Consider the following 144,179-nt stretch of genomic DNA (forward strand, 5'->3'; position numbering starts at 1 on the left):
ATAGTTTTTATTTCTTCACTATTATTCTACAATGTAGAACATGGTAAAAAATAAAGGAAAACCCTATAATGAGTAGGTGTGTTCAAACTTTTGACTGGTATTGTATATATTAAAATAATAGCACAAAATAAAAAAGTTACTAAACTATCTAACAGCATCACAAAGATCATAAGGAAATAAAGTATAAGCATAAGTTACCCTCTAGTCTGATAATCGATAACACAAACCTGTATAATGTTAAGCGTTTTGGGTAACACTTTATTTGTTAAGTCCATCTGTTGACGCTCTACAGACTATCAGTAACATTTCAACTAACTATCTACTAACCCTAGCCATAACCTTAAACCTTATCCTAAGCCTAAACTTAACCCTTAACCTAGCCCTAACCTAACCCTTATTCTAAATCTAACCCTAACCGTAACCTTAGCGAGCAGTAACCTTTGTAACCTTTGTTTGTTGATAGTATGACCATCTGTAGAGCATTGTTTAGATAATAAAGCATTTTACTTTTCCATCGTGTTCACGATGGAGGCTTGGTTGATTTCCATTTTTTAAGTATACTTTTTATCAAGATGATTGACGAGACCATAACCTAATGAGACCATGTTATTGTAACTTCACCAGGCAGCTGCTGCATATGTACAGGAAGAGGAAGCCCCGCTAGGGTTTCAACTGTGGCACAGACACTAAATATTCCACCTTTAAAAACAAACACTACCACCTCATGCTTCTGTGACAGCTGTCGACTGTCCGACTTCTGAGCACACTTACCTAGGATTGGAAGTCAGAAGACATGAGCACCAAGTATGTGTTCTACGTCCATCCAGTTTGTTGGCTACATCCATAAATACATACATAAAGGTTGTGTCCCAAATGGCACCCTATTCCTTACATATTCTAACTCTTTTAGGTAGAGCACTATGGGCCCTGGTCAAAAGTAGTGCACTTGATAGGGAATTGGGTGCCATTTGGGATGCAGAGGACTGTGTTTCCAGCGCATTAGTTACCTGTTGATTTGTGTTTCTTCTCTTTGCGTTGACGCGTTTACTGTATGTCCCCTTTAGAAGTGAAGTGAGGAGGTTATAGAAGGGAAGTACCAAGGCTGTAGCTCAGGGCACCAATGACCTGTGACCAGCAGATATGGCATTTTGTGAGGTCAGCATTCCTAACAGACCTGGGTTCAAATACTATTTGAAATCATGTCACATGCTTTAGCTGGGTTTGATTGAGTTTGCATGTTGCAATGGAACCAATAGAACAGTACCAAAAGTGCAAATCTGTCCACCCGGCACTCCAGGCAGGCTCAAGGAAACGCGCAAAGTACTTGAAAGATTTGAAACAGTATTTGAACCCCAGAGCCTAGGCCTGATTCCTAGTAAGCTTATTTAGATGTTGACTGTTTTTGTGAGGTCAGCATTTCTACAGCGATAAAATTATTTTGTCTACTAAGTAGTTCTGACATTGACTACACCTCTGAAAGTATGTAAAAGGAGTGTAGAGAGAAGCATGTGCAAATTTCACTTTATTATTTGTCTCCCTCGATGTTGCTATAGTGTCTGTCTTCTACGAAGAATTACTCACAGTGCTTTTGTAGACTTGCTTGGTGTGGTGCAATTGTTTGAACATGTCAGAACAGGATGGTTGTTTACAGGCTGCAAATGTTTCCTTCTCATTGGGTCCCTGTTGACTGGACTGCTATGGGAAGGAGCAGCTGTGAGGTGACTTGTATGAGTATATACACTGAGTATACCAAACATTAGGAACACCTTCCTAATATTGAGTTACAATCCCACCCTCCCTCTACAAGATGTCGAAAGTGTTCCAATACTTCCCACAGTTGTATCAAACTGGTTGTATGTCCTTTGGGTGGCGGACCATTCTTGATACACACGGGAAACTGTTGAGCATGAAAAACCCAACAGCGTTGCAGTTCTTGACACAAACCTACTACCAAACCTCGTTCAAGGGCGCTTAAATATTTTTGAGGGCCCATTCACCCTCTGAATGGCACTCATATGCAACCCATGTCTTAATTGTCTCTTATTGACACCCTTGATGAAGATGAGCAATAATAACTGCATAAAATAAAGAATTCAAATACTGAACTCTACTGTATTTATGCTAAAGAAATGAGGGAATTATTTACAGTTTATTTCTATTGGGCACAACATAATCTGAAAAGCAACCACAACAAACTGCAAATGCATCCACCAAGTTTGGAGAGTTTCATTTGATTTTTAATTTATTTTCACCTTTATTTAACCAGGTAGGCCAGTTGAGAACAAGTTCTCATTTACAACTGCAACCTGGCCAAGATAAAGCAAAGCAGTGCGACAAAAACAACAACACAGAGTTACACATAAACAAACGTACAGTCAATAACACAATAGAAAAATCTATGTCCAGTGTGTGCAAATGTAGAAGAGTAGGGAGGTAAGGCAATAAATAGGCCATAGCGGCGAAATAATTACAATTTAGCATTAACACTGGAGTAATAAGACTCCAGCTTCAGTCATTTTTGCAATTCGTTCCAATCATTGGCAGCAGAGAACTGGAAGGACAGGCGGCCAAAGGAGTGATGGCTTTGGGGATGACCAGTGAAATATACCTTTTGGAGCGCATGCTACAGGTGGGTGTTGCTATGGTGACCAGTGAGTTGAGATGAGGCAGGGCTGTGCCTAGCATAGACTTATAGATGACCTGGAGCCAGTGGGTTTGTCGACGAATATGTAGTGTGGGCTACGAGAGCATACAGGTCGCAGTGGTGGGTAGTATATGGGGCTTTGGTGACAGAAGGGTTGGCACTGTGATAGACTACATCCAGTTTGCTGAGGAGAGTGTTGGAGGCTATTTTGTAAATGACCGAAGTTAAGGATTGGTAGGATAGTCAGTTTTACGAGGGTATGTTTGGCAGCATGAGTGAAGGAGGCTTTGTTGCGAAATAGGAAGCCAATTCTAGATTTAATTTTGGATTGGAGATGCTTAATCACAAGCTTCTGAGTCACAAGCTTGATGTAGTCATTGCATGGTAGGAATATGGGATCAAATACAACATTTTTGACTACTTTAATTCTAAGAATTTTTAAGGATATCAATTTTAGCCCGTGGCTTTTTGAGAAAATAAATACTAGTTGTTAAACTAGTAAACATGCTATTCTAAGGCAGAGGTTGTCGAGTGTAGGTCTTTCAGAGCATGCAGTTGCATGGTTTGCTAACTATCTGTCTGATAGAACTCAGTGCACTCAATTTGATGGGCTTATGTCTGTTAAATTGTCTGTATTTAATGGTGTGCCCCAAGGCTCTGTACTTGGTCCTCTCTTATTCACTATTTATATAAATTATTTAAACAAAAATGTCCAAAATGCACAACTTCATTTGTATGCTGATGATACTGTTATTTACTGTTGTGCCTCGTCTCTTACAAAAGCTTTCCAGAACTTGCAAACTGCTTTTTATACTTTTATACTTTTTATACTTCAACATACCTTGTGTCAATTGAAGCTTATCCTCAATACTGACTAAACTAAACTAATGGTGTTTTCTAAAGCAAAAAATAGACCTCTGAACCTTTCACCTATTACTTACTACCTGTCAGGGCAAGGAGATTGAGGTTGTAGCCTCATATAAATATCTTGGAATTTTAATTGATGACGGCCTCTCTTTTAAATTGCATATTCAACAATTTACAAAAAAATTGAAGCTGAAATTGGGATTTTATTTTAGGAATAAGGCCCGTTTTTCTTTTGAAGCCAGAAGGAGGCTAGTATCAGCTACATTTATGCCTTTACTAGACTATGGGGATATTTTATATATGAATGCTTCCGCTCAGTGTTTGAGATCAATTGACACCCTTTACCATGGCACTTTGAGATTTATTTAAAACTGTAAAACCCTTACGCACCACTGCACTTTGTATACCAGGGTTGGCTGGCCTTCTCTAGTCACTCGTAGGCTCAGGCACTGGTATACTTTTATTCACAAAGCCATTTTGGGTTTACTACATTTTTATTTGGGCATTTTTATTGTTCAGAAATGGGGTGGGTACTTTCTTCATTCGCTGGACTTTATCCTGCTAACTGTTCCAAATGTCCGAACTGAATTTGGTAAAATAGCTTTTATGTACTCTGCGCCATTGTCTTGTAACGCCTTACAAAATACTTTTAAACTGGTATTTTTAAATCACTGATGAATGACCTTGAAACGGATTCCCTGACCTGTCAATGTTTTTAATTTGCTGTTTTTGATTTTGTTATACTCTTGTGAATTATGTGGTTTTCCATGTTATTTTTCTGTAATTTTTGTAATGACTTGGTGCTGCCTATCTTGGTCAGGACGCTCTTGAAAAATATATTTTAAATCTCAATGAGCCCTTCCTGGTTAAATAAAAAAACAAAATGTATTTTTCTGAGCAATTGTATTAGTATAATATCATTTCCACAAAATGTTTTGCATACAACATATCTCAGCATTTGAATGACTTATTTTATCACGGGTGTCAATAATTTTAGACCCCACTGTATATGTAGCCTATATATTTACGTATATTACCTCAGCTCATTTGCATATATGTACACTAAACGTTAAAAAGTTTGGAGTCACTTAGAAATGTCCTTGATATACATGAACACCTACATGAAATTATTTGCAAAATGATTAGGAAATATAGTCAAGACGTTGCCAAGGTTATAAATAATGATTTTTAATTGAAATCATGATTGCGTCCTTCAAACTTTGCATTCGTCAAAAAATCCTCCATTTGCAGCAACCTTGCAGACTTTTGGCATTCTAGTTGTCAATTTGTTGAGGTAATCTGAAGAGATTTCACCCCATTCTTCCTGAAGCACCTCCCACAAGTTGGACTGGCACTTCTTACATACCATACGGTCAAGCTGCTCCCACAACAGCTCAATAAGGTTGAGATCCGGTTACTGTGCTGGCCACCCCAGAATACCAGCTGACTGCTTCTTCTCTAAATAGCTCTTACACAGTTTGGAGCTGTGCTTTGGGTCATTGTCATGTTGTAGGAGGAAATTGGCTCCAATTATGTTCCGTCCACGGGGTATGGCATGGCGTTGCAAAATAAAGTGATGGCCTTCCTTCTTCAAGATCCCTTTTACCCTGTACAAATCTCCCACTTTACCACCACCAAAGCACCCCCAGACCATCAGATTGCCTCCACCGTGCTTGACAGATGGCGTTAAGCACTCCTCCAGCATCTTTTCATTATTTCTGCTTCTCGCTCAGGTGTTCGGATCACGTTCTTCTTTGTGATCCGAACATCTCAAACTTAGATTTCATCTGTCCATAACATTTTTTTCCAATCCTCCTCTGTTCAGTGTCTGTATTCTTTTGTCCATCTTAATCTTTTTTTTCTTTTGGCCAGTCTGAGATATGTTTTTTTCTTTGCAACTCTGCCTAGAAGGCCAGCATCCCGGAGTCACCTCTTCACTGCTGACATTGAGACTGGTGTTTTGAGGGTACTATTTAATGAAGCTGCCAGTTGAGGACTTGTGAGGCGTCTGTTTCTCAATCTAGACACTCTAATGTACTTGTCCTCTTACTCAGTTGTGCACCGGAGCCTCCAACTCCTCTTTCTATTCTGGTTAGAGCCAGTTTGTGCTGTTCTGTGAAGGGACTAGTACACAGCGTTGTCTTCAGATCTTCAGTTTCTTGGCAATATCTTGCATGGAATAGCCTTCATTTCTTTGTTTCTGGCCATTTTGAGCCTGTAATCAAACCCACAAATGCTGATGCTCCAGATACTCAACTAGTCTAAAGAGGGCCAGTTTTATTGCTTCTTCAATCAAAACAACAGTTTTCAGCTGTGCTAACATAATTGCAAAGGGGTTTTCTAATGATCAATTAGCCTTTTAAAATAATAAACTTGGATTAGCTAACACAATGTTCTGTTGGAACACAGGAGTGATTGCTGCTGATAATGGGCCTCTGTACACCTTTTAGATATTCCATAAAAAATCTGCCGTTTCCAGCTACAATAGTCATTTAGAACATTAACAATGTCTACACTGTATTTCTGATCAATTTGATGTTATTTTAATGGACAAAAAATAGCTTTTCTTTCAAAAACAAGGACATTTCTATGTGACCCCAAACTTTTGAACGGTAGTGTATATGTTAAGGTTTTAGCTCAGTGGGTTAACAGTCTTGTGGCGCACCAGAAGCCCGGGTTAGAATCCCCATTCAGTCAACATATATGTATATAGGCCTAATTAATGTGCTATATACAGTATCCAGTATACATGTAAGGGATTACAAGAAATGGTAACTGTGATCCGTTACGTTACCAGCTAAAATATTGTAATCAGATTACAGAAACTTTTGAACAACTAGATGATTACTTCGAGGATTACTTTTAAATTCAGCAAGGATGTTTGCGGAAAAAGATCTTTGACACTTCTCTGTTTTGTCAATGACATTCAAATCAGCATTGGGAAAAAAACGCAAATTTAAGTTTGTTCCACCGGAGCGAGTCTGACCATAAATAAGAGACCAATATGATGACACACCAAATGTGTTTGATGGATCGCAGGAAAAGAGCAAGACTAAGCTTTTAAATAAGCTACAGTCCAAGCTATGTCTTCCAATGGCGCGACTTCTGTCGGCATCCAAAGATTATCCAATATCAATAAACGCTTAGAGGTAAGGAGGACAGCAGTGGTGTAGTCTACGGCGATACGGATATTGTCACGTTCTGACCTTAGTTCCTTTGTGATGTCTTTGTTTTAGTATGGTCAGGGCGTGAGTTGGGGTGGGCAGTCTGTTCTTTTTTCTATGATTTGGGATTTCTGTGTTTGGCCTGGTATGGTTCTCAATCAGAGGCAGCTGTCAATCGTTGTCCCTGATTGAGAACCATACTTAGGCAGCCTCTTTTCACCCTTGAGTTGTGGGTGATTATACTTTCTGTGTAGTGTGTTTTGCACCTGACGGAGCAGTTTCGGTTGTGCTTTTTTTGTTTCTTTGTTTGATGTTCAGTTAAAAGCTGCACTTTGGTCCTCACCTTCTTCCACCGACGACCGTTACAGATATCCCTTATTATTGATATCTACATGGGTCATTCTACAAAAAGGGTGGCTTTCCTGTCCCAAACTTATTCACCAGAAAAAAACACTTAAAAGTGTGAGATAATGACACACCAAAAAATTGCGGGGGTGTAATTGAAGTGTTTTATTATTAATACAAATATTTTATATATATATATTGTAGAGCACGGTCAGTACCATGAAATTGGCTTGTCCGTCAGGTTAGGAGTCATGGTTTAGTGACATATTTTGAGTTTAAATATATATTTTTCTCCCTCTTTAAATGTCACAATACAAAGGAAACTATTATAGTTATTTAGTGGACTACTAAAATATCAAATAAATATTACAAATAATTTACAAGTAATAGCTGTCCCTCAATTTCATGTCATTGATGTTAAAATGTATAAAAATCACCACTTTGAAAAAATGCAACATCCTTGACACATTTTTCCTGGGTCAAAGGTTCATTGGAGACGGAACTGTTTTGAAAAGCACATGGTGAGTTGCACTCTCTCTTCATATGTTAACAATTTGATGATTAACTTGGTAATTTCATGTGAGGACTTAAGATGTGTCACTGGTGTTGTTATATAGTTTATAGTAAGGGGAAAGGAAATTGAATTCAAATTATTGATGAAATTTCATGATTAAGTCATTTATTTATAATTTAAGAAGTGTGGTTTGAGCTACAGTGGCTGCCATCTTAGATATGCCATCTTGTCTGCAGATTTATCACTGGTGTTATTGTCACTGGTGTTACTGTTCTTGCTGGTAACACCAGTGACATGACGATAACGCCAGTGACAATCAATAACACAACAAACTTTTTTCTCAACGTAATGTTTTATAAAACCTTCACAATTATAGAAAAAATACTTATTAGCATTTTATTATTGTTTCAATATTGTAATCACATATCACTTGCAAGTATGCTTCAGAGATCTAGTCAGTTCACTTCTGGGGGGGGTCACACAAGCAAGTGATGCTCCACATGTGGAGGAGCACCTGACTGTGTGAAAGTGACAGATGTGAACTGGCTACTAGTGAAGAAGCCGTCAGTAGCTAGAAAGCAATGGAGATTATCTCAGAGATGATAAGAGATGGACGCGACACAATAACATGGCAAAGACAAACATATCTGAAGAAAAAGTGAAGAACAATACAAGAAACATTCCATGAGCATGTTTTACTGCATACAAAATGATCATATCAATGTGATTAGGAAAACAGTTTAAGTTTATGTTCAATGTTAGTGTTTCTAATGTTCTAGTGGACATGTTTTATATGTTTGAATGACAATTTTGTGTTATGAAAGACACATTTTAGTCAGTAGGCTTCCTCTTTTGGTCTTAATCTTTGACCAATAATCCTCATTTTATTGTTCATATTAAATCAACCCATTTTATGAGATCTGAAATTATTTGTATTTAAAAATGTGACTAATAAATTGATAACATTTGTTACAAATAATCTTATCTTTGTCATTGGTTTCACATTGTGTCACTGGTGTTACATTGGGTCACTGATATTGCTGTACTCGGCGCATGTGATTAATCAAATTTGATTTGTTTTTTTTTTATTTTTTTATTTTACCTTTATTTAACCAGGCAAGTCAGTTAAGAACAAATTCTTATTTTCAATGACGGCCTGGGAACAGTGGGTTAACTGCCTGTTCAGGGGCAGAACGACAGATTTGTACCTTGTCAGCTCCGGTTACTAGTCCAACGCTCTAACCACTAGGCTACCCTGCCGCCCCAGGCGGATTTGTATGGCATATTTGTATGGCATATTTGTATGGCATATTGCAGTTGCCCAATTTAACTGTTGCTACATTCATTGGTAAACATTTTAAGGGTATAATCATTCAATGACACAACTTCAATTATTTCTAATATTACAAAAAATAACAATAGTATAAATGGAAAAATGTCAGACAATAGAACTTCACACGTACATGTTTAAAGTAAATTATTACTATTTCCAAACAATTTCTTAGTATTATCATGAACCTTTTCTTTCTTTGATTATATATGCAAATTAAAGACTGAAATTACATTCTAGAAAGCTTGAATTGTCACCTAAAATATAGGTAACACCAGTGACAAAAAGGCAGCACAAGCATTTTTTTTATGTAATGTAGTTAAATATACACTGCTCAAAAAAATAAAGGGAACACTAAAATAACACATCCTAGATCTGAATGAATGAAATATTATTATTAAATAGTTTTCCTTTACACAGTTGAATGTGCTGACAACAAAATCACACAAAAATGATCAATGGAAATCAAATTTATCAACCCATGGAGGTCTGGATTTGGAGTCACACTCAAAATTAAAGTGGAAAACCACACTACAGGCTGATCCAACTTTGATGTAATGTCCTTAAAACAAGTCAAAATGAGGCTCAGTAGTGTGTGTGGCCTCCACGTGCCTGTATGACCTCCCTACAACGCCTGGGCATGCTCCTGATGAGGTGGCGGATGGTCTCCTGAGGGATCTCCTCCCAGACCTGGACTAAAGCATCCGCCAACTCCTGGACAGTCTGTTGTGCAATGTGGCGTTGGTGGATGGAGCGAGACATGATGTCCCAGATGTGCTCAATTGGATTCAGGTCTGGGGAACGGCCGGGCCAGTCCATAGCATCAATGCCTTCCTCTTGCAGGAACTGCTGACACACTCCAGCCACATGAGGTCCAGCATTGTCTTGCATTAGGAGGAACCCAGGGCCAACCGCACCAGTATATGGTCTCACAAGGGGTCTGAGGTTCTCATCTCGGTACCAGTCAGGCAGTCAGGCTACCTCTGGCGAGCACATGGAGGACTGTGCTGCCCCCCAAAGAAATGCCACCCCACACCATGACTGACCCACCGCCAAACCGGTCATGCTGGAGGATGTTGCAGGCAGTAAAACGTTCTCCACGGCGTCTCCAGACTCTGTCACGTCTGTCACGTGCTCAGTGTGAACCTGCTTTCATCTGTGAAGAGCACAGGGCGCCAGTGGCGAATTTGCCAATCTTGGTGTTCTCTGGCAAATGCCAAACATCCTGCACGGTGTTGGGCTGTAAGCACAACCACCACCTGTGGATGTCGGGCCCTCATACCACCCTCATGGAGTCTGTTTCTGACCGTTTGAGCAGACACATGCACATTTGTGGCCTGCTGGAGGTCATTTTGCAGGGCTCTGGCAGTGCTCCTCCTTGCACAAAGGCGGAGGTAGCGGTCCTGCTGCTGTGTTGTTGCCCTCTTACGGCCTCCTCCACGTCTCCTGATGTACTGGCCTGTCTCCTGGTAGCACCTCCATGCTCTGGACACTACGCAGCAAACCTTCTTGCCACAGCTCGCATTGATGTGCCATCCTGGATGAGCTGCACTACCTGAGCCACTTGTGTGGGTTGTAGACTCAGTCTCATGCTACCACTAGAGTGAAAGCACCACCAGCATTCAAAAGTGACCAAAACATCAGCCAGGAAGCATAGGATCTGAGAAGTGGTCTGTGGTCACCACCTGCAGACACCTGGGGGTGTCTTGCTAATTGCCTATAATTTCCACCTGCTGTCTATTCCATTTGCACAACAGCATGTGAAATTTATTGGCAATCAGTGTTGCTTCCTAAGTGGACAGTTTGATTTCACAGAAGTGTGATTGACTTGGAGTTACATTGTGTTGTTTGTGAAGTGTTCCCTTCATTTTTTTGAGCAGTGTGTTAAGCTGTCTTTTATGTTGATTTATAATGTTAAGGGGTTAACTATTATCTGACTATAAGTTTTGATTTAAAAAAAATGTAAATGTGTAAAAGTTGTCTGTTCAAAAAGCCACCATTTTCATAGAATGACCCACAGCGCATTGATGTGAATCACACTGCTGCTCTCTCATTTAGCTATTTGCGCCTTACCGATTGTGGTTGTTGTGGATGGCTGTTCACAAATCTAATTGTCTATTTGAACCCAATAATGGTTGAATTCAAGAAATTTAAGCTGCCTATCAATCATGGTTTTTGAAACCAGTCGTTAGCCAGTGAAAAATGCGCTCTTGCAACAGCTGCATAGTGCGGATCCCAGCCTGTGGAATAAAAGTGAGGCTTTTATTGCTCAATCTAATTCATGCTGAATTTTAAAAAATCCATAGGCCTAATGGACACATGCTCAAACTTGCAGAATTTTGAAATCATTGCATTCATAGCTGTCTATTAATCTGAGAGTGGTTATTTTCTCCAGGCCCATCCCTCAGCTTTTTACCAAAACAGAGGTGGGGGTTTGTTATTGTTTCATCTGTGGATTTTCCGTTTAAACAGTTGCATATTATCAAGATAAAGTGTCACTAACAAAAAGGTAAACAATAGGCCTATAAGAAATGCAGCATATGGCATTAATTTTTCACATGTAAATAGGACCTTTCAGTAGTGCTCAAAGCATGCCATTACATGAGCGCAGCATTTATTTTTCAACTTGAATCAATGAGCCCAATCAGTCCTCCATGACATGTCCTTAGTTTTGGGGTTATGCTCAGGTAAAACAATTTGGCTAATCTATACTTCCATATTTCAAGTCATATTCTTGAAGATCAAGGGGTATAACATTTATTAGAATGACTGGAATTCTGATAGACTTTTGTTCTTAATGTAATGATAATTTAATCGTATTATTATGTGTAGTAGAAAGTTATGGGTTAGATGAAGCCTACACGGGAGCCAGGCCGATCCAATGGGGAGCCAGGCCCAGCCAATCAGAATGAGTTTTCCCTACAAAAGGGCTTTATTACAGACAGAAATACACCTGAGCACCCCACCCCCCCTTCCTCCCTCTGGCGATCCCGCAGGTAAATAAGCCAGATGCAGAGATCCAGGCCTGGCATGGTTAAACGTGGTCTGCGGTTGTGAGGCCGGTTGGATGTACTGCCAAATTCTCTAAAACGACATTGGAGGTAAGTTATGGTAGTGAAGTTAACATTCAATTCTTTGGCAACAGCTCTGGTGGAAATTCCTGCAGTCAGCATGCCAATTGCACCCTCCCCCAACTTGAGATATCTGTGGCATTGTGTTATGTGACAAAACTGCACATTTTAGAGTGGCCTTTTATTGTCCCCAGCACAAGGTGCACCTGCGTAATGATCATGCAGTTTGATCAGCTTCTCGATATGCCACACCTGTCAGGTGGATGGATTATCTTGACAATGGAGAAATGCTCACTAACAGGGATGTGAACAAATTTGTGCACAAAATTTGAGAGAAATAATATTTTTGTGCTTATGGAACATTTCTGGGATCTTTTATTTCAGCTCATGAAACATGGGACCAGCACTTTATATGTTGCGTTTATATTTTTGTTCAGTATAAACTCCCTCATGCCCCATCAACAACTTTTTCAATAAACCAAGTGTCACGGCTGTTGAAAGGAGAGGACCAACGTGCAGCGTGGTGAGCGTACATTTTCGTTTATTAATCAAAATGACGCCGGACAAAACAAATAACACTTCAAAAACAAACCGTGACGCTCAAAGGCTATGTGCCCTAAACAAAGTCAACTTCCCACAAAGAAAGGAGGGAAAACGGGCTACCTAAATATGGTTCCCAATCAGAGACAACGATAGACAGCTGTCCCTGATTGAGAACAATACCTGACCAAAACATAGAAATACAAAAATCATAGATAACAAAACATAGAATGCCCACCACAAATCACACCTTGACCAAACCAAATAGAGACATAAAAAGGCTCTCCAAGGTCAGGGCGTGACACCAAGACTGATAACGTGACATGGTATCATTAGGCATCTGTATGATTTATGTTATCGTTGTCGCATAATAACATTTCTCCATAGCACAACACATCTTTACGTTGACAATGGTGTTGGAAACGGTCCGATACCCAACCCTCACATCTGCTCTGCTGTTCAATGACAAATACCATAGCCATCTGACAACACAGCAGAAAACAAACAGATAAGCAAAACAAAACATGCACATACACACATTCATGAACATACACAACTTACAATAGCTACACTGATTTCTTGTGAGAATGAGATCTATTTCATGTTTGCAATATTAACTGGGTACTCTGAAATCAGCTCTGGGCAAGCTGTGTGCTATTTAAAACCTAAAAGCATTCTTCTGCTTTGAAGAACCATTTTGGGTTCCAGGTAGAACCCTTTAATGTTCCATCTAGACCCCTTTCCACAGAGGGGTACAACATGGAACACAAAATGGTTATACGTGGAACCAAAAAGGGTTTTTACCAGGAATCAAAAAGGGTTCTCCTATGGGGAACCCACATAGCAAACTTATTTAGGGCTACCTTGCCCTATAAAATCACTCACAAACTTTGAGTTTGCTATTCACAAGAAGCATTGTCAGATGTGAACCATGCCTTGAACAAAAGAGACCTTAAATTAAGAATTGTTGACTTGAATGAAGCTGGAAAGGGTTACAAAAGTATCTCTAAAAGCCTCATCAGTCCACAGTAAGACAAACTGTCTATAAATGGAGAAAGTTAAGCACTGTTGCTACTCTCCCTAGGAGTGGCCATTCTGCAAAGATGACTGCAAGAGCACAGCGCATAATGCTCAATGAGGTTAAGAAGAATCCTAGTGTGTCAGCTAAAGATTTACAGATCTCTGGAACATGCTAACATCTCTGATGAGTCTACGATATGTAAACCACTATTTATTTATTCATCCGTTATTTTACCGGGTAAGTTGACTGAGAACATGTTCTCATTTGCAGCAACAACCTGGGGAATAGTTACAGGGGAGAGGAGGGGGATGAATGAGCCCATTGTAAACTGGGGATTATTAGGTTATCCTTATTAGGTGGCCCACTAAACAAGAATTATGTTCATGGGAGGACACCACAGAAGAAGCCACTGCTGTCCAAAAGAAACTTTGCTGCACCTGGATGTTCCACAGCGCTACTGGAAAAATATTCTGTGGACAGATGAAACTACAGTTAAGTTGTTTGGAAGGAACACACAACAATATGTGTGGAGAGAGAAAAAGGCACAGCACACCAATATCAAAACCTCATCCCAACTGTAAAGTATGGTGGAGCATCATGGTTTGGGGCTGCTTTGCTGCCTCAGGGCCTGGACAGCTTGCTATCATCGTCGGAAAAATGTATTCCCATGTTCATCAAGACATTTTGCAGGAGAATGCAAGGCTATCTGTCCTCCAATTGAAGTTTAACAGAAGTTGAGTGATGCAACAGGACAACGACCCAAAACACAGAAGTAACAACAGAATGAAATACGCCTTCTGGAGTGGCCCAATCAGAGTCCTGACCTCAACCCGGTTTAAAATGCTATGGCATATGACCTCGAGAGTGGTTCACACCAGACATCCTAAGAATATTGCTGAACTGAAACAGTTTTGTAAAGATGAATGGTCCAAAATTACTCCTGACCTTAGTGCAGGTTTGATCCGCAGCTACAGAAAACGTTTGGTTGAGTTTACTGCTGCCAAAGGAGGGTCAACCAGTTATTAAATCCAAGGGTTCACATACTTTTCCCACCCTACACTTTGAATGTGTACACGGTGTGTTCAATAAAGACATGAAAACGTATAATTGTCTGTGTGTTGTTAGTTTAAGCAGACTGTGCTTGTCTATTGTTGTGACTTAGATGAAGATCAGATCAAATTTTATGACCATTTTATGCAAAAATCCAGGTAATTCCAAAGGGTTCACATACTTGTTCCTGCCACTGTACTATTGCAAACAAGTTTTATATGGCACATATACTGTACAGTAGAGTGCTTTGACGCTGATAATGAAGCATTTCGCTACACACACAATAACATCTGCTCAACACGTGCATGTGACCAATAAAATTAGATTCTATTTTAATATTTACACTGTAAGTAAGCTGCAGTCAGACCACAGCTTAATCACACAATACTGTGTGCAGCACATCTCATTGTGAAAACATGCTGAGATAAGAAGTTTATCCGCCTCATGTTCCTACCATCTGGGATCTATCTACAGCTACTGTATCTCTCTATCCTCCACTACTCTGCCTCTCTCTTTCTCCTCCTAGTCTTCCTGTCAGTCCCTCTCTTTCTCTCGGTGCCCTCCCTCGCTATTTCTCTCATGCTCTATATATTTGTTTTTCTCCAGAAGTGGGCGTCAGCAGAACTGTTGTCTGTGGTAGTCACGCTTGTTTAGACTCTTTTTACCCAGGACAGACAGGTGCATGGCAGCATGCTCTATCTCAGACATATGCAAGCACACACATGCAAGCACACACACACACACACACACACACTCATTCGAGCAACTACACACATATGCACTTACGCACAAACACAAAAACACACAGACATGAAACCACACACACACAGCCCGCAGAGAGAGGGAGATTTCTGACCCTTCTTTTCTTCTCTTATGACATTTCAGGTCATCAAAGTGTAACATGCTGTTCATATCTAGCCATTGATGTGAAGTCTCCTCTCCCTCCCTCTCTTCCTATTTCTCTCCCACTTTTGCCAGATTCTTTTACTTTCTCTCTCACACATGTTTGAATATTCAAAGGTATTGGAAACCTACCGCTTGGATCAATGAGAGCCGGTCTACCACAATTTGTTGCAGCAAAGTAAGCCAATTTAATGCCCTGCACATTACAACATACACAGTTAGCACATAATGTTCTGAGAACCCTATGTTTCTTGGAGCATGGTGAGAGCCTGGATGGTTATTTAGCATACAACCTTCCCACAACTTTATGGGAATGGTGCAGGATAGTTGCTTGGCTTTGGAACATTCTCAGCACATTTAAGGAACTTGACAAAAAACGTAATTTTCTTGGTATTTCATTACGTTAACAGAACATTTCCTAAACGTTTAAACATGGTTACATTTAATGTCAATTTTAGTAATGTTATAGTAACATTCTCCAACTGGTTTGACATTGGAAATGTTCTCAAATAGTTGTTAAAAAAATGTTAACATACAATGTTATTCTGTGGGAATTTCAGTACTTCAGCATAACGTTTCCTCAAGGTTTCCTCATGGTGCTATTTAAAGTAATGTTTAATGTTTTCCACAAAAAAACGTTCAGAAAATGTTCTAAAAATGTTATTTAAACATATATATTCCATTCTCAGAATCAACTAAGCTCTCTCTAAGTTAGTCTCTAAGTGTGTTCAGGTGTGTTGACCGCGCCCACTAATTGTCCATACCTGATCTTAAAACCAACTAAACGTAATTAAATGGAATCGAAAATGGGATCTACGTAATCCCCAAATGTAATTACAGTATTTATCACGAGAGGGCCACAAACAATAACTAGTAATACTGCATACTCAAAGAAAGGTTCAAATATCACCTTTCTGGTAAAAAATCATAATAATTAATTGCAGAGGTGTAGTCACTTTTGAGGACACAAGCTCAACTACACAGTACGAATATGATACAAATATGAAAATGTAATATTTTAAATTATGTATTTCGTATTCAACAAAACTGTATGAATAAGGTTTGAAATTACTTACAGTATATGCTTTATAAATATAGTATAGTCAAATTATAAAATTACTAACTATAAGATTTCACCTTCCTTATAACTGTAAAATACATATGCACAAATGTGAATATTTTATAAAGGTCTCTCTTGATCAAAACGTCTTCCCCCATTGCTGTAAACATTTCACCAAGCTTGGCTTCCTGAACTTGTTAGGAACTTGCCTTTCGTCTCATATTAATCTTGTCCATCTATAACAAACAGAAAGTGTTTTTTGTTTAAAATCTATTAAATACTTTAGATGAACGGCTATAAAACGATCTCTGAATGTGCTACAGTGATGAAACCACTCTCTCCTGTTGTGTTATGATGTAAGGATATTAGGCATGTGCTTTGTCAGTGGCTGTGACATAGCCAGAAGTTGATGAACAGTCGGAAGAGGTAATGAAATGCTAGGAGGGTATATCCCAGTTGCAAGTGGTTTCAGATTTCCGATCCACACAGGCTCAAAAAATATACTACTCTGTCAGTGGGAACCAGGGCTTTCGATTTACGGTGACCACCGGTATGTGGACACCGTAACCGGTATGAGAACCACGCAGGTCCCCTACTCAAGGGACTTTTCCTTTGAAATGGTGTCTCAAATCAAATCAAATCAAATGTTATTCGTCACATGCGCCAAATACAAAGTCCATGTACGGGTGCACCGGTTAGTTGAGGTAGTATGTACATCAGTGGCGTGCCGTGGGCCTGGGGCCTGGGCCTTCAGTGAGGTCCTACACAGTCCCACCCGAATTAATCCACCTCTTATTACCATCATTATGATGCCATGGCTCTAGACACTATACATTTAGGCAGAAACGCAGTATAACCAGGCGTTGCGTCACCTTGAAATTGACATTTTTATTCAGAGAATTGCAGGGGAAGAGTACAATACCTTTTCATTGTGCAGCTCCGTTGCCCTGCGCGCTTGTTCGTTGAGCTGTAGATCCACTCGGGTGTACCCAAAAGTTTTCAAGAGCACCATTGCTTGTAAGTGCCCAGCCGTACTTTGGTGTCTCGTTGCTGCCTTGGTTAGACAACTCAAGTTTGCAAAGCCAGTGTGGCTCCAAACACCAAATCGATCACTTGCAAATAATAGGCATTCCCAGCAGTACAGTTTGCAGTGCTTCTCGGAGCCTGTGAGCCAGTGATAGCGCTCGTAGTTGGAACTTTGAAAGTGGCGAACGAACCCCTTTCCCGCCTGTGACAGGCTTTGTAGCGTCGGGCAACCTCTCCTGACAATGTCTAACTTTTCTTGGATTTCTTATGAGCTTCCAGCTTAGAGTCCCGTTCCTTGAAAGCGGCAGCTCTAGCCTTTAGCTCAGTGTGGATGCTGCCTGTAATCCATGGCTTCTGGTTGGGGTATGTTCGTACGGTCACTGTACGACGTCATCGATGCAATTATTGATGACGCCAATGACTGGTGTGGTGTACTCCTCAATGACATCTGTGCTAGCAAAACAGTCCTGTAGCTTAGCATCTGCTTCATCTGACCACTTTTTTATTGATTTAGTCACTGGTGCTTCCTGCTTTAATTTTTGATTGTAAGTAGGAATCAGGAGGACAGAATTATGGTCAAATGGAGGGCGAGGGAGCACTTTGTATGCTTCTCTGTGTGTGGAGTACAGGTGGTCCAGAGTTATTTTTCCTCTGGTTACACATTTAACATGCTGATTTAAAATTGGAAAAACAGATTTAAGTTTCCCTGCATTAAAGTCTCCGGCTACTAGGAATGTCTCTGGGTGAGCATTTTCTTGTTTGTTTATGATGGAATTCAGCTCATTCAATGCTGTCTTAATGCCAGCCTCTGACTGTGGTGGTATGTAAACAACTACGAAGAATACAGATCAAAACTCTCTCGGTAAGTAGTGTGGTCTACAGCTTATCGTGAGATACGGCGAGCAATAGCTCGAGACTTCCTTAGATATCGTGCACCAGCTGTTGTTAACAAAAATACATAGTCCGTGGCCCCTTGTCTTACCAGAAGCCGCTGTTCTATCCTGCAGGTACATCGTATAACCAGCCAGCTGTATGTTTTTTAAATGTTTTTAATTGTGAATTTTTACGGGCTCGGGAGATACACAACCCAACCAGCTGCACTGCTTCTTAACACAGCACGCATCCAACCCGGAAGCCAGCCAATGTGTCGTGCACCGTGCACCTGGCAACCTTGGTTAGCGCGCACTGCGCCCGGCCCGCCACAGGAGTCGCTGGTGCGCGATGAGACAAGGACATCCCCACCGACCAAGCCCTCCCTAACCCGGACGACGCTAGGCCAATTGTGCGTCGCCCCACGGACCTCCCGGTCGCGGCCGGTTACGACAGAGCCTGGGCGCGAACCCAGGGACTCTGATGGCACAGCTGGCGCTGCAGTACAGCGCCCTTAACCACTGCGCCACCCGGGAGGCCCAGCCAGCTGTGTGTTGATGTTGTCGTCGTTCAGCCACTACTCCGTGAAGCATAAGATGTTACCGTTTTTAATGTCCCGTTGGTAGTTTAATCTTCCGCGTAACTCATCTATTTTATTCTCCAAAGATTGCACGTTTGCTAGCAGAATGAAGGGAAGTGGTGGTTTATTTGATCGCCTACGAATTCTCTGAAGGCAGCCCGCCCTTCGGCCCCTCTTTCCCTGCCTCTTCTTCACGCATATCACGGGGATCGGGGCCTGTTCCCGAGGAAGCAGTATATCCTTCGCGTCGGGGACGTCAGAGTCGTGAAAGAAAAAAATGATTCTGCTAGTCCGTGGTGAGTAATTCTGATGCACGGTTTCCCTACCTTTTTTTAAGGTATCTGTGACAAACAGATGCATATCTGTATTCCCAGTCATGTGAAATACATAGATTAGGGCCTAATGAATTATTTAAATTGACTGATTTCCTTATATGAACTGTAACTTAGTCCAATTTTTTATATTGATGACTGTTGCGTTTATATTTTTGTTCAGTATATATCACTCAGCTTTTACTGAGCTTTAAGAGTTGGACATGTTGTGTGCATGAACTAGAAGGACTTTAGATGTGAATTAATGGAATGATGGGTAGAGAACATCCCAATTCAGGTAAAGAGACTAGCAAGGCTTTTCTTCCTCTGTCCCCTGTTGCTTGAAGAGGGGGTAGTCGATTTGACAAGGCGGCATTGAACATTTTCATCACCACCTTCCCTCTTTAGGCAGAAATCTGTGCCCTGGCCGGATGCCAGAGTATACTGTAAACACGAGTCTTTCTCCAACACCATAATACTCAACAGGCCTAGGAAACTGGCTGTGGTTGCTATGGCACATGGGTGTTATAAGGTGTGAGGGAGGTATGTGGATGGAGAAGGAAGCCCACTTTTTCTAAGGCAATTTTGCTGTCAGATCACACCCCTATGGTTTTTAATAAGTGGGCATGCTGGTGAGTATGGGGATCTGCTATGAAATAATATTGTCACCAATTGATTTATCAATGTGTACGTATATATATATATATATATATATATATATATATATATATATATATATATATATATATATATATATATATATATATATATATATATATATATATCACCAATCTGCCAGGTAGGTTCCTCCAACAATGTATCCAACATTTTGCAAATGCATTTCTTTTGAGAAATCCAATATCAATCACATACATCTCTTATTGCTCTTAGAAATTATCCTAACTGATTGTAATTTATTTTCCCTTTTGGTGTTGTCTAACTTGTCCTCAAGTGATTGTCATACAGTACATTTAAAGAACACTTATCGTCAGCCATGGCCCTTCCCTGGATATAGTGTTCTCTCTCAACTCATCTTTTCCCCCTTGATCCTGCACATTGCAAACAAGTCTGGACAGCTTGTATCTCATCTCCGCTGAATAAACACATGCAGGAAATTAATGTGGTTTCCAGTGATTCACTCCATACTGGAAGCATTTATTGTCAAAGAAAGCACAGCTTTGGTCTCACATGTTTACTATTGTCTCTAACTTTAACAGATACACATCTCATTTTGATTATTTACATAAATATCTCAAGCTTCCGACTTATTACTAGCTTTCTAACTTTCAGTACATTTCCGATATACATTTCTGCTTATATCTCAACATCATGATTAACTTCCCTCAATTTCCCAGAACTGCTTGCTTGGTTAAAATGACAGTATGTGCCCTCCCTGTATGATGTTTTCATGTGTTTCTCCCTTGCTCTACTTTCTTTACTGGTCGAAAGTCAAAAGACCTGGGGGCATCTGCTTTAACCATGCAGTACAGCTGGTTAGGGACTGTCTGTGGGAGTAATGAGTTTTACCTTTAGCTGAACCATAAAGGCTTGTGCCTGCTTATGGGCATCCCCCCCCCCCCCCCCCCCCACCCCCACTATCCATCCCTCCCCCTCAAGGACAGTTATTTTCCACACTTCTAACTATACCATAGCAACAACGATCAACACAAACAATCAAACAACACATCTCACCCAGATGTTTTTTTTTAAAATTATTATAAGACCTCTATTACTGGTAGTGGTAATCACATGAATTGCATGGTATTACTGTTCAGGACCTTCAAGAGTCACAACAATATTGAAGTAAATTCTATCTACTGTACATGTGTATTAGCATAATGATAACCAATATATATATATATATATATATATATATATATATATACAGTGCCTTGCGAAAGTATTCGGCCCCCTTGAACTTTGCGACCTTTTGCCACATTTCAGGCTTCAAACATAAAGATATAAAACTGTATTTTTTTGTAAAGAATCAACAACAAGTGGGACACAATCATGAAGTGGAACGACATTTATTGGATATTTCAAACTTTTTTAACAAATCAAAAACTGAAAAATTGGGCGTGCAAAATTATTCAGCCCCCTTAAGTTAATACTTTGTAGCGCCACCTTTTGCTGTGATTACAGCTGTAAGTCGCTTGGGGTATGTCTCTATCAGTTTTGCACATCGAGAGACTGACATTGTTTCCCATTCCTCCTTGCAAAACAGCTCGAGCTCAGTGAGGTTGGATGGAGAGCATTTGTGAAAGCAGTTTTCAGTTCTTTCCACAGATTCTCGATTGGATTCAGGTCTGGACTTTGACTTGGCCATTCTAACACCTGGATATGTTTATTTTTGAACCATTCCATTGTAGATTTTGCTTTATGTTTTGGATCATTGTCTTGTTGGAAGACAAATCTCCGTCCCAGTCTCAGGTCTTTTGTAGACTCCATCAGGTTTTCTTCCAGAATGGTCCTGTATTTGGCTCCATCCATCTTCCCATCAATTTTAACCATCTTCCCTGTCCCTGCTGAAGAAAAGCAGGCCCAAACCATGATGCTGCCACCACCATGTTTGACAGTGGGGATGGTGTGTTCAGCTGTGTTGCTTTTACGCCAAACATAACGTTTTGCATTGTTGCCAAAAAGTTCAATTTTGGTTTCATCTGACCAGAGCACCTTCTTCCACATGTTTGGTGTGTCTCCCAGGTGGCTTGTGGCAAACTTTAAACAACACTTTTTATGGATATCTTTAAGAAATGGCTTTCTTCTTGCCACTCTTCCGTAAAGGCCAGATTTGTGCAATATACGACTGATTGTTGTCCTATGGACAGAGTCTCCCACCTCAGCTGTAGATCTCTGCAGTTCATCCAGAGTGATCATGGGCCTCTTGGCTGCATCTCTGATCAGTCTTCTCCTTGTATGAGCTGAAAGTTTAGAGGAACGGCCAGGTCTTGGTAGATTTGCAGTGGTCTGATACTCCTTCCATTTTAATATTATCGCTTGCACAGTGCTCCTTGGGATGTTTAAAGCTTTGGAAATATTTTTGTATCCAAATCCGGCTTTAAACTTCTTCACAACAGTATCTCGGACCTGCCTGGTGTGTTCCTTGTTCTTCATAATGCTCTCTGCGCTTTTAACGGACCTCTGAGACTATCACAATGCAGGTGCATTTATACGGAGACTTGATTACACACAGGTGGATTGTATTTATCATCATTAGTCATTTAGGTCAACATTGGATCATTCAGAGATCCTCACTGAACTTCTGGAGAGAGTTTGCTGCACTGAAAGTAAAGGGGCTGAATAATTTTGCACGCCCAATTTTTCAGTTTTTGATTTGTTAAAAAAGTTTGAAATATCCAATAAATGTCGTTCCACTTCATGATTGTGTCCCACTTGTTGTTGATTCTTCACAAAAAAATACAGTTTTATATCTTTATGTTTGAAGCCTGAAATGTGGCAAAAGGTCGCAAAGTTCAAGGGGGCCGAATACTTTCGCAAGGCACTGTATATATATTTTATTTTATTTTTTAAACTGTACATATCCTGATGACTTCCTTATAAGGGTCGACCAGTGCACTATGTGTCATCAAGGCTAAAGTTTGAAACAGAGAAAAAAATATTCAGTATGGGCTGTTTTCCCTTTAAAGGCATAACTAAAAGATGACAGTTAAGATAATGTCCCATGAAGTGTGGGTATGATGCAGTGGCCCACTACAACTAGAGGTATGACAGCATATAACCTACACATGACACCTTCAAATACCATGCACATAAATTTGAGTCATGAAGTTCAATCCAGTCTTGTGATTCTTTACGTACCATTGATTACTTGAAATACACTTTGTTACAATAAGTGTATTTGTATTATGTGTTGATACTTGTCAGTGATGTATTAGACAGTCTAAAGATTGCTAGAGACGGACTGGTTATAGGGCAGTTCTGGCAGTGCAAAATGGGTTGGTCCATCTTTTGCCAAGTGGGCCAGTCTAATTTGGGGGTTATGAGCAGAATAACCCCAATTTGTTTTATAATGGTGGCCTCAAGGGGAAAAAATGGGCCAGTGTAGGAGCCCCAAATGGGCCAGTGTAGGAGCCCCAGATGGGCCAGTGTGTTCGAAATGCCTGGGCCATTTTCTGGTCCCATTCCGTCCCTGAAGATTTCTCATCTCATGTGTTCACTCTATAGTCACAAACATTACCATACTTTGAAACGAAGTAGGGAGGTTCAGTGTCTCGCTGTTCATTTGAAGGCACGATTGATGATGAACAGTTGTTCATTTGAAGGCTGTATGTACTTTGTTTCATTGGTCATTTGCTTTCTGCTACAACATTTGCTTCAACACAACGTGCTCTTGGTGATCATTAAACTTTTTATTGCATCTATACTATAACTGAACAATTAATGTCTGCTCTATGTGCTGTGTGTGTCAGTAGGCCATTACAAAGATCAACTTTTGTCCAAATCCCTCTCTCACCTCCTTACTGTGTTTCAGTTATGTGGGAAAAGTGACTTTTTTTTGCTGTTACCTAGGGTAGTTTTCCATAATTGTATCTCTAATTTTCCACTTTTGCAATAACAGGATCTACAATAACATTTCATAACGTGCTTCCTTTTGGCTATTTTTGAGTCGGAGGCTTATTCCTTAAAGATGGAATCCACAGTAAGGGAAACAGCACTACTGTCTTCCCCACAGCCACAGTTATTTGTTTTTGTTTTGTTGGCAAAGTGGAGGTGAGGAGCGTTGCCCAACGTGGTAAAAAAAAAAAGATTCTGCGCTTCTATCACACGTGCAATGATGTCTGAGGGGGAAATGATGTTTGCTGTTTGCAGTAACTTCTTTGATGTTGTAATATCGCAAAACGGACGCGGCAGTTTCACCATTAAGGATTCCACCTTTAAAATCTTAGCTTTTCGAAAATGGTTGCAATTCTATTGGCCAGAATTCTTACGTTTACAGTATGTGAGTGTCATGCACTGATTAGCAGTTGGCATCCCCAAGCCTTCCCATGATGCATTGGGCAGGGCTGGGCTGGCTAACAGGTGGCTCGTGGGTGACTACGATCCCTCTCCCCTACAGAGTCCTCCCACCCAATGCTAATTGCTAAACTATTGCAATAGCATTAGGAGTCCGCTAACAATCATTAGCACAATAGGCTTGGGAATCAGCCATGTGATGAATAATGAGAAAGAGACAGATAGAGAGAGCTAGGGGAGAGAAGTGGAAGGGAGAAATCAATAATACATTCATAATCCATAAGGGCTATAATCCATTGAAAATGAAGACAATACTGGAAAAATGTCAAAGTCCAATACTAATAGGATTAGACATTTAAACTCCATTGCTGTAAAGGCTGCGTTTGTTCAGCCATTTGTGCCGCGTAGTACCAAGTCTGTACATGTAGGCCTGTTTGTTGACTAAACAGCTTGTTCCAATTACTGTTGTTGCTCGGTGCTAGATAGGTGGACAAGGTATGTTTATTAGGGAGACAACAGATGCTTTTCATTTGGCTAGAGATTCGGTGTCGGCCATCTTGTAATTTATCTGTTTTTCTGTTGTGCTAAATAGAAAGACGGAGGAAGAGGAGGCCATAGCAAAGTGGGAGAAATCTTATCCTTGATAAATGTGACCTCTAGCATAAGAAGTAGAGTCCTAGTCCCTAGTTCCAGTTAGTTAGCAGTTCAGAGAAGAGGACAAAATCCTTCTTTTGGTTCTTAGCGGAGGTAGCTAGCAGAGCTAGTTCCCTGAGAAACCTAAACATCTGTTGTCTGTGAGGGGAGGCGTGGGATAGAGGGATGGCTGTGGACCCGGCGACACTGCAGCCTGCACTGCAGTCTAATTGGTAGGATGTGTGAGGAGCAGGAGAAGGAGGGGTGTTTGGGTGGGCGGCGAGAGGAAGAGGGACAGGCCACCACATTCCCACAGAATGAGTCTAAAATAAAAGAACAAAAAGCAGAGAAGAGGAGTGACTTAGGCAGTGAGTGCACCCTCCTCCCTGCCCCTTCCCCACTTCCATGGGTCTATACCCCCCCCCCCTTTAGAAAACCTATCTTCATCTGTAATTTAGATTAATTTCTTCCATATTTTCTCCCCCGGATTAGTTGTTTACCATCCCCATTGTTGTTTGGTGTTCTCATTATTTAACTCACCTCCCCCTCCTCCTCTAAAATCAAGTCCCAGGTTAGACCCTTTTTTTGTGTCCCTCTTATCTGTATTGATTTTTGTCTTGTACCCATTTTCAAGGGACAATGAGTGATATTCTAAATGAGGAAATAAGTTGATAGGGATGTGACATGGCATGTTTTCAACCTTGCACAATTAAGTGGTTTCAGTGGTCAAGAGTTTCAGTACCGATTAGAGCAACTGCAAATTACTCTTAATGAGGAGCAGATTTGAATGGTGGTTATGTTGTGTCTGTTAGGAAAGGGCAAGAAGGAAGTAGATAAAATAAGTGATGAGCTGCTGTGGAATTGACTCATTGACATTTTGTTATGCAGTCAAGCATACATGAACACATTCCCACTAAGGTGCTGTTAACTGAACCCATTTGTTTCAATCAAAAGAATGACTCACACAACTTGGGTAACAATTTAGGATTCTTGTCTTCTTTGAAGCCAGTGAGTGTCTCACGATCTGTCCTCCTCCATTTTGGACCACAATGTCATTCTTCTTAAGCTGTGTTTTAGGGAGGACTACACCTGAAACGATGTATTGCCACCCACTACTGGATGCGTGAAACAGAGAAAGGGGGAAATTCTAAATGGAAAAGGGAAATAAACTCAAGTTTAATCCACTCAAACATCTGAAAACAAAATACAAAACTAAAAACAAAATCCTTTAGTCCTTCAGAATACACTCAGAGCCCTACTCAGATCTGGTGACCTAAGAGGACATAACTGCTGCTCTGGTCAGCTCCTCACCGGTTACATCCTTCATTCCCAAGAAGTGTTCAACTGCAGATCAGATGACATCGATCTTTCTGTAGTTCTTATTTGATTCCGTGCAGTTTATTACCATAGCAAAAAATGCTCAAAGATGTATTTTCTTCACGAGAAGGGTATCTGGATCCTGCACCTTACGAACGGCACCCACAGCACTGGAGTGCAGTGTATCCACGGCAACAGAACCACTAGAACATCCTTTAACTTTACTCGCTGCCTCTGCATAGGAGACACGCTGGAGCTCTTATCCTAGCAATCTCTGCCTCCTTCACCCTAACAGGACATTCAGGGAGCTCATGTACATGATTCCCACCACAATTGCAACATTCCATATCATCATCTTCTGCAGCAAAATAATTACTCAAGTCACACTCTTTGCAAACACTTGACACATGTCAAAATTATTTGCAGTTGAAACACTGCAGTAACCTAGGGACAAATGCCCTCTCAGGGTAACCCACATATCCCATCTTGACAAATGTAGGGAGCGACATAAAAAAATACTAATGCAGACATACTCTCTATCTTCTTTCCATTGAACATACGCTTCAATCGTCGACCCCCAACTACTCCAGGAATATTCATCTTAGTCTTCTCAGCCCCAACTTCCACAGACACTCCAGAAATCACGCCCTGGATTGGTGCACTGCTCTGAAAACAGTATCTTCTTTCTCCTTGATTCTGGTGAGGTGCAACACACGCTCTGCCGGCACACAAAAAATAAACAAAATTCCACTTCTGGTCACCCTCACTGGTCACCCTCACAGATTGGCAACATCAAACTGATCTCCCAGGTACTGTACATCTTCTTATCCTAAAACTGCACTCCTACAAAAAATGCACTTCCTGACGGGCCACCCCCAGGTGGCAAGAGTAGGCAACAACACGTCTGCCACGCTGATCCTTAACACTGGGGCCCCTCAGGGGTGTGTACTTAGTCCCTCTGTATTCCCTGTTCACCCACGACTGCGTGGCCAAACACGACTCCAACAACATCATTAAGTTTGCTGACGACACAACAGTGGTAGGTAGGCCTGATCACCGACAAGGATGAGACGGCCTATAGGGAGGAGGTCAGAGAACTCCCAGTGTGGTGCCAGGACAACAACCTCTCCCTCAATGTGAGCAAGACAAAGGAGCTGATCGTGGACTACAGGAAAAGGAGGGCTAAACAAGCCCCCACTAACATCGACGTGGCTGTAGTGGAGCTGGTCGAGAGTTTCAAGTTCCTTGGTGTCCACATCATCAACAAACTATCATTGTCCAAAAATACCAACACAGTCGTGAATAGGGCATGACAAAACCTTTTCCCCCTCAGGAGACTAAATAGATTTGGCATGGTTCCTCAGATCCTCAAAAAGTTCTACAGCTGCACTATCGAGAGCATCCTGACCCGTTGCATCACCACCTGGTATGGCAACTGCTTGGCATCTGACCGTAAGGCGCTACAGAGGGTAGTGCGAACGGCCCAGAACATCACTGGGGCCAACCAAGCTTCCTACCATCCAGGACTTATATAATAGGCAGTGTCATAGGAAAGCCCATACAATTGTCATAGACTCCAGTCACCCAAGTTATAGACTGTTTTTTTTGCTACTGCACGGCAAGCAGTACTAGGGCGCCAAGTCTAGGACCAAAAGTCTCCTCAACAGCTTCTAGCCCCTAGGCTGCTGAACAATTCATAATATCGCCACCGGACCATTTACATTGACCCCCCCCCCCCCCCCCCCCCCCCCCCCCCCCTTCTTCTTTACACTACTGCTACTCGCTGTTTGTTACCTATGCATAGTCACTTCGCCCCCACCTACATGTACAGATTACCTTAACTAGCCTGAACCCCCGCATACTGACTCGGTACCGGTACCCCTTGTATATAGCTTTGTTATTGTTATTCATATGGTGTTCCTTTTTATTATTACTTTTTATTTTAGTCTACTTGGTAAATATTTTCTTCTTCTTGAACTGCACTGTTGGTTAAGGGCTTGTAAGTAAGCATTTAACAGTAAAGTCTGCAATTGTTGTATTCGGCGCAAGTGACAAATAAAGTTTGATTTGATTTACTACAAAACTGTGAAGAAGTTGTGCCATGAGCAGTAGTCATACTAGACAGCCTTTTAACTGCGATTTTATCTCTCTTAATCCGTCATTTAGCAACTGTAGTCTATCCAGTATTCTCATCAGCTTCATTCTCACTCATCTTTGCCAACACCATCAGTTTCAAACTCGGTATCCTCTTCCACCATTTTCTGAGAATTCAACCACTCACACCGCTATCCGGGATCCTTCGAACATCCAAATCTTGCATAGCTGGCCACCACCGTGTCATGTGACTTCCCGCGACCTATATAGAAAGGTCATCGAGTCACAGCTTACATAAAATATGTTTATGGCTCAATGAATTGAACATTTACAACTAGCTTTGGGCATCTAAATATATATTTTAGCTCATCAATTATGTTTGGGTGAAAAGACGCATATTAGATTCAGGTACAGGTACATGTAACAGGTCCAAACCTGCTTCACATATAAACCGTCCTATGTTGATTTGAAAATGAGTGCGTCACTTTAACCATAGAGGGATAAAATATGGCCAATGCAAATGAAGATCTAGTTGTGATGAATGGGGGGGGGGGGGGGGGAACAAACTTTAAAATGTTCCATGAACACTCTAAAGAGTTTTTTTTCCTCATCAGCAGTCACAAATACAGGATCATTCAGCTTTCGTTGAATATTGCACATGTCGTAAAGGAGTGAAACCTGTCATTAAAAACCTGGAAGGCAAAGAATGTATTTTTTTTATATATTTTTTTATTTTACCCCTTTCTCTCCCCAATTTCGTGGTATCCAATTGTTGTAGTAGCTACTATCTTGTCTCATCGCTACAACTCCCGCACGGACTCGGGAGAGGCGAAGGTTGAAAGTCATGCGTCCTCCGATACACAACCCAACCAGCCGCACTGCTTCTTAACACAGCGCGCATCCAACCCGGAAGCCAGCCGCACCAATGTGTCGGAGGCTACACCGTGCACCTGGCAACCTTGGTTAGCCCGCACTGCGCCCGGCCCGCCACAGGAGTCGCTGGTGCGCGATGAGACAAGGACATCCCTACCGACCAAGCCCTCCCTAACCCGGACGACGCTAGGCCAATTGTGCGTCGCCCCACGGACCTCCCGGTCGCGGTCGGTTACGACAAGGCAAAGAATGTTAATGGTAATTCAGAACCCACAGCCGTCTCAAACATCATAACATTCTGAGCATGTGACAGTAAACCCACAAAACTCCAACATCCACTGAGGGCGGCATTCAAAAGAGCAAACGGTTACCTACTGTAGCTAATAACTAGCTTGCGGCTAAAGCTTATAACAAAAAGCAACGCCTGGCAGTAGACAAACATTAACGCTAGCTTGAGAGAGGGAAGAAAAGAAAGAACCTCTGATCAATGCCATTGAGGCAAGGATATGTTGCCACAACCGTGCAAGATTGGTCATCAAAGACAATTGAAGCAGTTCCCCTGTCTCAGCTTTCAACCCCTCTGGAGAAGAACATGTATAAATGTAACTGAAGGCAGTTACAGACAACTGCTAGAGAGCGCTAAGCCATAGCGAGACTGACAGGTCAAACAGGTTCTAAGGGAGAGGCCCCTACTTGTTGGGCTGCTAGGCATGACATGAGTCAAACAGCTTCTATTTATCCAACTAGGCACTTTGTTACACTCCAAACAACACTGCAAGACACAGGGTAGTAAAATAGATATGCTAAAAGTAGGTCAGTGGTAACACATTTCAATGAGGCATGGGATAGCCTAGATAGGAGGTATGTTGTAGGCTTCCTACATGTGTGTCACTTAAGTGAGACATACTCTGAAATCTGAGTCAAGTGTCTAATATGCATAATGGTATGACACATTTTGTTTAAAATGGGGGCAGGGATTTGTGTTGTGAGAGTTTCTGTGATCCGTGTAAACAAAGACTTGCCATATGATTCAGTGGGGATGGGTAAGTGATGATTAAGCGGCCTTGCTCAAGAGTCAACACATTGAGCACCATAGCACTTTTGTTTTTTTCTCGCAGATCAAAATCGTCACCTACTGTGAAACATCCAACATTCTCGTCCATTTGTCAGTGTGTTATATGCTAAAGTAGAGATCAGCTTTTATTGGGCAACACACAAAAACACCTGTTCCCAAGATGGGCATATGAATGTAAAAAGGGGAACAAAAAAAATACAAATACAAAATAAATCTTTAGGGAGACAAACAAGTATGTGTGTTGTGCACCAAATGGTTAACTAAGTGAAAACATAAACTAGAACTGTTTTGTTCTCACATGATGCCTTTTTGTACCATCCTCATGCACCAAGCAACATCGCTTATTTGTGTAGCTAAGTTACTACACATAATGATGCCCATTGTTCCCATTCTTTTTACCATTTATTAATAGGAAAATCTTCACGCAAATGACTTGCCCATAATTTATGAAACACACAACTGAAAATGTTTTGCCTGTTGGACATTGCTGCTGCTGCTGCTGCGTGCGTGCGTGCGCGCGTGCGTGTGTGTGGCAAGAGAGGGAGAGAAGCCACTGCCTCAGATCTCTTCAAATGTCTATGCAAGGCAAAACTCTTGCCCAAATGGGAGAATATCAACAAAGTTGTTATACACAGGGTTGACTTTTTATATTCTTTCCTATAACTTTAAAACAGCTTTACACATATTCAAAAAGTATATCATACCAACTGCCTAACCTCTACTTTTAAAAAACAAACCCATTTTATAAAACTTTAACACATTATAAAAAGTTAAGCCACACACTATAATGATACCATTATTTACATATCCCATTAAATTACAACATAAATTAGAAAATATTTACATTCAAGGTAAAGATAACAGGGGAAATCCTCTGTTTGTAGTTCATTGTCTAATTAAAAACACTATTTTTCAAAAAGAAATATATACATTTTGCATACAGACACACACTCACACAACATAACACATACACTTTTGCTGGTGTTCTGGCTAAAAGAGATACAATTTAGATGAACATGGCTGATTATGATTGGATACAGTTAACATCAACATGGAATAGTTTGTACTGAAGGTGAGGGATATCTAATCTGGTCGGGGACTGATTCCTTTTACATTGCAAACTGTAAAAAATACTAAAGGAACCAATGGCCAATATAAGTACTTAAAGACAGGATTACAAGTAACAAAGACCCCATTGTTGTGGCTTTTGTCACAACCCACAAGTAACCATCCCTCATCGAACACTGAATGTTGCAAATCATCTTTAAGGTTTCTGGGGAATGTAGACAAACAAAGAAACAGGCTCTTTTTTTTTTATTTTTACCAGACCTACGAAAGAAGCTCCCATTAAAAAAGCACAATAACACCGTACCCATTGAAGTTGTTATGAAAATTTGAGCATCAAAGAAAACAAGAATGAAGTGGATTTTCTTATCTCCTGTAAAACAACGTCCTTTGGTAAGTCCAATGGGAATTGAGCACCGCGGAAGAGACAGAGGAAATCAGAGGATTTGTCTCCAGACAGAAGAGGAAGAAAAATAGCTGAAAAGAATTTACAACCACAATGACCCATCTTGAAATTATGTCCTATAGGGAAACAACAAAGTCTGTTTTCTGTTCCTTTCCCCGTGTCAACAGCGTCTAGGCCCTTTGGCTGTAAGCAGCTTATGCACCTACTATTACAGTAGGCACCAAGGTAGGTTGATCTCGCATTGAAACCAGCCAATGGTAGTAACAACGCAAAAGCATTGACAAGTCTTTTGAAAAACTCTACTCGTAAAAGAGCACAGGCCATAAGCACAGGACATCGTAAATTCAACTGTGTGAAAACACAAATGATCTAGAATTGGAATCATATCGACAATTTCGCTACTAAATAGGACGTCAAAATAGTCCAAAGGGGAAAGGGGGGGCTATACAGTCCAATGTGAGAGCATTTCCTCATTTCCTGTGCTTCTCCATTTTGTCGGAGGATTTGCTACCATTGTCGGAGGAGCCCTGCGTGTCACTGCCAGAGCTCAGGTACATTTTGTCCACCTGTTTGAGGGCCTCGTTTAGGTAGTTCTGGAGGGAGGTCATGGCGGCGCAGATGGCGGGCGAGCCGAATCCGTGGGTGATGAGGCTGAAGTGGGTCAGGCAGCTCTGGATTCCCTGATCGAGGATGGGTGCCGGCCGCGAGTTCCCCAGAGGCGAGCGGTCCTGAGTCAGCAGGTCGGTGAACTCCTTACAGATTTGTCTTTTAAAAAGAAAACGATTACAGAAATTAGATAAAGGTAAAGAAATGTACATGACCCAGACATAGACTATTGGATTTATATAGGGATAAGGTGAGGAACTTGTGTGTCGGCTCTACTTTAAAGACCAAAATTGGCTAAAGAAAATTGTGATAAATAAAAAAGTATACCAGTTTCATTTAAGGACCAAAAAATGTACAGCAGTTTGTACATACAGTTTGCAAAATAATAGGGAGGAGATTTTCCATGGCACATGGTCTATGAACTGATACACAAAACGAGTTGAATCCAAAACGACATTGGATTCAAAACTTTGTTTTCAAATTAAATTATTATACAAAATTCTTGCAACCAATATAAAGTTATATATATGGGGGATACAACAATCCTAGCACAGCAGATTTTGCTGCAAAGAGACAGAATCATTAGATCACTTTTTTTGGTACTGCTCATGTGTAGCTTTTTTTTGGTCACAGGTTCAGGAATGGCTGAAAAAAATTACTTGGAGCTAACTCTGCAAATAGAACTGCTGGGTGATTTAAAAAGTCATAGTCAATCAATCAATAATATAATAATACTCTTAGCAAAGGTGTTCATCTTTCATTTACAGTCCTGTAGAAACAATGAGAATCGAAAGGATCAGAATTTTTTTGAAACATCACAGCACAGTGGAAAAATGTATGGTCAACACACACACGCAAACACACATTTTTTACATTTTTTTTTTAAAGATGACAGAAATTAGATAAAGGAAATGGAATGTACATGACCCAGACATGGACTATTGGATTTATGTCTGGGTGACAATGATTCACTTATATGTGTACACTGTTTCATGTACACACTATGAAATTGGGAGGTCTTGAAAGTAGTGAAGACATCAAGATGTTTTATAAATCAAGAGCAGCTTGAAAACTATTCGAAAAGGTTTTAACCGAGTCCAAAATGTTCAAACCCCGCAGGGTACATCCCTGAATTTGGAGGAGAGAGAGAGAGGGAGACTCACTTGGCAGCAAGGAGCATGTTCTTGCGCGAGTTGACCTCATTGCGTTCCACATGTGGTCGACCCAGGTAATCAGCGATGGCCTTTGCCGGAAACTCTGCCTCACATACGTAGCCAAAATCCCTTGCCAAGTGAAGGGCTTCACCTATAAAGACAAACACACACGTGTTGCACACACATAAAACATACAAACAAACACACACATAAAATACCAAAAACGTATCTAAGAGACAAGTGTGAATGTGGTCTTGCTGACATCCCACATCCCACAGGGGCAGTATATGTAGAAATGGGAACATTGAAGTGGTGCAACGTAAAAAAAAATCAGTTGCGCTCAGTCTCTTGGCTCGGGGGAAGCTGTGCCACTGAGATGAATATATCCCATCTTCAGGGGTGACTTCCTGCATGGTCTTTAATGGGCTTATGTGGCTAACTGCACCCGGACGGCCTGTAGCACCAAACAGAGGCACTTATTGATAGACACACAGATCACTTGGGGAATGTAGCTATTCAGAAACATTAGGCTTTAAGGTCAGTTAACCCCCCTGGCAAGTCAAACACGTTATAACAAGCCTTAATTCAGACTTTGAAGGTCTCTAAATAACACTGGCCCCGAGTCATTCTCCTGCACCGAACTGTCACTCCATTTATAGTGAGTAGAGTTTATATGGGGGAAAAAAATGAAATTACACGTGGCTTCGGGCGGCTAGGCACACAGCTATGCGTCATTGCTTAGACATTGTCTAGCCGAGGTAAGACTGACGAAAGCGTCAAAGATGGGATTTAATGAAAAAGTAGACAGAGGTGACTATCCAGCCTAAAAACAATGATCTAAACAAGAAAAACCTTCATGAAATACTTCGCCCTGAAAATTATTTGAGGAGATGGGTATTTTACATCTTTCAAGAGTTTGTGTAATTTGAAAGACAGGAAGGTTACACGCTACATGTTTCTTTGTCCTTTGGTCGCATGTGCTGTATTAGATAATGCCACAGCTGTAATAGAAAGGGTTGGACTCTGTGAAGTTGTGTTTCAGGGCTATTCTCTTTCTCTACTGGTCTTGGCCAGCTGCTTGGTAACCTCAAAATGTCACCAAGACAGTCCGGGTGGACAATGTCAAAGCTTCCTTGATTTTCAAAAGGCAGTTAAATGTAGTGAAAGGCAAAATTAAACATCAGCTAAGTCACTGCCATTTTGTCCAAAAATGAGGAAATTAAAAGACAAAGACCAGCCACAGCTACTATTGAAGCCAAGTTCCAGTAACTTTTATACAGCCAATTTTATAATCATTTAGGTAATCATGTCACAGTAACGGAATCGCAGAGTTTAGGTTAACCATATAAATATAATGAATAGATGGTACAACACCAGTGGAAGTGGTGTAAACAAAATGACCATCTCTGATGGGATGACTACAAAAACATCCAAATGATATGTTGTTTATCACATCTCTGTATATGTGCAGCAATTAATTCAATTGGCACTCCATTTTGGACGAGCCAACTTGTTCAAGGAGTAAAGATGGAGACGAGTTCTATGCATTGTATTTCTATGATGTCTTATATGTTTTTGGTTCATTGACCACAGTTCTAAATACGAAGAGGGCAGCATACCTTCTACCAGTGCAGTTAGCAGGGTGACATTAGCAGCCTTCCTCCTTCCAGCGGGCAGGTTGAGCCCAATCTTGTCCAACTTCTCTCTCAATGACCGGCCACCATTTTTAGACTTGGCTCTGTTGGAAAAATAAGGACAAATACAGTTAGTGTCATCATCGTTACTTGACAAATGTCTGCTTTCATATGAACAAGGCCACATTGGGGTCATTTAACGTGAAGAAATGTCTGAATTCATAACGGTCATACAGTCCCTCCAACTGAAGAATATAGCATATTCCATTCTATAGGCTATTTGTGATTAAATGCTTTTTCTACGAATCGAAAAGTAAGCATCAATAAGTGATGTTGTAAGGGCTGTCACCCAAACTTCAGACTTCCTACTACATTGAGAAAACCTAGCTGCAAAAGTCTCCCCCATCCCTGAAGGAGACCTCATCATTCACTTTTGAAAACAAATAAATCATATGAAAAAGTGCCATCCTAACCTAAAAAAAAAAACACTATGACACAAATACAATTTTATTGGTCACGTACACATGGTTAGCAGATGTTATTGCGAGTGTAGCGAAATGCAACTTCACAACAACTACCTAACACACAAATCTAAGTAAAGGAATGGAAATAAGAATATATACATATAAATACATGGATGAGCAATGACAGAGTGGCATAGGCAAGATGCAATAGATTTTTATAGGTATAAAATACAGTATATACATATGAGATGAGTGATGCAAGATGTGTAAATATTATTAAAGTGGCATTATTAAAGTGACTAGTGATCCATTTATTAAAAGTGGCCAATGACTTCAAGTCTGTATGTAGGCAATGTGTTAGTGATGGCTGTTTAACAGTCTGATGGCCTTGAGATAGATAGCTGTTTTTCAGTCTCTCTGTCCCAGCTTTGATGCACCTGTACCGACCTCGCCTTCTGGATGGTAGCGGGGTGAACAGACAGTGGCTTGGGTGCTGTAGATGTCCTTGATGATCTTTTTGGCCTTCCTGTGACATCGGGTGCTGTAGGTGTCCTGGAGGACAGGTAGTTAGTGTGGTGTAGGTGTCCTGGAGGGCAGGTAGTTTGCCCCCGGTGATGTGTTGTGCAGACCGCACCACCCTCTGGAGAGCCTTACAGTTGTGGCCGGTGCAGTTTCAATACCAGGCTGTGATACAGCCTGACAGGATGCTCTCAATAGTGCACCTGTAAAAGTTTGTGAGGGTTTTAGGTGACAAGCCAAATTTCTTCAGCCTCCTGAGGCGCTGTTTCACCTTCTTCACCACACTGTCTGTGTGGTTGGACAATTTCAGTTTGTCCGTGATGTGTACGCCGAGGAACTTAAAACTTTCCACCTTCTCCACTGCTGTCCCGTCGATGTGGATAGGGGGGTGCTCCCTCTGCTGTTTCCTGAAGTCCACGATCATCTCCTTTGTTTTGTTGACGTTGAGTGAGAGGTTGTTTTTCTGACACCCCACTCTGAGTGCCCTCACCTCCTCCCTGAAGGCTCATCGTTGTTGGTAATCAAGCCTACTACTGTTGTGTTGTCTGCAAACTTGATGATTGAGTTGGAGGCGTGCATGGCCACGCAGTCATGAGTGAACAGGGAGTACAGGAGGGGGCTGAGCACGCGCCATTGTGGGGCCCCAGTGTTGAGGATCAGCGAAGTGGAGATGTTATTTCCTACCTTCACCACCTGGGGGCGGCCCGTCAGGAAGTCCAGGACCCAATTGCACAGGGTGGGGTTGAGACCCAGGGCCACAAGCTTAATGATGAGCTTGGAGGGTACTCTGGTGTTGAATGCTGAGCTGTAGTCAATGAACAGCATTCTAACATAGGTATTCTTCTTGTCCAGGTGGGACAGGGCAGTGTGCAGTGTGATGGCGATTGCATCGTCTGTGGATCTATTGGGATGGTAAGCAAATTGAAGTGGGTCTAGGGTGACAGGTAAGGTGGAGGTGATATGATCCTTGACTAGTCTCTCAAAGCACTTCATGACGACAGAAGTGAGTGCTAAGGGTCGATAGTTATTTAGTTACCTTTGCCATCTTGAGTAGAGGAACAATGGTGGCCATCTTGAAGCATGTGGGGACAGCAGACTGGGATAGGGAGACATTGAATATGTCCGTAAACACACCAGCCAGCTGGTCTGTGCATGCTCATAGGACTGTCATGGAAATTTCCTCTATTTACCAAATCAAAATAACATTCTTGATGAGAAGTAATTTACACACATTTGATGAATATAAAACATCTTACATATGTTACCAACAAATTCTGATTCTTCCACAACAGGACGCGGCTAGGGATGCCGTCTAGGCCGGCAGCCTTGCGAGGGTAAACATGTTTAAATGTCTTACTCACGTCGGCCACAGAGAAGGAGAGCCCACAGTCTTTGGTAGTGGGCCGCGTCGGTGGCACTGTATTATCCTCAAAGTGGGAAAAAGTGTTTAGTTTGTCTGGAAGCAAGATGTCGGTGTCCGTGACGTGGCTGGTTTTCCTTTTGTAGTCCGTGATTGGTCTGTAGACCCTGCCACATACGTTTCGTGTCTTAGCCATTGAATTGTGACTCCACTTTGTCCTTATACAGACATTTCGATGATTTGATTTCCTTGCAGAGGGAATAACTACACTGTTTGGATTCGGAAATATTCCAGTCAAATTATGTTTCTCCCGCCCTAAGAACATAGAAGGGAAATCACACACACACACTCACACACTAAAATTCCCCACTCGCTGTAGCCAATTCAGTGACGGGCGAGAGACAGTGTCTTTGGGAGGCGTGTGTGTGACTGCCCCGCTCCCTCCACACCCTCGCCTATCGCTTCATGACCTAGTTAAGTGTGTGTGTGTGTGTGTGTGTGTGTGTGTGTGTGTGTGTGTGTGTGTGTGTGTGTGTGTGTGTGTGTGTGTGTGTGTGTGTGTGTGTGTGTGTGTGTGTGTGTGTGTGTGTGTGTGTATGTGTGTGTATGTGTGTGTGTGTGTGTGTGTGTGTGTGTGTGTGTGTGTGTGTGTGTGTGTGTGTGTGTGTGTGTGTGTGTGTGTGTGTGTGGCACTGGCGGGGTCACATGGAAGTAAAAGAAAAACTTGCATTCCCAGCAAAAATAGGCAGGAGCGAACCCCTAGTCCCTCAACAGACTGCCTGCTGATATATGGGGCACAAGGTCAACCGCTCAGCAGCAATTAAAACAGCCCTATAGCCCCACCCCCTGAACTCATAGACAAACACACCCACACACAAACAAACTCGTTCTATCATACTGGTGCTAACTACTCTGATGTAACATAACCCCAAAGTGAAGTACCCGGAATTGCAGAGCACGTACAAAGGTAGTCACGGTGCTTCCACACAAACAATGAAGTCGAACAGCGACACATCTGCTTTAAGAGAACCACTAAACTTTCCTAAATTAATGTCTGTCCATGAACCAGGTATGAACTTTTCACAGTATAGACCTACACTCTTATATAAAAAGGTTCCAAAAGGGTTCTTCGGCTGTCCCCATTGGCGGACCCTTTTTGGTTCTAGGTAAAACCGTTTTAGGTTCCACTTAGAACCAAAACAGTTCTACTTGGAACCAAAAGGGTTCTACCTGGAACCAACAAAGGTTCTTCAAAGGCTTCTCCATTGGGGGCAGCTGAAGAACCCTTTTAGGTTCTAGATAGCAACTTTTTTGCTAAGAGCGTACAACTAAATATAGACCGACAATCTTTTACTCGTTTAGTATCCAGCAACCGGAAGTAGCTCACTAACAATAGCTGTAAAACAGGAGCAACATCAGAGTAAACTGAGAAACGTATTGTATGCACATCTCTCTGTGATCTCCTAACTACATCACATCAGCTGTACCACAATCATTGATCCTTAGAGCTGCTGTGAACCATATTTTAACGGACTAGATGTTGGCCATTGTTCACAATTACACCCAATAAAACAATAAAAAACGGCAACACCTGCCGGTATAATGCATTATGATGCAGTTATAATGCATTTGTTTATTTAACCCTTCAGGCTAAAACTAAAAACTTAAAGCCGACCGGTATAGCGTATTATGATGATGTTATAATGCTTTGCAATACATGTTTAACACCCCTTATAATGTCTTAGAATGTCTTAGAACCATCTCACAATGGATTGACGTTGTGCGAATACTGACCTGCGCAGGACTCCCCCCAGCAGGGAGGCGTTGAGGCATTCGGGAGGGGACAGACGCCGCTGCACCTCAGCCACAGTCACCTTGTACTTGGAGGTGGAGCTGAGAAGCGAGAGGCGTCCGGGCACTGAGCAGAACACCTCGGTGGGGTTGGACACCATGCCTAGCAGGGACTCCTTCTGGAAGGGCAGGCCCAGTGAGTTGCTCTTGGGGAGAGACATGGGGCCTGGGGAAGGGGTGGAGAGAGAGGAGTGGTTAGTATGAGTGTAGGTTAATATAGATGTGAAGAGAAATGATAATGAGAGTAGGATTAGTAAAAGTAAGAGTAAAAGTTGGAGTATCAAGGTAAATGTATCCCATTGGGAATTTTGCTTTGCAGCGAGGACAGGCGGACACTAGACAACATTATTGGACTTTCTTGAGTTTGTGCTACATTGTAAAAATGTTCTGGGAGAAGAGACTGTTTCTTTGAGAAATTCAGGTTGAGTCATCAAGACTGGCTGCGTCTGCCGACAGTTGTAAATCTTATCCACACTGTTTGTAACCTCCAAACACTGTAGCTTGGATTCCAACTTTAACATGCTTTTCCTTATAATAAACTATGAAATTTAACACCATCATAATGATTTGTAAAAAATCAGGGTGACTGAACTGTTACACGTAAACAACAAACATGTTTACTTTGTGGAAGCCAAAACGTAGACCATAAGTAGCCATTAACTAGATAACGATAATTCCTGCGGTGTCACAGCTAAAAGTCCCCTCATTCCTACCACCCACTGACATGACATCCACACACACATACACAACTACTCCATACTTCTTCACAGAGGGAAGATTGCAATTGCATACTCCTCACCTCCTCTCTCCTTGTCTCCTTCTCAAAACCCATTGGATGAGAACGCCAGAGTATCCTCCCCTCTGACCTTTTCCTCCAATGGGTTTTGAGAAGGAGACAAGGAGAGAGAAGGTGAGGAGTATGCAATTGAAATCTTCCCAATTAATCCCTTCTCCCTGCCTTGCCTATCTGAAGAATTATATACAGAAACAGGGCCTATATTAGACGGCCATTTTGGATTAAACGTTTAAGGGTCTGTAGCTACTTCTAATTGAGTGGCTAAAAATAACCTAATCTAAAGACTTGTCCAACTGGCGAACTGGGTGGCCATTTTGGGTCAAAAGTTCAAAGGTCAAACTAAACAAGTCACACCCAGACAAACATACAAAGTACACTACATATACCTTCGTCCTCACCAGCAAGAATGCCCCCCTCATAATAAGTCCTCTGTAAGCGATCAAAGTTCCTGCCCCCTCGTAGTCCTAGTACTGAGAGAAGAATCACAAAAGGGGGGCAAAATTATGATTTAGAGCTCATCTATTGGATAAACAGCTAAGAGGGAAGTTTTGCTTTCACCGTTTACAATAATGTACAGTAGTAGGCTGTAGGCTACCCACAGTCTGCCCTTGAGTGTAAGGCCAATAAAGTGAGCCATTGCACATTTTAACGACAACTATTTTTTTTATCATACAACTTGTTACCTCCTTAATACTGTATGCTTGATCAGATGATCGTATTGATTCAAATCTGAAAATCAACAATGTCCACCAATGTAATGTGTGTCTCAAATCCAAAATGCCTGCAATTGAGAAAAATACATATGTATGCAAAATGAGGCATTAGGAGAATTTAGGTAGCTTTAAAACAAATGGTTATAGCTGGGTTAAATATAATATTCAAGCTTTCTACTGTCTAGATGGCCATCAAAATCCTTTGTCTAAAAACATAAATAAATACTTGAGCATGCACATTAGGCTATTCTATATCATGTTAACTATACATTTGTTCACATGCTTCATCCTGTGGAGCAAGCAGTTTAGCATTATACACATAGGCTTTACTACAGAAAAGACAACATCAACTACTCTTTACCATTCTTGCCAATGTTGCTAAGGACATGTCATTCACACTACTAACTGTAGCCACCCACCATACCACAACAATGTTATCTATCATTACAGTTCTTGAACCTAGCTACAGTGGGGCAAAAAAGTATTTAGTCAGCCACCAATTGTGCAAGTTCTCCCACTTAAAAAGATGAGGGAGGCCTGTATTTTTCATCATAGGTACACTTCAACTATGACAGACAAAATGAGAGAAAAAAATCCAGAAAATCACATTGTAGGATTTGTAATGAATTTATTTGCAAATTATGGTGGAAAATAAGTATTTGGTCAATAACAGAAGTTTATCTCAATACTTTGTTATATACCCTTTGTTGGCAATGACAGAGGTCAACCGTTTTCTGTAAGTCTTCACAAGGTTTTCACACACTGTTGCTGGTATTTTGGCCCATTCCTCCATGCAGATCTCCTCTAGAGCAGTGATGTTTTGGGGCTGTTGCTGGGCAACACCATTTTTTCTCTCATTTTGTCTGTCATAGTTGAAGTCTACCTATGATGAAAATTATAGGCCTCTCTCATCTTTTTAAGTGGGAGAACTTGCACAATTGGTGGCTGACTAAATACTTTTTTGCCCCACTGTATATATCTACAGTGATGTTGTTTTAACAAACCTATAATACATTTACTACTCGTTTGATCCGTTCAATATCTGCATACATCTTTACATTCGTTGAGTTACAAAAGTGGTGCAGGATTTCAAATCAATGCACAACATGGCCTTCTTCTGAGTGAAAGACTGTTGAAGGAAGGCGCAATAGATGACACTCTGAATCCTCCTCATTCAAAACATTTCATGCCCCAACAAATGACTGAATTGCAAGTAGGACACCACACCCCAGCGAAAGCTGGTTTCGCAGAAAGTCAGCCAGCGAGCCTCGAGAAGAGCAATCCATTGGGCTGCTTTCAACTGGAATTCAAAAGGAGTCGAATGCACTGGCGTAGGCCTCTAAAGACCCACCCTCCCTCCCTCTCTCTCTCCCCCTCTCTCCCCCTCTCTCCCCAGTCAATACAGGATTTCAAGGATTGCACAATGTCCTCACAGTTGCATCTTGTCAGCTATAGCCTGCTATTTTGAAAAGGTTATTTTTCCGGTGCTCTATTCAAACGACCTCAGCACGAGAACACATAGAGGATCAAACTAGGCTTAGTTAAGTGCACCTCGTGACTACGGGGGATTATCAATGTATGTACGAACAAGTACAGCGAAAAGCCTTTCCCATTCCGATTTTTTCACTGTACAAATGATTGCAAAATATTTGTTGAAGAAGATTTTTCCAGGTATGTACTTAGTAACAAGCAATTTCAGGGATGAAGTTAATGGAAATAGCACTCAATGTTTCTCTATTGCATCCTTGTTACCTGTTGCACACCAATGCCGGACTGCACACGCAGTGCCTTATACACCAAGCATGTCTATCTCACAAACCAGTAAGTGTATTGTCTTGAAGTGGTAAAAGCATTTTCACCATTTTATCAATGAGTTTAATAAATGAGTTAATATACAGTAGGAAAGTAGCTATGTGGAAAGTAAAATAAACTCACCTTTTTTGATGACCGTCTGATCTGCCATTATAATACTGTGATCATCTACATGCTGAAAAAAAAACAAGTTTAATATAAGTGATGTTATAGTCATTCTTACAAGGAAGTTCATTATGAAATATGCCATTTCCATTCCATCCATTCCATGACACCATAATAAAAACCATGCCTTTGTTGCATGCCTATATGTTTTTATTGTTTTAGATGTCATGCTTCTTTCAATTTAAAGTCAGCAGCAAAATCACAATGAAATCACTCACTTGAACATCATCCAGGCCATGGCCCATTTCGTGCAGTCCTATATTATCACCAATGACGGATGACTCAATGCTATGAGCGTGAGGCGGTAGCAGTTCCGGCCGTCGGAAACCTTCTCTCCTCAAGGCGGAAGAGCCGCCTTCCAGGCCCAGAATCTGACTAGCGAGTCCGCTTCGCGAATGGGGTCCTTCTTGACCTTGTCTCCCCGGCCATGATTGTTGCTGGTTCGACGACTGGTGTATGGAGTTGATGTTGAAAGGGTCGCCGAGGTGCGAGTAGGGGTCACTGGACTGGGGGTATGATATAGGCTGGTAGGGAGGTGGAAAATACGGGGGTTGGAAGTCTGAGTTGGCCGAGTGGGAAAGAGACGGCGACGGGCTGTAAAGGTGCTGGCTCACTGCGGGGAGGTGAGGTAACCGGGGGTTCCCATTGCTACTCCCGTCGTGCCTTTCCTGGGAACAGAGAGGCTTTCGTTAAGGTTGACAATGATATTAAGATAAATTATAAAATGTTGTGCCTCTTGTCAATCAACCAAATTCATAGTGAATCAACAATCGTCGACAAAATTAGAAATAACAACTGTGTTGACAGCTAGGCCTGACATCGAGATTTATTTTTCACCATCGTTTAGGAAGGCATGGTCTATATAGTGAAATGTTTTAAACAGTCATGCCTAGACTCACATTTAGTGGGCGAAATAAGGCACATTTTTTATTTTATTGCAGTACTCAATTTCTGGAGGTCAGCCTATTTTTCAGAAAAAAATAGGCAATATGTGGTTTTAGTATTCAAAGTAGCCTAATAATGCATATTTTGTTAAACTGAAAAACTTTCTGATAGTTTATGCAATCTATGTGGACTGTTGAGATATTGTTGTCACCATGGTCAGCTCTCAATAGACACACAGGAGGGAACTATTTTACTACCCACGTGGGCCTATAATAATAATAATAACAATAATAATAACAATAATAATTTTGTAATTTTTGTTTTAATGATTTACAATAACCTGATTTAGGCCTAGCTCTGAGAAATAAGCCTAAATAAATCAAAAAGCTTTCCACTTTCATTAAAATCCCACTCGTGTAACAAAAAAAAAAAGTACTTTACAATCCATATAGACTCATCTAAAAGTGATTTACTGAAATCAAAACTACATGGCGTCAGTCGCCAATGCATTAGTCGAGGAGATTCTGCGGATAGAGTCAAACGCCCATCGAGATTAGCCTATAGACATCTAATAATGTTGCATATTTAGAAACATATTGACAATGCAAAGAAACCAGAAAACCAAACATGGGTGCCCTAATGCACTTGAACTTGCATTTAAGATGAATTAAATAAAAGCAAATAGTGACAATGAAAACAGCATAAACCGACCACCGATCTGTCTTATTCCAAATGCTTTATCATTTAAAAAATGTTCCATCAAAATCCTTTTCATTCTGTAAAGCTTTTATCAAGTCTGCCTAAAAGCTATTGTCGCGCAAAAAAAATATCCATAAAATTGGCTACCAATTTCAGATGCGATGGTGTGATGGAGCGCATGAGGGCCACAACATTTTCAAAAAATGTTTTTTTCATAAATCCTAGCCTTGTTGAAACGCAGGCCTAATGCCGTGCGGTTTGTCTATGTGTATAGCTAGAATTTACCTCGCAGTCGTCCTCGTACTTCACGTTATCTGCTAGTTTCCACAGCATAGTTTCTGACAGACAAAATTTTACACCAAGAAGGTTGACCAGGTAAATTGATGGTTTTCTACGAGTTAATCCAGGTAGGAAATGAAGTAATATTGTACTTCCTAGAAATCATGAATCAACTTCTTCAACTCGAGAGGAGGGCGGCGGTTCCTTGAAGCGCACTGACGTTTGAGCGTGATTCGGGCGGCTATCAACGTAGGTCTCAACAGCAACTGAGTGAAAACGGTTGTCAAGCAAGGTCCCTTTCCATCCCAACGACTCAGTAAGCAGTTCTTCAGTGAATATGGGAAGAAGCGCTGAATAAGAAACTTGACTCCCTCTGACGGACAAAGTGATGATGTTCAAACCTTTTCTCCTTACTGAACCCGCTTGGAAGCATGTGTACTAAATTTGCATAGGTTAGATATTTTTAGGGGGCGTGCCTGTGTCATGATGTCATCTTGAATATGGCAGAATAAAAGTTTGCTGATTGGTTGTTATCGGTTATTATTGGAGCCAATCATATTGCTGTCCGTCTGCAGTTGCTCGCATGACACAGATTTTATAGGATTATACTTCCGATAACCTTACTGTAGCTTAATTAATTAAATAATAATAATAATAACAGGCCTACTTTATTATGATTCTCTTATTATTGGTAATTGTGTCTGAATAACTAAATGTATTAATATTATAGTTGGAAAACTTGCTTTAAAAAGTGATAACAATTATAGCCTATGAATGTAATCGAAAATCTATGTATTTTTTGCCATGTTAAGCAATACGGTAATCAATGCAATGAGCACATTTGCAAAACAATAGCCTATACGAAAATCAATGTAAAACATTATGCGCGTATACTTCAATGCGATCCACGCCAATAGCATTGCAGGGCTGTCAAAATTGTGTTACTTTTCTCACTTTATATTCGATGAGACCAGGCGTTGGATTCACTGGCAAAGCGCACCACCATTGCTTGCCAACAGTCTGAAAAACGAATTAGCATATTTCGCTTAATACATCAAGCTTCAAGGCGCTCATGAACAAATATTGCGATTTCCATGCTAAACTTAATTGTTTAAATAATTTACACTTACTTAAACCTACTTGCACTTACTTATGCATAGTTACATTACGGAGCTTCACGTTGTAGTTTGGTGCCTTCACATACCTCAAAGACCCAAGGCTTAAAAGCATCTTTCTTCTCGAAACCTCTAAGCACGAGGGATCTCAACGAAAAAGTTGAATTAACATTATGGTGGAGCACTGCAATATCCAAAGTAAAGGTTCCCTTTTATGTGTTGATATGAGTTACTTCAAGCAAAAGGATGTTTGTGTTTTTAACACAATAGGCCTACACTTATGCTTGGGCTTTTCTTTTAATTGTTAAGTTTCCAATATTATTGTGAAATATAATGAGTGATAGGCTACAGCAGTAACTTAATGGTGTGAATCATTTTCTGTCTGATAATCATTTATACGCATGGGAGAACAATACAGGTGTCTAAATGTATCATCAAGGTTTGGGGAATGCGATTCTTTGCCTGTTGCGCGCATGTGATCATCGTCTCTGGGAAACAATTAAAATTGGGTAACGAAGATCAACTCATCCATGAACTGTGGCTGTAAGCTGCGTGTGGTTCTTCTGTGGGTGATGTGATATATACCAGAAATGAATGCTCACTAATTAATGAAGGCATCTTTACATCGCGGTTGTACAGAGTAAACGAGGTTAGACACGCAAGAGGAGCCTTGCCGTTGCGTTGTGAACAGTTTTTTTTTTTATTAAAAAAATTCAATGACTATCATGTCAAGACCAATTCGTTTAAACAAGGACTATTGATAGAATAGACACTTGTAAAGTAAATCGTTATCCATTAAAGCAATTAGCAATACGTTAGGTGTCACATGGGCCAAGTGGTTTAACGTGAAAATGAAATGCGCTTTCGAAATAGAAAAATAAAGAGTTGAATTATGCTAATATTATCTGTCACACTTAAGAAGCTAGTTCGTATAGGCTATATAGCCTATGTGCAACTAAGAAATTCAGAGACAAATTATCGATTTTGAAGCACATGCGCAATCTCTAAGTAGCCTAACTGAAATTTGTTTTTATAGTATTTTATTATTGAACCATGTATCTAGTGTAGTCTATAATAGTATATGTTATTATATGGAGCAGATTTGGTCTACTGAGTATTGTGAAAACCAGAATACATAATGTTCTTGAAATGAATAGCACAAGCCAAGTTATCAGAAAACCAGTTGCCGATATGAACTATGAATCTTAGTCGCCGTTGGTCACATATTTTTAAGTCACACAAGTTATGTGTATAGTGACCAGGTGTATGGAAAATTCAGGCCTAAACTATTTATCTTCTGCATGATTTCAAATTCCTAAATCGTGAGCACTCGAGGAGCACCTTATTTCAATGGATCAACGTTATATGGTCTATTATCACGTTGTGACATCGGCTGATGTAAAAATGGCTTTATAAATACATTTGATTGATAGATATGATTATAATTATGGTCTTTAATAATGAATTCAAATAGCATATTTAGCAGCCACTATCAAATACCGCGGAGTAGCCTATTTCAAATGTCCTAAAAAACTATAACCTACTATTAATGAGCTGACTTAGGACGAAAGATAGACAATGAATAACCTATTAATGTTTTTAAATAACACAATAAAGCAAAACATGCATTCGCTTACCCGCCAGTCTAGCCTCTCCAGTAAAGACATCTGCAAGGAACGCGGTATAATTCCAGTGATGTGGCTACGAATGAGTGAATTCGCAAGTGGTCAAAATTGCTGATTTCACCTGGTTTTCTTGGAATGCGCATGCGCCCTACATGGTAATACACCTGAGTGAAGGCCTATGCAAATTCCAGTTGTAAACTACTCTGACGCTGTTAGACTTTTCTACATCTCTCTGAAATTGTATTGCTGTTGAATCTACACATTACAGAGTAAAATCTTACTTATGAAAGTGTATCTTCATCGAATAAATCATTTTGGAAACCATGTGAGGAGCTGTCAATATAGGCTTAGGCCCATTCATTTTCGTTTCTTTCCTTATCGATCAACTACAGCTCAATTTTCTTATACAATTTACTGTGGGGATTCTTTGAGCCTAAACCACTGGACTAATTTAACCCCGTCCCATATTAACATCGCATGTATTGTTTAGACTATCGTAAACGTGTGTAGGGTAGATAGATTCAAATATATATCCTGAAATTGTCGCATTTTCAAAGCCAAATGCCAGAGGATAATAATAGCCTATAGCGAAATACATGTCAACTAAACTACTTACTACAACACATTGACGCATTCGAATTTTCGTTCAATGCACTGCTGAAGGCTACTAAAAATGCATAGCCTGGCTTTCCCTTCAAAGTTTAATTTAAATTGACGAATCACAATGCACATTATCATACGACTAATCATATGCCTATACTGTTTGTATTTATTTTTGCACAATTGCGTTGAAAGAAAATATTTTTTCTCTTGACTGTCAATGTATAAACTATGTACTGTGAAAATGTCATGTGAATGAACTCATGAGAATAAATGCATGGTCGCCCTATTTGATTCAGTTTAATCCATCTTTGAGGACTACATGAAGATAGTTATATGTAAAATGCCTAATAATTAAGAAGAAAAAACAATGTACCTTTTTTTTTTTTACAAGGGCATGGGATTTGGGAAGAATGAGAATTAAAGCTCAGAGTATGTAGACAGGCCTTTAGGGCATAGGCTACATCAAATTGAAACGTTGAGGCCTACACACAATGTATTTAATTGATTTAACAGAATTCTCCAATGCGAGTTTTTCCAGTGGTCATATCCTAAATTAATATAATCTACTTATCCGCAGAGTAGAGTTCCAGAGTTCTACTACTCTAAGTAGAATCTAAGGCAGTTACAACTCTGCTGCCATCTTGTGACAGGAATTATTAAAGCCTTGACACCTTCGTGTGACTTAAATGACATTTGCAATTTGCGCTCTTTTGGGTTCATTTACACTTTCATGGTCGTGTGCTAAAAGTAGGCTAATATAATTGAAATCCAAATATACCTTAAATCCTATAATCCCACTCTTAAACCTGAAAAACACGTGCAGTGTCATGAAAAGTTGAGGTACAGTAGTTACAGTAAAAAAAGCAGTAGTTTGGCGACACACCCAAAATACAAATTGAAAGGGACAACAAAAAAATCCCGTATTGAGTCGACCTAATGCACCTTTATTTGTACACACTACTATAATATGTTGTTCCATATAAAAAAATGCATTTTGTAAGTAAAAGGACAGTCTTTATTTTGACATATGTTTGTTCAACCCTCAACCCAAACAAAGCGGGAAAAAGCATATCAAAAGGTAAATATTTAAATAAAAATGAAATATGCACATGTGAATAAAACCTTATTTTTCTCCCATTATATTTTGATGGGTGGTGGGTGACAAGCTATTTGGAGGAAACATTCAAATTAAGTATAGACATAAGTAATGAGCTTATTGAAAGCATGTTTTGAATGAACACTACAAAAACACTCACTATTCCACTTCCTATACAACAAAAATAAACTAGGCCCTTGTGATATAATTTCAAAACATTTATATGTCATATTGCATAGCAAACCATAATGACTTGCCAAATCTACATCTATCCATACCTAGATAAGACCTACATATAATACAGCCATTCCTAGAAAAAGGAGCATTAATAGTGCTTCCTATAGGCTATTGATTCATTAGCCTGAGCCAAGAATACCTATAAGAAAAATGTCAACTTCCTGAAGACTTTACTTGAAGGATGCCGACATAAGCTTCATAACCCTCATATTACACATTCATAAGCAGTAGCAAGTTGATATTGCCTTCGTCACAGAAATGCAGAAATGTGAATTATCAACTTGCGGTTGTTGACATAAGCATTTATGAAATGCTCACGTACTTCTTATGAATGTGTTAAGTATGGGTTATGAATGTGTTATTAATAACCTTTTATAGATACCCTTCAAATACACAATCTGGTTGTGTGTTGCCTGCCATGACCACTTGGTGGTGATCTAGGGGAGGTGAAGTAATTTAGAAATGGTAGGGGGTGTGGGTGACCCAGTTGGACGTCTGGTCTTTGGTGCGTTTGGCTGAACTGTGGCTGGTGAAGAGAGATTTGTAGGTCTCCGACTTCTCTTCCATGGTCTGGATGGACCTCTTGCTTCCGGTTGCCGCCGAGGGTGTAACCACCTTGGTGCTGGAAGAAGCAGGGGGTTCAAGGACTGCTAGCGGGAGAAGACAAAATTACCATTAATTGTGTAGGCTAAAATCAAATATAATTTTTGGGTGCCAAATAAAAATTTGCCTTCTGGCTACCTCAACCCCCCTAAATACACACACACACTTGAAGGGTTTAATGCTTTCCTCAATATTACAATGACAGTTATAACGTTAGAAACATCATGCTGCTGAGTTATGAACTGTATGGAGAGGTTATAGTGTCTGAAAAACAAGATCTAACGTTAGTGCAAATGCTAACTAGAATTAGCGCAATGACTGGCAGTCTATAGTAACTGGCAACATGCTAGTACATACCATATAGACTTATAGTCATTAAGTTAATGCTAGTTAGCATTGGCTGGTGAAACTACCTCTGAAGTTCCTTCATACTGGATGCAGAGACATAAATGGTATCCATGAGCTCATCTGACACTTGGGGAAGTAGATAAAGGGCCTCAAAATCCTGAAGTATCCCTTCCTAGTAAAATAAACCACAAATACCTGGCTGGCTGTTGTCTCCACCATTTTGTGTTGAAGTTTGGCCCTCTGAAGAAACAGTTTCAGTGGACTCTGGATTTTCTATATAGGAACAAAAGAGATGAATGTTAACAAGAAATACATAGAACGTTTTAACAAACATCTATAACACTCTGGCATTTTGGGGAGAAAAACAGAATGTTTCCAAAACATTTCATGAAGCTCCTGTCTGTCTGAAAAGAGAGGTACAATCTTTTACAATAGTGTGAATATGATGAATTATTTGAACATTATGTATGTTCCAAAAGCTAATCAATGTAGGCTGGAGTGGGTCAAACCAAATGTTGACCTGACAAACATCCATCTACCTCAGATCAATACATTTTCTCATTGAAGCTATAAGTTAGAGTGCAATATTTAAGTGACAATGCCCGAGAAGCCGGTGTTTGGAGGATGGTAACATGTGGAACGGACATTGGCCGGAATGCAGTTTTAACCAATCAGTAAGTCAGGATTATTCCCACCCGTTGCATAAAGGCTAACATGGACCTTCTGTTTCTAACCACTGTGCGCTAAAAGCGCATTCCAGCTGATATCTATTCCCCAAGTTACCATGCCTATTTACCATGTTCCATCTGACTACGCAATCCACTGTCTCATCAGCCCAGCTATGCAATTTATAAACTTGATGTCCACTATAAAAATAATTTAGACATTATCTAATTTCTTTTAGACAAACATTTAGTTTAACAGCAGAGATTTGTATAAACCTTGATGTCTGTCTCTCCGAACATTTGCAACATTGTTTCAATATTCAAATTAGATCGGCAGCTGTCCCATAGTAATGAACAGCTGTCGGGATAAGACAGGCAGGCAGCTTTTCTCAGCCAGTTGAAATCATGAATCAATATAATTTTTATGGATATATACAAAGACCTTTTAATAGAAAACAGGACAAACAAAACGAAGTGCAGATAGTTTGCGGTCTTTCCAGCTCCAGTTTGAAACTGTGTTAGCTGTATTGTTGGCTAGCTTCTCTGAACAACAGTGTCCTGAAGAGAGAGCATATTCTTTGCACAGGGGGGAAATAGCACATCGTTAGCTCATTGCTTTGGATGTACAGCGCAGGCGGAAAGCATTCAGACCCCTTGACTGTTTCCACATTTTGTTCGATTAAATTGTTTTCTCTCTTCAATCTACACTTAATACCCCATAATGACAAAGCAAAAACCAGTTTAGAAATTATAGTACATTTCTTACAAAACAAAAACACCTTATTTACATAAGTATTCAGATCATTTGCTATAAGACTTGAATTGAGCTCAGGTGCATCCTGTTTCCATTGATCATCTTTGATGTTTCCACAACTTGATTGGAGTCCAACTGTGGTAAATTCAATTGATTGGACATGATTTTGAAAAGGCACACACCTGTCTATATAAGGTCCCACGGTTGACAGTGCATGTCAGCACAAAAACCAAGCCATGAGGTCGAAGGAAATGTCAGTAGAGCTCCGAGACAGGATTGTGTCGAGGCACAGATCTGGGGAAGGGTTTCACATTTCTGCAGCATTGAATGTCCCCAAGAACACAGTGGCCTCCATTATTCTTAAACGGAACAAGTTTGGAATTACCAAGACTCTTTCAAAGAGCTGGCCGCCCGGCCAAACTGAACAATCGGGGGAGAAGGTAAGGGAACCTTCCGGAAGGACAACCATCTCTGCAGCACTCCACCAATCAGGCCTTTATGGTAGAGTAGCCAGACAGAAGCCACTCCTCATTAAAAGGCACATGACAGCCCACTTGGAGTATGCAAAGAGGCACCTAAAAGACTGACTATGAGAAAGAAGATTCTCTGGTCTGATGAAGCCAAGATTGAACTTTTTGGCCTGAATGCAAAGCGTCACGTCTGGAAAAAACCTGGCACCATCCCTACGGTGAAGCATAGTAGTGGCAGCTTCATGCTGTGGGGATGTTTTTTAGCACAAGGGACTTGGAGACCAGTTGAGGGGAAGATGAACGGAGCAAATTACAGAGAGATCCTTGATGAAAACCTGCTCCAGAGCGCTCAGGACCTCAGACTGGGACGAAGGTTCACCTTCCAACAGGACAACAACCCTTAGCACACAGCCAAGACAGTGCAGGAGTTGTATTTATTTTTATTTCACCTTTATTTCAACCAGGTAGGCAAGTTGAGATCAAGTTCTCATTTGCAACTGCGACCTGGCCAAGATAGAGAAAAGCAGTTTGACACATACAACAGAGTTACATACAATCAATAATACAGTAGAAAAGTCTATATACAGCATGTGCAAATGACGTAGGATAAGGGAGGTAAGGCAATAAATAGGCCACGGTGGCAAAGTAATTACAATATAGCAATTAAACACTGGAATGGGAGAATGTGCAGAAGATTAATGTGCAAGTAAATCAAATCAAATCAAATTTTATTTGTCACATACACATGGTTAGCAGATGTTAATGCGAGTGTAGCGAAATGCTTGTGCTTCTAGTTCCGACAATGCAGTAATAACCAACAAGTAATCTAACTAACAATTCCAAAACTACTGTCTTATACACACAAGTGTAAGGGGATAAAGAATATGTACATAAAGATATATGCATGAGTGATGGTACAGAGCGGCATAGCCCACTTGCCCACGCAAGATACAGTAGATGGTATCGAGTACAGTATATACATATGAGATGAGTATGTAAACAAAGTGGCATAGTTAAAGTGGCTAGTGATACATGTATTACATAAAGATGCAGTAGATGATATAGAGTACAGTATATACGTATACATATGAGATGAATAATGTAGGGTATGTAAACATTATATTAGGTAGCATTGTTTAAAGTGGCTAGTGATATATTTTACATCATTTCCCATCAATTCCCATTATTAAAGTTGCTGGAGTTGAGTCAGTGTGTTGGCAGCAGCCACTCAATGTTAGTGGTGGCTGTTTAACAGATTGATGGCCTTGAGATAGAAGCTGTTTTTCAGTCTCTCGGTCCCAGCTTTGATGCACCTGTACTGACCTCGCCTTCTGGATGATAGCGGGGTGAACAGGCAGTGGCTCGGGTGGTTGTTGTCCTTGATGATCTTTATGGCCTTCCTGTAACATCGGGTGGTGTAGGTGTCCTGGAGGGCAGGTAGTTTGCCCCCGGTGATGCCTTGTGCAGACCTCACTACCCTCTGGAGAGCCTTACGGTTGTGGGCGGAGCAGTTGCTGTAGCAGGCGGTGATACAGCCCGCCAGGATGCTCTTGATTGTGCATCTGTAGAAGTTTGTAAGTGCTTTTGGTGACAAGCCATTTTTTCTTCAGCCTCCTGAGGTGCTGCGCATTCTTTACGATGCTGTCTGTGTGGGTGGACCAATTCAGTTCGTCTGTGATGTGTATGCCGAGGAACTTAACTTGCTACCCTCTCCACTACTGTTCCATCGATGTGGATAGGGGGGTGTTCCCTCTGCTGTTTCCTGAAGTCCACAATCATCTCCTTAGTTTTGTTGACGTTGAGTGTGAGGTTATTTTCCTGACACCACACTCCGAGGGCCCTCACCTCCTCCCTGTAGGCCATCCCGTCGTTGTTGGTAATCAAGCCTTCCCTCTCTTGTGTCGTCCGCAAACTTGATGATTGAGTTGAAGGCGTGCGTGGCCACGCAGTCGTGGGTGAACAGGGAGTACAGGAGAGGGCTCAGAACGCACCCTTGTGGGGCCCCAGTGTTGAGGATCAGCGGGGTGGAGATGTTGTTGCCTACCCTCACCACCTGCGGGCAGCCCGTCAGGAAGTCCAGTACCCAGTTGCACAGGGCAGGGTCTCGAGCTTGATGACGAGCTTGGAGGGTACTATGGTGTTACATGCCGAGCTGTAGTCGATGAACAGCATTCTCACGTAGGTATTCCTCTTGTCCAGATGGGTTAGGGCAGTGTGCAGTGTGGTTGAGATTGCATCGTCTGTGGACCTATTTGGGCAGTAAGCAAATTGGAGTGGGTCTAGGGTGTGGAGGTGATATGGTCCTTGACTAGTCTCTCAAAGCACTTCATGATGACGGAAGTGAGTGCTACGGGGCGGTAGTCATTTAGCTCAGTTAACTTAGCTTTCTTGGGAACAGGAACAATGGTGGCCCTCTTGAAGCATGTGGGAACAGCAGACTGGGATAGGGATTGATTGAATATGTCCGTAAACACACCAGCCAGCTGGTCTGCGCATGCTCTGAGGGCGCGGCTGGGGATGCCGTCTGGGCCTGCACCCTTGCGAGGGTTAACACGTTTAAATGTTTTACTCACCTTGGCTGCAGTGAAGGAGAGGCCGCATGTTTTGGTTGCAGGCCGTGTCAGTGGCACTGTATTGTCCTCAAAGCGGGCAAAAAAGTTATTTAGTCTGCCTGGGAGCAAGACATCCTGGTCCGTGACGGGGCTGGTTTTCTTTTTGTAATCCGTGATTGACTGTAGACCCTGCCACATACCTCGTGTCTGAGCCGTTGAATTGAGATTCTACTTTGCCTCTATACTGACGCTTAGCTTGTTTGATTGCCTCGCGGAGGGAATAGCTGCACTGTTTGTATTCGGTCATGTTTCCGGTCACCTTGCCCTGATTAAAAGCAGTGGTTCGCACTTTCAGTTTCAAGCGAATGCTGCCATCAATCCACGGTTTCTGGTTTGGGAATGTTTTAATCGTTGCTATGAGAACGACATCTTCAACACACGTTCTAATGAACTCGCACACCGAATCAGCGTATTCGTCAATGTTGTTGTCTGACGCAATACGAAACATATCCCAGTCCACGTGATGGAAGCAGTCTTGGAGTGTGGAAGCAGATTGGTCGGATCAGCGTTGAACAGACCTCAGCGTGGGAGCTTCTTGTTTTAGTGTCTGTCTGTAGGCAGGGATCAACAAAATGGAGTCGTGGTCAGCTTTTCCGAAAGGAGGGCGGGGCAGGGCCTTATATGCGTTGCGGAAGTTAGAATAGCAGTGATCCAAGGTTTTGCCAGCCCTGGTTGCGCAATCGATATGCTGATACAATTTAGGGAGTCTTGTTTTCAGATAAGCCTTGTTAAAATCCCCAGCTACAATGAATGCAGCCTCAGGATGTATGGATTCCAGTTTGCAATGAGTCAAATAAAGTTCGTTCAGAGCCATCGATGTGTCTGCTTGGGGGGGGAATATATACGGCTGTGATTATAATCGAAGAGAATTCCCTTGGTAGATAATGCGGTCAACATTTGATTGTGAGGAATTCTAAATCAGGTGAACAGAAGGACTTGAGTTCCTGTATGCTTTTGTGACCACACCACGTCTCGTTAGCCATAAGGCATACGCCCACGCCCCTCTTCTTACCAGAAAGATGTTTGTTTCTGTCGGCGCGATGCGTGGAGAAACCAGCTGGCTGCACCGACTCCGATAGCGTCTCTCCAGTGAGCCATGTTTCCGTGAAGCAAAGAACGTTACAGTCTCTGATGTCCCTCTGGAATGGTACCCTTGCTCGGATTTCATCAACCTTGTTGTCAAGAGACTGGACATTGGCGAGAAGTATACTGGGGAGTGGTGCACGATGTGCCCGTCTCCGGAGTCTGACCAGAAGACCGCTACGTTTCCCTTTTTTACGAAGTCGTTTTTTTGGGTCGCCGGCTGGGATCCATTCCGTTGTCCTGGGTGAAAGGCAGAACACAGGATCCGCTTCGCGAAAGTCATATTCTTGGTCGTACTGATGGTGAGTTGACGCTGCTCTTATATTCAGTAGTTCTTCTCGACTGTATGTAATGAAACCTAAGATGACCTGGGGTACTAATGTAAGAAATAACACGTAAAAAAAACAAAAAAACGCAAATCTCTGTCGGCGCCGGAAGTATAAGTAGTGTGCAAGTAGAGATACTGGGGTGTAAAGGGGCTATATCTGTTCCTGGTTCTACATTTTTTGAATGGGGCATGCTTATTTAAGATGGTGAGGAAGGCACTTTTAAAGAATAAACAGGCATCCTCTACTGACGGGATGAGGTTGATACCCGGGCCAGGTCGATTAGAAAGGCCTGCTTGCTGTGAAGTGTTTTAGGGAGCGTTTGACAGTGATGGGTGGTCGTTTGACCGTAGACCCATTACAGATGCAGGCAATGAGGCAGCGATCGCTGAGATCTTGGTTAGGATGATATCTATGAGGGTGCACGTGTTTACAGATTTGGGGTTGTACCTGGTGGGTTCATTGATCATTTGTGTGAGATTGAGGGCATCAGCTTAGATTGTAGGATGGCCGGGGTGTTAAGCATGTCACAGTTGAGGTCACCTATCAGCACGAGCTCTGAAGATAGATGGGGGGCAATCAATTCACATATGGTGTCCAGGGCACAGCTGGGGGTAGAGGGTTGTCTAAAGAAAGCGGCAACGGTGAGAGACTTGTTTCTGGAAAGGTGGATTGTTAAAAGTAGAAGCTCTCTCTGCAGGCTCTCTCTGCAGTAGATTGCAACACCGCCCCCTTTGGCAGTTCTATCTTGTCGGAAAATGTTACAGTTAGGGATGGAAATTTCAGGGGTTTTGGGTGTCTTCCTAAGCCAGGATTCAGACACAGCTAGGACATCCGGGTTGGCAGAGTGTGCTAAAGCAGAGAATAAAACACTTTTATGGAGGCGGCTTCTAATGTTAACATGCATGAAACCAAGGCTTTTACGGTTACAGAAGAAAAACAAATGAGAGCACCTGGGAAGTAAGAGTGGAGCTAGGCACTGCAGGGCCTGGACTAACCTCCATCACCAGAGGAACAGAGGAGGAGTAGGATAAGGATACGGCTAAAGGCTATCAGGACTGGTCATCTAGTGCGTTCAGAGCAGAGCAAAATGAGCAGGTTTCTGGGCGCGATAGAATAGATTCAAGGCATAATGTACAGACAGAGGTATGGTAGTATGGGAGTACATTGGAGGTAAACCTAGGCATTGAGTAATGATAAGAGATATTGTCTCTAGAGACGTTTAAACCAGGTAATGTCACCGCATATGTGGGCGGTGGAACTAAATGGTAGGTTAAGGCATATTGAGCAGGGCTAGAGGCTCTACAGTGAAATAAGACAATCACTAACCAGGACAGTAATGGACAAGGCATATTGATATTAAGGAGAGGCATGTGTAGCCGGGTGATCAATAGGGGTCCAGTGAGTGGTTGGAGACACGGCGATTTAGACAGCTAGCAGACCGGGGCTAGCGAGCTAGCAGACCGGGGCTAGCGAGCTAGCAGACCGGGGCTAGCGAGCTAGCAGAAAATCTGGAAAATCTGTTTTAGCCTCCGCGTGTGGTGACGTCGATAGACCAGACCGGAGCTAGTCGTGATGGATTAGTAGGGTTCCGAGTAGCAGAGGGGTCCATGTCCAAATTGTCAAAATAGGTATAGTGGCCTGAGAAATTGGCCGATGGATCTATACAGCTAACAGTCCAATATGCTCTAGACAGCTAGCGGGCTGTGGCTAGCAGGCCGCGGCTAGTGGATGGGCATTCAGTAGACGTCGCGATGTAGAGGCCAGTTGAGTAGCCCCTTGAGCAGATGGTCCAGTCGCGATGGATCGGCGAGGTTCCGTGCCCCGTACCGGCAGTAGAAAGGGGTATTTTATTGTAGCACAGGAGTGGCCTCTTTAGCTAGCCGGGAGAAAGGGCCTAGCATGGGCTAGCTACAGGCTAACTGGTGCTTGCTCTGGGACCGACATTAGCCAGTAGTCACTTGGATAGCAACTAGCTAGCTGCGATGATCCACATGAAAATGTCCAGAGCTTGCGGTAGGAATCCGGTGAAATGGAGAGAAAATAGGTCCGGTATGCTCTGGTTTAAGTCGCGTTGTACAGACTGGCGAGAGCTTTCCGAGCTAATGGTTAGCTGATGACCACTAGCAGTGGTTGGCTGACTACTAGCTAGTAGCTAGTGAGCTGGTTAGCTTCTGTTGGGGCATTCCAGATTTGAGGTGAATAAAAATACTTTAGAAAAAAAACAGATCCGCACCACATTGGGTGAGGTGGGTTGAAGGAGAGTGTTTTGAAGTTGAGTTAAAAAAATTTTTAAAAAAAGGGTCTGAATACTTATGTAAATGTTATTTCAGTTTGTAAATATTTCTAAATGGTTTGTCATTATGGAGGTAGTGTGTATAGATTGATGGGGGGGGGGGGGGACAATTTATCAATTTTTGAATAATGCTGTAACGTAACAAAATGTAGAAAAAGTCAAGGTGTCTGAATACTTTCCGAATACACTGTATTTAAATAAATATCACTTCAAAACAGCTTAAACAAACGCAAATGCAGCTACTTTGCTGTTATTCTGGCTGCAATGTTTGACATTACTGTAAGTTAGCTGTAGTTGGCTAGCTAGCAAGCATGGGATTAGAATGTTGCCAGCCAGTATGGCATTGGAACATTTAGAACGAACAACTCGGTTGCGGCCATAGATACAGAACAAAAAGACAATGACTGGGTCGCGTCTCTGGAACTCGAACCGATAGAACGAACGTCCAGCTGGTTTGGGTAGCAACCCTAGATTTGTGTCGCGACTATTTTGGATGGATGAAATAGTATGAATTTTTTTTTATCAAGATAATGAAAATATGTAAATCATTATTTGAATATGTTGGGGTAACCCAGTGTATAAAAGCGATAATGCCCTCGAAGCAGGTGTTTGGAGGATATATTGGCACGGTTTGCCAGCCCTCTACAATATATCCTCCAAACACCAGCTTCTCGGGCATTATCAAATAAATAACTAACCAGTAAGGCACAAACCTATACACATACATACAGACTAAGCAATACAGAGCGGCACCCTATTGCCTACATAGTGCTCTAATTTTGACCAGATCAATACATAAGTGCAATACATAGGCAATAGGGCGCCGTTTAGCCAAAGTCTACATAATACAATGTAAATGTGTTCTATTACGCAACCAAAAGCAGCCAAAACAAATATGAGCAATTGGTGTTTGAGCAACTAATAAGGTCAAGCTTTGCATGGTTACTTTACTAGCTCATGTCATTGGCCCTTGTGGACATATTTTCCATCACTATGTAGATCTCTGTCAGACATAATCTTAGATGACTGAAGATTGATGTGATTGGCATGTTATGCTTTTTAATGGTATTTACACCTGTGTTTCCCATAGATTAAATGTTAATCAATTCTATTGAAAGTCCAAATTATTTTAAGTGGGTGGCAACTGAGCTAGGCGGGGGGTTAAATATCAATATAGAAAAGCAAAACTAATTCATTCTGCAAACTGGTTGCACCAATTTCTGCCTGTGTGTATATAAAACCAAAATATGATATTTGTCAAGCATCATCGTCACTTCCTACCTTTTGAGTCAGATGGCTTGGCAACAGTCTCTGCAACTTTGTTCTTCTTTGGTTTCTAGAAGAAAAAAAAGATCATTAGCTAGGTTTCCATCCAATTGACGACAGATTTTCATGCAAATAGTCTTGAATCTGCATCAAACAATATGGACATTTTCCCACCAGAGACTTGTTTCCATCAAACTGACCTTTTGTGGATAAAAGGCTCTGCGTGATGACATAGTGCACATAAAAAATTACTTTTGTTGCTAAATTCCCATGCACCGAATGAAAAATACAAGTTAAATGGATTTCCAGCACATTTTCAACTCTACTGATGGTTTAGTCACAAAAACTTGTTTAGAAAATGTGCCCACTCTGGTCTTGGCATATGCGCTCTAGCCAACAGCTCGCAGATACAGTGCTGGTAGGCTACCTACATTATGAGATTATTATGGATAAGAGTGATATTATTTGTATTTGTCAAATGGCAGCCAAGCATGGATCATAATGTCACCAGAATAAAACCCTGGATATTTATTGGAAAGGAGCATCAAGCGCATCACCATGTGAAGTTTATGATAAAACATTTAAAAAAGTTATGTATCCTGATAAACTGCACGCTTTCCCAAATCGTAGTGGGAGGACCACACAACATATCGCCACATGACTCCAAGTTCACATCAATATGATTGTTATTATATCAATATTTGCTAATAAAGTCGTTTCCACCGCCATTTCCCGCACAATTCATTTAACCGACACAAAAAGATTCCACCACGAAAGAATTGTCTTGTTGGCATTTATACAATTGTACCAGCATTTTGTGTTTCCATCAGCCCATTACTTTTTTTTATGCATCATGTAATTAATCCGCATGAAATGGTTGGATGGAAACGTGGTTAATGTTACAGTAAATTCCAGGTAACTGACATAACCGGTAAGGGGAGAATCTTTACTTCCACTTACAGTAAGTACAATTTTCACTGACATCAATGCATGTCTACATTTTTTATTAGAAAACTCTACGAATGTGTACCTTTGATGCCTTGGCCTTGGCCCTCTTCTCCTCCATTTTCTCCCTCAGTTTTTCCACCTCTTCCTTGGTCCCGTTGAGGACGACAAGGTTTTCGTCTTTGAACGGGTCGCCACACTGCAACCAAGAGAAGGTTTAGTTAAGCCCAGACATTCATATACATTATTTTCATGACATATGTTATGCTTTTGAGTATCTTATTTGAATCCATTAATTTAACATTACGGGGATGGTTTATGAAAGGAAAACACGTGTAGGGATTCTAAACTCCCCTACGGGTATGTCGTCTTGTATTTTATTCACAATGTACAATGCAAATATAGGAACATATAAACATGTATTTTGTGTACTTTAGAGCCACAACAACAAGGACATGAAGCAAGAAGGTGATGATGGGGGGGGGGGGGGGGGGGGGGGGGGTAATAGTTACATATCAGGATATTATTTTTGACAATATATAGTATAGTATTATTTTGACAATATCGCAATATTATTTTTGCGCTAGTTGTCTGTACCTGCATCAAAACGTATGTATTTTTCCTTCATAGTTTGTTCTCCATCTACTTTTTAAATAGGGAGCTTTTATTTCCATGACTGATCAAAACTAACTTTCTCATGGCTCTCTCTTGTCCCTCTGCAGCAGACATATAGTGAGCATTATATTTGGACCATGGAATCTCAAAATCACAGTATTGAATCGCAATACAAATATCATTCTGAAAATGGAAATACATAATCGTATCGGCACCTAAATATCGTGATTATATTGTATCGTGAGGTGACTGGCAATTCCCAGCCCTAGTAAATAATACTATCCAAATCTCAATGGAACATAGTTACTTACAATCACAAAACAATAAATAACCTAAGTCTAGTACTAAGATAGTGGTGGCCAAATATATTGGCACCCATTTTTTAAAAATACAATGTTAGCCTAATTAAGCTAACTAAAACAAAATGGCACCCAGGAACTAATACTTGAGATAAAAAACAAAAAAAGGTGCCTTCTTGTAGCCATTAAAGAGCTTCTTCTTTGGCCCACTCGAGTGGTGCCTTCCACTAACTGCCGTTTTCACATCTCGCCATAGGTTTGATGGAATTCGGATTTGGAGTCGTTGCTGGACACTCCAGAACAGTTCAATGTTTGTTCCTGGGTGCTTTTTGATGTGTGTTTGGGTTGTTGTCCGGCTGGAAGACCCACAACCTTCAACAGAGACCCATTTTTGGTTCTGCAATGTTGACAATCCAATAACATGTGGAGACTAGGCCTGTGGTTTTCACAAAAATTTGTCAGCCAGTGATTGTCAAGCAACTAACTGCCGGCCTCACGGCAATTGACAGTTAATGAATATAAAACATTTAGCATCTCCTGGCTTCCACACCTCCTAAATCCATTATTTATTTTAGACCGGTCTAAAGTAGAATGTAGAAAATGTAATCTATTTCAGAATAAAATAAATAGCATACTCTGAGTTGTCCTTATGTTAGGTCCTGATGTGGATATACCAAATGGCTATGGGCTGCACTAGTTCATTTAGCAGAAAATATTTACTTATTATTCCGTGTCATTATTTTATAGTATGAAGAATACAATTGAACAAAGCTGAATAAAATGTGTGCCTCAGATTTCTGCCTCGACACAACCCTGTCTCGGAGCTCTACGGACAATTCTTTCGTCCTCGTGGCTTGGATTTTGCTCCGACATGCACTTTCAACTGTGGGACCTTATATAGACAGGTGTGTGCCTTTCCAAATCATGTCCAATCAATTGCATTTGCAACAGGTGGACTCCAATCAAGTTTTAGAAACATCTCAAGGTTGATCAATGGAAACAGGATGCAGCTGAGCTCAATTTTGAGTAACATAGCAAAGGGTCTGAATACTTTGTAGATAAGGTATTCCTGTTTTTAATTTAACACATTCGCAAACATTTTAAAAACCTGTTTTTGCTTTGTCATTATGGGGTATACTTTCCACATGTACTGTATGTGGTTTCAAGCAGCGTGCACGCAAAGAGTTGTAGAAAATAAATATGCAGTATGACTATCACACATTCGGTACTTGGTATTTTATTAGGATCCCCATTAGCTGTTGCAAAGGCAGCAACTACTCTACCTGGGGTCCACACAAAACATGAGGCATAATACAGAATGACTTAATACAGAACATCAAAAGACAAGCACAGCTCAAGGACAGAACTACATACAGGCACACCTAGCCTACATATCAATGCATACACACAAACTCACAAATCTAGGTCAAATAGGGGAGAGTCGTTGTGCAGCGAGGTGTTTATCTGTGTTTTGAAACCAGGTTTGTTGTTTTTTTGAGCAATATGAGATGGAAGGAAGTTCCATGCAATAAGGACTCTATGTAATACTGTACGCTTTCTTGAATCTGTTCTGGATTTGGGGACTGTGAAAATACCCCTGGTGGCATGTCTGGTGGGATACGTGTATGTGTCAGAGCTGTGTGTAAGTTAACTATGCAAACAATTTTGTATTTTCAACACATTGTTTCTTATATAAATAAGTGATGCAGTCAGTCTCTCCTCAACTCTAAGCCAAGAGAGACTGGCATGCATAGTATTTATAAATCAGCCCTCTGATTACAATTAAGAGCAAAACGTGCCACTCTGTTCTGGGCCAGCTGCAGTTTAACTAGGTCTTTCCTTGCAGCACTGGACAACACAGCGGGACAATAATCAAGATTAGACAAAACTAGAGCCTACAGCCTTGCTTTTATGATTTTTGTGTCAAAAAAGCAGAGCATCCCTATATTCCGGCTAGACCTCTCCCCATCTATACCGGCTAGACCTCTCCCCATCTATTGAATCTATATGTTTTGACCATGACAGTTTACAATCTAGTCTCCTTAACTTGTTCAACAGCCACACCATCCATTACCAGATTCAGCTGAGGTCTAGCACTTAAGGGTTTCAGTGACTCCATTAGCTGTGGTTGCTGATGCATATATGGTTGAATCATCCGCATACATGGACACATGCTTTGTTTAATGCCAGTGGCAGGTCATTGGTAAAAATCAAAAAGAGTAGAGGGCCTAGAGAGCTGTCCTGTGGTACACCACACTTTACATGTTTGACATTAGAGAAGCTTCCATTAAAGAAAACCCTTTGAGTTCTATTAGACAGATAGCTCTGAATCCACGACATGGCAGAAGTTGAAAAGCCATAGCACATACGTTTATTTAACAGGTTATGGTCAATAATATCAAAGGCCGCACTGAAATCTATCAGTACAGCTCCCACAATCTTTTTTCAACCAATCAGTCATTTATTGAGTGCCCTTCTCTATTATCATGCTGAAAGTTTGCTGTTAATTTGTTTAGTGAAATAGCATTGTATTTGGTCAAATAATTTTCCCAACAGTTTGCTAAGAGATGGCAGCAAGCTTATAGGTCTGCTTTTAGAACTAGTAAAAGCCGCTTTACCACTCTTAGGTAGCGGAATTACTTTGGCTTCCCTCCAGGCTTGAGGACAAAGACTTTCCTCTAGGCTCAGATTAAAAAGATGACAGATAGCCACTCCTATCGAGTCAGCTACCATTCTCAGTAGCTTTCCATCTAAGTTGTCAATGCCAGGTTTGTCATTATTGACCGATAACAATTTTTCCACCTCTCCCACACTAACTTTACAAAATTCAAACGCGCACTGCTTTTCTTTCACTATTTGTTTTTTTATGCATTAACACAATTGCTCACTGTTCATTGTGGGGATTTCCTGCCTAAGTTTGCCAATGAAATAATCATTAAAATAACTGGCAACATCAAATGGTTTTGTGATGAATAATCCATCTGACTCGATGAAAGATGGAGTTGAATTTGTCTTTCAGTCCATAATTTCATTTAAAGGACTCCAAAGTTTTTTTTTCAATCATTCTTTATATCATTGATCTTGGCTTCATAATAAAGTTTATTTTTCTTTTTGCTGAGTTTAGTCACATTTCTCAATTTGCAGAAAGTAAGCCAGTCAGATGTGCAGCCAGACTTATTAGCCACTCCTTTTGACCCATCTCTTTCAACCATTGTTTTTCAATTCCTCATCAATCCATGGAGCCTTAACAGTTCTAACAGTCAATTTCTTAACAGGTGCAGGTTTATCAATAATTGGAAGAAGCATTTTCATAAATTCATCAAGTGCAGCGTCTGGATGCTCCTCATTAATCACATCAGACCAACAAATATTTTTAACATCATCCACATAAGAGTCACAGCAAAATCTTTTGTATGATCTCATACACTATTTCAGACCCAGCTGTTGGAACTTTGACTTTCCTGGATAAAGCCACTATATTGTGATCCAATGGGTACAGACATAGATTTAGAACAAAGTGTGATCGAAACATTTGGACAGTCTTGTTCCTGTATTGTTTGTAAACACCCTGGTAGGTTGATTAATAACCTGAACCAGATTACAGGCACTGATTACAGTAAGAAGCTTCCTCTTGAGTGGAGAGCTTGATTAAAACCAGTCAATATTCATGTCCCCAAGAAAGTAGACCTCTCTGTTTATGTCACATACACCATCAAGCATTTCACAAATTATTTAGACACTGACTGTTAGCACCTGGTGGCCTATAGCAATACCCCAAAAGAAAAGGCTTTAGATGTGCCAAGTGAACCTGCAACCACAACACTTCAACAACACTTGACATAAGATCTTCTCTAAGCATTACAGGGGCAAAAAATGTGTCAGTCAGCCACCAACTGTGCAAGTTCTCCCACTTAAAAAGATGAGGCCTGTTATTTTCATCATAGGTACACTTCAAATATGACAGACAAAATGAGGGGGGGAATCCAGAAAATGACATTGCAGGATTTTTAATGAATTTATTTGCAAATTATAGTGGAAAATAAGTATTTGGTCACCTACAAACAAGCAAGATTTCTGGCTCTCACAGACCTGTAACTTCTTCTTTAATAAGAGGCTCCTCTGTCCTCCACTCGTTACCTGTATAAAAGACACCTGTCCACAACCTCAAACAGTCACACTCCAAACTCCACTATGGCCAAGACCAAGGAGCTGTCAAAGGACACCAGAAACAAAATTGTAGACCTGCACCAGGCTGGGAAGACTGAATTTGCAATAGGTAAGCGGCTTGGTAGGAAATGGAGGACATACAAGACCACTGATAATCTCCCTCGATCTGGGGCTCCACGCAAGATCTCACCCCGTGGGGTCAAAATGATCACTAGAACGGTAAGCAAAAATCCCAGAACCACATGGGGGGACCTAGAGAATGACCTGCAGAGAGCTGGGACCAAAGTAACAAAGCCTACCATCAGTAACACACTACGCAGCCAGGGCCTCAAATCCTGCAGTGCCAGACATGTCCCACTGCTTAAGCCAGTACATGTCCAGGCCCGTCTGAAGTTTGCTAGAGAGCATTTGGATGATCCAGAAGAAGATTGGGAGAATGTCATATGGTCAGATGAAACCAAAATATAACTTTTTGGTAAAAACTCAACTCGTCGTGTTTGGAGGACAAAGAATGCTGTGTTGCATCCAAAGAAAACCATACCTACTGTGAAGCATGGGGGTGGAAACATCATGCTTTGGGGCTGTTTTTCAGCAAAGGGACCAGGACGACTGATCCGTGTAAAGGAAAGAATGAATAGGGCCATGTATCGTGAGATTTTGAGTGAAAACCTCCTTCCATCAGCAAGGGCATTGAAGATGGAACGTGGCTGGGTCTTTCAGCATGACAATGATCCCAAACACATCGCCCGGCCAACGAAGGAGTGGCTTCGTAAGAAGCATTTCAAGGTCCTGGAGTGGCCTAGCCAGTCTTCAGATCTCAACCACATAGAAAATCTTTGGAGGGAGTTGAAAGTCCGTGTTGCCCAGCAACAGCCCCAAAACATCACTGCTCTAGAGGAGATCTGCATGGAGGAATGGGCCAAAATACCAGTAACAGTGTGTGAAAACCTTGTGAAGACTTACAGAAAACGTTTGACCTCTGTCATTGCCAACAAAGGGTATATAACAAAGTATTGAGATAAACTTCTGTTATTGACCAAATACTTATTTTCCACTATAATTTGCAAATAAATAAATTAAAAATCCTACAAATCCTACAGGCCTCTCATCTTTTTAAGTGGCAGAACTTGCACAATTGGTGGCTGACTAAATACTTTTTTGCCCCACTGTAAACAGCATTACCTCCCCCAAAAGCATTTCTGTCACTTCTGTATACTTGTATTGCTACTGATGTATCATCAAATGAATTATCTAAGTAAGTCTCAGAAATTGCTAATATATGAATGTTATCTGATGTTAGCAAGTTATTGATTTCATTAACCTTATTTCTAAAGTCTACATATATTAATATGGGCTATTTTCAGCCCTTTCCTGGGTAGCTTATCAGCGATAGACATAATACTGAAAAGAGCAGACAAAGCAAAAGAAAAAAAATACATTCAGCAGTCCATTAATCAATTGGTGTGTGTGTTCGCGCGCGCTGCGGAGTTGAGGCTACAAACCATTTGATTAGCTTGCTCATCCATTCCATGCTTCTGGGAGGGAGGGTGAACAATGAGCCTATGAGCCTGTCATAGCGGATGTACGCAATGTCCCCACGCGCTCTGGCAGCTTTCATGGCAGGGATCAGTTCTTTCCTCTTCTGGCGCACAGCTTCAGGATAGTCCTCGTAGAGGAAGATATACTTTCTTGGCTCTTTCCAGAACAGCAACCGTGTCCTTGAACTTCAGGAACTTGACCACTATTGGCCTGGGCCTAATCACCTGGGCCGGTGGTGGGTTTTCCAGTCATTTGTGCACGCTCCACCTCAATCTTCCTGTGGTCCATCTTCAATTTCTCAGAGATCATTTCCCTCACTTTATCCTCAGACTCTGTCCAGGTCTCATGTGGTGATTCCATCCACAACTATGTTGTTCCGCCTTGATTGTCCCTCGAGATAATCTGATTTATCGGTCATTGTTATCATGAATTCACACACAGAACTGATGTCCTCTCTCAATGACTTACAGATTGCTGTCATCTTGCCATTCTCTTGTTTCAACTCATCGAGCTGACCCTGGGAAAACTGCAAACTGTTCTTCATGTCCTGGAAATCTCTGGTCAGGTCGTCCATTCTTTTATTGATAAAATCCACGAGAATTTGGACAAACTTGAAGCTATTTTCTTGTAATAACTGCTTGTAAGGTCTCTTTTGTTCAATTAAAATATCCTTCACGTGTGATAGAGACACCACTGTCCTCAATGGTATTCCCGCCGGCTTTGGTCTTGTCATAGTAGCTAGCAACGTATGTTACGCTGTTACTCCTCTCAGTTTCAGACAGGGCAGGTCACAAGGAAGATTGAAAACAACAGCAGGGATCTAGACAGCCACAAACCCGGGACAATCCACGGTCCCAGCCACAATGGCTAACCTCGTCGCGGGCTGCATTCAAGAAAACTTCGCTAGCTTGATATGCAGCTAGCTAGCAGCTAGGCTAGCTGCGATGCCAAATAGCTTCTCAGACCCATCCTTGGTCAGCAGGATCACTGGAAACTGATGCCAACTGCTTTCCAACTTTCCAATACACTTTCCAAACAAAAACCGAGCTCTTCCTCATTTAACAGAAAGTGATAAGAGGGGAGGCCATTATATCCATAATTTGGCAGGCTAAAAGCAAAATTGTGGAATAATGGAGGGACAAATGACTATTCTACTCAAATCAACAGCTTCTGTTGTGTTCTTTCCCCCTTCTTTAATAAAAACAGACCTGTGCATTACTAGTGAATGTTTATTTTCATTAATGAGTGACAAACGCTCACGTGCACACTCATGTTCATATACACACACTCATAACGTCACACTCGGCCACACAAAGACAAAAGCCCACCAGCAGGGGGGACCTATTGTGTCCTGGTGTCATCTCAATGTGACCTCTGGCCATGTGGCCCTGTTAACAAAACAAGAACTAATCTCAGTCGCTGACAAGGCAGCAAACAAAACACTGGCTGAGGCTGTCGCTGCCTCGGGCGGCACTCTACTCTGCACAGCACTAAACCAGCCACAGCAGCAGAACCATCTGAGAACTCTCCCAGGAGAGAGGGAGCGAGAGAGGCAGAGAGAGAGAGAGAGAGGAGTCGAGGATAAGATCCATAATCCATGCTGCGACTGCTGCAAATCTGACATTGGAAGGAAGATTGGGGTTGCTTAGCTTTTGTGTTAAATCTAAAATTGGGAAAGGAGAATGAGAGAGAAATAGCGATACGGGGTGAGAGATGAAGAGAGAGAAAAAATTAAGCGAGGCAGTTGAAGATCATTTTAAAGGTGGTAGGAGACTGTCGGGAAAGGTTGCCAGTGCTTGTATATGGGTGTGTGTGTGCGCCAAATGAGAGAGAATCCGCCCTTACCAGGCAGGGCCGGCCCTCATCTCAGGTGGGATGCAGTGGGAGCGCCTCAGCCACAGACGTGAGAGCAAGAAATGACACACACAGGCACACACACACGCTCAAAACAGAGACGGATGTGGAGTACAACGACCTTGCGAGCCACCCGCCGCCCTGAGACAACCACAACAAAAGCAACGCACAGCAAACTGCAGCAGCATCAGCTCCACCAGCACATCCCTTGACAACCCATGGCTCCAGCTCCCTGCGTGTGCCAGGCTGGACTCCCTGTTGGTTCCGGCTCGCCATTTTTTGTTAAGGCTCTTAATGTTTAACCTATTCTTCAGCAAAAGGACCCTGGGTTCAACTGCAATTAAGGTAACTGGATAGCCTTATCCTCTGTGTGTGTGTAACACTTGGAGGTAATGGTAGATTGTATTTGCCCTGAATGAAAATGTTGCTGAGGGTAGTATGCAATGATGTGTGTGGTATTAAACATTCCCACAATAAGCTTTCAATTACAAATGCCTAGGAGTGATGGAATATCTGGTTAATTACTCAATCCATTAACAGGTGATAAAATAAAAGCATGGCTCCATGAGAACTAGCAGTGTTTAATCCAACTAAATGGCAACAGGTGGATCACATTTAAAAAAAAATATTGCACACTGGATGACACACTGCTATCCACACAGTTTGCTTTGTTTCTAAATAAACAACGCCAGTTGACGGTTTCATTTCTCGTGAAAAAGTTAACTACAAACAATAAATCAATGGCAGTTTGCCATAAGCAAACAAGACGGCTCTCTCATAATCAGTAAGCCAAGAATGAGATAAATCCCTGGGGGTTCTATTCAACTACCTGTCTGTTGACATAATTACTGCATCTTGTTGTTTTTTTCCTTGATGTCACAATGGCCTGTGTAGTTGATGTGGGAGACCCTTGGGATTTCATTACATATTCACATAACAAGCCCAATGTCCAAATCTCTTTAACAGGCTGCCACTGATTATCGGGTTCTGGCAAGTCTCCGGTGAATAAGTCTCTCTAGTGTGCTATCAGGCAACTGCAGAGGGTGTTATAAGAGCAACTGGATTCTTATTGATTCTCCACCAGTGGTAGTGCAGTGAATGAGCGAAGCAGTGTAGCTCACTTCTTACAAAATATAACCAATCTGTTAGCAGGAACAACAGGTAGACCTACTTTGATTTACAAGTGATTAAGAAAATGTATGATGTTAATTATGGCTGTGTGATCCTATTTAGATCCAGGGTATTGTGTATCTAGGAGCTAGAGCATTTCCATATTTCGAAACCTGTATACTGCAAAAATACAAACCTTGTTTGCATGGCTAGGTTCAAAATTCAAATGTGCATTTCTATTCTGATGTCTATGAGTCTGTCTCTTGCATTGCTTAATGATTCATTTCTTCAATTTCCTGAGCCAGCTTCCTCAGTCCATCTAGCAGCATTATCTAAGTATTTCCTCTCTACTCACTTGTATCATCTGTTGTGATCGGATTAATAAGCACTCCATAAAAAGCTACTCATCTTTGCTGTGTGCTGGGTTTTTAAACATCTTTAGAAAGAATCCCCATATGAATTGCAATGAGGAAACAGATTATTCTTACGGTTGTAAAACCTTGCTGATAATTGTGGTTATTTTTCAATAATCTTCCATAAAAGTATGGAAGGGTATGAGTCTTTACAATACTTTTAATGTCTCAAGTCTGGCTTTGTCATTTTACAGTACAGCCTAACCCTGGTCTTTTGCTGCCGGTGATTGTGTGGTGTCCGTCCAGTGCTGGACTATTATGCTCCAGCTGGAAGGAGCAAAGCGCAGTTTCCTGTTCTGCCTGGGAATATGCATGCTCATCTGCTCAGTCATCTACCTGAGGGCCATGGCTGGCACAGATCCCCAGGGTCAGAGTGGGCCCCTGGGCTGCAGGCCATTCTCTAAGTACTGCCAAGCTTTCCTCCCCAGCACCAAGGGCTCAACAGCATGGCAACGCCATGACTGCCAGGTGGAGAGCTATCTTCTGAGTATGGGAAATCGAGGTGGGGACCAGGACTGCTCCCGTCTGGTGAGGGAGCTTCACTTCATCACCAGCCCACTGAGCCGGGAGGAGGAAGACTACCCTCTGGCCTTCATCCTCACTGTACACAAGGAGCTGGAGCTGTTGGTGCGCCTGCTTCGGGCCATCTACATGCCGCAGAATGTCTACTGTATCCACGTGGACGCCAAGGCTCCGCGGGAGTACAGGGAAGCCGTGGAGAGCCTTGTGGGCTGCTTTCCCAATGTGTTCCTGGCCAGCCACAGCGAGATGGTGACCTATGCCGGCTTCTCACGGCTGCAGGCCGACATCAACTGCATGAGGGACCTGGCGGCATCGCCTGTGCCCTGGAGGAAGGTGCTCAACTTGTGCGGCCAGGACTTCCCTGTAAAGAGCAACCTGGAGCTGGTGCGCTACATGCAGAGCAAGGAGTGGAGGGACAGGAACATGACCCCGGGCATCAAGCAGCCTGCGGCTATGAGGCACCGGACTCAGCTGCAGTACAGGGAAGTCAGGGGCTCCCACGTGGCCCCCAAGCGCGGAGGCCCAAAGAAAGGTGCTCCGCCCCACAGGCTTCAGATGTACTTTGGTACAGCCTACTACGCACTAACCAGGACCTTTGTGGAGTTTGTACTGAGGAGTCATGTGTCCAGAGACCTGCTAGAGTGGTCCAAGGACGCATTCAGCCCAGATGAGCACTACTGGGTGACGCTCAATCACATTAAAGGTAAAGTACAAGTTTACAAACAGCACATAAAAAGCAACTTGTAATCTCTGTAACACAAGTGGTTCTGAGCTTATATCAATGTTAAATCCGTGAGGAAAACAGATAACACATCTACAATCTTTCCATGAGTGCATAGCTATGCCACACACAACCTTTCCAATTTGAAATGTATCCAAAAGCAAAAACCTAGGAGACGAAATGGATATGCTTAGTCGATAAATCCTGGTGGCCAAGTAACTGAGTTCGTGAAAGGCTGACTTACAGTACATTTATTTTGAGTGTTCAAAGATTACTTCTAGCCTTGAAACTTAAAAGGAATGGGTTCAACATGCCCACATTGTTTGAAGTAAAGTAAAACAGCGTAGCTCATTGACATGTATTTTATGAAGCCCTTTTTACATCAGCAGTTGTCAAAGTGCTTTACAGATAACCAGCCTAAAACCCCAAAGAGAAAGAAATTCAGAAGCACAATGGCTAGGAAAAATAAGTCAAATATTCCACCCCTTTGTTATGGCAAGCCTAAATACATTCAGGAGTACAAATTTGCTTAACAACACAATACATTGCATGGACTTACTGTTTGCAATAATAGTATATAATAGGATTTTTGAATGACTACCTCGTCTCTGTACCCCACACATACAGATAATTGTAAGGTCCCACAGTCGAGCAATTCATTTCAAAACACAGATTCAACAACCCCCCGCTTGTAATCGTTAAGGACTATGGGTTATTCATGATGAAAAAATAAACAGAACGGAGCTAAGCACAGGCAAAATCCTACAGGAAAACCTGGTTCAGTCTGCTTTCCACCAGACACTAGTAGACAGGTGAGGGAAAAAAAGTAATCAATTTTGAATTCAGGGTGTAACAACAGAATGTGGAATAAGTCAAGGGGTATGAAAACTTTGAAGGCACTGCAAGTGACACGTGAGAGGCTATAATGAAATTATCTGTTTTGAATCGATTATCTGCTCCTAGAAGCGCCAGGAAGTCATGTAGGAGGCGGCTGGGGTGGCGAGATCCGGACAATCAAATGGAGGGACCAAGAGGGGACAGTACACAATGGATGCAAAGGTACAACTCCCTATCCCGGTCAGTCAGTTTTGACTCTTGACCTCACTTGTCTAGGGCATGTTTTGCTACTTGATTCCAGATTAGTCTTCTGATTAGGAAGCAAACTGTTCACACAAATCAAAATCGTATGTCACATTTGCCGAATACAACAGCTGCTTACTGAAAAGCTCTTAAACAAACAATGGTTAAGAAAATATTTACTAAATAAACTAAAGTTTAATAAAGCAACAATAAAATGAGGCTATATGCAGGGAGTACCGGTACCGAGTCAAGGTGCAGGGGTACAGGTTAGTCGAAGTAACGGAGGTAATATGTACACGAGAAGACAAGTACATTAGAGTGTTTAGTTTGAGAAACAGACACTTCACAAGTCCCCAACTGGCAGCTTCATTAAATAGTACCCGCAAAACACCAGTCTCAACGTCAACAGTGAAGAGGCGACTCAGCGATGCTGGCCGTCTAGGCAGAGTAACAAAGAAAAAGCCATATCTCAGACTGTCCAATAAAAAGAAAAGATACTGGACAGAGATCTCTTAACACTCGAATGTACTTGTCATCTTGCTCAGTTGTGCACCAGGGCCTCCCACTCTTTCTATTCTGGTTATAGCCAGTCTGCACTGTTCTGTGAAGGGAGTAGTACACAATGTTGTACGAGATCTTCAGTTTCTTGGCAATTTCTCGCATGGAATAGCCTTCATTTCTAGACTGACGAGTTTCAGAAGAAAGGTCTTTGTTTCTGGCCATTTTAAGCCTGTAATCGAACCCACAAAGGCCAACGCTCCAGTCTAAAGAATTGCAGAAAATGATGTCATGGCTTTAGAAGCTTCTGATAGGCTAATTGACATAATTTGAGTCAAATGGAGGTGTATCTGTGGATGTATTTCAAGTCCTACCTTCAAACTCAGTGCCTCTTTGCTTGACATCATGGGAAAATCTAAAGAATTCAGCCAAGACCTCAGGAAAAAAAAATGTAGACCACAAGTCTGGTTCATCCTTGGGAGCAATTTCCAAACACCTGAAAGTACCACGTTCATCTGTACAAACAATAGTACGCAAGTATAAACACCATGGGACCAAGCAGAAATCATACCGCTCAGGAAGGAGACGCGTTCTGTCTCCTAGAAATGAACGTCCTTTGGTGCAAAAACTGCAAATCAATCCCAGAACAACAGCAAAGGACCTTGTGAAGATGCTGGAGGAAACAGGTACAAAAGTATCTATAGCCACAGTAAAACGAGTCCTATATCAACATAACCTAAAAGGCCACTCAGCAAGGAAGCAGCCACTGGTCCAAAACCGCCATAAAAAAAGCAAGACTACAGTTTGCAACTGCACATGGGGACAAAGATTATACTTTTTGGAGAAATGTCCTCTGGTCTGATGAAACAAAATTAGAACTATTTGGCCATAATGACCATTTTTATGTTTGGAAGAAAAAAGGGGGAGGCTTGCAAGCCAAAGAACACCATCCAAACCGTGAAGCACTGTGGCGGCAGCATCATGTTGTGGGGGTGCTTTGCTGCAGGAGGGACTGGTGCACTTCACAAAATAGATGGCATCACGAGGAGAGAAAATTATGTGGATATATTGAAGCAACATCTCAAGACATCAGTCAGGAAGTTAAAGCTTGGTCGCAAATGGGTCTACCAAATGAACAATGACCCCAAGCATACTTCCAAAGTTGTGGCAAAATGGCTTAAGGACAACAAAGTCAAGGTATTGACCTCAATCCCATAGAACATTTGTGGGCAGAACTGAAAAAAACATGTGCGAGCAAGGAGGCCTACAAACCTGACTCAGTTACACCAGCTCTGTCAGGAGGAATGGGCCAAAATTCACCCAACTTACTGTGGGAAGCTTGTGGAAGGCTACCAGAAACGTTTGACCCAAGTAAAACAAAATAAAATGCAATGCTCCCAAATATTAATTGAGTGTATGTAAACTTCTGACCAACTGGGAATGTGATGAAAGAAATAAAAGCTGAAATAAATTATTCTTCTCTCATTCTGACATTTCACATTCTTAAAGTGGTGATACTAACTGACCTAAGACAGATCATTTTTACTAGGATTAAATGTCAGGAATTGTGGAAAAACCTAATTTAAATGTATTTGGCTAAGGTGTATGTAAACTTGACTTTGGCTGTGTATGTATGTATGTATGTATATACACTGCTCAAAAAAATAAAGGGAACACTAAAATAACACATCCTAGATCTGAATGAATGAAATATTCTTATTAAATAGTTTCTTTACATAGTTGAATGTGCTGACAACAAAATCACACTAAAATTATCAATGGAAATCAAATGTATCAACCCATGGAGGTCTGGATTTGGAGTCACACTCAAAATTAAAGTGGAAAACCACACTACAGGCTGATCCAACTTTGATGTACTGTCCTTAAAACAAGTCAAAATGAGGCTCAGTAGTGTGTGTGGCCTCCACGTGCCTGTATGACCTTCCTATAACGCCTGGGCATGCTCCTGATGAGATGACGGATGGTCTCCTGAGGGATCTCCTCCCAGACCTGGACTAAAGCATCCACCAACTCCTGGACAGTCTGTGGTGCAACGTGGCGTTGGTGGATGGAGCGAGACATGATGTCCCAGATGTGCTCAATTGGATTCAGGTCTGGTGAACGGACGGGCCAGTCCATAGCATCAATGCCTTCCTCTTGCAGGAACTGCTGACATGCTCCAGCCACATGATGTCTAGCATTTACTTGCATTAGGAGGAACCCAGGGCCAACCGCACCAGCATATGGTCTCACAAGGGGTCTGAGGACCTCATCTCGGTACCTAATGGCAGTCAGGCTACCTCTGGCGAGCACATGGAGGGCTGTGCGGCCCCCCAAAGAAATGCCACCCCACACCATGACTGACCCACCGCCAAACCGGTCATGCTGGAGGATGTTGCAGGCAGCAGAACGTTCTCCACGGCGTCTCCAGACTCTGTCACGTCTGCCACATGTGCTAAGTGTGAACCTGCTTTCATCTGTGAAGAGCACAGGGCGCCAGTGGCGAATTTGCCAATCTTGGTGTTCTCTAGCAAATGCCAAACGTCCTGCACAGTGTTGGGCTGTAAGCACAACCCCCACCTGTGGACGTCTGGCCCTCATACCACCTTCTTGCCATTGGCTACGGAGTGTGATCACAGTCCTCCGGAACAGCTGGAGCTCTCATGCATGCTACAGTGTTGCTTGCCTTGAAGCAAGCATAAAAGGCATTTAACTTGTCTGGTAGGCTCGCATCACTGGGCAGCTCATGGCTGGGCTTCCCTCTAATCCGTAACAGTTTACAAGCCGACGAGTGTCAGAACCTTGACGCTTTACCTGTTTGATGGTTCATCTGAGGGCATAGCAGGATTTCTTACAAGCGTCAGGATTAGTGTCCCGCTTCTTGTAAGTGGCAGCTCTAGCCTTTAGCTTGGTTGCGATGTTGCCTGTGATCCATGGCTTCTGGTTGGGATATGATACGTACGGTCACTGTGGGGATGACGTCATTGATGCACTTATTGATGAAGCTGGTGATTTATATGGTATACTCCTCAATGCCAGCGGATGAATCCCCTAACATAGTCCAGTCTGTGCTAGCAAAACAGTCCTGTAGCTTAGCATCCACATCATCTGACCACTTCCGTATTGAGCGAGTCACTCGTACTTCCTGCTTTAGTTTTTGCTTGTGTTGAATTCTTACTCTGATATATAGAACCTAAGACACTATGAAAGCTTAGGCCAAGTTTATTCACCCCAAAAGGATTGAACAACTGAACAGACTAAAACACATTTCCAATAGTGGTAATAGAAATACCCCAATTTAGGTGGGCTCCTCCTTCTCGCTAAACATGGCATATATACTGCTAGGCAGGAAATTAAGTGATACGGAAAATAAACTGTTCCTTCTCCCTTAATGTGACTCGACCTCGACCCCCTTCATCACTAATCCACGGCTTTCTCCCCTTATCAGTGCTACCACGTGATCGTTTTCCCTGCACTCAGCACATTCCAAGCTTAATTGCACCCACCATTTACATTCTTCCCATGGATAACCATTAACTTCTGGTGTAGACCCTCTAGACCAGTGGTTCCAAAACTTTTTATAGTCTCATACCCCTTCAAAGCATTCAACCTCCAACTGCGTACCCCCTTAGTACCAGGGTCAATGCACTTTCAAATGTTTTTTTGCCATCATTGTAAGCCTGCCACACACACACACTACACGATACATTTATTAAACATAACAATGAGTGTGAGTTTGTCAAAACCCGGCTCGAGGGAAGTGACAAACAGCTCTTATAGGACCAGGGCACAAAATATTATAATAATAATCATCAATAATTTTACTCTTTATTTAACCATCTTATATAAAACCTTATTTGTTCATCGAAAATTGTAAATAACTGAGCTTGAAAGGATGCTCAATGTTGGGTTGTATTGGAGAGAGTCTGTCTTAAATAATTTTCCACATTCTTGCTAGTGATGGCCGAGAATCCACTCTCACATAGGTACGTGGTTGCAAAGGGCATCAGTGTCTTAACAGCGCGATTTGCCAAGGCAGGATACGCTGATCCAGAAATCTGATTAAATATTCACAAATATTCACGCAAGTTGTAATTTCGATGATGCTCTCTTGTTCAGATATCGGAAAGGGGCAGACAAAGGGATAACGATGTTTGTGTCGTCCGTTTCGGGAAAGTACCTGCATAATTGCACACCCAACTCATTCAGGTGCTTCTCTAGATCACATTTGACATTGTCCGTAAGCTTGACTTAATTTGCACACAATGATGGAAAGACTTGTGTGCTGTCCTTAATCATTGCCTCAATTTTGTCCCTCACATTTTTTATTTTACCTTTATTTAGGCAAGTCAGTTAAGAACAAATTCTTATTTTCAATGACGGCCTAGGAACAGTGGGTTAACTGTCTGTTCAGGGGCAGAACGACAGATTTGTACCTTGTCAGCTCGGGGATTTGAACTTGCAACCTTGCGGTTACTAGCCCAACGCTCTAACCACTAAGCTACCCTGCCGCCCCACATTGAATATATTTGCAGAGAGTCCATGTATTCCTAGATTCAGATCATTCAGGCGAAATAAAACATCACCCAGATAGGCCAGTCGTGTGAGAAACTCGTCATCATGCAAGCGGTCAGAAGTGAAAATTATGGTAAGTAAAGAAAACTTTAAGCTCGTCTCTCAATTCAAAAGAAATGTGTCAATACTTTGCCCCTTGATAACAAGCGTTCTTCTGTATGTTGTAAAAGTGTTCGTTGCCCATTTCCTTGCATAGTGCAGGGGCCTTGCTTTAACAAAGTTACCCATTTTCACTGTAGTGTCCAAAACATCTTTCAAGCCGTCAGCCATTCCCTTGGCAGCACGAGCCTCTCGGTGGATACTGCAGTGTACCTAAGCTTGGAAATGAGACCCTTAAACCCAGACTTGGACCATATACCCACTCCACTGAACAGCAGGCTAGTGATTGCTTTGCAACCCTTGCAGTTAGCCACTGATTCCTTCCAAACCACTCAATGTTGAATTTGCGATTTCCAACTTGTTGTGTAATGTTTATGTCCAATGAGCACTAATAGGTTTAATCTATAATTTCTCTTCATATGAAAAGGATTTGCCAGTAGTTTGTCGACGTGATGACTGCTTGTCTAGCTTGTTAGCTATGATTTTGAAAGTATTATGTTGACATGATCAGTCCAATCAGTGTGCCCCACCTGCCCTGAATGGCGGGTCACCACTGGTCTTGTACTGGACTCAGTGTAAGTCAGATACATTTGTACTCAGTCTTGGACAGTGAGGACTCGTAATTTCCTCCCGAGATCCCGAGTATTGATTTTTCTTCAATACATTTTTTTTAGGTTTTTGAAAGTAAAAATCTGAAAAATCTATATGAAAACGTATGATTTTTCCACAGGGTGCCTTTATGTCGCTGGGCGGGCTATTTGGGAACTTTTTGGCAAACTTAAGAGTATATCCACTTCTTCAAGCACTGCTACACCACTGCATAGGGCCGATGGAAAGACAGCAGTCACAAACAGCATGATGTTTTTTTCCCCCATTTTTATTTAACCAGTTAGGCCAGTTGACAACAAGTTCTCATTTACAACTGCGACCTGGCCAAAATAAAGCAAAGCAGTGCAACACAAACAACAGAGTTACACATGGGATAAACAAACGTACAGTCAATAACACAATAGAAAAGTCTATATACAGTGTGTGCAAATGTAGTAACATTAGGGAGGTAAGGCAATAAATAGGCCACAGTGGTGAAATAATTACAATTTAGCAATTAAACACTGGAGTGATAGATGTGCAGAAGATGAATGTGCAAGTAGAGATACTGGGGTGCAAAGGAGAAAAAAAAGACCATGGGGATGAGCTAGTTGGGTGGGCTATTTACAGATGGGATCTGTACAGGTGCACTAACTTTAAGTATCAGCTATCTGAGCAGCTGTACACAGCCCATCTGTAAATAGCACATCCAACTACCCATCTCATCCCCATATTGTTTTTATTTATTCTTTTGCACACCAGTATTTCTACTTGCACATCTGCACATCTATCCCTCGTGTTAATTGCCAAATTGTAATTACTTCGCTACTATGGCCTATTTATTGCCTTACCTCCTTACGCCATTTGCACACACTGTATATAGACTTGTTCTATTGTGTTATTGACAACTTTTGTTTATTCTATGTGTAACTCAGTGTTGTTGTTTGTGTCGCATTGCTTTGCTTTATCTTGGCCAGGTCACAGTTGTAAATGAGAACTTGTTCTCAACTGGCCTACCTAGTTAAATAAAGGTGAAATAAAAATAAAAACAGGTGCAATGATAGGTAAGCTGTTCTGACAACTGATGTTTAAAGTTAGTGAAGGAGATATAAGTCTCCAGATTCAGTGATTTTTGCAATTAATTCCAGTCATTGACAGCAGAAGAAAAGGCGCCCAAAGGAGGAGTTGGCTTTGGGGATGACCAGTGAAATATACCTGCTGGAGCGCTTGCTACGGGTGGGTGCTGCTATGATGACAAGTGAGCTGCTTTAAGGTGGGGCTTTACCTAGCAAATACTTATAGATGACCTGGAGCCAGAGAGTTTGGCGACAAATATGAAGCGAGGGCCAGCCAAGGAGAGCGTACAGGTCGCAGTGGTGGGTAGTATATGGTGCTTTGTTGACAAAAATGGATGGCACTGTGACAGAGGGTGTTTGGCAGCATGAGTGAAGGATGCCTTGTTGCAAGATAGGAAGCCGATTCTAGATTTAATTTTGGATTGGAGATGCTTAATGTGAGTCTGGAAGGAGAGTTTACAGTCTAACCAGACACCTAGTATTGTCCACATATTCTAAGTCAGAAGCGTCCAGCGTAGGATAAGTGTACGGCTAAAGGCAATAAGAACTGGTCATCTAGTGCGTTGGGGACAGAGAATTAAAAAGGGGCAGATTTATGTGCGTGGTAGAATAGGTTCAAGGCATAATGTACAGAGAAGGGTATGGTAGGGTGTGAGTACAGTGGAGGTAAACCTAGGCATTGAGTGATGAGAGGTTTCGTCTCTGGAGGCACCGGTTAAGCCAGGTGAGGTTTCCGCATGTGTGTGAAAAGGGAAAAAAGAGCTATCCAAGGCATTGTTAAAGAATAAGCAGTTCATAAACTTACATAAAAAGCCAGTAGGACCAAATCCTAAGAATACAAAAACACAACCAATAAACATTTCCTAATCAAAATGGACAACTATTACTTCCCATTGCAAAAAAAAAATTCACCTTTAGCACACAAATTTACCAGTGCCTTAGAATACGTAATTCCCCCACATTCTAAGAATATATGAAAACGACCATATCTTACGTGGTCTTTTGTTAGAAAATGTTTTTAAAAGTGGCATTCATCCTGGTGTTGTAAATTAAATCAAACCTCCATGCTTCACGGCGGGAGCCACATATGTAGAGATCATCCGTTCACCTACTCTGCGTCTCAAAGACACGGCGGTTTGAACAAAAGATCTCAAATTTGGACTCATCAGACCAAAGGACAGATTTCCACCTGTCTAATGTCAATTGCTCATGTTTGTTGGCCGAAGCAAGTCTCTTCTTCTTGGTGTCCTTTAGTGGTTTCTTTGCAGGAATTCAAACATAAAAGGCCTGATTCACGCAGTCTCCTCTGAATGGTTGATGTTCAGACGTGTGTTACTTGAACTCTGTGAAGCATTTATTTGGGCTGCAATCTGAGGAGCAGTTAACTTCGAGATAGGGGGTGCTCTTTTCATTTTTGGATAAAAAACGTTCCCGTTTTAAACAAGATATTTTGTCACGAAAAGATGCTCGACTATGCATGTAATTGACAGCTTTGGAAAGAAAAAACTCTGACGTTTCCAAAACTGCAAAGATATTATCTGTGAATGCCCCAGAACTAATGCTACAGGAGAAACCAAGATGAAGTTTAATACAGGAAATGCCCCAGATTCTGAAGGCGCTGTGTTCCAATGTCTCCTTATATGGCTGTGAATGCGCCAGGATTGAGCCTGCCCTTTCTGTCGTTTCTCCAAGGTGTCTGCAGCATTGTGACGTATTTGTAGGCATATCATTGGAAGATTGACCATAAGAGACTACATTTACCAGGTGTCCGCCCGGTGTCCTGTGTCGAAATTATTGCGTAATCTCTAGGTCCATGCGCGTTCCATTTCTTCAGAAGAGAAAGTCAACTGCCACGAAGGATTTATCATCGATAGATATGTGAAAAACACCTTGAGGGATGATTCTAAACATCGGTTGCCATGTTTCTGTCGATATTATGGAGTTAATTTGGAAAAAAGTTCGCGTTTTAATGACTTAAATTTATTTTTTATTTATTTTTTTTGACCCAAACGTGATGAAGAAAACGGAGCGATTTGTCAACAAATAATATTTTTGTAAAAACTGAACATTTGCTATGTAACAGAGTCTCATTGAAAACATCTGAAGTTCTTCAAAGGTAAATTATTTTATTTTAATGCTTTTCTGGTTTTTGTGAAAATGTTGCATGCTGAATGCCAGGGATAATCCTATGCTAGGCTATCAATACTGTTACACAAATGCTTGTTTAGCTATGGTTCAAAAGCATATTTTGAAAATCTGAGATGACAGTGTTGTTAACAAAAGGCTAAGCTTGAGAGCAAATAGATTTATTTCATTTGCGATTTTCATGAATAGTTAATGTTGCGTTATGGTAATGAGCTTGAGGCTGTAGTCACGATCCCGGATCCGGGATGGCTCGACGCAAGAAGTTAATTGCAGATTTCTGAGGCTGGTAACGCTAATGAACTTATCCTCTGCAGCAGAGGTAACTCTGGGTCTTCCTTTCCTGTGGCAGTCCTCATGAGAGCCAGTTTCATCAAAGCGCTTGATGGGTTTTGCAACTGAACCCAAAGAAACTTTCAGTTCTTAATTTTCCGGATTGGCGTCTAATGACGGACTGTGGTTTCTCTTTGCTTATTTGAGCTGTTCTTGCCATAATATGGACTTGGTCTTTTACCAAATAGGGCTATCTTCTGTATACCACCCCTACCTTGTCACAACCCAACTGACTGGCTCAACGCATTAAGGAAATTCCACAAATTAACTTTTAACAAGGCACACCTGTCAAGTGAAATGCATTCCAGGTGACTACCTCATGAAGCTGGTTGAGAGAATGCCAAGAGTTTGCGAAGCTGTCAAGGCAAAGGGTGGCTACTTTGAAGAACCTCAAATATATTTTGATTTGCTTAACACTTTTTTGGTTACTACATGATTCCATGTGTGTCATTTCACAGTTGATGTCTTCACTATTATTCATCAATGTAGAAAATAGTTTTAAAAAATAAAGAAAAACCCTGGATTTAGTTGGTGTCCAAACTTTTGACTAGTAGTTCATAAGTTATTTTCCCCAAGAGATGGCTAACAAAAGCAAGCGCTCTGCAATAAATAAAAACAGTTCCACTCAGATGATTTGAAACTTAACTTCAAGTTGAAAGGGAGACGCAATCAAATTAGCAGCAACATCCTCTTTGATAAGACCTGCTGCAGCAGCTGCAAACTAGCCGACAACAAAAGCTAGCGAGACCGTGGGGAAAATACTGCTTGCTATTGTGCACTGACCTGTTGGCCTTCAAGGCAGAAGTTTCCATACGTTTTTGTAAAAATGGTCCCACCCATTAAGTCAAAATGTTATTGGTTGATTCCACTCCAAAATGTTACCCTTATACAGTTGAATGGCAGATGTCTTTATCTAGCTTCTGCAGGCCTAGCCAATTGCTGACTTACCTATATTTAATCACCCCAGAGACCAGCAAAGAAAAATCCTGGTTGGATATTTTTATTTTATTTTCATTGTTAACCCTTTCCAACAAAAACAGAAGAGATTAAATCAGAACATTATTGAAAATAATATTATTATAATCATTTTATAAATCCTTAGCCCTTCTCTGAAGGTGTAAAAGGCCATTGTTCCCCACTGTGTTGGGATTAGTAATAATTTGTAGAGTGGCTCTATTTTCCCTCAGTTTGCATTTTTTCACTATTCTGAAATGTCTAAAGAATCCATATGTTGTTCTGAAATATGAACACAGAAATACTCAACATTTTGAACTCTTAATATGGTGGTGATATGACAAAATTACAATCATGGTCTTGAATTGGACTCACATTGTTCTGTCCTCGGTTTTGATTCAATCTCAGACCTCTTCCTTCCGGTCTCAGTCTTGACTCGATTTTCTCCGGTCTTGGTCTTGAATTGGTCTCGCTGTAGTTGGTGTGGTCTACAGCTTATCATGAGGTACTCTACCTCAGGCGAGCAAAACCTTGAGACTTCCTTAATACAAACATTTCACACCAGCTGTTATTGACAAATAAACAGACCACCACTCGTCTTACCGGAGGTAGCTGTTCTGTCTTGCCGATTCACGGAAAACCCAGCCAACTATATTATCCATGTCGTCGTTCAGCCACGACTCGGTGAAACAAGATATTACAGTTTAAATGTCCCTTTAGCAGGATAGTCTCAAAAATGGAGCTCATCCAGTTTATTCTCCAGTGACTGCACGTTGGCCAATAGGACGAATGGGAGAGGCGGGTTACCCAGTCGCTGACTAATTCTCACAAGGCAGTAAATCCTTTGCGTTAGACGGATTACAGAAAAAAAGTATTTGTCCAGTTCGGTGTGAGTAATCATGGTTCTGATATCCAGAATCTCTTGTCTGTCATAAGAGAAGGTAGCAGAAACATTATGTACCAAAAAAAAAAAGTTACAGTGCGGAGAAAAATCAAATAATATTGTGCAATTGGTTGGGAGCCCGTAAAACGGCAGCCATCCCTTCCGGTGCCATTGTTTGAGCAACAGCAGTTGATAGACTTTGATACTGAGCTGAATCTCATCTCTGTCCTTTCTGCTGCATGTCTTTCCGCAGGCCGCTATGTTAGGGACATCTGCATCTATGGTCTGGAGGATTTGCAGTGGATCATCGACAGAAACAGCATGTTTGCCAACAAGTTTGAGAGCAAGGCCTTCCCAGAAGCGTTGGACTGCCTGGAGCAGTGGCACAGAGACAAGGTCCTGCAGCAAGCCATGGTTCCCATCCAGTCATGGTGGCAACTTGCCACGCAAGGCAATGCCACCTCTCTTTTCAATGCCACGGTAGGACTTTGACGAGGTTGTGGGGTTCTTCCTGACCAAAATGGATGTAGTTCTCCCAATAGTTGTTGGTTATTGTATCACTTCAGAGGGCTGTACTAAAGTGTGCTGCTAGAGCCTTGATGCATTTGTTGGTTCGTTTAGCTCAAATCTCGAGAAAGTCACTGCTTGGACACGCAATCAAAAGCTAAGCAACAATTATCTAACATTCTTCTCTATTCGTAGGAAACTGTTTGCGAGGGGAGCAGGGAAGACTTGTTATTGACATATCTCAGTTGTCCGGAAACACTTTGTGGTAAATTTAGGCTCTGTGTATCACTAAGAGGCACAGTGGCTGATGCAACCATAATCACTAAAGAATTCACAAGTCTCCCCCCACGTCAAACAAGGACCTTTACTGACCTGTGGTGCACTTTGACAACAGAACCACATGGGCCACTGTACCAAAGACATTTGTCAACCTTTACAGAAAAAAACAGACAGCTCTGTGGACATGGTTGCTTAGATGTGTTGTAACAACTGGCCACTGTACCTAAGAAACTCGGAAAACCTTTACAAGGGAGAGCAATACAGAGCTCTCTGGACATGGCTGCTTAGATGTGGGAACTTGAATATTGCCAGTTCAACAACAACAAAAACTCACTCACACACTCGATTACATGTTAAGAATAATCCATTTAAAAGTAAACTATTATATTGTGTGATTGCCTATTGCAAATAAAGTGGCACTCATTTTATGACAGCTTTACATATGTTTGTTATGTTGTAAATGTGAACATTAAGTTAATGCCTCCACTTCAGATAACTGACGTTTTTTCTTGTACTGTACCCAATGATTTATGAAAACTTGCTTGACGGGTCAATGTCCTCATTGTGGTTTCACAGTCTTGTTTAATATATTATGTACACACTATTAGAATAGGTATGAAATACACCTTGTTATATTTGGTAACATATGCTTGTTTTCCTTATACTCCAATCTCAAAAAATGTAAAACACTGACAAAAGCTCTGACGAAGGCCTTGAGGCTGATATGTAAAGCTTAACAAAGAGCAGTAAACAGGTGTGTTTGTTAAAAGGTATAAATGTTGCGTGTGCTAATCATGACCCGTTCACATTGTTTCCTATTTGTTTTGCAACTACTACAAAAATATGTTAATAATTATTTAAAGTTACATTTAAAAAAATGTCCCACTGTTCTTTGATAATTTCAACTACTGCTAAATGATACCCTCTGAGCTTAGTACTGGCAAAGTACAACTGTATAATAAGCCAAATAGGCCTAAACATTTGCACTGACATTAAATATTGTTACATTGTGTATGTTGTCAATTTAAGAGAACAGGGTACAATAAATGTGAACTGCCACTTTGACATCAAACCATATTTCAATTGATTTCAAGAAATGTAACATTATTAAGGGCTTGAAAGTGGAAATCATACAGCATGCACTTTTTTTTTTTACCCAGAACATGTTTGTTCACTGTAAAGGAAGTTCAGCTATTCACTGAAATTCCCAAATGCTTTGAATACATTAAACATTTGTTATAAATTCACTTGGTCTTAACTTAGCTTGATCTTCGCTTTGCTTCCTGACTTTGTGCAAATTGTATCAACAGCCCTTTTGCAAACAAATCGTACAATCACATGCAGTGCAAATGGACAAGGCACTTGAATCTGTTCCCCCTTGAGAATTAGCAAGGAAAATTCCCACAAGTGGACAACCACAACAATGCTGCTCTCACGCTCTGATGGAGTCGGAAAGGTGACCTGCTGTGCTGCTCGCTCTCCCGATTCCACAGTAGTCCTGAAAATTCAACCTTGGCTAACAGTGACTAGGGTCTGGTTTCAATAATGGACTCTTTTGGCATAGAGTAACTACACCACTGCCTACGTCACTACTTTATCTGTTTGAATAAAAATCTAAATAGTAGTTAGCAAGATGGAGATCAGAGACAGTGATGTTGCTCCTCTATGCCCCCCAAAAATAAGAGTATCATTGAAATCAGACTCTAGTCAATGTGTGGCCTAGGGTCAGGTTTTCGCAACTAATACCACAGCACCACATGGTTTCCAATCATCTGGCAGCTTCGTCATTTAGTCTGGCTCAGGTTACGGTCAGCTGGCAGGAGGCATCATGGGATTGGGAATAACGACAGGCACAGGGCTGGGGGGGTTATCTGGTTTCCATGACACCGAGGAGGGCTTTTACTGTGGTAAACTTACAGCACATTGATTTTTTGGAGGCGATCTGCTGTTTCTCAATAGGATTTCCTGTGCATTGTGTGTCCTACTTTACCTATCACATTCTTACCTTAAATGGAACATGTAATCAATACAAATGTTAGAACACAGTGCAGCAGGCATGGTGAATGGGGCACCATGGTACTTTTCTATGTAAAAGATGGCAATCAGATACAGTAGCTCCAACATTTTATTTGCTTTCCTTTGCTAAACCACACATACTGTATAATTTTGAAATTTCAAACCAGGGAAATTCGTATCTCGATATCAAGGCAAACAATTGACGGCATAAGAACAGAAATGGACCTGTGGCCAACTCCATGGAACTCAAAGTAACCAAACAAGTCAAAAACAGCAGACCGGAAGGTTAATCATTCACATCTGAGCACAAACAGCTAACTGGTTCCCAGTTAGCACCACCTCTATGTACCTGTCTGACAACTGTGCAGGGACACACCATCCTAAAGGTTGATTAATCTACAGTAGAAGACACAAACAGCACCACCCTTCATTTGAAAACTCTCTACTGTCAAAATACAGATGACTGACTATAACAGCAGGTTTTGTGTAACAAAGGAAAATGTGTGGACAGGGTAGTAACTGATTCAATAATAAGAGGGTAGAGGTTTGCATACAGAACATTCCAATATCTTATTTTAGTACACACTGAAGGCTTGGACTGAAACACCTGTGATAAAGCTTTTTCCCCTGCTGCTGCTGCTAGTGGGGGAAAAAAATGAAGATATTGGGGTCTATCTACTTTGTGAGAGCCTACCCTCTTATTTATCAACCAAAAAATGTTAGCCATGGCGGTACCTTGTTTTGTTACTAATTTGACAAATGTAGCACAGAGCTTGTTGAATAGATGTGGTGTATGTTTTACAGTGCATTCAGAAAGTATTCAGGCCTCTTCCCCTTTTCAACCTTTTGTTACATTATAGCCTTATTCTAAAATGAACTAAATTATTGCAAATGAATATAAGAAAAAACTATTTACAAAAGTATTCAGATCCTTTGCTATGAGACTCGAAATTGAGCTCAGGTGATTCCTGTTTCCATTGATCATCCTTGAGATGTTTCTACAACTTGATTGGAGTCCACCTGTGGTAAATTCAATTAATTGGACATGATTTGGAAAAGGCACACACCTGTCAATATAAGGTCCCACATTTGACAGTGCATGTCAGAGCAAAAACCAACCCAATAAATCGTAGGAATTGTCTGTAGAGCGACCGGCCAAACTGAGCAATCGGGGGAGAAGGGCCTTGGTCAGGGAAGTGACCAAGAACCCGATGGTGACTGACAGAGATCCTCTGTGGAGATGGGGGAACCATCCAGAAGGACAACCATCTCTGCAGCACTCCACCAATCAGGCCTTTATGGTAAAGTGGTCAGACGGAAGCCACTCCTCAGTAAAAGGCACGTGACAACATGCTTGAAGTTTGCCAAAAGGCACCTAAAGGACTCTCAGATCATGAGAAACAAGATTCTCTGGTCTGACAAAACCAAGATTGAACTCTTTGGCCTGAATGCCAAGAGTCACTTCTGGAGGAAACCTGGCATCATCCCTACAGAGAAGCATGGTGGTGGCAGCATCATGCTGTGGGAATGTTCTTCAGAGGCAGGGGCTGGGAGACGAGTCATGATCGAGGGAAAGATGAACGGAGCAAAGTACAGAGAAACCCTTGATGAAAATCTGCTGCAGAGTGCTCAGGATCGCAAACTGGGGGCGAATGTTCACCTTCCAACAGGACAATGACCCTAAGCACACAGCAAAGCCAACACAGGAGAGGCTTCAGGACAAGTCTCAATGTCATTGAGTGGCCCAGCCAGAGCCCGGATTTGAACCTGATCAAACATCTCTGGAGAGACCTGGAAATAACTGTGCAGTGACGCTCTCCATTAAACCTGACAGAGCTTGAGAGGATCTGCCAAGAAGAATGGCAGAAACTCCCCAAATATAGGTGTGCCAAGCTTGTAGCATCATACCCAAGAAGACGAGGCTGTAATTGCTGTCAAAGGTAGTTCAACAAAGTACCGAGTAAAGGGTCTGAATACTTATGTAAATGTGATAGTTTTTTTTATTTGCAAAACATTTTTAAAAAACTATTTTTGCTTTGTCATTATGGTGTAAATTTAAGGGAAAAAAACTATTGAATCAATTTTAGAATAAGGCTGAAACGAAACAAAATGTGGAAAAAGTCAAGGGGTCTGAATACTTTCCGAATGCACTGTTCTACCTTGTGTCCTACCTTGTGGCAGATCTCAGTCTTGACTTCTTTCAGGGCCCGGTCTGAAAACACACAGCCACAGGTCTGCAGGAAACAGAACCTGAGAGAAACAAGATCGCATAAGGTTTAGGGTTAAGGTTGTGATGCAACACGTCTATTGTAAGGGAAAATATAGTGCTACCATCAGTACATGAAAAAAACTCTGCCATAGGAATTATCACCCTCTTACCAAAACTTTTGTATTTAGCAATGGTGATATTTTAGCAAATTGGGATTGGACAGGGGATCATTATCAAGCCAAGCTGCCACTGTGGTTCATAGGCAGCCCAATTCTGATATTTTGCCCAATTTTTGGCAAAAGAGCTGATCTGATTGGTCAAGAGACCAATTAATGAAAAAAAGTTCAGAATTGCCTGTGTAAATGCAGCCATAGTGGTATTGTAGTCAAATGGGATCTGGTGCCAGAAAATCCCCACTCCTTCAAATTACTGGATTTGGCCATTTCATCCACACCCGTTGCTTACAGCTGTATAAAACTGAGCACACAGCCATGCAATCTCCATAGACAAATATTGACAGTAGATGCCTAAGCTCACTACGCACAATGCCAAGCTTTGGCTGGAGCGGTGTAAAGTTTGCCACCATTGGACTCTGGGGCAGTGGAAATGCGTTCTCTGGAGTGATGAATCACGCTTCACCATCTGGCAGTCCGACCAACTAATCTGGGTTTGGTGGATGCCAGGAGAACGCTACCTGCCCCAATGCATAGTGCCAACTGTAAAATTTGGTGGAAGAATAATGGTCTGGGGCTGTTTTTCATGGTTTGGGTTAGGCCCCTTAGTTCCAGTGAAGGGAAATCTTTACACTTCAGCATACAATGCCATTCTCAACAATTCTGTGCTTCCTACTTTGTGGCAACAGTTTGGAAGAGGCCCTTTCCTGTTTCAACATGACAATGCCCCCATGCACATAGCGAGGTCCATACAGAAATGTTATTCAAGATCGGTGTGGAAAAACTTGACTGGCCTGCACAGAGCCCTGACCTCAACCCCATCGAACACCTTTGGGATGAATTGGGACGCCGACTGCGAGCCAGGCCTAATCACCCAACATCAGTATCTGACCTCACTAATGTTCTTGTGGCTGAATGGAAGTAAGTCCCCACAGAAATTATCAGAAGAGTGGGGGCTGTTATAGCAGCAAAGGTGGGATTAACTCCATTTGAATGCTCATGATTAAAAAATTAATTACATGGCATAAAATGTAACTACCCCTACTACTTCAGTATCCCTGCACTCTGTAAACATGGTATTGGCACTGACCCTGTATATAGCTTAATTACTTACTTGTGTGTTTTTGTTCTACTTTACTTTATAGTACTACGGATATTGATTACTGCATTGTTGGAAAAGAGCTTTCAAGAAAAGCATTTCACTGTACTTGTGCACAATACTTGAAACTAGTTAATAGACCAATAAGAGAGTTCCAAACCTCTGCCAATAACTCTTTTAATTTTCCCTCCTCCCCACCTAGACCACTCCCAGACAGTCCTGGTAAAATTCTTCCTTGAGAAATTGCTATATTTTCTAAGAAGCTTTTTGTTTATTTTTGACAATTTTAATTGAAAACAATTACAGTAAGGTTCTAAAATTATTACCCAGAAATGATTTAAATAGAGATACATTTCTTTTTTTAAGGCTGCATTAGACCTAAAAAATAAAATAAAAATGGGGCAATGCACAAATAGTGTAGTGGCTCACATCACTCAGAATCTCATCTCTATAGTTTAGCACTGAGGCCTATTGCACATACCCTGGTCCCAGATCGGTTTGTGACGGAGTTATAAAAAACTTATAGCACAGACAGGTTGGCACTCAGGCTCTAGGTTAATGGACATGATTCAGTGCCAGAACTCCTCAAAATGCAGACATCGTGAGATTACACTTCCGGGTCAAAATGCCCCACTCTACGCTTGTCATTGAAAGACATTGATAAGATGCAGACATTGATGAGATGCTTGTATATAGAGTCATATTCATTAGTGCACACCATAGCAACACACACACACCATACCTATGTTTGCCATTCATCTCCAGGCCCACCACAGGACAGATGAACATGGCACAGTGCATGTCCTCATAGCGGTCCCCTTTGGTGTTCCTTCTCTCGCCCTCCCAGGCTGGGTTGTCAGTCAGGTTCAGCTCCTTTATATCCTGTGGAATGACACACACACAAACACACACTTGATTCACTTTAGATAATGAAATGATATGTGGCCTCAGCTGAAATCATGGAAAATTACCATACCTTAATGCCACGAAGGTGTGATGCAACCTCGCTGTTGGGTCTATCTGCAGATTTATCCAGAAGGTACTCAATCACAGCATCTTTGTTATAGAGTCTGTAAGCAAGAATAGCATTTTGATTATGAAATCCATGTGTGATTAGAAGTATCTAAAAGTAGCCTATACCTAAGCTAATAATATTCATCGCCATTTAATTCTTAACTGCACCCAATCAACAAGTAGCACTTACTTCTTGATTTTCATATTACTAAAAGGCAGATTATATCAAATTATCTAATAGGGACACCTAGGAGACTGATAATGCCAACACAAAATATTGTAGATTGCTAGAAACAAAATGGTGTCATACTATATGACTAGTTCACAACAAACTGATTTTAAAAAGTCCTCACCTTCCCAGATCACAAGCAACAATAGGGCGCCGGAGTTTCTCTGTACTGAGAGCACAGTACTTCCACCGGGCAGCAAGCTCTGCATTTTTGTCAACCTGTAGTGCAGAAAGATTTACACATTCAATTTAGCTGCTGCTGCCCACTGCACTGTTCAGTTGAATTTGGTTATATCTGAAATACTTTGCTTGCAAGAATAGTGATAGAGAGGTTACAACCATGGTGCAACTCTGATTGACTATCACCTGTGCCATAAAGCCCCTTGTTAGCTAGCCCAATAATGGACTAAAGGAGCCTAATGTTAGTCCAAGAACCTTACATGTTCTGTTTATGGTTCTAGAAACATAAATCACGTTTCTAACACACATCACACAGACACTAGCAAAGACTTACAGGCAGGCATACACCATAATAATGCTTGACAGAGTGAGGTCTTCGGCATTTTTTGTGGGACTGAAAAAAAATGACTCAAATGTAAAAATAAAAAATATATTAACCGGTCCCCATGGGTGGGTATAATTTGTGGAACGTTCCAACATGAATCTGTTCCAAAGACGTTGTAGACAAGGATGCCAACAAACAACGCACACAAAGTAGCATGATCAATTCACCTACCTAACTTGCTGCCGAACAGGCATCAACTCACCACATAGTTTATTCTTAATGTTTGTCCATAGGCTAACCAGGACAGGCATTTTTCGGAATAAACGTGGTGAGTGAAAAACTCCACAAAACTGCCCACTCCCTCCCTACCTGGTATCTTATTCTGCCGCTATACAACTTTGTATGCGTTGTTCGTTGGCAACCTTGTTAGTTACGAAGTTTTTGGAACAGATTAATGTTGGAACGTAACACATTATACCCACCCGGTCCCCATGCTTTTAAGATGCTAATTAACACAGGTCCACGGTCCATCTAGTCCACGCCGTGTGTTGCGTAAAAAAGCGTTGTAACATGGAAATATGGCCGTGTGGGAACCCTAACCCTATATAAAAAGGTGTATGGTAATTTAACATTTTGTTTCTTAAACTATTTATCTGAAATGAAAAGGTAGCTACGTTGCTTATGTTTCCAAAAACGTAACGGAAGTGATGTGTGTTAACGTTTAGAGCCAGCGTCGGTCCTCTTACAAAACATCTTCCGTCAGGCTATACCATCGTCAATAGTCGCCAAATCAGTTAGAACTAACGTTAGCTGACTGTGTGAACATGGCGTGTTAACCAGTTAATACAAGAAAGCTAGCTACCTAAATGTATACATTTCATTTATCTAACATTAGTTCAGTTTGGGCGGACACATCTTCCCTGATTAAAAAAAAAAAACGTTAGCCAGCGAAGCCAGTTAACCAATTAAAAAAAATGCTAACATGTTTGAAAGAAGGTTAGCTAAAGTGCAGGCTAGCTCGTTTATTTTACGCCTGCTACGATAGGTTAAAGCTAGCTAACGTTATACCACTACATACCTTCTCAACTTTCTTTGGGCCTTTTACCAACTCATGCCTTTTAGGAATAGTTCCACCATCACATCCCATTTTAACAAATAGCACAAAAGTAATTTCTTGGACTGGTCTGAAGGAGAAAAACCGAACAGGCTGGTTGTAGTAAACAAACGCGTAATATTTTCTTCTTCGTTTGTATTTCCGGCAGACTAGACGCTGTGTTGCATATTGCTGCTTTTCGCAGGTCGGAGTGCGGATTGCACACGTTGGTCACAAGGAAAATGGGAAGGTATTTTTTTTTTATTTTACATTGCACAACCATCTATCGTATACATTATCTCCAATACCCATCACCCCATCCCACTACTTTGGCCCAAAATGACCCAACACCAGGCCATCGGCATGGGAGGATGGAACCCCAACTCCCAAAACTTTCTGTAGACCTTCTGCACTAAAATCTCTCACACCCAAATATTTATTTCTACTGCTGCAACTGCCACACCTATTTTCTGTGATTTCCACTCCATCAGTGCAGTTGATCACCATGACTTTAAACCGGTGGAGGCTCATCAGAGGAGGAAGGGGAAGACCATCCTCAGTGAATTTCAAAAATAAAAATAGTCAAACATTTAAGTGTGATCCTTTTTTAGAAAAAACTGAACTAAATATAATCACGTCACCAAATAATTGATTAAAACACACTATTTTGCAAAGAATGTCTACAGTAGCCTCAACAGCACTCTGTAGGGTAGCCCCATGGTGTAGCAGGAGGACAGCTAGCTTCCGTCATCTTCTAGGTACATTGACTTCAATACAAAACCTAGGAGGCTCATGGTTCTCACACCCTTACAAATACAGTGGCTTGCGAAAGTATTCACCCCCTTGGCATTTTTCCTATTTTGTTGCCTTACAACCTGGAATTAAAATGGATTTTGGGGGGGGGTTGTATAATTTGATTTACACAACATGCCTACCACTTTCAAGATGCTAAATATTTTTTATTGTGAAACAAAAGTCAATACTTTGTAGAGCAAGCTTTTGTAGCAATTACAGTTGCAAGTCTCATGGGGTAAGTCTCTATAAGCTTGGCACATCTAGCCACTGGGATTGTTGGCAATTCTTCAAGGCAAAACTGCTCCAACTCCTTCACGTTGGATGGGTTCCGCTGGTGTACAGCAATCTTTAAGTCATAGCACAGATTCTCAGTTGGATTGAGGTCTGGGCTTTGACTAGGTCATTCCAAGACATTTAAATGTTTCCCCATAAACCACTCAAGTGTTGTTTTAGCAGTATGCTTAGGGTCATTGTCCTGCTGGAAGGTGAACCTCCGTCCCAGTCTCAAATATCTTGAAGACAAACAGGTTTCCCTCAAGAATTTACCTGTATTTAGCCCCATCCATCATTCCTTCAAATCTGACCAGTTTCCCAGTCCCTACCGATGAAAAACATCCTACAGCAGGATGCTGCCACCACCATTCACTGTGGGTGTTCCCGGGGTGATGAGAGGTGTTGGGTTTGCGCCAGACATATCGTTTTCCTTGATGGCCAAAAAGCTCAATTTTAGTCTCATCTGACCAGAGTACCTTTTCCCATATGTGTGGGGAGTCTCCCACATGCCTGTTGACGAACACCAAACGCGATATTTTTAAAAATTTTGGAGTCTCTTTTTTGGCAGGAATCTTATAGCTTGGATGGAAGGCTCGGGTGAGGGAACAAATGGAAGGGGTTCAGAGGTTATATAGCCCACTGACTAAGAAATGTAAATAGACAGCAAAACAGAGGCTCTCTCTCTCTCAGATTGCTGAGGGGCAACATAGTCAATGTACTTGCTAGGCTATGTCTTATTTAGTGAAGACCTTAGGTAAGGGTTAATCACGATTCATCTATGTCTTTACAGTTCCTGAAACATATCAATGACCTGATGCATAGCCTCCAAGCAGTGCTTGGCCACCCACTCAGTTACCAGTGACATATTCTGCCACATTCCAGGAAAAGGAGACAGCAGGACCACCCCTCCTTAAATCCATAGTCATTAACCACATTTCCATCCACAGTTTAAGCAAGTCATACTTTATTAAAAAGAGTGAAGATGCCTTTATGCGCAAATATTGATATAATAACCATCATATTGAAGTCACACGATGATATGGTGGGTGGTCCTCCCACTACGACTAGGGAAAGCATGCAGTTTATTAGGCTATTGATTAAATAAAATATGATGAACTTCACAGGGTGGTGAAAGTGCTTGATGCTCCTTTCCAAAAAATATTGAGTGTCTTATTCTGGTGACACGATGATCGACAATTGAATGCTGTTTGACAAATACAAATATTCTCACTCTTTCCATAATAATCTAATCGTGTAGACCAGTGGTCACCAACCTATCTTCTGGTCGATCTCCAATCCATTCCTAGTTGAGCGACAACATTTCTGTAAAAAAACCAACGATAAAGCCTTGCATTCCTATTTTTTGGTTCGGTTCACGCTGTTGACAGTAGCTGCACTTGATTCAGCAGCCCAGGGCCGGGAAGGCAAAGTGTTTCCATTTTGAACCATTTCATGTGTCTGTACTTCAGGTAGAACTTCAGCTACCCCGCAAGCCCAGAGAGCAAATCAAGTGCACCTAAAGGTCTACCGCTGGCCAATCAGATAGCTCAGATCACGGTGTCTGCAGTTTCCTCGTGCCATAGACAGTAAAACAAAAAAGAAGCCTCGAACGCACACAAGTTAATAATGTGAGATTTAAAAACTTTTAAAACCATAACTAGAGAGACTAAACCAATAGAGCAAAGAGCTATTGTTTTTATGATTTATTATGAGTTATTTATGAGTTATTCAGCACTGTTAGAACTTTGTTCCACATATTTATAAGCCATGAAATGAGCGTTTCGACAAGCTTGCGTTGTTATTACTTGCAGCTTGTGTCATTTTTAATATCGAGGAATATTGTGGTGAAACACCGCTTCCCATTCATTTTCAATGGAAGGAAAGTGGTGAGAAGCAGAGAGGACGGGGGACCTTTGGGCTGCGCGAAGGTGGCGTGGAACGCGGCATGTTCACTAGCAATCGGTAATTGCCGCATGCCACTTAGGCCGCCCATTGTGACTCGCTTTTGAGCGTGCTGGCAGCATATTCGATTGTGCATCAAGAAATGAGCATAGCAAGTTTGTATTTTTATTTTATTTCATCTTTATTTAACTAGGCAAGTCAGTTAAGAACAAATTCTTATTTACAATGACGGCCTACCAAAAGGCCTCCTGCAGGGACAGGGATAAAAAAAAAATATATAAATATAAGACAAAACACACATCACAACAAGAGAGTCAACACTACATAAAGAGAGACCTAAGGCAGCAACACATGACAACACAGCATGGGGCAGTAGCAACACAACAGGATAGCAACACAACATGGTAGAAATATTATGGGGTTCAGACAACAGCACAAAGGGCAAGAAGGTAGAGACAACAATACATCACGCAAAGCAGCCACAACTGTCAGTAAGAGTGTCAATGATTGAGTCTTTGAATGAAGAGATTGAGATAAAACTGTCCAGTTTGAGTGTTTGCTACAGCTCATTCCAGTGGCTAGATGCAGCGAACTGAAAAGAGGAGTGACCCAGGGGTGTGTGTGCTTTGGGGACCTTTAACAGAATGTGACTGGCAAAACAGATGTTGCATGTGGAAGATGAGGGCTGCAGTTGATATCTCAGATAGGGGTGAGTGAGGCCGATGCAGGCTGGGACCTCGGCTCTGAATCCAGGCTGACACACAAAGCTACCAGGGGTGTTCACACACACGTTCCCCAGCTCCCTGCGACACTGTTCCTCAAAGCTGCACTCATCAACATCCACACAACTATGTCCATCAAGAGCCATAACGTATCCAATTGGACAGGAACATGAGAAGGATCCAGGGGTGTTCCTGCAGTCAGCCCCAGACCCACACACCTGCAGCCCTGTCACTTCAGCTAGAGCACACTCATCAATATCTTGGCATCCTCCTGTACCCATCAGGTAACCACGGAGACATTTGCACAGGTAGGAGCCAGGTGTGTTTGTGCAGTTGGCATAGAGAATGCATGGTCCTGGCCCATCCCCTTTGCACTCATCTATATCTAGGCACTCTGCTGCCCCCTGCAGAGTGTATCCCACAGGGTAGGTGCAGATCTCTCCTCCAATATTCACCATGCAACAGGGCACCCACAGCTGTCGCTGCCCACCAACATTACCTGATTACCTGGGCACTGAGGGGTGGGGGTAGGAGCTGGGGAGAGATGTGGTGGTGAAAGAGGCTGCAGGGGTTGCGGTTGGTCCATCTCCCTGCTCAGTTCTAAATTACCCAATGGCATTTTCAATCTCTAGGTTCTGGCTCTTGGTGAGTGATGCCTCTGTGTGTTTCAGGACCTTGTTGTCGCTGCCATGGGGGGTGGTAAGGGGCTCTGCCACACATATCGCTGCCAGCAGCACCAGGAGGTGAGTCAGAGGGAGTGGCATCATCTCCTGACCCAGTAACAGATAAAGTTGATTTGGGTCCACTGGATGAGCAAGGTTTCGATTTTCCAAACGTGTTTCTTCCTCCAGATGCGGGATAAATAGTGTGGAGTTGGCTTTCCCCACACGCCAATCCAGCAATGAAGGTCTAGTTATTAAATGGGTAAACAGTTCAATAGCAATATGCAATAAAACACTCTGGTGACAAACAAACTTTGCTTCCCTGTTTCCAGTTGTCCATATGGCTGGGACAATCTATTCAAGTAAAGTAAATACATTTCAAAAATGTTTTTAAAAAAATTGATGTATTATTAGCTAACTAGCTACAGTGCAGGCTAACTCAAATGAGCCAACTTTACATACTGTATAGATAGCTGGGTAAGTTAATTAAATATCACCAGCTACCTAACTTCATATTAGCTATTGATCTTGATGTATTTAACACTGTAAAAAACTCCAAATGCATTTGAAGGTAGCTAACTAACAGCCATGGAGGAAGGTGAATGGATAATGTTAGCAGCCCCAACTGTCAAAGTGAGAGAGTAGGCTATTCTGGATAGGGCAGTCCCTAGAAGTGAGGACGGAGATTGTTGTTGGAATACTCATACAGTAGGATTTAAATCTGAAAATGTTAAACTAACCAAGAGTTAGTTCAGATTTATGGGGGGGGGGAGTGTTATAGAGTGATAAATGATGCTGGCTCATCTAACCAATAGGCGGCGCTATCACCGGTCCTAGATTGGTAACCGTTCTGTGGGCAATAGAGATAGTTGAGTATTGGTCTCCATGATATATAGTGATGTAAATCAGTTCCTAATAAATGACAAGTAAAGATTACATCCTGTGTCATCCAATGATATGTTGGTCTATTCAAGATACTACATTTGACGACGAGGCAAAATCAGAAGAAGTTTTCGGAGAGAATACGGAATTTTAGGAGTTATGAACGGTGAAACTAACGTGAGTGAATATTAGCATGCTAGTTCGCTAGGAAATGCTAAGCTAAGCGAGTGACAGCTATTGACGTGGGGAAGCTAGCAAATACAGTGTGTGACTGGACAGGTTGGCAGGCACAGTAGGATTGGTGGCACCATTTGACAACAAGACACAGTTGTGGGAAGAATATTGCGAAATCCTAAACCATTTTTTTTGTTGCAAATGAGAATGCCGACGCGGCAAAGAAAAGGGCCATTCTACTGATCTGTGTGGGCATGCAAACATACACCTTGATGAGCAATTTACTGAGCCCGGCAAAGCCAGGGGAGAAATAATTTGAGGACTTGGTGAGTGTACTGAAAACACATTTAAATCCTAAACCAAATGAAATAGTACAAAAGTGGAAATTCAACTCAAGAAATAGGAAACCAGAGGAAAGTGTAATTGAATATGTCGCGGAGCTAAGGAAGCTAGCACAGGACTGTATCTATGGAGACACACTGCACGCTGTGAGGGTATCTCAAATATATTCTCCTGACAGGAAGAAATAATCAGGACCACATCCGAACACTGGACAGAGTGTTACACCGACTAGAGTAGGCTGGGCTACGTTTGAAACGGAGTAAGTGCAGCTTCATGGAGAAGGAAGTGACATTCCTAGGAAACAGGGTGGACGCTACTGGACGGCATCCAGTGCTAGAGAAAGTAAAGGCCGTGCAGGATGCACCAATGCCTACCACAGTCACAGAACTGAAATCGTATCTGGGCCTAATCAACCTCTATAATAGTTTCCTACCGAATCTGTTGACACTATTGGCTCATATGCACAAGCTGCTGAGGAAGGACGAGCCATGGTGTTGGGGATCAAAACAACAAAAGGCCTTCAAAATGTCAAAAGAACTGTTGCAGTCGAGCAGAGTGTTAGTGCATTATGATGAAGGAAAATAACAGATATTTTCCTGTGATGCCTCGCCCCCTACGGAGTAGGGGCGGCAGAGTCTCATCGCATGCCAGATGGGGGGGGAGAAGCACTGTCTCACCTGCAGAGAATAACTATTCACAACTTGATAAGGAGGGGTTAGCTATCGTATTCGGGGTGCAGAAGAAGTATCTATATGGGAGAAAGTTTGAAATCTGTACAGACTATAAGCCTCATATCAGTCTGTTGAATGAAATAAAAGCAGTGCCACAGATGGCATCTCCTAGAGTAATGAGATGGGCAGTAACACTACGAGCATATGAGAATGTTATTACTTGCAGAGCAGGCAAGGACAATGGTAATGCAGATGCCCTCAGCCGCCTCCCTCTCCCAGAGTGTCCAAGCAGTCCGCCTCCGGAGGAACGAGTGCGGATGTTGGACCAGGAGAACAGCCTACTGATGATCTCCCAGCAAATCCAGAGCTGGACAGCGAAAGATCCAGTCTTGTCGAGGGTCCGTGAGTACACACTGAGGAGGTGGCCAGATCATAATGTGGGACCCGAGTTTGCTCCATACAAACAGAGGCAGCACGACTGTGTGCTGTGGGGAGCCCATGTCATCATTCCAGATAGAGGACACACACCGATGACCGAGCAGCTACATCAGAGTCATCCCGGCATGACCAGAATGAAAGGCTTGGCCAGGAGCTACATGTGGTGACTTAATTTGGACTGACATTGAAGGAAGGTAAAGTCATGCACCACATCTCAAGAGCAAAGGAAAGCACTTGCTAGTGCACCACTCCATCCATGGGAGTGGCCCAGTAAGCCTTGGAGAAGGCTACACATAGACTATGCAGGCCCTTTCATAGGGAAGATCTTTTTGGTGATAGTAGACGCTCACTCAAAATGGATGTATATCCAGTGAGCTCAGCTACATTTGCTGCTACCGTGGAGTGCCTCAGGAACAGTTTCAGTATTCATGGCATTCCAGGGATGATTGTTTCAGACAATGCTCAGTGTTTTGTGTGTGAGAACAAAGACTTTCACTGATTGAGATGATAATGGAGCTGATGTTGAGGTGTATTGAGGTGTTGACTCAGTGTACGGTATACCCAGATCTTTGGGTATGGACCTAAATGGATACCTGGCCTGGTTCAAGAAATCACATGACGGCCTCCCGGGTGGCGCAGTGGTTAAGGGCGCTGTACTGCAGCGCCAGCTGTGCCATCAGAGTCCCTGGGTTCGCGCCCAGGCTCTGTCGTAACCGGCCGCGACCGGGAGGTCCGTGGGGCTCCCACAATTGGCCTAGCGTCGCCCGGGTTAGGGAGGGCTTGGTCGGTAGGGGTGTCTCATCGCGCACCAGCGACTCCTGTGGCAGGCTGGGCGCAGTGTGCGCTAACCAAGGTGGCCAGGTGCACGGTGTTTCCTCCGGCGCATTGGTGCGGGTTGGATGCACGCTGTGTTAAGAAGCAGTGCGGCTTGTTTGGGTTGTGTATCGGACGGCGCATGACTTTCAACCTTCGTCTCTCCCGAGCCTGTACGGGAGTTGTAGCAATGAGACAAGATAGTAGCTACTACAACAATTGGATACCACGAAATTGGGGAGAAAAAGGGGTAAAATAAAAAAATAAAAATTCACATGACAAGTGTCGTAAACTGTGTTAGTGATGTAGAAGAGTATGTAGGCACGTTGATCAGCTGTTCAGCAGACAGGAAACCGATTATGCAGAGCCAGTGACAGACAACAGAGACAAGGACAGCAGACAGGAACAGGACTATGCAGAGCCAATTACATGCAACACAGAGCTCAGTTCAGCAGGCGAGGAGTTACCAGGTACTCCACGGCCACCAACGGACAATGCATTAAGGTTAGAGGGGAATTGCGACGCTCACAAAGAGTTAGGAAAGTAAAGGAGATATTTGTTTCTCATGGGCTAGTATGCACCCTTATCTCCTTGCCAGTGAAATGGCAATAAAATCAGTTGATGTAAGAAACACACTGTAAGGTTATGTTACTGATGCTAAGTGAAGAGATTACTTACCAGTTACAATGTGTGATAAATGATGCTGGCTCATCTAACCAATAGGTGGCGCCATCACCAGTCCTATATTGGTAACTGTTCTGTGAGCAATAGAGATAGTTGAGTATTGGTCTCCATGATAGATAGTGGTGTAAATCAGTTACTAATAAATTACAAGTAAAGATTACATACTGTGTCCTCCTATGATATGTTGGTCTATTCAAGATACTACAATAATAGTAACATAATATTCAGCGCAGTGTAATTTGACTATAATGAAGTCTGTTTCTTGTGAGGTTTTCTGTCCTCATATAAAGAGAGCTATGAAATACTGTCTACAGATGAAGAAGTCCCAATTAAGAGCAGTGGTTCTCAGTCCTGGTCCTGGGGACTCAAAGAGGTGCACATTTTGTTTTTGCCTTAGCACTGCACAGCTGATTCAAATGATCAACTCATCATCAAGCTTCAAGTGGTACTTATGAATTCATTTGTGATGCTATCCTTGATATCATCCTGTTATTGTCACATGCTACCTGGTGATGTAAAAGTCTAATAATAACATTATCTTCCATATTCCTATATATACACCTTGTAACTGGAGATTCTTTCAAAACGATTACATACAGTTACCGTGTAGGACAATGCAAGGTTGGGTGACCAGGGCCATCTGGGACTGCCTCCTGGAGGAATTCAGGCATGTGAAGGTTACCTATGTCCTGCATAACTTCATGAGGATGGACACAAGGAACAGGAGGGGATCTGCAGTTCGATACCGTGTGCCAGAGGAAAAGTCTGCTGCTCTACAGGAAGTTTTAAAGATGGGGTCCAACAACACAGCAAGAGGCAATCCGTGTGTGGCATATCTTCATCTCCTACTTCTTCGAAGAGGGTGCTGTTCCCTGGCAACACCATGTACTGTATAGTACTATGCAAAATCAAAAGGTTGTTTTAAGAGCCATCCAATTTGCAATAAGAGTATTCTTCCATTTAAATCAATTATTTGTCACATACACAAGGTTAGCAGATGTTAATGCGAGTGTAGCGAAATGCTTGTGCTCCTAGTTCCGACAATGCAGTAATAACCAACAAGTAATCTAACCTAACAATTCCACAACTACTACCTTATACACACACAAGTGTAAAGGGATAAAGAATATGTACATAAAGATATATGAATGAGTGATGGTACAGAACGGCATAGGCAAGATGCAGTAGATGGTATCGAGTACAGTATATACATATGAGATGAGTAATTTAGGGTATGTAAACATAAAAGTGGCATAGTTTAAAGTGGCTAGTGATACATGTATTACATAAAGATGGCAAGATGCAGTAGATTATATAGAGTACAGTATATACATATACATATGCATTCCATGGCAAATATCATCAAGGCAAGCTTACAAAATTGTAAATGATTTTTTTGGTCTTCCTGTGACATCGGGTGTTGTAGATTTCCTGGAGGGCAGGTAGTTTGCTCCCAGCGATGCATTGTGCAGACCGCACCACATTCTGGAGAGCCTTGCGGTTGAGGGCCGTGCAGTTGCCGTACCAGGCGGTGATACAGCCTGACAATTGTGCATCTGTAAAAGTTTGTGAGTGTTTTAGGTGACAAGCCAAATTTCTTCAGCCTCCTGAGGTTGAAGGCGCTGTTGTTCCTCGCTGTAGGCCATCTCGTAGTTGTTGGTAATCAGGCCTACCACTGTAGTGTCGTCTACAAACTTGATGATTGAGTTGGAGGCGTGCATGGCCACGCAGTCATGGGTGCACAGGGAGTTTGTAGACGACACTACAGCTTCTATCTCAAGGCCATAAGACTGTTAAAACAGCCATCACTAAGATAGAGGCTGCTGCCAACATACAGACTCAAATCTCTGGCGACTTAAATAAATGGACTTGATACCTTTATTACTAGTCACTTTAAATAGTGCCACTTTAATAATGTTTACATATCCTACCTTGCTCATCTCATATGTATATACTGTATTCTATACATCTACTGCATCTTGCCTAAGCCGCATGGCCATCGCTCATCCATATATTTATATGTACATATTCATCCCTTTACATTTGTGTGTATAAGGTAGATGTGAATTTGTTAGATTACTTGTTAGATATTACTGCATTGTCAGAACTAGAAGCACAAGCATTTCGCTACACTCACATTAACATCTGCTAATCATGTGTATGTAACCAATAACATTTGATTCGAAGTGGACGAAAAGTCTGATAGAAAGAAATGGTTAAAAAAAACTAATGTAACATAGCCAAGTACTGTCATCTGAATTGAAGATATGTAGTTGATGCATTAAAGAAATTGACTTTCAGAATTTCTCCGAGATGAGAAGCAAATTCGGTATGGATGTGGACAGAAACGTTCTGTCCGAATTTGGCACAGTTGCCAACAAAATCATTGCAGAAACTGAGAGGAAGGGTATGGCCGTGGAGTTGCTGAATCTCTACAAGACTGCACTTCTTTCACACACGGAGGAGGCTCAAAGGGTATTTTTTTAAATCAATGTTACTGCATGTAACATGTACCCTTAACAAAATGGAGCTGTTCTAATTCTATTGATTCTAATACAGCCTTTTTATTACACACCCTCCAACTTAAGGTCTACACCTGCATTGCTTGCTGTTTGGGGTTTTAGGCTGGGTTTCTGTACAGCACTTTGAGATATCAGCTGATGTACGAAGGGCTATATAAATAAATTTGATTTGATTTGAAGATCACTGCAGCCATTTTACTCTTCCCTTACCCCTTCAAAGAATATCCAAGTGGACTGTATGTCACAGACATGGTATGTATTTCCCAGCAGACAAATAAATAAATGCAAAGTTAGTAGTACTGTGTAAGGTGTAGTGTACTCAGTTGTTACTTTACTGTTTGAAAGTTTATTTTTATTTTTATATCTTACAGTGTGTAAAGTTCCCATCACCTACCATAAGAATAGAGGGGAATCCTTTTGCGGATGAGAGCCACATCCAACTCTTCCTGGATGTAGAAGAGCTACTCACTGAAGAGCTGGAGTACATCTCCATGGGATTGGGAGTGGCAATGGGGGTCCATTTCCTTTTTAATATTGAGTATGCAGCATCAGTGAAAAGCACTATGCTGCTAATTCTGAAATGTGTTCTGGGAGTTGATGAGGGAGGTAAATTACCAACAAATGTTGTACGAATGGCAAACATTTTGCTGTAGAGAGGGATAAGGGAGACCAGAGATTTCTGTGATACCTGCGACTTTCAAAGTTAATAAAATAAATTTGTGACTTTACAAGTTTGCCACTCAATGTTATTATTATTGTTATTAATAATAGAATACTATAGTAACTTGGACAAGGAATGCCCATATGCAATTCAATATTACTTTCCTTTACTTTAAACATAATAAATAAAAGGTGTACAAACGGTACAAATACGGTAAAGCTATACAGCCCACTCATCCTGTGGTAGAGTTGCATTGAACAGGCACAACTCTGGGTGATGACATCACTCAAAGCAGAAAAGTCAAGGCCAATGCCAAAAATATCCATAAACACATGAATAGTAATCATACTATACTGCCGGTAAGTACAATCACATATTCAATGTAATAATTTTGTGTCCACAAATACATTGGACATAAAAGGAACCTTAACAACTTAAAATGTTATTAGTGGAACCTTTTGAAAAGGTTCCTGGAAGCACCTTTAGGGGTTCTGCAGATGTTGCAATCTGAGGAACCCCTAAATGTGCCTCCAGGAACCTTTTCTTTTTAGAGTGCATACTTACATTTTGCATTTACCTTTCTTTTTTTAAAGACTGTCAAGCTGTTCTCAATTGGGGAACCTCTATCTGGGACAATGGCCTCAGGATTATGGAGCAGTGTGTTTTATAAACAAAACTTCACCATTTAAAGAGAAGTAAAAAAATTGTCATTGTCCAGCTACTGTCTAATTTTGATATCTTCTTTCTTAAAATGTTTCAGATTGATGACCAATAAATGTGTGTCCCACTTCAATATGAAGGGACAGAGGAGCAAATATACCTTTTGTACCACTCGTTTGTGCTCCATTGAATTATGATTACTGTATGCAGATTTAAAATGTAATTGGTACCTATGGAAACAAATAGAAATGTAATTAACAATGTTTTCAATATCCAACTTTATCCTCTGAAGTACAGTAGGTAATAAGCTGTACTCAGGTTTTCATTACCAGGTTATGATTAGGTCTTAACTATTACCAGTATATAATATAGCACATAGGTCACAATTATTACCAACCTTTCACATGGTGGCCAGAAAAATACGTAATATTCTGGTCAGTAATACCCTGACTACACAGCGTGCACGAGCGTTGCAAAATAAATTTAGAAGTCTATATTTCATTATTGTACCCACTGCTCGTGCGCGCCAACGAGCGTCTGTGTTACCTAAGGCTAAAATGGAAGTAAACTCTATTTGTGACACAGATCGCGCTGCAAGTCCTGCCTCTCCCATTTCCTCATTGGTTTATAGAAGCAGATACCCACGTGCCATCTCCTCATTGGTTATACCCACGTGGGTGATTGAAAGACAAACTAAGCTGTCGGTCGTCGTGGAAATACTATGAAAGTTTAGATACCAATCGCCATATAAGTTCAAAGAAGAAAAAGGCTGGAAGGAGGATAGATGACTGGAAACAATTCGGTTGACCGTTTTATGTGTGGATTAAATATCGGTGTAGAGGACTTTGTGCATTTCAGGAAAAATAACTACTCAATGTTTATATCCCAGAACAAATTAGTGCTAGTTAGCAACTTGCTTCAAACTGCACCCATAGACATAAAAATGGTTTCCACAAGTTAATCTGACTCTGGGGAAGTAGATGAAGGGCCTCATTGCCAAAATCCAGAAGTATCACTTGTGTTGAGGTGGAGCAACTGAAATATGTAATATTCTGAAATGACTGCCTGAATGACTGCCTCGCCTGGTTCACTAACTACTTCTCAGATAGTTCAGTGTGTCAAATCGGAGGGCCTGTGGCAGTCTCTATGGGGGTGCCACAGGGTTCAGTTCTCGGGCCGACTCTTTTCTCTGTATATTTCAATGATGTTACTCTTGCTGCGGGTGATTCTTTGATCCACCTCTACCTCTTATTTTATTGTGTTATTGACTGTACGTTTGTTTCCCCCAACACTGTTGTTTTTGTCGCACTGCTTTGCTTTATCATCTTGGCCAGGTTACAGTTGTAAATGAGAACTTGTTCTCAACTGGCCTACCTGGTTAAATAAAGTTGAAATATTATTATTTATTTTTTATTTATTCCTCATTGCCTTAATCCCAAAGTATCCCTTTAACACCACCCCAGTATGGCGCTCTGGTCCGGAGAGCAAAGCAAGTCACAGGTCTTGCGCCCGCTCCCTCTGGATGGAAGAAACACAGAAAAAGTCCACTTTGAGCTACCTTTTATCAATTTAACAGTATCCAATTTAATTTCCACCCAGCCTGAGATGACAAAAAGAACGGATCTCATTGAAGTTGCTGATGAGAGAACCCAGGTGAGGAATATGGACAAAATTATCTCTAAGCAAGTGAATGAGAAGTACAAAAAGTGGCAAAAATTTGACAAAGAGGAAAAAGATAAGTCGCCATGACTAGGCGTCGATTTGCCAGAGAACAGCTCTGCGAAATTAACACCATTAGCAAGGACGTAAATGATCAAATTACCCCCGCTCACTCAAAACCCTATTCAGGGCCCGCTCGATCAAGAAACAAGCCAACAGGCTTTACCAATAGACTCAGATACAAATGTTGCGACGCACAAGGTAAACATTGCAATAGCAAATTCCACTCAAACGCCGATAAATCTTCTTCCACCATGAACACAAATGACACATCACGCTGTTGCGAACAAACACTCCACCTTGTGGGGAATATGACCACAAAACGCAACTCTGAAAGTTGAAACCTAGAAACAGACCTGGAGGACTGCTTAACCCGTGATGCGCTAATTGATTCGGGCTCGACAACATCGCTCAAACATTTTTCAATGATCTCAAAAGGGCTGTGAACCCAGCTTCACATTGGTTAAATACGGAAGTTACTCACCTCTAACAATGCGACTCATGTCTTGGAAGTGTAGTTTCAGCATATTGCTTGTTCACCCTGTGTATGTTACCAGCCTCAACACTGAACACCTGCTACTCGGAGCAGACTTGATGGATCGTTTGGTCCCACTGATGGATTGGGAAAAACGACCAATTATGGTCACAAGTAACCGTGCCGTCTCCACTGACCACACTTTCTTCTCCTAACGTTATCTGCAACAGTCATCCACAAGGAGTAGGACCCCTTGGGAAAAAGACATTTCGATACATCTTGGTGCAGAATCTGAATCAAGCAGATATTACGACATCTCGTCACATTCAATCAGCAAACCTGATTGACTATTATTTTCATGATTTTGAGCCAGCAGTCTCTGTGAGTGAGCAAATTCCCTCCTCATTGGAGTCATGTGATACTGTAGCTAAGATTAACTTATCTTGTCCTTCAGACACTTCCGCAAGCACCGTGGCCGTCTCAGGAAACAAAGCATCAACGTTCAGAGTGGACTCTGCTTACGATGATAGATTTTCCGCTTTGAGGGGGACTGAAACCCCTTACAATGAAACTAACGGCGTCATTCCCGCCACTGACCCGGCAACTCCAACTGGTGAAAGATATCCTTGTCTCAGTTCGCAGGGACTGGAACAGTTGCCACACACGGGCACTGTGGTGAATAGCAGGCCACGACAGCCACTGAACGTTTTGAATCACAAACACCAGGAGATTTGGTTGAAAGGTTACAGCCAATCTACTAACAACGCGGCTGCTGACAACTCGTACAAAAGGGTCCGACCTTTTAGTTTATGCCTCGGACACCAACACCAACCTCTGGTGGGGGGGTCCCGAGACAAAAAGTGTGGGAAATACTAGCTCAGACCCATGACAAACCTCGTCAAGGCCAGTGGGGGGCGTCGAGGCTACGTGCAACACAGTACGAGGCCACCCGATCAGGAAACAAATCAAGTTGTAAACTTCCCCACGAGAACAGAGAGGAGCTCTGTAGACTGTCCAAAGCTGGTGCCTTACAGCTGTACCCTTATTACTGTCATGACTGTCCTGTGAGGATCCAAATAGGTCAGATCATGTTTGCAATGAATGACTTCAACCAGACCCCCTCTCACCCAGAGTGGGGGAGGGAACTGGTGGGGGTTAACAACTCACACCCTGTTTTAAATCAAGGACAGAACATTCAGCTCTCCCTCTCCAATGTTCACCAGAAGAATGTATTTTGTTTCAACAGACCTTTCCCCGCTGAACCTCTAACATGTTCTAAAGCGAATACTGGAACAATATTTCTAACATAGAACATGGGGAATCGTCAGAGGCGATGTATAGAACACTAATGTCAATTTGTTTGTCATTTTGTGATGTAATTAAAAATGTATGAAGTGTTCATCCTACATGTTGTGCATGAAATATGAAAAATTAGTGTTTTTGTTAAGAGAAGGATGTGATTTTAGGAACCATTAGAGAAGTCATTACACACTGGTTTCTGTGAAAATATGGCAAATATATAAAAAGTCTGTTTAAGGTATTATTGTTGTAAGGGACATTATTCTGCTGTATTCTGATTACTTGGGAGTGAATCACATTTTGGATTTGAACTCACAAGCTTTCGGTTGCCAGCGACCTGAATATCCTGCTATGCCCCTGGGTCTGTGGGTATGACAGAGATTAAAACTAATAGACATTCTGTCATTTGTCCCTATGGGGGAACCCTTTTGGGTGCCATGTAGAACCCTTAAATTATTTTAGAACCCTCTCACAAGAAACCCTAGGTGGGTTTTTGAGTACCACGTAGAGTAGCACGTAACCCTTTGATTTGTTCCTGTAGGGGAATCCTTTTGAGTTCCATTTAGAACCTTCTCATGAAGAACACTCTGGTTCCAGGTAGAAGCAATGACAGGTTCTACAGTTATACTTAGAATGCACTTATGGCACACACTGTTAGGTACTCACATGGTACTGGTACATCTTGGCAAATGGAATTTTTTTCTACACAATATTTTAATTACAAAGTAAAATCATTACTGCACTTTGAAATGTAGGTGGGGGCAATGTGCTGGTGGGCATGGTCTAAAGTTGTAAATTGTATTTGTGCCAACCATTAGTGGAAGTGTTGTACCAGTTTAAGTGTTTTAATCATTATGTTGAAGGTTGAGTACCTCATTTGTTCACTCCAGTTCTACAATCTTTGTAAGAGCTTGTGACAATCAAGAGCTGCACTCAAAAGGTTACTGTGCATATTCCAGCAAATAGAAGTTGGTCACCAAGAAGTTCATGCTTTTTTTCTCTCAATAATTTACTGTTTACAGTAACTTACTGTGGCTGATCTCTCTCACACGCACTGACCTGATGGTGGGTCAGGAAGGTACATTTGCTGCCACACTAGAGGTGAGACAGGTGAGGCTGAGTCCTAAGTATGCTCACCACAATTAATGCTTAGTAGTTTTCAACTAATCTTGTAATCAAAAATGTTTAGTTAAAGTACAGTAAGTTACTATCAGTTACCGGCTATTAAGCTACTGTGAGTTTTACAATATTTTACTGATAGACAGTTGCCAGTTATGTAACACAAAATAGGTAACTAACTGCCATTAAGTTAGTGTGATATGCACAGTAACCTCTTAATAGTGCAGCTCTTTGTCACATAGTCTTACAAAAATGACAGAAGTGACAGTGTTAAAAGAGGTGCTCAACTTTGACAACATAACAATCAGCCACTTAAACTGGTACAATATTTCCACTGATTGTTGGCACAAATGCACAAAATGCAGTAATTTGTTGTTGTTTACCATACTTTCACTGCAACGTAAAATTACAGAAACTTTTTAACAATGTAGTAGCATTTCATGGCATAAAGGACAACATGGTGGAGAGGTAAAGGACAGGATGGTTCTTCACAACCATCACACCAGTAAAGAACTCTTCCTGATATGCAAAGAACCATTTGGTGAAAATGGTTACACATATCACTCTCACCTAGGGCTGTTACTTGGACAGTATTACCGCCACCCCGGCAGTCACAAGTCATGGCCGCAGTCAAATTCCATGTGACCGTTTAGTCACGGTAACTAGGCTTCTCCAAGCTCTGATGCTGCTGATTGTCAATAGTAGCCTACCAAACTTGCTAACTGCCTGGTACTCAGCACTCCATTGTCCCTCTAATCACGCTGACATAACGCAAAGGTAATTGAAAATCTAATCAAACACTTCTTGAGAGCCCATGAGCTCATGTTCTGGAATATTTCTATAGGCTATGCAATTGTGTGAGGATACAGAGTTTTGATGGCCTCTATTAAAAATAAGCAGGTCCCATCAGCTTTCTATAGGCTATGCCTACTTTGTTTATTCCTCAACTTTCTTAATATGAAGCAAATTGCTTCATTTTACAACAGGAGTAATTTAAGTGAATGGACGACATGTATTTTTTTCCCCTGCCCCCATATCGAGACAGGTGCATGAGAATGGTCCATTATACATAAATCAAAACAAATTTCAAGTATATGTAAAGACAAGATAGGCTAATATTTTCACCCCTCAGACTATCACTTGTGAATGATGCCCAGTTTGTGTGCAGCGAGGCAAGAAACATGATTTTGGCAACTATTTAATCATAGTTGCCACTAGCTTAGCACATATGCCTATATATTTTTGATAAGGTTTGTATCACAACTAAAGTGTCTAAATAACTTCATAAAATTAAGCACATTAATCTGCTTTACAACCGGTGTAGAGCCTAACTGGCATACATAGGCAGTGCGATTCTAGTTTGGTGAATATCATTTTCACCATAGAAATGCACCTTTATATTAAAGAATCACATGCATAATCATAAAAAGTGGTAACTTTTTAGAACAGTGTTTTCCCGCTAATTGATTGCATTTTGGAACATTAGCACTTAGAGCCAACTGCCGTGTGTGCATTGCTGCGCATATAATGTGAAGAAATAGCCTAATAGTTTATCGACATTTTAAGCTAAACGTTCTGATCTGTTGCATCAGCCTCATTGCTTTTAAACGTTTTTGTTGATGCTAGTAGTTGTATTCATTTGGGATCAATTGCATCCCACAACTGTCCCATACCATGTTTGGAATATTTATTTCTCGCACAGAAGGACAAGTTGACCAATATCAAGTTGTGTCAAGTTTTGTACTATGGGGGATAGTAGATTGACATAGGCTAGTGCTTTTGCTGTTCATTAGGCCTACTCATGTTGATGGCTGCCCAAAAAAAAACGTGGACAGTTTTTCCAACATCTTCAATATGTGTCTCGCAATTCGATAAGGACTTGCACAGTTGTGTCTGTCTTCACTTGTAGCCTGTGAGAAGGACTAATATTGGTTAATAAGAATTGAGATATCTGAGAGAGCCAAGTGAGTGAGAGGTCCTTTTTCTCATTTGTAGTCCTGACAGTCTACAGTCAAAGGTAGGGAACACTTGGCCAGGTAGGTGACGAATTCAACGAAGCACTGCCTTCATGTCAGATGGGGGGGGGGTCCCATCAACAACTCGTGCCGTTTCCGCTGATACACCTCTGGAGCCACGGAGACACCAAGCGGGAGTGTTAACCACCTCTTCCTGCCCCAGGGTGTACAAAAGGTGGTAATGTAGCTGCTGGGCTCGTCGAGCTTGCACAGCAGGAAGGCATCTCTGGCGTCCACGAGCAGGAAGATTCTGGCCTTTGGGAGCTTGTAAAGAACATCCTCCAATGTGGGCATAATGTAATGTGAATGTCGCAAAGCCCAGTTGAGGTATTTAGATCAGTGCATATCCGTAGCTTGTCTGGTTTCTTGACGATATTACTTATCCAGTCTGTAGGCTCGGTGACGGATATGATGTGGCCATCTGCTTCATATTTGTCAAGTTGAGCCTTCATAGCTGCTTTCATGGCCACTGGTACATTGCGAGGTGCACACTGGAAAGGCTGGATTGCTGCGTCCAACTCAAAGTGGACTTCGCCGGGAACTGACTCGACCGGTGCGTTGAAGACATCATGGTACTTGCTTAGGAGTGTCTCCTTGCTCAGGGGCCCAGCCTGGACTTTGTCTATAATATTAAGATCAGCTGGGATGATGAAGTTAATAAGCCCAAGGCACTCGCATTTAGAACCTGACAGTACTGGCTGTTGACTACCCTCAACTATTTCAAACTCAAGGGTGTGTTTCTGGCCACATAAAACACACTGTCACAAACAAGCCTAAAGAGGTCATGAACTGGCCTGAATACAGTTTCAGCTTGGTGCTACTCTGTGTGAGTTTGTCTCTGGGCGTGAGCCTCCTTTTGTCTTTAATGCTCATAATGTTACATGTGGCTCCTGAATCTAGCTGGCATTGATGTGGTTTATTATTAAGTAGCAGAGTGACAAACCACTTTTGTCCTTTTGCCCTCACTGCCCATATGCACTCGCTAGCATATACATCATCTGTGCAGTTGTTCCCTTCATCTGTGTTTGTTTCAATGGAGTGCACTTTACCCTCCTTTCTCTTGCTTTTCATGCAGACCCTTGCGAAGTGATTAGCTGTACCACAGGATGTGCATATTTTTCCATAGGCTGGGCAGAGTTCTTTTCCCCATCCATGAGAAATGCCACAATATCGACAAGTATTGGGGTTGTCTACTGCAGAGTTGGCTATAGTATTAGTATTAGCTGTGGCAAAGGGGAATTTCTTTACTAGCTGCCTGAATGTAGCATTGACATTGTCCATATGTTGCCTTTCTAGCTCCATGGACCTTATCCGTATATCAGTAGGCTCTGCTGCAAGGCATGTCTCCACTGCCAAGACCAGCATCAGGTCACGTTCTCTCAGCAAACGTCTGCGTGTGCCCTCATCAGTTATGCCAAACACTATCTTATCTCTGATCAGTTCATCTCTTAAAGCACCATAGTCACATGTAGCTGCCTTTTCCCTTAGCCTATTGACAAAGCTGTCAATGGACTCCTCGTCCTCCTGTTTGCAACAACCGAAAACATAATGCTCGTAGATAACGTTCTTTGCTGGCTTAAAGTAATGTTCAAGAGCAACAATAATAGCTGTTGCGTTACCTTGCTGAGCTGCTGTTAGGTTCAGGTTGTGTTTGTATACGTGTTGGCATTCAGTTCCCATTATAGTCCTCAAAGTGGCAGCCACTACCTCATCGTCCTTTTCCAGAAGTCCCGTGGCTAATGCATAGTCCTCCCATTCACCTCTAAACGTATCCCAGTTCACACTCCAATATCCGCTGAGCTTCATAACGCGGGAGGGGGAATGTTCGCTGCCATGTCTAACCGGTGCTAACAAAACTGAAGCTAGCTAGCAAACTCACTCTAGCTAAGGTCAATTCCGGGAAAGTTTTACTCAAATAAACATTTTTTTTGTAAACCAGAACAGGTGACTTTAATTGACGGAAAGCATGGTTAGTTATCCGATTTTACACCATGTTTGAACGTTAAATGACGAGACAGAGGTTTTGATAAGAGTAACCAGTCGGGTATCTCAAGTACACCGGTAAAAAAACACTGGAGTTGCAGTAGTTAACATTTACCAACAGATGGCATCACTGTGCCATTTTACACACATAACATTATTCCTGTTCTGATTTCAGATTTGAATAGCAGAGAAGTAGACTAAGATTTCATACTATCTAATTTGTGTCTACGTTATTGAGAAAGTGGTGAAAGTAGCTGATGTGTCAAAAGTTACATTTATACGTTTAATACGTTTACTAATTGTCTCATTCTTAGAATGTGCTCCCTCAGTAGCCTCCATACCAGTCTTTTTAGCTAAAATTCCACTCCTTGCCACTCCTGTAATATGCCCGAAAAGACTGGCCTTTCTTTAGCCTTCCCATATGAACATGAATATATCATTAATGAGCTCCAGGAGATCAGAGGATTTGATCCTGATTCGATAACCCTCATAGCTATCCTCCAGTCACAAAGGTTATGCAAATGTTGGAACTTTTCGTCCATTGGTGTTCGGTTGTTATCAACCGTTTTTTGTTGTTCAGACAATAACCAGTCTGTCAAAAGTTGCTAGCTCATGTCTAAATTCTTAAACTAAATACATACTGCAATTCCAATCACAAAAAGTCTTCGCTTTGATTTTAAGCCTCAAAATACAACAACTTGCCTAACTAACAGCTAAATGTTTGTTTTTGACTTTGTTATAATTCTAATTCTATTTTCGAGGCTCAACATGTTGTCATGGGAAAAAAATATATTATTTACAACAACCAATGAGCAACAACCAATGAGGAACATATGAGATTGCCAAAAGAGGAGTGAGTCTCTTTGGCAAATGACAGGACTGGAATGTTAGCTAAAAAGACTGGTGCCCGAACTACTCCCCCAGTGCTATAATTATTACGTTCTGAGGGAGTTAATTTAAACAGTGGTAAGTTATCTTAGTAGAATGTATTTCTGTTCTGATTTCAGATTTGAATATCAGAGAAGTAGACTAAGATTCCATACCGTCTCAGTGTTTGTCTAACTTGTTGGGACAGTGCTCGATGTAGCTAATTTGTGTCAAAAAAGTTCTTAATAATTAATAGAATGTTGGAAGTCTGGGAGTTTTTAATAATGGGACTTTCAGAATGTTGAAGAAATCCCATGAAAGCAGATTATATTTTTTAAGGTCAACACTAAGTTTAAAAAGTATAAATGTTATCAAAAAGTTGCATAATAGCAAGTTAATCCAGATCAGTCTGCACATTGTGAAGTTTGAATGGTGTCTCTAGCTTAAACATTGCAAGAGGTGCTAAATAATAATAATAGATTATTACAATATTTAAAGTGGGACTTTTGCTTTCAAAGTCCCATTAATTAGAATTCCATGTCTATGCAATAATGCAGGCTCATAATACCAACGCATCATCACCCTTCTCAGGTATTCACAGAATTCTCAAAATACGATTAGCTCAGCAATATTAATACTTATAATATATACTTATAATATCAATCTTCTTTTAAAAAAATGCTAAAATTTAGAATTATTTGATATCAGGTGAGAGGAATTCAATCAAATCAAATGTATTTATATAGCCCTTCGTACATCAGCTGATATCTCAAAGTGCTGTACAGAAACCCAGCCTAAAACCCCAAACAGCAAGCAATGCAGGTGTAGAAGCACGGTGGCTAGGAAAATCTCCCTAGAAAGGCCAAAACCTAGGAAGAAACCTAGAGAGGAACCAGGCTATGTGGGGTGGCCAGTCCTCTTCTGGCTGTGCCAGGTGGAGATTATAACAGAACATGGCCAAGATGTTCAAATGTTCATAAATGACCAGCATGGTCAAATAATAATAATCACAGGTAGAACAGTTGAAACTGGAGCAGCAGCACGGCCAGGTGGACTGTGGACAGCAAGGAGTCATCATGTCAGGTAGTCCTGAGGCATGGTCCTAGGGCTCAGGTCCTCCGAGAGAGAGAAAGAAAGAGAGAAAAAGAGAATTAGAGAGAGCATACTTAAATTCACACAGGACACCGGATAGGACAGGAGAAGTACTCCAGATAACAAACTGACCCTAGCCCCCTGACACAAACTACTGCAGCATAAATACTGGAGGCTGAGACAGGAGGGGTCAGGAGATACTGTGGCCCCATCCGATGACACCCCCGGACAGGGCCAAACAGGAAGGATATAACCCCACCCACTTTGCCAAAGCACAGCCCCCACACCAATAGAGGGATATCTTCAACCACCAACTTACCATCCTGAGACAAGGCCAAGAGTATAGCCCACAAAGATCTCCGCCACGGCACAACCCAAGGGGGGGCGCCAACCCAGACAGGAAGATCACATCAGTGACTCAACCCACTCAAGTGACGCACCCCTCCTAGGGACGGTATGAAAGAGCCCTAGTAAGCCAGTGACTCAGCTCCTGTAATAGGGTAGAGGCAGAGAATCCCAGTGGAAAGAGGAGAACCGGCCAGGCAGAGACAGCAAGGGAGGTTCGTTGCTCCAGAGCCTTTCCGTTCACCTTCACACTCCTGGGCCAGACTACACTCAATCATATGACCCACTGAAGAGATGAGTCTTCAGTAAAGACTTAAAGGTTGAGACAGAGTTTGCGTCTCTCACATGGGTAGGCAGACCATTCCATAAAAATTGAGCTCTATAGGAGAAAGCCTTGCCTCCAGCTGTTTGCTTAGAAATTCTAGGGACAATTAGGAGGCCTGTGTCTTGTGACCGTAGTGTACGTGTAGGTATGTACGGCAGGACGAAATCAGAGAGATAGGTAGGAGCAAGCCCATGTAATGCTTTGTAGGTTAGCAGTAAAACCTTGAAATCAGCCCTTGCCTTGACAGGAAGCCAGTGTAGGGAGGCTAGCATTGGAGTAATATGATAATTTTTTTTGGTTCTAGTCAGGATTCTAGCAGCCGTATTTAGCACTAACTGAAGTTTATTTAGTGCTTTAACCAGGTAGCCGGAGTAGAGCATTGCAGTAGTCTAACCTAGAAGTGACAAAAGCATGGATACATTTTTCTGCATCATTTTTGGACAGAAAGTTTCTGATTTTTGTGAGGGCAATTTTGGGGCTTCACCATGTTTCATTGAAATGTACAGCTGTGTGTCATCCGCATAGCAGTGAAAGTTAACATTATGTTTTCGAATGACATCCCCAAGAGGTAAAATATATATAGTGAAAACAATAGTGGGCCTAAAACGGAACCTTGAGGAACGCTGAAATGTACAGTTGAATTGTCAGAGGACAAACCATTCAGAGACAAACTGATATCTTTCCGACAGATAAGATCTAAACCAGGCCAGAACTTGTCCGTGTAGACCAATTTCCAATCTCTCCAAAAGAATGTGGTGATCGATGGTATCAAAAGCAGCACTAAGGTCGAGCAGCACCAGGACAGATGCAGAGCCTCGGTCTGATGCCATTAAAAGGTCATTTACCACCTTCACAAGTGCAGTCTCAGTGCTATGATGGGGTCTAAAACCAGACTGAAACATTTCGTATACATTGTTTGTCTTCAGGAAGGCAGTGAGTTGCTGCACAACAGCCTTTTCTAAAAATTTTGAGAGGAATGGAAGATTCGATATAGGCCGATAGTTTTTTATATTTTCTGGGTCAAGCTTTTTCAAGAGAGGCTTTATTACTGCCACTTTTAGTGAGTTTGGTACACATCCGGTGGATAGAGAGCCGTTTATTATGTTCAACATAGGAGGGCCAAGCACATTAAGCAGCTCTTTCAGTAGTTTAGTTGGAATAGGGTCCAGTATGCAGCTTGAAGGTTTAGAGGCCATGATTATTTTCATCATTGTGTCAAGATATATAGTACTAAAACACTAGAGTGTCTCTCTTGATCCTAGGTCCTGGCAGAGTTGTGCAGACTCAGGACAACTGAACTTTGAAGGAATACGCAGATTTAAAGAGGAGTCCGTAATTTGCTTTCTAATAATCATGATCTTTTCCTCAAAGAAGTTCATGAATTTATTACTGCTGAAGTGAAAGCCATCCTCTCTTGGGGAATGCTGCTTTTTAGTTAGCTTTGCGACAGTATCGAAAAGGAATTTCGGATTGTTCTTATTTTCCTCAATTAAGTTGGAAAAATAGGATGATTGAGCAGCAGTAAGGGCTCTTCGATACTGCAAGGTACTGTCTTTCCAAGCTAGTCGGAAGACTTCCAGTTTGGTGTGGCGCCATTTCCGTTCCAATTTTCTGGAAGCTTGCTTCAGAGCTCGGGTATTTTCTGTATACCAGGGAGCTAGTTTCTTATGAGAAATGTTTTTAGTTTTTAGGGGTGCAACTGCATCTAGTGTATTGCGCAAGGTTAAATTGAGTTCCTCAGTTAGGTGGTTCACTAATTTTGTCCTCTGGCGTCCTTGGGTAGACAGAGAGAGTCTGGAAGGACATCAAGGAATCTTTGTGTTGTCTGTGAATTTATAGCACAACTTTTGATGTTCCTTGGTTGGGGTCTGAGCAGATTATTTGTTGCAATTGCAAACGTAATAAAATGGTGGTCCGATAGTCCAGGATTATGAGGAAAAACATTAAGATCCACAACATTTATTCCATGGGACAAAACTAGGTCCAGAGTATGACTGTGACAGTGAGTAGGTCCAGAGACATGTTGGACAAAACCCACTGAGTCGATGATGGCTCCGAAAGCCTTTTGGAGTGGGTCTGTGGACTTTTCCATGTGAATATTAAAGTCACCAAAGATTAGAATATTATCTGCTATGACTACAAGGTCCGATAGGAATTCAGGGAACTCAATGAGGAACGCTGTATATGGCCCAGGAGGCCTGTAAACAGTAGCTATAAAAAGTGATTGAGTAGGCTGCATAGATTTCATGACTAGAAGCTCAAAAGACGAAAATGTCATTTTTTTTTTTTGTAAATTGAAATTTGCTATCGTAAATGTTAAATAATTTTACAATATTCAACATTATAAAAGGCAGAAATGTATTGCTAAACTACTTTGACTCTTAGAGTTGGCCACCTGGCCAAACTGAGCAATCGGGGGAGAAGGGCCTTGGTCAGGGAGGTGACCAAGAACCCGAAGGTCACTCTGACAGAGCTCTAGAGTTCCTTTGTGGAGATGGGAGAACCTTCCAGAAGGACAACTATCTCAATAGCACTCAACAAATCAGGCCGTTATGGGAGAGTAGCCAGACGGATACCACACCTCACTAAAAGGCACATGACAGCCAGCTTGGAGTTTGCCAAAAGGCACCGAAAGACTCAGACATTGAGAAACAGGATTCTCTGGTATGATGAAAACAAAATTAAACTATTTGGCCTGAATGCCAAGCGTCACGTCTGGAGGAAACGTGGCACCATCCCTAAGGTGAAGAATGGTGGTGGCAGCATCATGCTGTGGGGTTGTTTTTCAGCAGCAGGGACTGGGAGACTAGTTAGATGAACGGAGCAAAGTACAGAGAGATCCTTGATGAATACCAGCTACAAAGCGCTCAGGACCTCAGACTGGGGCGACGGTACCAACAGGACAACGACCCTAAGCACACAGCAAAGACATCGCAGGAGTAGCTTCGGGGCAAGTCTCTGAATATGCTTGTGGCCCAGCCAGAACCCGAACTTGAACCCGATCGAACATCTCTGGAGAGACCTGAAAATAGCTGTGCAGCAACGCTCCCCATCCAACCTGACAGAGCTTGAGAGGATCTGGAGAGAATAATGGGAGAAACTCCCCAAATACAGGTGTGCCAAGCTTGTAGCGTCATAACCAAGAAAACCTGAGGTTGTAATTGCTGTAAGAGGTGCTTCAACAAAGTACTGAGTAAAGGGTCTGAATACTTATGGAAATGTTATATTTCATATTTAAAAAAAAAAAAATTAGCAACAAAAATCTGAAAGCCTGTTTTTGCTTTGTCATTATTGGGTTTTATGTGTAGATTGATAAGGGGAAAAAACAATTTAACCAATTTTAGTATAAGGCTGTAACCTAACAATGTGGAAAAAGTCAAGGGGTCTGAATACTTTCCGAAGGCACCGTATGTACACTCAGTTAATTAGGTACACCACCCCGTTCAAAAAATGGTTTGTTCCTACAGTCATGTGGCCGTGGCTTGCTATATAAAGCAGGCAGACATCCATCAAGGCATTCAGTTACTGTTCGATTGGGCAAAACGAGTGACCTAAGCGACGTTGAGCGTGGTTCGATCATCGTTGCCAGGTGCACCGGTTCCAGTATCTCAGAAACTGCCATCCTCCTGGGTTTTTCACACAAGACATAGTCTATGGTTTGCTGAAAATGGTGCGACAAACAAAAACCATCCAGTCTGCGGCAGTCCTGTGTGCGAGAACAGCTTGTTAATGAGAGAGGTGGAAGGAGAATGGCAAGAATCGTGCAAGCTAACAGGAGGGCCAAAAATTGCACAATTCCACCAGAGAAACCAACCCGTACGAACTAGCCTTTTTGGTTCGACAGCGACATTGTTGGGATCCTCGTGACTGGTATTTTTTGGAAGGAGGAGGGAGATGCACTGGAGGAGTTAACCAGGAGTTTTGTGCCATCCTTTTCATTTTTGTTTGTGGGCAGCAATGGAGACTGAACAAGAGGAGACAGCTGAAAAGAGACAGAGAATTACACAGCATACTGTAAGTTATCAGGCAAGGAGAGGATCGCTACAGCCGGTTGAAAAGAACAGCTTACGCATTGAAAGAAACATTTGTCTATCAGTCTTTGTGAATTGTTCAAAACGTATTTGGAATGAGGACAGCCATTACAGTTGCTTACAATAAGGTGCAGTCCTGCAATACGGTATTACTCTTGCAGTATGCTGTGTGTGATAGGCCCCTAGGATGTATGTACAATGCATCTATTTAGCTAGCTAGCTACATAATGTGTATCTGTCTTTGTGATAGATAAACATTGTATATACCTAGGCCTGCATCATACACAGCATTTAAGTGTTATAGCTAACTGTCCTCATTCAATACTGCAAGTCATTTAGCAGCACATTCTTATGAGAAACCTTTCCTGACCTAATCAGATGAAAAATAACCAACTATATGATCTCCACCTATGCTATGGTAAATTGATGTGTCCCATTGACAAATGAACACAATGTTTAATAAAATATTTTCTCTATTTTCTTTCTTTGTGATTTTCTCCCTCCTGTTACAGACACCGAACTCCACCATCACCATTTGGACAACAAAGTGCCCGGACCAAAAACAGAACTTCTAGCATGACAGACCAAGCCTGGTCCATTAGTTCTCTCCCTTTTTTGGTCACTAAAACACCACACACAATTTTACCCTTGGGGATTATTAAAGTACCAAATATATTTTCATTTTACCATTAGTCAGACATTATGTGCTTATACGTTTTACCCCCTGTGAATACCCTACTACACAATTCTATGTTTGACTAATGTATCCCTAATCGTTATTTCCTACATTTAAAATCAACACAAGTAAGCATGTTTAAGACGTTTATTGCTCCAAAATGTACATTGTCATTGTTTAACAGCAGGCGATAGTCAATTAACAGTAATTGAAACCCAGCTACACAATACTTTTGTTGTAGTACAAATTTAAGTTAACCAAAAAAAGTATTTTACATAAGAACTTAAGAACTTCAGAACCAGTTTAGTTTAGTGACGTGTCTGACGTCCTTTTATGGCTTGGCAAACTGTCCAAAAGCTATGAAGCGGTTGTTAAACGAGGCGGTCTGGGCCATTTCAACCACCCTGGCTGTCCTGTCTGCTACACTGGCTGCTGCCTCATTTTCAAGCATTTGATTGAAGTGCTGATCCTGCTACTGACACTGGGCCTCAAGTGTTTCCATAAATGAGGCCTCGGCCTCCCTCCTGAAATTCAGATATTCGCTGGTTGTGCTCACAGTGTGTTTTCTCTTCCCTGTGAAAATATATTAGCAGAAATAATGACATGTACAGTACATGAATGATAAGATACAGACGCCAAAGCATATCTGAGGGCAGCCAGTGTGAGTTAGGGTTGAAAGGCGGGAACCAGGTTACCGAGATTTACCGCCCAAAACCACTCCCTTTTCCCGGTATAAATAACTGCGAGAAACCGGTAAATTATAATACTTTTTTATATGAACAGCATGGCATGAAATGGAACTGTTAAATGATATACAATGTCTAAATCTGGTTTCTCTACGGCCTCTGCATGATGAATCAACGCTCAGGGTGGGGACTGACAGCTCATCTCAGTATGGAGTGCAGTTCACAATGCATAAGGAACTACAGTGTCATCTCATCATGGTCACTTTTTTTCTTGTGACAGGTAGGCCTACATTTTCTGCAGCATTTCCTATGATACAGTAAAATAAAGACCAAATGATCTCTATAATTTACCAATCTCCACCTTGTTTTTTAATTGTAAAGATTTTAATTTGTTTTAGTTGCAGCTGCATAGTTTTAAAAACAGCCTAACACTCAAATATCGTGTGCACGCACAATCACTCTCTCCTAGTCTTTCTCTCTCCATCACTCCATTCAAATTGCATCCAAAATAGATAATCCTGTTCTAGATTGATAATAGCCCAATACAGTGCATTCAGAAAGTATTCAGACCCCTTGACTTTTCCCCCCCCAAAAATACGTTACAGCCTTATTCTAAAATTAGCTGCAGTTATTTTCAGGTTTCTCCAAAGATGTTTGATCAGGATGAAGTCTGGGCCCTGGCTTGGCTACTCAAGGACATTCACACTTGTCTTGAAGCCACTCCTGCGTTGTCTTGGCTGTGTGCTTAGGGTTGTTGTCCTGTTGGAAGGTGAACCGTCGCCCCAGTCTGGTTCCTCTCTAGGTTTCTTCATAGGTTCCTGCCTTTCTTTGGAGTTTTTCCTAGCCACCGTGCTTCTACATCTGCATTGCTTGCTGTTTGGGGTTTTAGGCTGTATAGCACTTTGTGACATCGGCTGATGTAAAAAGGGCTTTATAAATACACGATTGACTGAGATACTGAGTGCTCTGGAGCAGGTTTTCATCAAGGATCTCTCTACTTTGCTCCATTCCTATTTGTCTTGATCCTGACTACTCTCCCAGTCCCTGCTGCTGAAAAACATCCAAAAGCATGATGCTGCCACAACCATGTTTCACCATAGGGATGGTATTGGCAAAGTAATTAGCAGTGCCTGGTTTCCTACAGACGTGACACTTGGCACTCAGGCCGAAGAGTTCAAACTTGCTTTCATCAGATCAGAGAATCTTGTTTCTCATGGTCTGATAGTCCTTTAAGTGCCTTTTGGCAAACTTCAAGCGGGCTGTCATGTGCCTTTAACTGAGGAGTGTCTTCCGTCTGGTCACTCTACCATAAAGGCCTGATTGGTGGACTGCTGCAGAGATGGATGTCCTTCTGTAAGGTTCTTCCATCTCCACAGAGGAACTCTGGAGCTCTGTCAAAGTGACCATCAGGTTCTTGGTCACCTCCCTGACCAATGCCCTTCTACCCCGATTGCTCAGTTTAGCCGGGCGGCCAGCTCCAGGAAAAGTCTTGGTGATTCCAAACTTCTTCCATTTAAGAATGAGAGAGGCCACTGTGTGGGACCTTCAGTGCAGCAGAAATGTTTTGGTACCCTTCCCCAGATCTGTGCCACGACACAATCCTGTCTCGGAGCTCTACAGACAATTCCTTTGATCTCATGGCTTGGTTTTTGCTCTGACGTGCACTGTCAACGTATATTGACAGGTGTGTACCTTTCCAAATCATGTCCAATCAATTAAATTTACCACAGGTGGACTCCAATCAAGTTGTAGAAACATCTCAAGGATGATCAATGGAAACAGGATGCACCTGAGCTCAATATTGAGTCTCATAGCAAAGGGTCTGAATACTTATGTAAATAAATTATTATCGTAAAAAAAATCAAAAAATCTGGTTTTCGTATTGTGTGTAAATTGATGAGAAAGAAAATAATTTAATCAATTTTTGAATAAGGCTGTAACGTAACAGAATGTGGAGTAAGTGTATGTTGTTTATGTACAAATATTATGAATCTAATATTTTCATAAATAGGCAAAAGACTGTAAATGTTACTTTTCGCCCCGGTCACCCCTACAGTAGGCCTTCACACAGATGTGGTGACTCACATCGGACTTGTCAGGCCGGTTCCAAGATGAACGTTTCCTTAGAAGATAGCTCATTGAGTGCTAATAAGATTGGTTTCCTGTGCCTTCCAAGGTTCAGATTTGTTTACCATCGACGTGCTTGTTTGAGAGTGACCATTAGTTAGTGGAGTGGTAACATTGTGTAGACATCTGTGGCCTAATGTTTGAATATCTGTATGAAAATCAGGCCAAAAAAACAAACAGATTTGAATGTAATTTGGGGCAAGAAATAGATTTCCGGAGATTTGGTCGTGCAGTCATATTTCGATATGCAAAAAAAAATACTAAATAAAACGAAGAGACAAACAAAGACAAATGCTTCTCCATTATGACGGCTGGTTCGATTAGGCCTTCCTCTAATTCAGATGTTTTATTACATTTCTTGTCTCACACACACAGCTAAATGTTTTGAGGTATGGATTTTCATTAGGCAATGGATTGCTCTCACTGTTAGTCAAGTCTCTTTGAAATACTTAAACTCCGTAATCTGATGCAAACCAAGACTCCAAGCCTGACACTGGCGTTCTATCACTGTGGCAAAGTCAAAGTCATCCAGTTTTGGTTGATATTTTATTGTTGTTAACAAACTTGAATTCAACTTGAAATTCATTGTAGCTGGGGATTTTAACAAGGCTAATCTGAAAACAAGACTCCCTAAATTGTATCAGCATATCGATTGCGCAACCAGGGCTGGAAAAACCTTGGATCACTGCTATTCTAACTTCCGCAACGCATATAAGACGACTCCATTTTGTTGATCCCTGCCTACAGACAGAAACTAAAACAAGAAGCTCCCGCGCTGAGGTCTGTTCAACGCTGGTCCGACCAATCTGATTCCACTCTCCAAGACTGCTTCCATCACGTGGACTGGGATATGTTTCGTCTTGCGTCAGACAACAACATTGACGAATATGCTGATTCGGTGAGCGAGTTCATTAGAACGTGCGTTGAAGATCTTGTTCCCATAGCAACGATTAAAACATTCCCAAACCAGAAACCGTGGATTGATGGCAGCATTCGCGTGAAACTGAAAGCCCGAACCACTGCTTTTAATCAGGGCAAGGTGACTGGAAACATGACCGAATACAAACAGTGTAACTATTCCCTCCGCAAGGCAATCAAACAAGCTAAGCGTCAGTATAGAGACAAAGTAGAATCTCAATTCAACGGCTCAGACACAAGAGGTATGTGGCAGGGTCTACAGTCAATCACGGATTACAAAAAGAAAACCAGCCCCGTCACGGACCAGGATGTCTTGCTCCCAGGCAGACTAAACAACTTTTTTGCCCGCTTTGAGGACAATACAGTGCCACTGACACGGCCTGCAACCAAAACATGCGGCCTCTCCTTCACTGCAGCCGAGGTGAGTAAAACATTTTAAACGTGTTAACCCTCGCAAGGCTGCAGGCCCAGACGGCATCCCCAGCCGCGCCCTCAGAGCATGCGCAGACCAGCTGGCTGGTGTGTTTACGGACATATTCAATCAATCCCTATCCCAGTCTGCTGTTCCCACATGCTTCAAGAGGGCAACCATTGTTCCTGTTCCCAAGAAAGCTAAGGTAACTGAGCTAAACGACTACCGCCCCACTTCCGTCATCATGAAGTGCTTTGAGAGACTAGTCAAGGACCATATCACCACACTGACTCACTGACTCAACTCCAGCCACTTTAATAATGGGAATTGATGGGAAATGATGTAAAATATATTACTAGCCACTTTAAATAATGCTACCTAATATAATGTTTACATACCCTACATTATTCATCTCATATGTATATGTATATACTGTACTCTATATCATCTACTGCATCTTTATGTAATACATGTTTCACTAGCCACTTTCTCTATGCCACTTTGTTTACATACTCATCTCATATGTATATACTGCACTCAATACCATCTACTGTATCTTGCCTATGCCGCTGTGTACCATCACTCATTCATATATCTTTATGTACATATTCTTTATCCCCTTCCACTTGTGTCTATAAGGTAGTAGTTTTGGAATTGTTAGCTAGATTACTTGTTGGTTATTACTGCATTGTCGGAACTAGAAGCACAAGCATTTCGCTACACTCGCATTAACATCTGCTAACCATGTGTATGTGACAAATACAATTTGATTTGATTTGATTTGAAATAAACCAAACGTTGAGACTTGGGCATTTGTGGTTGAAATCTGGGTTAAAATTGGCCGATTTTTTTGGGGGGTTTAAAACTATGCAGGTTGATGACTTTTTGAAAATTCAACCAATCATGTAACAGGGGTATGAAGATATGTAGATAGTAGTAGAACTGTACGTTTAAATAACAATTAAACTATGTTTACTCAACCAATTTTTGCCCAAGAGGTAAGCAGCAATGTGACAGGGATGGACCAAACACGGATGGAAACAGAATGTATCATATTTAGCGTACAGTAGCCTTATGTGCATAACTATGAGTAGAAGTCATTCACCTGAAAATCAAGTGACGTTTTCAAGCTGTTGTCACAGTTTATCCCCCTCAGTTATCAATGTTCCTATAGTCCATCCACTGTGGCAATATAATATCATCATCAACTGCCCTGCAGTGGCGGCAGGGTAGCCTAGTGGTTAGAGCATTGGACTCGTAACCAAAAGGTTGCAAGTTCATAGCCCCGAGCTGACAAGGTCGTTCTGCCTCTGAACAGGCAGTTAACCCACTGTTCCTAGGCCGTCATTGAAAATAAGAATTTGTTCTTAACTGACTTGCCTAGTTAAATAAAGGTTAAATAAAAAGTGCTTCCCCTCACATTTTAAATTCAACCCTTGATGGCTACAAGTATTATTGCTACCAAAGTTACACACCACCGGCTGAACCATTGAGAACCACAGCCACTGAATGTCCATGTCAGCTCTGTTCAAAAGGACTACAATTGTCTCTGCACAATCACACCACAACTTGCCTTGAACTGTAACTGTATCCATTTGAACCAGTCAGTGGAGACGAGGGCAACATTAATTGCACGTATCAGACTAGGCATGGCACCGAGTCAAATGCATTTAGCGTTTCTAATTGGTAAGGAATTGCTCTGTTTGAATTGGCCAGGGCTACCAGAACTAGACCCCATTCCAGACACACACACATGAACACACACATGCATGCACATACACACACACACACATTTGCGCACAGACACACACTGGTAGAAACCTGAGGCTGTACTTCATCTGGCCTTTCAAACTTCACTTGGAGAGCAGACAAGGAAATTATGGTGGACAGAGTGATACTTCAGCCAGTTCAGGGATAAAAAAAAAGAAGTTTGGTTCTTTTGAAAAGCCTTTTCATGATTCTATATGGGTACAAAGGATGGGCCATGAAATGACACCATGCTGTGTGCAGACATGCTCAAGAATATGAGCTATTGTAAAGTTCTGTTTAACGGTTTTGCCCTGCTATAACTGTACAATTTATTGATGTGCTTACATTTAATAAGTGGAATATTTAAAATCTAATACTTCTGTGGATGTTTCAGATTCTGTCAATCCTGTACATTAAGAGGTTGTGTTCAGTTTGAGGACGTACTTTTTTTCTCCCTGCTCCTTCTTCAGCCGACAGTTGCCTTCCCAACTGATAAAGAGCCATAGAAACTACACCTAAACTGTATTGAAACTAATTAAACACATGTAATAGATATAGGCAAAATACAAAATGAAATTGACAAGTCTGATGGGTGACAACATTATCAATTGTCAAGTTGTGAATGAAGAGACTGCGTTTATACAGGAAGCCCAATTCGGATCATTTTCCCACTAATTGGTCTTTTGACCAATCACATCAGATCTTTTCACATTAGATATTTTTCCATACTGTTCTGATTAGTCCCAAAACATATCAGATTTAGGCTGCCTGTAGAAGATAAATTAAGGTACATTTTTATAAACTCAGCATAACTACCATTTCCTGCTTTCTCAAATGCTAACCAAAGCTTAACATACTTTGTCTATTGGGCTCCACCAAAGTGTAGGGTGTCAGGGCTTTCAATAGTTGACCGTCTAACTGCTCCAACTGGAGGAGATTGCTGGCTTCCACCGAGGTAACCCTAAGAAGACAAATAGAAAAATATTGGTGTTAGAGAAACTAAAACTAGCTTCAGGTTATTTTGTGTGCAAATGCAAATAGTTATCTGAGATTTTTATATTCACCTTAATGGATACTAACCCCAGCTAGGAGTGAAAGAGCAGCAAGGTTTTCCAGGTCTCACCTTCATTTCGTTCTTCTTGAGTCATTCGCCCAGATGTCAAAGCACGTGGTCCCCTTCTTGATTCTCCTCTGGTGGCTCTACTTCTGTTTCACCTGTGCCTTGTCTCACCTTGATTGATAACATAAATATATGCAATTATATTTAATATTATTACAAATACATCTCTTACATATCACAGAGGGACAGAAAATAAATTAACATCGGACAAATATTTTTACCTGGTCAAAAACCACCACATCCTTCTCAGCCCGTGCCTGAAGGTGGTCCTTGAATACGTTTGATCTTCTACCACATCAGGTGGGGTTTCAGTGATCTGAAAGTACGTTATCCTAAACTAGCAAACATGCTGTCCAAACTGCACGTGCGCAGTTAATTTTGTATCCTCACAACAGACACGATTAGGACACACAGGTTTAAATATCAAAACACACTCTGAACCAATTATATTAATTTGGGGACAGGTCGAAAAGCATTAAACAATGTATGGCAATTTAGCTTGCTAGCTTGAGATATAAAAATTGGGTTGTTATTTTACCTAAAATGCACCTGGTCCTCTACTCCGGCAATTAATCCACAGATAAAACGGGAAGCCTAATTTGTTTCTCGTCATATTTCCTCCTTCCTTCAGGCTTCTTTTTCTTCTTTGGACTTCATATGGTGGTTGCAACTTTTTGCATTACTACAACTGACTGGAGTGTGGACGTCACTTCATCTTTCAATCACCCACGTGGGTATATGCTCCTAAAAACCAATGAGGAGATTTGAGAGGCAAGACTTGTAGCGTGTTGAGCGTCCGAAATAGCGCCCGGCTACGCAGACACTTGCGAGTAGTGTCGGTGCAATGATTGAATACATTTATTTTGCTCCGCACAATAAATGTGGTGTGGTCAGCATGGAAGTCAATCACAAATTTGAAAGACTACAGAAAATGCAATAATTGTATATACAATTGCATTGTTTACCTCAGTCAACAGCTGTGGCTCCCGTCGATACAGCAGACAATAAGGTGAGTAGTTGTTGGAGCCCTGGACGCTGTTGTGTGCAAAGAAAATGACTTTCAGGTTGTCCTCCCACCGTTCCTGATACCCGTCAAGGAACTTTCACATGGCAATCTTGAGGGTCTGGATGGTCCGTTCATCCAAACCTGGAGGAGGTAAGAAAGGGATATCTATTGACAATGTAAGATATTGAAATATAATATACAGTGCATTCGGAAATGATTCAGACCCCTTGACTTTTTCCACATTTTGTTACTTTATAGCCTTATTCTAAAATGGATTAAATAGTTTTTCCCCCTCATCAATCTACACACAATACCCCATAATGACAAAGCAAATTTACAAAAATAAAAAAATACAATTACATAAGTATTCATAACCTTTACTCAGTGCTTTGTTGAAGCACCTTTGGCAGCGATTTCAGCCTTGATTCTTATTGGGTATGATGCTACAAGCTTGGCACACCTGTATTTGGGGAGTTTCTCCAATTCTTCTCTGCAGATCTTCTCAAGCTCTTGTCAGGTTGAATGGTGAGCGTCACTGCACAGCTATTTTCAAGTCTATCCAGAAATGTTCGATCGGGTTCAAGTTTGGGCTCTGGCTCTGGCTCTGGCTGGGCCACTCAAGGACATTCAGAGACTTGTCCCAGAGAAACTCTTGCGTTGTCTTGGCTGTGTGCTTAGGGTCGTTGTACTGTTGGAAGGTGAACCTTCGCCCCAGTCTGCGTTCGCCCCAGTCTGAGTGTTCTGGAGCAGATTTTCATCAAGGATCTCTCTGTAATTTTCTCTGTTCATCTTTCACTTGATCCTGACTAGTCTCCCAGTCCCCACAGCATGATGCTGCCACCCTCATGCTTCACCGTAGGGATGGTGCCAGGTTTCCTCCAGACGTGAAGATGGGAATTCAGGCCAAAGAGTTCAATATTGGTTTCAACAGAGCAGAGAATCTTGTTTGTCATGGTCTGAGTCCTTTAGATGCCTTTTGGCAAAGTCCAAGCGAGCTGTCATGTGCCTTATACTGAAGTGCTGCAGAGATGGTTGATCTTCTGGAAGGTTCTCCGATCTCCACAGAGAAACTCTGGAGCTCTGTCAGAATGACAATCGGGTTCTTGATCACCTCCCCGACCAAGGCCTTTCTTCCACGATTACTCAGTTTGGCCGGTCTGCCAGCACTAGGAAGTGTCTTGGTGGTTCCAAACTTCTTTCATTTAAGAATGATGGAGGGTACTCCTTGGGGACCTTCAATGCTGCAGAAATGTTTTTGGTACCCTTCCCCAGATCTGTTCCCCAGATCTGTGCCTCCACACAATCGTGTCCCGGAGCTTGCTTTTTGCTCTAAAATGCACTGTCAACTGTGGGAAATTACATACAGGTGTGTGCCTTTCCAAATCATGCCCAATCAATTGAATTTACCACAGGTGGATTCCAATCAAGTTGTAGAAACATCTCGAGGATGATCAATGGAAACAGCATGCACCTGAGCTGAATTTTGAGTCTCATAGCAAAGGGTCTGAATACTTTTATAAATAAGGTATTACAGTATTTTATTTTTAATACATTTGCTAATAAAAGTTCAAATCATTATGGGCTAAATGTGAAGATTGATGGGGAAATAAGGCTGTAACATAACAAAATGTGGAGAATGGGAAAGAAAGAATACTTTCTGAATGCACTGTATATACAAAAGTATGTGGACACCCCTTCAAATGAATTAGATTCAGCTATTTCAGACACACCCATTGCTGACAGTTGTATAAAATTGAGCTCACAGCCATGCAATCTATAGACAAAAAATTGCCAGTAGAATGGTCTTACTGAACTGAAGAGCTTAGTGACTTTCAACGTTGCACCATCATAGGATGTCACCTTTCAAACACGTCAGTTCGTCAAATTTCTGCCCTGCTAGAGCTGCCCCGGTCAACTGTAAGTGCTGTTTTTGTGAAGTGGAAACGTCTAGGAGTAACAACGGCAAGTGGTAAGCTACACAAGCTCACAGAATGGGACTGCCGAGTGCTGAGGCGCGTAAAAATTGTCTGACCTCGGTTGCAACAGTCACTACCGAGTTCCAAACTGCCTTTGGAAGCAACATCAGCACAATAACTGTCTGTCGGGAGCTTCATAAAATGGGTTTCCATGGCCGAGCAGCCGCACACAAGCCTAAGATCACCATGTGCAAGCCAAGCATTGCCTGGAGGGGTGTAACGCTCTCTGCCATTGGAGCACTGGAAACGCGTTCTCTGGAGTGATGAATCACAATTCACCATCTGGCAGTCCGACAGACGAATCTGGGTTTGGCGGATGCCATGAGAACGCTACCTGCCGGAATGCATAGTGCCAACTGTAAAGTTTGGTGGAGGAGGAATGGTCTGGGGCTGTTTTTAATTGTTCGGGCTAGGTCCCTTAGTTCCAGTGAAGGGAAATCTTAATGCTACAACATACAATGACATTATAGACGATTCTGTGCTTCCAACTTTTTGGCAACAGTTTGGGGAAGGCCCTTTCCTGTTTCAGCATGACAATGCCCTCGTGCACAAGCGAGGTCCATACATAAATTGTTTGTCGAGGTCGGTGTGTAAGAACTTCACTGGCCTGCTCAGAGCCCTGACCTCAACCCCATTGAACACCTTTTGGATGAATTGGAACGCATCTAGTGGAAAGCCAACTCCATATTAACATAACAAACCATTAGTGACAGAATATAACCTAGAACATTCGTACCTTGTTCCAGAGTTTACAATCTTGGTCACTCAAGATGATCCTGGGAGAACCGTGGGTGTTGAAGATGTCCATCATCGCCTTGGAGGTGGCCTCGCCAGTCTCCTCCTTGATGGGTACAAAACGGAAATCTATTTTTGGTTCCATGCCCCTTTTTTAATGGGTTACAGAAGGGGATTTAGAGTTAAGCACATTCTCTTCCTTTACTGACCTTAATGGGGTATTGCCTTCATCCACTTGGTAAAGTGATCGGTTGCCGACAGACACCAGCTGTTGCCATTCCTGGATTTCATGAAGGGTCCGATGAGGTCTATCCCTAATATTTTAAGTTTTAGAGAGAAGATTACTTCCTTCTTACCCGTATCTGTGTCATACAGTATGCAGATGTTCATATTCGTAAGGATACTGACTCACATTCTATAATATTGAACTCAATAAAGCAGCCATTACAAAACAACTTATCAGGGAAAAATGTTAATTGTGCCACTTACAGGTCATGTGCCATGGTGAAACAACTGATGAGCTCCGGCGCCACGGTCTTCACCCTCTCAAACTTCTGGCAGGCTAGACAGGTACTGACCTTTAAGTACAAAGTGACAATTTGAAACATTGTGTGCTCTATGATATGACATTCATTGAAATCATAATAATTTCAGATATAATAAAATTGATAAACAAAATGTCATTTCACTTGCTCAGCTGTCCACATCCTTCACAATCCCACGCCAGAAAGTTGATTTTGGCAGTAATATGCTTCACTCCAAAATGGCAAGCATGCATCTCGGTCAGCACCTTCTCCTTCTCCTCAGTGAAAATCACCCTCCTGTGTGGATGGCCATCCTTCCCCTGTAGGTACATGTGATTTCCCAACAAGTTGGACGAGAAGAGTTGGTGAAATACTGAAGTATAAATACATTTGCACTGCTGTCTTTCTCTCTCTCCATATCTCTCTCTGTCTTCTTCTCACTGTCTAGCGAAGACACCTAGTTAAGAGCAGTTGGAATTACCATAATTGCTTACAGCTATCCATTTGATTGATCAGGTTTAACTTATAGCTAGATACCGCAATATGACATGACAGACATATAAATGCACTGAACAAAAATGTTACATATTTAAAAAAAATACATACATAAAATATAATAAAACAATATAAATGCAACAAAGTGTTGGTCCCATGTTTCATGAGCTGAAATAAAAGGTCCCAGACATTTTCCATGTGCTTATTTCTCTAAAATGTTGTGCACACATTTTTTACATCCCTAGAGGTGAGCATTTTTTCTTTGCCAAGACAATCCATCGACCTGACAAGTGTGGCTTATCAAGAAGCTGATTAAACAGCACAATCTTTACACAGGTGCACCTTGTGCTGGGGACAATAAAATGGCACTCTAAAATGTTCCATTTGGTCACATAACACAATGCCACGTCTCAAGTTGAGGGAGCATGCAATTGGCATGCTGACTGTACGAATGTCCACCATAACTGTTTCCAGAGTTGTTGATGTTAATTTCTCTACCGTAAGCCACTTCCAATGTCATTTTAGAGAATTTGGTAGTACGTCCAACCGGCCTCACAACCGCAGACCACGTACGTATGTCGTCTTGTGGGTGAGAAGTTTGCTGATGTCAACGTTATGAACAGAATGCCCCATGGTGGCGGTGGGGTTATGGTATGGGTAGGCATAAGCTACGGACAACTAACACAATTGCATTTTTATTGATGGCAGTTTGAATACACAGAGATACTATGACGAGATCCTGAGACCCTAATCCATAGATTAGGGTCTAATGAATGTATTTAAATTGACCGATTTACTTATATGAACTGTAACTCAGTAAAATCTTTGAAATTGTTGCATGTTGCATTTATATTTTTGTTCAGTATACATGTATAGCTAGCAACATGTAGATGACCAACTAGCTAGATGGAAAATGCTTGTTGAAAAAGGGTTGTACATAGCTAAATCCTTCCAGTTATCTAATAGAAGTTAACTGCTTAAATGTTATCTGGATTTGTGAATTTCTCTGCTGCTTACGAATGTTGTTGAGATCAGTGGAAAAATCTCCTCGAGGGATGCTATTGAAGTGCAAGCTACAGACTAACAAAAAAATACAATAACAGTTAGCCAGCTAACGTTAGCTAAATAAAACTGTCTGGTTCGCTATCTGGCTGACAAGGCCGGCTGGGGTAAATAAATAAAGTAACTAGCAACGTCAATCTAAAAACAGCTTAAATTATTTCTTCCTATTTAACAATATTTTCTTATATAAAGACACATACATGGTAAAGCAAGTGTTACAGTCTAGTCGGCAGGTAGTAGCTGTCAAAAACACCATCCTTGGAGAGCGATTCTGAGGTAATAATTTTGCGCTTACTGAGCGAGCGTTTATGAGGTGAAATAGAACTAGAACTGCCCGCGTCCTCTGTGACCGCTATGTAAAATGGAGCCAAGCAACCAGCATAGCAAAGGAAGCTAGAACTCATCGAATCCTATTGTGACGCTGTGGGGGACCCTTTTTTGGCAGAGGGACGCAATTTGGTATGACAGGCCCCCAGAACCAGTGGGCTCCCAGAGCCCGTAGGCCCTCACACCTTGCAGTGGCTGCGGGTGTGTGTGGAACGCCAATGGCCGGTAAGCCTTTCACAACTGCAAACACAAGTTACAAATATCCATTGAATAAAGAACTTGAATCCATGGATTATGTGAGCAGCGCTACACCACACCGGTAAGTATAACAAACATGTAATCTGATGTGTGCCGACACAATGTTACTGAGAAACACATTCATGAAATGACTCAGGTCTGTCTGTATAGGTGCTTCAATACTCTTAATCTATAGGACACGGTTTAGCCCCATGATAATATTCCTTGACATTTTTATAATGTGGTTTCCTCTGTTGATTTTCTCTGGTCACCTCTCATTTGCAATGAATGAGTTGCAAAGTATGAGGTATAAATACTCAGGATCTGTGGTTTCTCTCCCTTACGTGATGTATCACTCTTCCTTAGGGGATGAAGAGACATACGTTTATGTTGAGTGATTCTTATAGTAGGCCATGCTTAACAGCAATACTCCTACATGTATTCAAAATGGCACCATATTCCCTATATGCCCTAATGACCCAGGTCAGATTTCAGATGCACCCCTATAGTAACAGTCTCAGCTCAACTCATTTCATTTCAGCTTATTTCTTCCATTCACCAAGTAATTTGCGATAAACCACTTCAGAAAGGCCTCAGATCCTTCCAAGGCGAGGCTATGGTGACAGACAGGGAACCACTTTTACTGCACCTGCCCACACTTATTATGCAAAGTCCCAATTTTACATGATCTTTTCCACAGTCACAGATCAAGACTCTACCACTCAGTTCCAGCTAGCTCGTTTAAGCTGAAACCGAAAGGGGAAAATCTCCATATATCAGTCTAAGTTGTGTGTGTCTGTCTGTCTGTCTGTCTGTCTGTCTGTCTGTCTGTCTGTCTGTCTGTCTGTCTGTCTGTCTGTCTGTCTGTCTGTCTGTCTGTCTGTCTGTCTGTCTGTGTGTGTGTGTGTGTGAACACATTATAATGGAACAATCCTCCAAGTCGCTGGCTGCTCAGCTCTGGTCAAATCTCGTTAGCATGCGGAGAAAGCTTGAGAGGTTCTGACAGCTGATTGGCCGGGCCTAGGGTTGCCGACGGGACATACCTGTGGCCGTCCCTGTGTACTCTGTGGGCACATGGCATAAATCACACACAGAGGTTGGTGGCCATTTTGGAGCCGACATGTCCCAGTTCCCAACCGCCGCCTCACCGTACACCTTGGTAATAGCACACTGCTACGTGCTGGGGGAATGCGAATTAGCCACACTTTCCATTTTTTTTTTGATTAGCCTCAGACACCCATGTAAGAAATGGCAAAATGGTGATTCCACAGACTGCTACGGACGACGAGCTCAGTGCTAACTTTGAATCAGATGCAGAAAACCAAATATGCATGTACGTCGATATTGTGATTATTCGATGAGTTTCAATGTGCAAACTGAGAGCCTGGCGACCGGGTCTTCCGGGTCACATCCACATGGCCTTGTTTATTTCTTTACTTGCACCACGGCCAGATGAAACCCACCACCGCTTTTTCCTTTCTGATGTTACTTACTAGTTCCACACAGCTCCCCACACAACTCTCTCTTCTACTACTTTGAGTAGTAGAAGTCTCCGCTGGGACCTTTGGGTATGGGGCTGTGGAGGAACACGTGGTTTTTATAAGGGTCTGCGCGTCTGGCCTTGCATAAATGTTTTGCTATACCAAGGAGCCTAATCAGCTGTAAATTCTGTTTTAAAAAGGAAAGGGGAGGCAGGGAAGGAGTCAATCTCCCATTCTGACCTGCATGGCCCGTTGGTTGCGCAATAACTCTCACCGAAGGGAAGACAAAAAGAAAAGAGAGAAGAAAATCTTTGGGGCTTTGACAAATGATCTAATAAACCGGGAAGGAGATTACAGCCTTGGTGCCTGTGGGGAGAGGAAGTTGGAGCAGTAAAATATTTAAAGGCTGTCAATAAATGTGCAGTGTTGAGTTGAGAGGGGAGTCCAGGGGCTGCAGCCCCACTCAGCTCCAGCCCTAGTCCAGCTCAGTGGCAGACTCCTTTACACTGGCTAGAGAGACTTGTACAGTACCACACCCATGATGCACTGCTCTCACTCACATATGATGTAGTGACTGATGCTGTGTGTATAGAGTACGAGCAGCCAAATTGATGCCTACTATTGCAGTTACATTAAGGCTAGTGAAGAGTGACTCGGACTGTCTTTTGCTAACAGCTTATGTAAAGTGAAGGGACTGTTGGGCACATGCACGTATCACATATGGTAAAGAGACTGGTATCTGGTGGAAACAAAGTAGGATACCCACTAGTATTGTACACAGGATAGACACGGTAGCAATAACATGGAATGACTACTACTGCACATGTCTTGCAGCAGGTAAATGTTTGAAATGTTAATAATGTGGCTGAAATGATTATTAATAATTTTATATTTGGATTAGTTGAATGTTCATTGAATATGGCTTCTATAGAGTTCTGCCCATCAAACCTTGTTTCTACATAATATTCATTACGGAGGATCATTTATGATATTTACCTCTGCACCCGGCTGGCACAGAGTCATTTATACCACAAAAAGACAACACGGCTAACTTTCCCACACCTTTCACACAGGCTTGTGAGTCACCTGTATGTCTATTAGCAAACACGCCCTGGGGGCGATGCTGTCCTCTTGGTGACCCAGGAGAAATGATTGATAGGATGATGAGATAATGATAGACAGTCTTAGGACCCACCTGCGGGTTCTTGTTCTGACACCCAGAGAGTGATTGTCTAATTACTGAGATATGGGAAAGTGTAATGAAAAAAAGTCACACAGGAAGTAGTTTGACTACACAGAAATACTATTTTATACTTTGCCCCTAAGGACTACCATACTTTTATGAGTAGTATCAGTGAGGAAGAGGTTTCACTTTTGCCCAAATCCTTCCAAAATAAGCCTAATGCGTTTCTATGGACTTATTTTGGACCTCAGCTTGTCGCCTGCCTTCCCCACTTAGGGACAACCACTACCATTGTTAGGGCATAAACATGAGCATCTTGTCATTATATACAGATCTCTGGTAGTTTAAGCTCAGGTTGCACCCAAACGTATTATTTGTTCCTGTTGACATTTTGTACATCAGCATTAATTTTCATGCTGATACAGTCATCTCTTTTGCTATCACAAAACCCTATTTCTGTTTCAAAGAGGTTGTGAGGGTGTTTTTGCCTTGCTTGATGGTGATATACATCACTTAAGGTTTTACTTTGACAAGCCTATCATACTCTGTCAGCAAGTCATGTTGTAGTGGATGTAATGCTGAGAATCTGGGTGGGAAGCAAAACCCGAATTACTACACAGGACATTAACTCAATTGTATTGTGCTTGCTGATATAAGAAATCAAGTAAATTGGATTTCCAGGACCTCCCACTTCTCTGGCAACATGAGGATATAAGTGAGTTAAATCTCTGCTACTCCCACTCCCACTAGGGCACATTCACAGTACATTAGATCTGTACAGATCTAGAATGCAACACAAATGGCACCCTATTCCCTACATAGTACACTAAAGTAATGCACTATACCAGGAATAGGGTGCGATTTGGGACAAACTCCCTAATCTGGAAAATAAAAGTGTTTGTCAGATAATTGGTTAAAGCAATGGCATGTGTCGTCTTAACATTCTGTATACTCCCCTTGTTCTAAAGGGTCAAAAATGGCCCACCTTCACTAAACCCCTAAAATAAAGCAGCTTAATTGAATTTTAAACCCCAAATCTATTTTGCACGAAGAAACAACCTGTCATTCATCACAAACTTTGTGAATATCTGGGTTTTCCCTCTTCCCAATGCAGAAAGACTGCATTTAATCAGTGGACACCACTCATTTTTATTACAACACACCTGTCATAATTGTTTTCTTCACTAAAGTAGAGGTTTATTATTATGATTATTGTTATTTCTAAAGGTCCTGCATGGGGGTAAACATATTTTTTTGCAAGAGATAGCACTTGTATAGCCTAAGAAAGTAGCAGAAATGTGCAGAAAGTAGTTTTGAATGCATTTTATTGAAGGGGAACAATAACTGTCTTTTTGGCAACAACGTGATATATTCTTATATACTGTACAATGAGGAATTGAACTACAAAATACGAGTCTTCTCCCATTTTTTAAACCATTGCCCCCACACGCAAGCTGTATAAACAGCAACAACAAATAATAAAACAAGTTAATAGATACTAAACAACAATGTGAAGAACATAAATCTATCATCTCTAATAAGCACATGTAGGACAGTATGCAGGTGTGGGTGCATGGACTTTGCAGATGTGCAGCACATGGTATTTGTTTTACAGTCCTTCTTTGGGGGACAGAATTGGCATCTCCTCCTCTTGCCTGCCCCAGCCTCAGGTGGATCAGGATGAGATTCAGCCCCCTGAACAGCTTTCACAAGCACTGCAGAGGCTGCTGTGTGGGCGAGGCGTGGGGAGGCGACTCCTTCTAGGCAGAGGAGCGGGAATGCTGGCCTTCTAGGCAGAGTTCGCAAAGAAAATTCCCCATCTCAGACTGGCCAATAAAAAGAAAAGATTAAGATGGGCAAAAGAACACAGACACTGGACAGAGGAACTCTGCCTAGAAGGCCAGAATCCCGGAGTTGCCTCTTCACTGTTGACGTTGAGACTGGTGTTTTGTTAATGAAGCTACCAGTTTAGGACTTGTGAGGCGTCTGTAGTACACCGCGTTGGGAGTAGTACACCACGTTGTACGAGATCTTCCGTTTCTCTGCAATTTTTCACATTGAATAGCCTTCATTTCTCAGAACAAGAATAAACTGACAAGATTCAGAAGAAAGTTATTTGTTTCTGACCATTTTAAGCCTGTAATCAAACCCACAAATGCTGATGCTCCAGATACACAACTAATCTAAAAAAGGACAGTTTTATTGCTTGTTTACTCAGAACAAACATTTTCAGCTGTGCTAAAGTAATTGCAAAAGGTTTTTCTAATGATCAGTTAGCCTTTTAAAATGATGCACTTAGATTAGCTAACACAACTTGCCATTGGAACACAGAAGTGATGTTTGCTGATAATGGGCCTCTGTACGCATATGTAGATATTCCAGAAAGAAATCAGCCTTTTCCAGCTACAATAGTAATTTACAACATTAACAATGTCTACACCGTATTTCTGATCAATTTGATGTTATTTTAATGGACAAAAATGTTTGCTTTTCTTTCAAAAACAAGGGCATTTCTAAGTGACCCCAAACTTTTGAACGGTAGTGTATAAAGAGTGCTTTCGGAAAGTATTCAGACCCCTTTACTTTTTCCAAATTTTTATGTTACAGCCTTATTCTAAATGTATTTATTTTTAATTCTCATCCATCGACACACAATACCCCATAATGACAAAGTGAAAACAGGTTACTAGACAGGCGCACACCTGTCTATATAAGGTCCCACAGTTGACAGTGCAATTTTTCAGTTTTTGATTTGTTAAAAAAGTTTGAAATATCCAATAAATGTCGTTCCACTTCATGATTGTGTCCCACTTGTTGTTGATTCTTCACAAAAAAAATACAGTTTTAAATCTTCATGTTTGAAGCCTGAAATGTGGCAAAAGGTCGCAAAGTTCAAGGGGGCCGAATACTTTCGCAAGGCACTGTATATTACAGTTGAAGTCGAAAGTTTACATACACCTTAGCCATATACATTTACATTTAGTTAGGATCTCCACTTTATTTTAAGAATGTGAAATGTCAGAATAATAGTAGAGAGAATTATTTATTTCAGCTTTTATTTCTTTCATCAAATTCCCAGTGGGTCAGAGGTTTACATACACCCAATTAGTATTTGGTAGCATTGATTTTAAAATGTTTAACTTGGGTCAAATGTTTGGGTAGCCTCCCACAAGCTTCCTACAATAAATTGGGTGAATTTTGGCCCGTTCCTCCTGACAGAGCTGGTGTAACTGAGTCAGGTTTGTAGGTCTCCTTGCTCGCACACGCTTTTTCAGTTTTGCCCACAAATGTTCTATGGGATTGAGGTCAGGACTTTGTGATGGCCACTCCAATACCTTGACTTTGTTCTCCTCAAATCATTTTGCCACAACTTTGGAAGTATGCTTGGGGTCATTGTCCATTTGGAAGACTCATTTGTGACCAAGCTTTAACTTCCTGACTGATGTCTTGAGATGTTGCTTCAAGACTGTTGGAAAAGCATTCCAGGTGAAGTTGGTTGAGAGAATTCCAAGAGTGTGCAAAGCTGTCATCAAGGCAAAGGGTGGCTATTTGAAGAATCTCAAATATATAATATATTTGGATTTGTTTAACACTTTTTTGGTTGCTACATGATTCCATATGTGTTATTTCATAGTTTGATGTCTTCACTATTATTCTACAATATAGAAAATAGTTAAAATGATGAAAAACCATTGAATGATTAGGTGTGCTAAAACTTTTTACTGGTAGTGTATATTCACATATTTTTTAAATATATTTTATTTTATTATTTACCACTAACCATACCACCCCTCCCCTAATTGTAGTAAACTAATTAACCACAACGCTTATGCTTCTACTTCCAGCTTATACATACCATATACATTTTACGTACACAAGCTATTTTGCAATAGTTGTCTTTTGTTTGTTTTTAACTCTCCAATCCTTCCGCTACCCTCAACCCCTCCCATCTATTTTTGAAGACCATCCAGTTTGACTTCTAACTGTACTGTTTCAAAAAAGTTCTGAACCTACAGTATGTGCATTTTATGGACACATTATATTTTACATTAGTTATCTTGTTGTTATTAGTCCCACCCTTCAGCCCCACTCAACCTCTTCCATCTATCTCTTAACACCATACACATTGGATTTCTATTTGCCATATATTTTTCGACTGTGCTGTGATGTTTCACATACATTCTGAACCTTCTATTCTCATGGTTTCTACAGATTGTAAATTAAATATTTTTTTTGTTGCTAAAAGTGTTATTATATTATTGATCGATTGACTATGACTTTTCAAATGACCCATTAGTGCTATCTTCAGCGTTAACTCCAAGTAAATGTTGCGATTATTCAGCCATTCCTGGATCTGTGACCAAAAACAAGCTACATATGGATGATACCAAAACAAATTATCTAATGATTCTGTCTCTTCGCAGCAAAATCTACAGAGCTGGGATGGTTGTATCCCCCAAATATATAACATTCTATTGATTACAAGAATTGTGTATAATAATTTCAATTGAAAAAGTCTGTTTTGAATCCAGTATCTTTTTGCGTTTCGGTTCATAAACCATGTGCCATGGAATCGGTACATCGAAAATCTCTTCCCGAATATTTTGCAATATACAGTGGGGCAAAAAAGTATTTAGTCAGCCACCAATTGTGCAAGTTCTCCCATTTAAAAAAGATGAGAGAGGTCTGTACTTTTCATCATAGGTACACTTCAACTATGACAGACAAAATGAGAAAAAAATCCAGAAAATCACATTGTAGGATTTTTTATGAATTTATTTGCAAATTATGGTGGAAAATAAGTATTTGGTCAATAACAAAAGTTTATCTCAATACTTTGTAATATACCCTTTGTTTGCAATGACAGAGGTCAAACGTTTTCTGTAAGTCTTCACAAGGTTTTCACACACTGTTGCTGGTATTTTGGCCCATTCCTGCATGCAGATCTCCTCTAGAGCAGTGATGTTTTGGGGCTGTTGCTGGGCAACACGGACTTTCAACTCCCTCCAAAGATTTTCTATGGGGTTGAGATCTGGAGACTGGCTAGGCCACTCCAGGACCTTGAAATGCTTCTTACGAAGCCACTCCTTCGTTGGCCGGGCGGTGTGTTTGGGATCATTGTCATGCTGAAAGACCCAGCCACGTTTCATCTTCAATGCCCTTGCTGATGGAAAGAGGTTTTCACTCAAAATCTCACAATACATGGCCCCATTCATTCTTTCCTTTACACGGATCAGATGTCCTGGTCCCTTTGCAGAAAAACAGCCCCAAAGCATGATGTTTCCACCCGCATGCTTCACAGTAGGTATGGTGTTCTTTGGATGCAACTCAGCATTCTTTGTCCTCCAAACACGACAAGTTGAGTTTTTACCAAAAAGTTCTCTTTTGGTTTCATCTGACCATATGCATATTCATCATCCAAATGCTCTCTAGCAAACTTCAGACGGGCCTCGACATGTACTGGCTTAAGCAGGGGGACACGTCTGGCACTGCAGGATTTGAGTCCCTGGCGGCGTAGTGTGTTACTGATGGTAGGCTTTGTTACTTTGGTCCCAGCTCTCTGCAGGTCATTCACTAGGTCCCCCCGTGTGGTTCTGGGATTTTTGCTCACCGTTCTTGTGATCATTTTGACCCCACGGGGTGAGATCTTGCGTGGAGCCCCAGATCGAGGGAGATTATCAGTGGTCTTGTATGTCTTCCATTTCCTAATAATTGCTCCCACAGTTGATTTCTTCAAACCAAGCAGCTTACCTATTGCAGATTCAGTCTTCCCAGCCTGGTGCAGGTCTACAATTTTGTTTCTGGTGTCCTTTTACAGCTCTTTGGTCTTGGCCATAGTGGAGTTTGGAGTGTGACTGTTTGAGGTTGTAGACAGGTGTATTTTATACTGATAACAAGTTCAAACAGGTGCCATTAATACAGGTAACGAGTGGAGGACAGAGGAGCCTCTTATTAAATAAGAAGTTACAGGTCTGTGAGAGCCAGAAATCTTGCTTGTTTGTAGGTGACCAAATACTTATTTTCCACCATAATTTGCAAATATTTTTTTTCTGACATGGCTAATTGAGTAACTAACTGTCAGTAACTGCTGATGCACAACCACATGTTTTAATTGCACCTTGTATTCTACTATTCTTATTGTCAATAGTAACTTGAGACCCTGACTGAGTTCCTAAAAATGTTATTTTTTTGTCGGGGACCTGTTATGCCAAATAAGTGTCCCCCTTGCCTCACAAAGGGAAATCGATCAACTATTAGTGTCTGTCGCTATATCAACGGTGTGATGACCTAATGTGTCACATTTTGGAGATATTACAGCCTAAATTACGTTATTTTCATCCTCGTTATGCAAACAAGGCTGATTTCCGCAACAATTTACGAGTTTTGTTTAGCTAATAAGATGAAAACATTACTTCAAACTACTTTTGGGTACCTTGCTAACATGAAATCCATGTCTTAAACGTTGCTATGTTTTGGAAATAGCAAAGAAAAAGTGTAATCTGCTTGGCACATTACTGTTACTTACCTTAATAATCAAAGTCAGCAAAGCCACTCCCTTCATATGCAAATGAATTTGATTCATACACTGGTTTGCCTGGCTAGCCTGTTTTTATTTTAAGCTGTCCTTCCCTTATTCTCTGTCAAGATGGTGCTGACAGAGATGGTCGCCTCGCTTCAAGTCCTTAGG

The 144,179-nt window shown here is 41.6% G+C and overlaps 3 protein-coding genes across 10 annotated transcripts; 1 reads left to right on the top strand and 2 right to left on the bottom strand.

Moving 5' to 3' along the window:
- Positions 1 to 31,579: 31,579 nt before the first annotated feature.
- On the bottom strand, positions 31,580 to 47,519 carry LOC110493895 (transcription factor AP-2 gamma). Of its 5 annotated transcripts, none has more exons than XM_021568469.2 (8): positions 47,423 to 47,519; positions 43,026 to 43,475; positions 42,766 to 42,817; positions 40,504 to 40,587; positions 39,265 to 39,487; positions 35,113 to 35,231; positions 33,503 to 33,644; positions 31,580 to 32,498 (listed from the first exon to the last, which is right to left on the bottom strand). In XM_021568469.2, the coding sequence occupies exons 1-8, from the start codon at positions 47,450 to 47,452 to the stop codon at positions 32,204 to 32,206; spliced, it is 1,395 nt and encodes a 464-aa protein (XP_021424144.1). In that variant the 5' UTR covers positions 47,453 to 47,519; the 3' UTR covers positions 31,580 to 32,203. The 5 variants fall into 5 exon arrangements, with proteins under 5 accessions (XP_021424144.1, XP_021424143.1, XP_021424142.1 ...); XM_021568468.2 differs by lacking the exon at positions 47,423 to 47,519 and adding an exon at positions 44,677 to 45,087 and having other exon boundaries at positions 40,516 to 40,587; XM_021568467.2 differs by lacking the exon at positions 47,423 to 47,519 and adding an exon at positions 44,677 to 45,086.
- A 1,417-nt stretch (positions 47,520 to 48,936) lies between these two features.
- On the bottom strand, positions 48,937 to 93,536 carry LOC110493896 (replication termination factor 2). Of its 2 annotated transcripts, none has more exons than XM_021568476.2 (9): positions 93,292 to 93,536; positions 91,833 to 91,927; positions 91,442 to 91,535; positions 91,208 to 91,347; positions 89,156 to 89,234; positions 60,800 to 60,913; positions 59,785 to 59,839; positions 50,493 to 50,570; positions 48,937 to 49,993 (listed from the first exon to the last, which is right to left on the bottom strand). In XM_021568476.2, the coding sequence occupies exons 1-9, from the start codon at positions 93,358 to 93,360 to the stop codon at positions 49,803 to 49,805; spliced, it is 915 nt and encodes a 304-aa protein (XP_021424151.2). In that variant the 5' UTR covers positions 93,361 to 93,536; the 3' UTR covers positions 48,937 to 49,802. The 2 variants fall into 2 exon arrangements, with proteins under 2 accessions (XP_021424151.2, XP_021424150.2); XM_021568475.2 differs by having other exon boundaries at positions 48,937 to 49,996; positions 93,292 to 93,533.
- On the top strand, positions 68,674 to 86,215 carry LOC110493894 (beta-1,3-galactosyl-O-glycosyl-glycoprotein beta-1,6-N-acetylglucosaminyltransferase 7-like). Of its 3 annotated transcripts, none has more exons than XM_021568463.2 (5): positions 68,678 to 69,533; positions 70,906 to 71,936; positions 72,918 to 73,013; positions 84,436 to 84,662; positions 84,885 to 86,215. In XM_021568463.2, the coding sequence occupies exons 2-5, from the start codon at positions 70,970 to 70,972 to the stop codon at positions 85,173 to 85,175; spliced, it is 1,581 nt and encodes a 526-aa protein (XP_021424138.2). In that variant the 5' UTR covers positions 68,678 to 69,533; positions 70,906 to 70,969; the 3' UTR covers positions 85,176 to 86,215. The 3 variants fall into 3 exon arrangements, with proteins under 3 accessions (XP_021424141.1, XP_021424138.2, XP_021424139.2); XM_021568464.2 differs by lacking the exon at positions 68,678 to 69,533 and adding an exon at positions 69,551 to 70,349; XM_021568466.2 differs by having other exon boundaries at positions 68,674 to 69,533; positions 84,436 to 85,004.
- Positions 93,537 to 144,179: the final 50,643 nt, after the last annotated feature.

The sequence above is a fragment of the Oncorhynchus mykiss genome, chromosome 17, assembly GCF_013265735.2.
Source record: "Oncorhynchus mykiss isolate Arlee chromosome 17, USDA_OmykA_1.1, whole genome shotgun sequence".
Lineage (NCBI taxonomy): Eukaryota > Metazoa > Chordata > Actinopteri > Salmoniformes > Salmonidae > Oncorhynchus > Oncorhynchus mykiss.

Excerpts from the sequence above, each read along its gene's own strand:
- LOC110493895 (XM_021568467.2), bottom strand. The coding sequence starts at position 44,724 with ATGCTGTGGAAACTAGCAGATAACGTGAAGTACGAGGACGACTGCGAG. Across the intron at positions 35,232-39,264 it reads CTGGGGGGAGTCCTGCGCAG|AGCCAAGTCTAAAAATGGTG; the intron begins GTCAGTATTCGC and ends TTTTTCCAACAG. Across the intron at positions 32,499-33,502 it reads AACATGCTCCTTGCTGCCAA|ACAAATCTGTAAGGAGTTCA; the intron begins GTGAGTCTCCCT and ends TCTTTTTAAAAG.
- LOC110493894 (XM_021568463.2), top strand. The coding sequence starts at position 70,970 with ATGCTCCAGCTGGAAGGAGCAAAGCGCAGTTTCCTGTTCTGCCTGGGA. Across the intron at positions 71,937-72,917 it reads GACGCTCAATCACATTAAAG|AAGCGCCAGGAAGTCATGTA; the intron begins GTAAAGTACAAG and ends ATCTGCTCCTAG. Across the intron at positions 84,663-84,884 it reads CCTCTCTTTTCAATGCCACG|GAAACTGTTTGCGAGGGGAG; the intron begins GTAGGACTTTGA and ends CTCTATTCGTAG.
- LOC110493896 (XM_021568475.2), bottom strand. The coding sequence starts at position 93,360 with ATGGGATGTGATGGTGGAACTATTCCTAAAAGGCATGAGTTGGTAAAA. Across the intron at positions 91,536-91,832 it reads GTTGCTTGTGATCTGGGAAG|ACTCTATAACAAAGATGCTG; the intron begins GTGAGGACTTTT and ends TCTTGCTTACAG. Across the intron at positions 49,997-50,492 it reads TGGAGACAACAGCCAGCCAG|CAGTCCTTGAACCCCCTGCT; the intron begins GTATTTGTGGTT and ends TTCTCCCGCTAG.